Source organism: Engystomops pustulosus, chromosome 7, assembly GCF_040894005.1.
Source record: "Engystomops pustulosus chromosome 7, aEngPut4.maternal, whole genome shotgun sequence".
Classification (NCBI taxonomy): Eukaryota; Metazoa; Chordata; class Amphibia; order Anura; family Leptodactylidae; genus Engystomops; species Engystomops pustulosus.
In genome coordinates, this window is record NC_092417.1 from 107,841,382 (window position 1) to 107,985,560 (window position 144,179).

The window sequence follows — 144,179 nt, forward strand, 5'->3', positions numbered from 1 at the left end:
TTTACGTTAAATTTTCCATTTAACCCTAGGATGCATGACCATAAAAATCTACACTATTACATACCTGGGGCCTTTTAGGCCCGTGTGCATATACCATGGAATAACTCAAATAAAAATACATTTTAAAGTTTATTTGAAAAATGCAAAGTAAGGCTGCATTTCTACTAGCGCTGGTGTCTGCCCGGAGGGGCTCTGTAATGGATCTGACCTCCTGGTGTCCCCAGCTAAGGCTGGTAGAATCCGGGCATTGCGGCAGCCTTAACTGGAGTTACCAAGAGATCATATCCATTACGGATCACCTCCTGGCAGACACCAGCACTAGTGAGGATGCATCCTAAGATGTGAATAATTCAAAACATTTTGTGCAAAAAAAAAACAAAGTAACTGAACGGGCTTAAAACGCCCAATATACTCATTTGATATAACTCTTTATAATAATTTTGTCTAAAAGTTTTTTTTTTATATAAAAGTTGCAGTAAACATGCTGCAGGAATATCCCTTTTCAAAGTTTCCTTTTCGAATTTACTAATGACCGCAAAATCTTTCACATGTAGAGATGAGCGAGCACTAAAATGCTCGGGTACTCGTTATTCGAGACGAACTTTTCCCGATGCTCGAGTGCTCGTCTCGAATAACGAGCCCCATTGAAGTCAATGGGAGACTCGAGCATTTTTCAAGGGGACCAAGGCTCTGCACAGGGAAGCTTGGCCAAACACCTGGGAACCTCAGAAAAGGATGGAAACACCACGGAAATGGACAGGAAACAGCAGGGGCAGCATGCATGGATGCCTCTGAGGCTGCTTAATCGCACCATTATGCCAAAATTATGGGCAACAGCATGGCCATGACAGAGTGACAGAATGAAGCTAGATAGCATCTAAAACATCCAATAATTGACCCTGACACTATAGGGGACGGCATGCAGAGGCAGCGGCAGCAGGCTAGAGAGTGTCATGGCGACATACCCTAAATGGACTCAGGCTTCAAACCAATGGGTGGCAGAGAGGAACCAAAGGAGGTGAGCAAGAAGCGCTCAAATAATATCGGTACATGATAAAAGTTTGCCAGTATATTTTGTGGATTACACAGCAGGGTGGCGACAAAGTTAACATGGAAGCCATGAAAACAACCCAAAATTCTGCCTGACACAGCTCGTTTGATAAGGGGACCATGTATGGAGTTAGTGAACTAGTAGTAGATTAAAGGTGCTGCAGTTAAAACTATGTTAGTTGGATATTGGCATGGAGCTGGCGCTCCGCTGCCAGGCGAGCTTTCGCCAATCCAAGCCCCTGTCTCTAGGCTACTCCCCAAACAGCACTTCTAAGAACCTTTTGTATAAGATTAAGTGTAGTAGCGTTCTTATAAGTTTGGGATATGGCGGGTGAGGGGAATGTAAACAGATGCGCAAGAAGCGCTGAAATAATATCGGTAAATGATAAAAGTTTGCCAGTATATTTTGGAGATTACACAGCAGGGTGGCGACAAAGTTAACAAGTTTGATGTGGAAGCCATGAAAACAACCCAAAATTCTGCCTGACACAGCTCGTTTGATAAGGGGACCATGTATGGAGGCAGTGAACTAGTAGTAGATTAAAGGTGCTGCAGTTAAAACTATGTTAGTTGGATCTTGGCATGGAGCTGGCGCTCCGCTGCCAGGCGAGCTTTCGCCAATCCAAGCCCCTGTCTCTAGGCTACTCCCCAAACAGCACTTCTAAGAACCTTTTGTATAAGATCAAGTGTAGTAGCGTTCTTATAAGTTTGGGATATGGCGGGTGAGGGGAATGTAAACAGATGCGCAAGAAGCGCTGAAATAATATCGGTAAATGATAAAAGTTTGCCAGTATATTTTGTGGATAACACAGCAGGGTGGCGACAAAGTTAACAACTTTGATGTGGAATCCATGAAAACAACCCAAATTTGTGCCTGACACACCTCGTTTGATAAGGGGACGATGTATGGAGGCAGCTATATGGACGACTTTTGGAGGTAGCAATGGAGACAACGTGTGGAGGCTGCTATGGAGACAATTTAATTTGGATAGTGCCTGTATGTGGCAGTCCAAAAAAGTTTTCAAACCAGAGGAGCAGGTAGGTGGCCCTCCAGAAAAATGGAATAGATTGAGTGCCTGTATGTGGCAGTCCAAAAAAGTTTTCAAACCAGAGGAGCAGGTAGGTGGCCCTCCAGAAAAATGAAATAGATTGAGTGCCTGTATGTGGCAGTCCAAAAAAGTTTTCAAACCAGAGGAGCAGGTAGGTGGCCCTCCAGAAAAATGAAATAGATTGAGTGCCTGTATGTGGCAGTCCAAAAAAGTTTTCAAACCAGAGGAGCAGGTAGGTGGCCCTCCAGAAAAATTGAATAGATTGAGTGCCTGTATGTGGCACTCCCAAAAATTGTTTAAAACAGAGGACCGGGTAGGTGGCCCTCCAGAAAAATTAAATGCATAAAGTACTATAGCTAGAGCCAGTGGGCCCTGTCAAAAAATAGCCAGTTTCCTCTGCTTTAGTGTACAAAGAGGAGGAGAAGGAGGAAAATGAGGAGGAGGAGGAGTGCATAAATTATTCAGGTTGAGCTTCCTTCACCTGGTGGAGATTGGAAATTATGAGAAATCCAGGCTTTATTCATCTTAATAAGCGTCAGCCTGTCAGCGCTGTCAGTCGACAGGCGTGTACGCTTATCGGTGATGATGCCACCAGCTGCACTGAAAACCCGCTCGGACAAGACGCTAGCGGCAGGGCAGGCAAGAACCTCCAAGGCGTACAGCGCCAGTTCGTGCCACATGTCCAGCTTTGAAACCCAGTAGTTGTAGGGAGCTGTGTGATCATTTAGGACGATGGTATGGTCAGCTACGTACTCCCTCACCATCTTTCTGTAAAGATCAGCCCTACTCTGCCGAGACTGGGGACAGGTGACAGTGTCTTGCTGGGGTGACATAAAGCTGGCAAAAGCCTTGTAAAGCGTACCCTTGCCAGTGCTGGACAAGCTGCCTGCTCGCCTACTCTCCCTCGCTACTTGTCCCGCAGAACTACGCACTCTGCCGCTAGCGCTGTCAGAAGGGAAATACTGTTTCAGCTTGTGCACCAGGGCCTGCTGGTATTCATGCATTCTCACACTCCTTTCCTCTCCAGGGATGAGAGTGGAAAGATTTTGCTTGTACCGTGGGTCCAGGAGAGTGAATACCCAGTAATCGGTGCTGGAATAAATTCTTTGAACGCGAGGGTCACGGGATAGGCAGCCTAGCATGAAATCTGCCATATGCGCCAGAGTCCCAACGTGCAAGAATTCACTCCCCTCACTGGCCTGACTGTCCATTTCCTCTTCCTCCAACTCCTCCAACTCCTCTTCTTCTGCCCATACACGCTGAACAGTGAAGGTCTGAGCAATGCTCCCCTCTTGTGTCTCGCCAACATTCTCCTCCTCTTCCTCCTCATCCTCCTCCACCTCCTCCGATATGCGCTGAGAAACAGACCTGAGGGTGCTTTGGCTATCAACAAGGGAATCTTCTTCCCCCGTCTCTTGTGACGAGCGCAAAGCTTCCGACTTCATGCTGATCAGAGAGTTTTTCAACAGGCCAAGCAGCGGGATGGTGAGGCTGATGATGGCGGCATCGCCACTGACCATCTGTGTTGACTCCTCAAAGTTACTCAGCACCTGACAGATATCAGACATCCACGTCCACTCCTCATTGTAGACTTGAGGAAGCTGACTGACCTGACTACCAGTTCTGGTGGAAGTTGACATCTGGCAGTCTACAATTGCTCTTCGCTGCTGGTAAACTCTGGATAACATGGTTAATGTTGAATTCCACCTCGTGGGCACGTCGCACAACAGTCGGTGAGCGGGCAGTTGGAGGCGGCGCTGCGCTGCCCTGAGAGTGGCAGCATCTGTGCTGGACTTCCTGAAATGCGCACAGATGCGGCGCACCTTCGTGAGCAAATCTGACAGATTGGGGTATGTCTTGAGGAAACGCTGAACTATCAGATTTAACACATGGGCCAGGCATGGCACATGTGTCAGTCTGCCGAGTTGCAGAGCCGCCACCAGGTTACGGCCGTTGTCACACACAACCATGCCTGGCTTCAGGTTCAGCGGTGCCAGCCACAGATCAGTCTGCGCCGTGATGCCCTGTAATAGTTCTTGGGCGGTGTGCCTTTTATGGCCTAGGCTCAGCAGTTTGAGCACCGCCTGCTGTCGCTTAGCGACGGCACTGCTGCTGTGCCTAGAGCTAGCGACTGATGGCGCCATGCCCACGGATGGTAGTTCGGAGGAGGAGGTGGAGGAGGGGTGGGAGGAGGAGGAGGCTTAGTAGGCCTTTGAGACCTGGACCGAGGTAGGCCCCGCAATCCTCGGCGTCGGCAGTATATGACCAGCCCCAGGGTCAGACTCGATCCCAGCCTCCACCAAGTTAACCCAATGTGCCGTCAGCGAAATATAGTGGCCCTGCCCGGCAGCACTCGTCCACGCGTCCGTGGTCAGGTGGACCTTGTCAGAAACGGCGTTGGTCAGGGCACGGATGATGTTGTCTGACACGTGCTGGTGCAGGGCTGGGACGGCACATCGGGAAAAGTAGTGGCGGCTGGGGACCGAATACCGAGGGGCGGCCGCCGCCATGAGGTTGCGAAAGACCTCGGTCTCTACTAGCCTATAGGGCAGCATCTCCAGGTTAGGCAATCTGGAGATGTGGACATTAAGGGCTTGGGCGTGCGGGTGGGTTGCACTATATTTTCTTTTCCGCTCCAGCGTCTGGGGTATGGAGAGCTGAACGCTGGTGGATGCTGTGGAGGATCGTGGAGGCGACGATGGGGTTTTTGTGCCAGGGTCCTGGGCAGGGGGCTGACTATCAGCTGACACAGGGGAAGGAGCAGTGGTGTGCACGGCCGGAGGTGAACGGGCTTGGTGCCACTGATTCGGGTGTTTAGCATTCATATGCCTGCGCATACTGGTGGTAGTTAAGCTAGTAGTGGTGGCACCCCTGCTGATCCTGGTTTGGCAAAGGTTGCACACCACAGTCCGTCGGTCATCCGGTGTTTCCTTAAAGAACCTCCAGACTTCTGAAAATCTAGCCCTCGCCGCGGGAGCCCTCGCCACGGGAGCTTCACTACGTGACACATTTGGCGCTGATGCGCCTGCTCTGGCCCTGCCTCTCCGTCTGGCCCCACCACTGCCTCTTCCAACCTGTTTTGCTATAGGACTCTCCTCCGTCTCAGAAGCACTGTGTTCACCCGGCCTCTCAACCCAGCTTGGGTCTGTCACCTCATCATCCTCCGATCCCTCAGTCTGCTCCCCCCTCGGACTTCCTGCCCTGACAACAACTTCACCACTGTCTGACAACCGTGTCTCCTCATCGTCGGACATCTCTTTACACACTTCTTCCACTACGTCAAGAAGGTCATCATCACCCACAGACTGCGACTGGTGGAAAACCTGGGCATCGGAAAATTGCTCAGCAGCAACCGGACAAGTGGTTTGTGACTGTGGGAAGGGTCCAGAAAACAGTTCCTCAGAGTATGCCGGTTCAAATGCCAAATTTTCCTGGGAGGGGGCAGACTGGGGCGGAGGAGGCTGAGGTGCAGGAGCTGGAGGAGTGCCGATTTCGGTGACATGGGTGGACTGCGTGGAAGACTGACTGGTGGACAAATTGCTCGAAGCATTGTCGGCAATCCACGACATCACCTGTTCGCACTGTTCTGGCCTCAACAGTGCTCTACCACGAGTCCCAGTAACTTGAGACATGATGAACCTAGGGAGTGTAGCTCTGCGGCGTTCCCCTGCTCCCTCATCAGCAGGTGGTGTCTCACCCCACCCAGTACCACGGCCTCTGACCCCTGCAGTAGATGGACGCCCACGTCCCCGCCCTCGTCCTCGTCCTCTACCCCTAGCCCTCGGTTTAAACATTTTGAAAATGAAAGTTATATAACTTTAATTTTTTTTTTAACTTTTTTTTGTGTTTTTTTGTGTTTTTTAGTTTTTTTTTGTGTTTTTTAGTTTTTAAAACCAAACAATGCTATCCTATTGCTATGGCTATTTTCTAGCCAAGTATGAAAGCACACTGCTATGCCAGATGAGATGACGCTGAGTTATGAAAAAATAAACGTAAAATAAAAAGGAAATGGCAGACTGTGCCTAATTGAAATCCAACCCCTAATAAATTATCCCACTTCGGTCTTTGCGATGGATATGTGCGTCACTAAGCGCTAAACACAGCGGTCTCAAGTCTCACTCCAAATTCCTCACAATTGGCTAGTATATCCACTGCAGCAAGGACAGCCACCAGCAGATCAACCAGAAATAAAATATATATAACGCTATTGTAGGCGTAAGTAAGCCGTTTGGATTCTCCTTTGGCTATTTTCTAGCCAAGTATGAAAGCACACTAATGAGATGACGCTGAGTTATGAAAAAATAAACGTAAAATAAAAAGGAAATGGCAGACTGTGCCTAATTGAAATCCAACCCCTAATAAATTTTCCCACTTCGGTCTTTGCGATGGATATGTGCGTCACTAAGCGCTAAACACAGCGGTCGCAAGTCTCACTCCAAATTCCTCACAATTGGCTAGTATATGCACTGCAGCAAGGACAGCCACCAGCAGATCAACCAGAAATAAAATATATATAACGCTATTGTAGGCGTAAGTAAGCCGTTTGGATTCTCCTTTGGCTATTTTCTAGCCAAGTATGAAAGCACACTGATGAGATGACGCTGAGTTATGAAAAAATAAACGTAAAATAAAAAGAAACTGCCAGACTGTGCCTAATTGAAATCCAACCCCTAATAAATTATCCCACTTCGGTCTTTGCGATGGATATGTGCGTCACTAAGCGCTAAACACAGCGGTCGCAAGTCTCACTCCAAATTCCTCACAATTGGCTAGTATATGCACTGCAGCAAGGACAGCCACCAGCAGATCAACCAGAAATAAAATATATATAACGCTATTGTAGGCGTAAGTAAGCCGTTTGGATTCTCCTTTGGCTATTTTCTAGCCAAGTATGAAAGCACACTGATGAGATGACGCTGAGTTATGAAAAAATAAACGTAAAATAAAAAGGAAATGGCAGACTGTGCCTAATTGAAATCCAACCCCTAATAAATTTTCCCACTTCGGTCTTTGCGATGGATATGTGCGTCACTAAGCGCTAAACACAGCGGTCGCAAGTCTCACTCCAAATTCCTCACAATTGGCTAGTATATGCACTGCAGCAAGGACAGCCACCAGCAGATCAACCAGAAATAAAATATATATAACGCTATTGTAGGCGTAAGTAAGCCGTTTGGATTCTCCTTTGGCTATTTTCTAGCCAAGTATAAAAGCACACTGATGAGATGACGCTGAGTTATGAAAAAATAAACGTAAAATAAAAAGGAAATGGCAGACTGTGCCTAATTGAAATCCAACCCCTAATAAATTTTCCCACTTCGGTCTTTGCGATGGATATGTGCGTCACTAAGCGCTAAACACAGCGGTCGCAAGTCTCACTCCAAATTCCTCACAATTGGCTAGTATATGCACTGCAGCAAGGACAGCCACCAGCAGATCAACCAGAAATAAAATATATATAACGCTATTGTAGGCGTAAGTAAGCCGTTTGGATTCTCCTTTGGCTATTTTCTAGCCAAGTATGAAAGCACACTGATGAGATGACGCTGAGTTATGAAAAAATAAACGTAAAATAAAAAGAAACTGCCAGACTGTGCCTAATTGAAATCCAACCCCTAATAAATTATCCCACTTCGGTCTTTGCGATGGATATGTGCGTCACTAAGCGCTAAACACAGCGGTCGCAAGTCTCACTCCAAATTCCTCACAATTGGCTAGTATATGCACTGCAGCAAGGACAGCCACCAGCAGATCAACCAGAAATAAAATATATATAACCCTATTGTAGGCGTAAGTAAGCCGTTTGGATTCTCCTTTGGCTATTTTCTAGCCAAGTATGAAAGCACACTGATGAGATGACGCTGAGTTATGAAAAAATAAACGTAAAATAAAAAGGAAATGGCAGACTGTGCCTAATTGAAATCCAACCCCTAATAAATTTTCCCACTTCGGTCTTTGCGATGGATATGTGCGTCACTAAGCGCTAAACACAGCGGTCGCAAGTCTCACTCCAAATTCCTCACAATTGGCTAGTATATGCACTGCAGCAAGGACAGCCACCAGCAGATCAACCAGAAATAAAATATATATAACGCTATTGTAGGCGTAAGTAAGCCGTTTGGATTCTCCTTTGGCTATTTTCTAGCCAAGTATGAAAGCACACTGATGAGATGACGCTGAGTTATGAAAAAATAAACGTAAAATAAAAAGGAAATGGCAGACTGTGCCTAATTGAAATCCAACCCCTAATAAATTTTCCCACTTCGGTCTTTGCGATGGATATGTGTGTCACTAAGCGCTAAACACAGCGGTCGCAAGTCTCACTCCAAATTCCTCACAATTGGCTAGTAGATGCACTGCAGCAAGGACAGCCACCAGCAGATCAACCAGAAATAAAATATATATAACGCTATTGTAGGCGTAAGTAAGCCGTTTGGATTCTCCTTTGGCTATTTTCTAGCCAAGTATGAAAGCACACTGATGAGATGACGCTGAGTTATGAAAAAATAAACGTAAAATAAATAGAAACTGGCAGACTGTGCCTAATTGAAATCAAACCCCTAATAAATTTTTCCACTTTGGTGTTTGAGGTGGATATGTGTGTCACTAAGAGCTAAACACAACGGTAGCAAGTCCCCCTGCAAATTCCTCACAATATGGTACTAGCTGCACTACTAGTGCCAGCAAGCCCAGCCACAAGCAAACAAAAAAAAAAAAGTATAACATTATTGTAGCCCTAAGAAGGGCTGTTGGGTTCTTGTTGAATCACTCCTGCCTAACACTATTCTAATAGAACACCCTAACGCTTTCCCTGACCAGCAGCAGCTCTCTCCCTAGCGGCATCCAGACACAGAATGATCCGAGCAGCGCGGGCAGCGGCTAGTCTATCCCAGGGTCACCTGATCTGGCCAGCCAACCACTGCTATCGACGTGTAAGGGTACCACGTCATGCTGGGTGGAGTGCAGAGTCTCCTGGCTTGTGATTGGCTCTGTTTCTGGCCGCCAAAAAGCAAAACGGCGGGAGCTGCCATTTTCTCGAGCGGGCGAAGTATTCGTCCGAGCAACGAGCAGTTTCGAGTACACTAATGCTCGAACGAGCATCAAGCTCGGACGAGTATGTTCGCTCATCTCTATTCACATGTTATCTGTAATTCAACATCTGGAAGATAAAATTGTAGTATTTTACACAGGACTGTCTATCAAAAATGATTGCTTTGATTTCTTGGTCAACCCCTGGATGTAGACTGTGCCATTGTAACCTTAGAAGTCAGTAAACTATAATGAAAAAAATTATTACAATAAGGGTTGCACACTCTTTGTTAGTGTCTGTGCAGCCCCCTCCTCTCACTTTCAGCAGGTCACCACTTTCCTTTAGGTGAAGTGGAAATCTTTTCTTTTTTGGAGCTCAGAGTTTCTTTTTCAAGACACAAGAAAACTGACTCCTTCCTCTTTCCTGTTTAGGAACTATGATGATGTCAGAGACGCATGACATCATGAGGTAGCCTCCAAGATCACATGACCATGTAGTCAGGCACAATCCACACTCTGCGCAGCAACAGCAGAGTCATTAAGACTAAGGCTACATTCATACTGACGTATGGGGGACGTATATACGGCCGATATACGTCCCCTATAGACGGCAATGGGCGCACGGCGCCCTACGGGAGCGGTACAGTGCAGCACACGTGCGGCACCGTACCGCTCCGTACCCGGGAAAAAGATAGGACATGTCCTATCTTTTGTTGCAATACGGCGCCGTGCGCCATGTATCCCTGTATATTTCAAACAGTGTTAATGTCTGTACTATATTTTCTATTTATTTTGCAACTCATTTGAAAAATAATAATATTGAAAACTCAAAATTGTCTGCGTGACACCAAACTTTTGAGCGGTAGTGTACAGTACTACCGCCAACCTTTATATAATTACAACTTGTTTGCCCACTCCTTTATACTATAGCAACTCTACAGCATTTCCCCAACACTCATGTGTCATTACTTCCTTAGACAGTAAATTGACTCTTCACTTGCTGGGCCTATTTACAGAGGTTTCACAGGATTTATATCTGCCCATGTTTCCCTATGTGAAATGTGAATACCTGTTAAAAAAACTTTTATTGGTCAATTTTTGGACAGCCACCAAGGAAATGTGAAGAGCCATATGCCCATTTTGATAATAGAAAATAATAGATATTAGAAAACACTGAGATGTCAGATTATCAGAAGTATAGAATGATGCTGTAATTGTACACGGTATACTACATACATAGAACTACAGAAAGACATGAAGGGGTTACAGAGTAAGGCTACATTCACACGATGTATGCTCACCGTGGTAGTGTGGTGGGCATACATCGTGCCAGGGAGAGGAGGAGGGGATGAGTGACGCTCACCCCCACCCCTCTCCATAGTAATTTACGGTGCACAGCACCGTATTCTGGCGAAAGACAGGACATGTTCTTTCTCCCGGCTACAGAATGGTAAGGTGACGCACATGTGCGGCACCATTCCGCTTCCGTAGGACGTCGTGCAACCATTGCCATGTATGGGGGATGTATATACGTCGCATATACGTTGGCCGTATATACAGTGGCCGTATATACTTCCCCCATACGTTTGTGTGAATGTAGCCTAAGGGCTCATTCACACAAATGTAATGGGGACCGATATATGCAGCTGCACCATTTGTGGGCGCATATCTGTCCCCATTGATGTCTATGGTCTATGTTGTCACCCGGTTATTGTGCGGTGACATCATAGACATAGATCCTATATTTCTCCGTGTTACAGCACCGGCCACTCTTCTCCAGCGAGCAGCTGTATGTTCGCCTTTATAAAGTAACAAAATGCCCTTTAGTGGTACATCAGGAATGTCTTTTTTCTTTTTATGATCCTCCTGGGCAAATGCTTATTAAGGCTCCATGCACACATCCATTTGCTCACTTGGACCATAGTCTGGGCGAAGTACACGGCCGGTTGGAGAACATTGAGGGGTCAACCCTCCTCACCCTCCCCTCTCTATAAGGAGCTTAGCGGCCATCCCGCATATCCGGACAGGAAAAAGGCCTGCCCAATGTTTCGCAGTGCAGCCGCACGGCTCAGTCACGGTATGGTGAGACAGGATGTGGTCATTGCAGCATGGCCATGCATAATTCACTTCTATGGTGGCTGTGATCTAGCAGCCATTTTTGCATGGAGCAATTTTTTTTCTTCCTCATACATAACAGAGTATACACATGCTCACAACAGATAGAGGAGGAAAAGGAGCAGTGGTGGTAAACCTATTGAATGGGTTCCAGAGGTGGCACTTAGAGCCCTTTCTGTAGGCACCCAGGCCTTCACCCCGACAAAGAGTTTGCCAGATAGCACCAGACAGCACCAGGCGTGCCATGTTCAGCCCTATTTTAAAGTGACATCCTCAGCTGCCAGGACTACAGGAGGAGTCGGAAGGTGTGGATAGAGATGGATTGTCATCGGAGCTCCTGGTCTAGGTCCCCTGATTCTTCCTCTTCAGGGAACCCTGGAGGGAAGCTTCATTCCAAATTTCTCCATCATCTTTCTATTGTATTGGTGAACTCAGGACCCCAATACGATTAAAACCTGTGATACAGAAGGGATCAAGAAGTTACTGCTTAAATTGTCATGTTGGCACTTTGCAACATATAAGTGGGTTTTGGTTGTAGCTTGGGCACTCTGTCTCCAAAAGGTTCGCCATCACTTATCTCTTTGAGGAAAAAAAATTGTTGTGTTGCGTCTCTTGGAGTGGTACAATTTTTGAGGAAAAGTGAAGTACTTTTACCCTCTTCTACTGGAACTCAACAGTCCCATCAGGAGCAAGTCATGACATATTGGTTATATGACATATTTTTTATATTTATAAAAACAGTGCATACTGTTTGCCTGTGGAGTGTGCAAGATGCGCCAGGTTCATGAATTGTGGTGCACATGCTTCATTAATCAGCCACCCCCTGCACTGTTTGGAAAGTGGGCACCATTTTTTTTGTGCACTTTGTTCTTGTTGCCAAATTGTGGCACATGTCAGTAATAAATGTGGTGCAAACTCTGACTAAGCAGTAACACGCTCTTGTTGGAAACAGTGCAGACGCGACACAAAACTTGCGCAGACACTTTATGAATGCATGTGCAAGCAGATTGCATGTACTTTCTAGTGCTAAGTCAGACAGAAAACTGGTAAAAACGCTTTAATAAATGTGACCATTATATAAAATTCACTTGTTTTCAAACTGTCTTTTTGTCACCAAGGACTGAATCGGGTTTGAACTACTTGATGAAATCTGCTCCCTTCTGCTTGGGCACTTACTCTTACACAGACCTTGAGAGGATAAGTGCAAATATGGTGTAGCCAGTTATTAAGCGTGTTAAAATTGTGCATGTATCAGCAGGTTAATATGCGCTTTTATGAACTTCCAACTGTATATTATTCTATCCTTTTACCAGTAAGACATTATACCAGGAATCAATAAAAGTGTAGCTGTCATTATCACCATTGCCACCAGGTGGCAGTATAAAGACACCTTAAAAGCCATTTTTGCTGTATAAGGGACACTGGCGAAAATTTTGCGTGTGCTTTGAAATTTTGCTACTATTACCAGCATGGCAGATTCTAACCTAACAGGGCAAATGTCAATAAAGTCACCCCATCCCATAGAAGTCATTTGAAAATATTAGCATTGCCCCCCCAAAATTAGTTAAAACATAAACAGTGTCCCCATCATGTTAAAGAGGTTTTCACATGAACAGAAGCCAGTGCTGAGACCCCACAGTTCATGAAAACGAGGGCTCCAATAGGGTTCCACGTAACTCCGTCGCTCCGTCAGAAATACAGAAACAAGACAATGCTTGTACCTTAAAAAAGCACCACAACCATGGCCCCATAAAGAAATACAGTACCAGAACAAAGGTCCGAACAGAAATATCCCTAGAAATAAACATGAAACATCTGCTTTCAATTTTACTTGTCATTAGCATCAGGGCCGGATTAAGGTTGGTGGGGGCCCCTGGGCGCAAAATCTGGTAGAGGCCCCCACTGATTGTAGCCTGCCTACACGTCCTCCTGCTCACTTTCCACTATCCCAGCTGTAACACAGCTACATACAACCGCCTCACTACCAGTAATACAGCTACATACAGCCGCATCACCGCTAGTAACACAGCTACATACAGCCGCCTCATCCCCAGTAACACAGCTACATACAGCCGCCTCTCCAGTAACACAGCTACATACAGCCGCCTCATCCCCAGTAACACAGCTACATACAGCCGCCTCATCCCCAGTAACACCGCTACATACAGCCGCCTCTCCAGTAACACATCTACATAGAGCCGCCTCGCCCTCAGTAACACAGCTACACACAGCCGCCTCGCCCTCAGTAACACAGCTACATACAGCCGCCTCATCCCCAGTAACACAGCTACATACAGCCGCCTCGCCCCCAGTAACGAAGCTACATACAGCCGCCTCATCACCAGTAACACAGCTACATACAGCCGCCTCATCCCCAGTAACACAGCTACATACAGCCGCCTCATCCCCAGTAACACAGCTACATACAGCCGCCTCTCCAGTAACACAGCTACATACAGCCGCCTCACCCCCAGTAACACAGCTACATACAGCCGCCTCACCCCCAGTAACACCGCTACATACAGCCGCCTCGCCCCCAGTAACACAGCTACATACAGCCGCCTCACCCCCAGTAACACAGCTACACACAGCCGCCTCACCCCCAGTAACACAGCTACATACAGCAGCCTCATCCCCAGTAACACAGCTACATACAGCCGCCTCACCCCCAGTAACACAGCTACATACAGCAGCCTCATCCCTAGTAACACAGCTACATACAGCCGCCTCATCCCCAGTAACACAGCTACATACAGCCGCCTCACCCCCAGTAACACAGCTACATACAGTGCCTCATCCTCAGTAACACAGCTACATACAGCCGCCTCTCCAGTAACACAGCTACATACAGCCGCCTCACCCCCAGTAACACAGAACATACAGCCGCCTCGCCCCCAGTAACACAGCTACATACAGCCGCCTCACCCCCAGTAACACAGCTACATACAGCCGCCTCTCCAGTAACACACCTACATACAGCCGCCTCACCCCCAGTAACACAGCTACATACAGCTGCCTCACCCCCAGTAACACAGCTACATACATCTGCCTCACCCCCAGTAACACAGCTACATACAGCCGCCTCTCCAGTAACACACCTACATACAGCCGCCTCACCCCCAGTAACACAGCTACATACAGCCACCTCATCCCCAGTAACACAGCTACATACAGCCGCCTCGCCCCCAGTAACACAGCTACATACAGCCGCCTCACCCCCAGTAACACCGCTACATACAGCCGCCTCGCCCCCAGTAACACAGCTACATACAGCCGCCTCACCCCCAGTAACACAGCTACACACAGCCGCCTCACCCCCAGTAACACAGCTACATACAGCAGCCTCATCCCCAGTAACACAGCTACATACAGCCGCCTCGCCCCCAGTAACACAGCTACATACAGCAGCCTCATCCCCAGTAACACAGCTACATACAGCCGCCTCATCCCCAGTAACACAGCTACATACAGCCGCCTCACCCCCAGTAACACAGCTACATACAGTGCCTCATCCTCAGTAACACAGCTACATACAGCCGCCTCTCCAGTAACACAGCTACATACAGCCGCCTCACCCCCAGTAACACAGCTACATACAGCCGCCTCGCCCCCAGTAACACAGCTACATACAGCCGCCTCACCCCCAGTAACACAGCTACATACAGCCGCCTCTCCAGCAACACACCTACATACAGCCGCCTCACCCCCAGTAACACAGCTACATACAGCTGCCTCACCCCCGGTAACACAGCTACATACAGCCGCCTCATCCCCAGTAACACAGCTACATACAGCCGCATCGCCCCCAGTAACACAGCTACATACAGCCACCTCGCCCCCAGTAACACAGCTACATACAGCCTCCTCCTCCCCAGTAACACAGCTACATACAGCCGCCTCGCCCCCAGTAACACAGCTACATACAGCCACCTCATCCCCAGTAACACAGCTACATACAGCCGCCTCGCCCCCAGTAACACAGCTACATACAGCAGCCTCATCCCCAGTAACACAACTACATACAGCCGCCTCGCCCCCAGTAACACAGCTACATACAGCCGCCTCACCCCCAGTAACACAGCTACATACAGCCGCCTCATCCCCAGTAACACAGCTACATACAGCCGCCTCACCCCCAGTAACACAGCTACATACAGCCGCATCATCCCCAGTAACACAGCTACATACAGCCGCCTCACCCCCAGTAACACAGCTACATACAGCCGCATCACCGCTAGTAACACAGCTACATACAGCCGCCTCATCCCCAGTAACACAGCTACACACAGCCGCCTCACCCCCCAGTAACACAGCTACATACAGCAGCCTCATCCCCAGTAACACAGCTACATACAGCCGCCTCTCCAGTAACACAGCTACATACAGCCGCTTCATCCCCAATAACACATCTTTATATTTACCTTCACCCCTACCAGATATGCAGTCCCATGTAACATACACCTCAGCCTGCACAGCTACACACACATTCACTGTATAGAGCATATACATACATACCATCTACACAACATATACAAAAACACACATCATATATATACATATATTTAAAGGTGCACATATATATGCTGATATACATTTATGCGGGTATAAATACAGTATATGCATCTATGCATATATCCACAGCATACACATATACACACAGTAGATTTATAAATACACATATACACAGTATATACATATATACACATAAATACACAGTATATACACAGTAGATGCATAAAAACACATATATACACACAGTAGATTCATAGATACACATAAATACACAGTATATACACAGTATATACACAGTAGATGCATATATACACAGTATATACATATATACACATAAATACACAGTATATGCACAGTAGATGCATATATACACATATATACACAGTATATACACAGTATATACACAGTAGATTCATATATACACATATAAATACAGTATATACACAGTAGATGCATATATACACAGTATATACAGAGTATATACATATTTAGGGCTCATTTACAAACTTGCGACCACATATATGTCCCCATTGAGGGCAATGGCGGCCCGGCAGTGGTGCGGTGCCGATCTGCGCCATACAACGCAAAAAGATAATGTGTTAATGTACCCATACACAGTATATGCACATATACACAATATATGCACATATACACAATATATACACTGTATATGCACATATACACAATATATACACTGTAGATGCACATATACACAATATATACACTGTAGATGCACATATACACAATATATACACTGTAGATGCACATATACACAGTATATACACTGTAGATGCACATATACACAGTATATACACTGTAGATGCACATATACACAGTATATACACTGTAGATGCACATATACACAGTATATACACTGTAGATGCACATATACACAGTATATACACTGTAGATGCACATATACACAGTATATACACAGTATATACACTGTAGATGCACATATACACAGTATATACACTGTAGATGCACATATACACAGTATATACACTGTATATACACATATATACACACACAAATACATATTTACACACAAATACATATTTATATACTTACATTTCATGGTGACTGGCCGCGGCATCAGGCGGGTGTGGGGGTCTTGCGGTTGCTTGTGCGATCAAAGGGGGTTGGCGACGGTCGGACTGTTGGTTGTTCGGCGGCGGGGGTGGGGGGGGTGGGGGGGAAATCGCTTGTTTGGCGGGGGAGGAGGGGGGCGGGGGGACCGTCAGCGTGTGTGTGCATTTTCCGGCGGGGGAGTTGTGGGGGCGGTGCTTTTTAGGGCAGGGGCGGCGGGAGTACGAGTGGGATTACTTGTTCAGTGGGGGGCGGTGTTCAGACGGGTGCTTTTTCCGGCAGGATGGGGGAGTTGCGGAGGGCGGGTGCTGATGGCTCGGCCATGCGGGGTGTGGGCGGCCGTGGAGGTGGTCTACTTTGCCGGGGGTGTGTGGCTCGGCCTTGCATGGGAATAGGCGGAGGGCGGGCGCGGAGTGATAGGCTCCAGATGGGCGGGTGGGGAGGCTGTCACCTGTGCCGGGGGGCGAGCAGGTGGCAGTCTCGTGTGCCGGGGGGCGGCCGGGCTTCAGCAAGATGTCGGCTCAAGAGGGGAGCCGCGGGGGGTGCGATCTGGTGGGGGCCCCCTGGGGGTGCGATCTGGTGGGGGCCCCGGGGCTAGAGCCCCGGGAGCCCCGCCTATAATCCGGCCCTGATTAGCATATACTTAGATGTATTGGTATTTGATGTAGTCTTCCTCTTTTATCTTAAGGTGGACCTTTCACCTCTTCCAGCAACTCCTGCTCTTTGCATCCCTTTATAGGCGCAGTTGCAGAGATTGGTTTCTTTTATGCCACATTTAACTGTAGATGCACTGGATTCTGAAAAACAAAATAGACATGCTACACATTGCCCTGTGGGTTATTTACAAAGCATGTGGATGGGATTTTATTAAATCTCATCCACTACACTGCTACAGTAAGTATTACTGCATTGAGGTATCATTGCGAAAATGTGTGCTGAAAATCTATATGTTATAACTGTACATGCTGCCTTAAATATACAGGCCCACATCTATTAAAACCCCTGCACCAGTTCTTGGTCAGACTTTGCACGTTCTTTTCCGTGCAAAATGCTTGCATGTGTAGTTATAAAGTGTCCACAACCCTTGCGACTGCAATATTCTCAATGCGACACAAAATTCGGTAACTGCAAAGGGGTTCTGGCCTACAATCACTGCATTTATCATGCAGTGTCCGACAGAATTGTGTTGCTCGCTCTATGTTAAAGGGGCACCAAAAAAAAGTTTGTGCATTCTGTTGTAGCAACGCAGGGTCACCATATTCATAAAGAAAGTGCATCACAATTCATGAATCTGTACCTAGTGGAGTTTCCTTATTTGATCCTGAGATGTCCACCCCATGCCCTAAGTCTGTTCTTAACCCCTTAACGCCAAAGCCACTTTTCACCTTCCTGACACGGCCCATTTTTTCAAATCTGTCCTGTGTCACTATAAGTGGTTATAACTTTGGAACGCTTTAACATATCCAAGTGATTTTAAAATTGTTTTCTCGTGACACATTGTACTTCATGTTAGTTAAAAAAATTTTGGTGGTAAGTTTTGCATTTATTTGTGAGAAAATCAGAAATTTGGTGAAAATTTGGAAAAATTTGCAATTTTCGAAATTGAAAATGTTCTACTTTTTCCATACATGAGTCATAACACCAGAAAACATAATAACTAACATTCACCTAATGTCTACTTTATGTGGACATGGTTTTTAATGCGTACTCTTATTTTTGTAGGATGTTATGGGGCTTTGAACGTCAGGTGCAATTTTTCACATTTTCATAAAAAAAGCAAAATCCTGCTATTGAGGGACCTGCTCTGGTTTCAAATCACTTTGAGAGGCCTAAATAAAAGTAAAACCCCATAAATTACTCCATTATAGAAACTACACCCCTCAACGTACGTAAAACAACTTTTATGAAGTTTGTTAACCCTTTAATTGGTTTACAGGGGTCAAAACAAAATCGGATTCAATTTTGAAATTAAATTTATTTTTGCTAAATGAATGTGTTTTTCATAAAATGTACAAATTCTCAGTGGATAAAATACCAAAACACTCCACAAAATTTGATACCCAATCCCTCCCGCGTATAACAATACCCCATATGTGGTGGTAACCTGCTGTATGGGCACATGCCAGGGCATTGAGGGGGGAGCTGCACCATTCAGAGAAGATTGTCACTTTATAATGGCTATACAATCTTTATTTTTTTGGCAATTTGGACATATAAGGGCTTATTTTTTGCGACATGAGATGCACTTTACAAATACTTCATTTTAGTGGGTCTGTAGCTTTTTGATGATATTTTATTAACTCTTTAATGTATGGAGGAAAAGAAAATTGTTAATTTGGGGTTTCTTTTTTTTGTATATTTTGGAGGTCCTACACCATACACTAAAAATACTATAATATTTTTATTCTATAGATCACTACGATAACGGTGATACCTCATTTATATAGTTTTTCATTTCTTTTTACAATTTTACTGGAAAAAAAACTAAAATAGAGGAAATCTCATTTGTTTTTGCATCGCCATCTTTTCGGAGACTTTAATATTTTTTGGTTGACAGAGCTAGTTTACGGCTTATTTTTTGCATGTTGAGTTGTCCTTTCAATTGGTACCATATTGGCGCACATAACTTTTTTTGATCACTTTTTGGAACATTTTTGTGTTAAACGATTTTATGAAAATGTACATTTTTGGCGAGTTTTTCGGGTTTTGTTTTTACGGCGTTCACCGTACAGGTCCAATAATGTTTCTGTACAGATTGTTACAGATGCGGCAATACCAAATATGTGCGGGGTTTTGGTGATTTTCAGGTTTTTTTAACTTTATTAGGTGTGTATAGGGAATGTTTGCGTTTAGGGGACTTTAACTTTATTTAATTAATTATTTTTATTAAAAAGTGTGTTTAATTATTGTTTTTAACTTTTTCTCTTTACTTTTACAGGTTAGCTTGAACAAGCGATCCACTGATTGCTTGTTCAAGCTATTCTTCACCTAATACAGTTTAATACAGATGTATTACACTGTATTATGTAACACACTGAGCATGCTGTGCATGCTCAGTGTGTCACAGCCGGGTCCTGCCAGAAGGCTGGACCCGGCACCCGGAAGAAGATTGCGCAGCCCCGGGCACTGGCAGTCCCGTGGCTGCGATTGGAGCACCGGACCCCCCCCCCGGTAAGCGCCGCGGGGGGGCCTGAATCGAGTTAAATGCCCCTAGCATGCCGCGGTCGGTTAGAGGCGGGTGTCGGCTATAATATAAAGCCGACAACCGCAGCTTCTGGCCTGAACGGAGCCGGGGGCCAGAAGTTTGACGTACTATTACTGCATATTGCGGGAACGCACCTCCCGCCATGCAGTAATAGTACGTCAAATGTCGGGGAGGGGTTAATTTATCAATTGAATTCACAAATTCAAGGCATAGAAACAATTAAAGATGTATATCCAGTCCTGTCTCCGCATGGGCTGTGCAGCTTGCAATTCTACCATGTGATCCAGCACTGGAGGGATATCAGCCCTGGTATCTGATCATTTTAATCCTCTGACCTGTCAGAGAGGAGGGGTTATGCATGGTGCTAATCTTCTCTGACTCTAATCAGTGGCCAGGAGTGGCAGAGAAGCTGCTTTGCATGTACACAGTGGTAGCTCCATAGGATCAAACCTAGTATACAAACTCCCAGCCCCTGTTAGCATTGGTCACCACATTGCTAGAACATAGCTGGCAAGAGCTGGAAGCAAAATGAAAATGAGTAGGATATAAACACCAAGAATGAGGAACTTAGGAGCTGCAGGTAGGTAAGTATAGAAATTGCCAGGCACCAGGGTTAGTGGATCCACTGGAACACCGCGTACGATGACACCTCGGAGCGAAGTCTACATGGCACCTTGTTTTCACCAAAGCATGCAGCAAAGTGAGTTGGACATGCTGGGCATGGTACCACCAGGTCACTCCAGAGGTGTATAGCAGAATCGTAGTCAGGGATAGGCAGGAGGTCTGGACAGGCAGCATGGGATCGAAGTCAATAATGGAACTAGGGTCACAACAGGAAATAGTAATATCAGCACAGGGCACAGGAAACAAGCTTTCTCAATGGCAACAAGGCACAAATATCCGGCAGAGGTGACAGGGGAAGACCGTTTATAGGTCAATGGGTGGGCAGCCACAATGATTGGCCCCCTGGCCCGTTAAATTTCGGAGAGCCGCACACACGTCCCTGCCGAGACATGGGTCGCAGGGGCACCTGTGAAAGTACCCTCCCGTTTGGCCTCCATTCTTCTTGGCCTAATGGAACCTCTGAAGAACAGCACGATCAATAATGTTTTCTTATGGCTCCCAAGACCTCTCTGGCCCGAACCCCTTCCAGTTGACAAGAAAGAACCGCTTCCTTCCCAAATTCCTACCCTGGACCTCTTTAACCTCAAAGACATCACTGGAATCTGCCTGAGGAGCTGGATGTGGTACTTGCCGGGAGAATTGGTTCAGAATGACAGGTTTCAGAAGGGAGACATGGAAGGAGTTCGGGATGCGCATGGTGGGAGGAAGGCAAAGCTTATAGGCCACAGGGTTTAAATGCCTCAGCACCTCAAATGGACCCAAATGGAGAGGACCAAGCTTGTAGATGGGAATAGCCGAATGTATCTGGAGGAATGCCACACTTTGTCACCTGGTGCGAAGGTTGGAGGAGGTTTGTGTCTTTTGTCGCCCTCGTTCTTGGTATGAGCATATGCCTGGAGTAAGGAGAGTCAAGTCTGCTCCCAAATTGATTTCAGATTCTGGACCAAATGTTCCACGGTAGGAACGTCTGAAGATGCAGGGAGAGAAAGAGGAGGGCATGGATGCTGTCCATAGACAATGAAGAATGGAGCAGAGCTGGCGGATGCTAAATCCAAGTAGTTTTAGGAAAACTACAACATGGCAACATAGTATACCAGCCAGTGGTACTGACAGGTAGAAACAAAATGGCAGAGATAGCAGCCCCGAGTCTGGTTAACTCTTTCTACTTGACCATTAGACTGCGGATGGTATGGGGAGGAGAAGTCCAATATCACTTCACTCATTTCACTGTGTGGCTGCGCAAAGAACGTCACAACCAGGAAACAAAGTGGACCCCCTTGGTCTGATACAATATGTAGAGGGAGATCATGAGGCCAGAAGATATGGGTGAAGAACAAACTGGCAAGGCGTGGAGCTGACGGCAGACCTGGCAGAGGAACAAAGTGGGACATCTAAGAGAACTGATTGGGTACCACCCAGATGAAGGTATTATCCAAGGAAGATGTAAGATCGCTGATAAAGTCCATAGTCCAAGTGCAGCTGGGTATCGGCAACGGCAGAAGAAGACCAGCTGGCTTAAGATAAGATAGGCTTATTTTGGACACAGGAAGTGCAGGAACCCACAAAATCCTTGACCAGATCTGGCCACCAGTAGAAACGGACAATGAGGCAACAGAGTGTTGCACTCCAGGGTGCCCAGCCTCACAAGAGCAATGTCCCAAAGCCAGTATCATCTTCTGAAGGGTAGGTCATAAGTAGGTCTTGCCAGGAGGAAGCTGGCACAAATCCACTGGAGAAGCTAAAACCAGGCGTTCAGGTGGAACAAAATTTCCTCAGGATCTTCCCCAATGACATCTGAGGCATGAGAGAGAGCATTGGCCTTAACATTCTTCTCTGCAGGACGGAAATGTATCAGGAAGTTGAAGTGGGAGAAGGAGAGAGACCAATGTGCCTGGCTCAGACTGGATGAAGAGCTCCCTCCAGAAGATGATGCCATTCTTCCAAAGCAAGTTTAATGGCCAGAAGTTCCTGATCACCAATAGACCAGTTCTTTTGTGTAGCTGAAAAGGTCTTGGAGAAGAACTCACAGGTGAGAGGTCAGCGTTTGGGACCCTTTGGGGTGAGAAAGGCTCCAGCACCAACAGATGAGACCTCATGCAGGATAGTTTCTCAGTATCAGGCCAGGTGAGAATCAAAGCAGATGCAAAGGTAGTCTTCAGCTTAGTGAAAGGTTCTGCAGCGGCTGGAAGCCAGAGTTTAGGATTGGTGTTCTTCTTGGACAGCACCACAATGGGAGACAGAAGGGAGGAGAAGTGTGGTATAAACTGCCGGTAGTAATTGACGAAGCCCAGAAACCTCTGTATAGCTTGAAGTCCTACCAGGTGAGGCCACTGGAGAACTGCAGTGGGATCTATCTAAAGGCTTTTCTCATAAATGATGTACCCGAGGAACGGAAGGCTCTTCTGATGTAACTGGTAATTCTCGAGATTGGCACAAAGGCTATAGGCCCTTAGACATCTGAGGACTTGTCGTACATGGACCTGATGCGACTCCCGGTCAGTAGAGAACACCAAGATATCATCCAGGTAGACCACAACACAGGTGTAAAGTAAGTCTCTAAATATGTAGTTAACAAACTCTTGAAGCACAGCAGGTACATGACCAAATACTCAAAGTGCCCATCCTGAGTTTTGAAGGGGGTCTTGCATTTGTCACCTTCACGGATGCAAATGAAGTTACATGCCCCCCACAGATCCAACTTGGTGAAAAGATTGGCACCACGTAGAGGATCATATAGTTCAGTGATCAGGGGCAGTGGGTAGCGGGTTTTCACAGTGACTTTATTGAGCCCGCGGTAATTGATGCACGGACAGAGGAAACCATCCTTCTTGGCCACAAAGAATAATCCAGTACCAGCAGTCATAAGATTTGCATATAAAGCCCCTCTGCAGGTTCTCCTTCACATATGCCGACATGGCCGCGGTTTCGGGAACACTGAACCCCATGAAGGAGACGTGTCCAGCATCAAATCTATTGGGCAGTCATAAGGTCGATGTGGTGGCAGAGTCTCAGCAAAAGTCATCAGCAAAGTCTTAGTATGAAGCAGTGGCTTGGCGAACACTGAAGAGAACAAGGAGGACTCAACAGGAAAGAAGACGTGGACCAGGGTAGCACATAAAAAGACATTCTTGTGTAATGCCCCAACTTGCAAGAACAGAGGTGCACTTCCAGACTATAAGACCGGAACAGAGAGTATTTGGCCACTGACAGAGGAGATGACCAGCAGCTTCTCGAGATGGACCACAGGGAGATGCAGGGAGACCTGGCTCTTAAATTTCAGAGAGTTGGTGCACGCTCGCCCTAGGAGGGACGCCCTGGAACCCGGAAAGGTCAGTGAGGCACAGGGACTCACAGAGGCATACGAGACATGGGCCGCAGGGGCACCAATGCCAAAAATCATTATATAATGAGCAAATTATTATTGTGGCACAATTTATTTATCTCTAGGAAATGAGCATACGTAGAGGAGTATCCACCTGGGCAACATGCATGATCTAAAGCACTATCCACCTTTAGCCGATATAGCCAAGTACAGCGTTGATCTCCATCAGTGCCACAGAGATGACTAAAGCAGCCGATGCATGAGCAACCAGCTGCTCTGTTTGTCTTTGAGTACTATGGGGGTACAATGGACCCCTGTTCTTGAGATCTGTAGAGGTCTCAGTGATGGGACCTGTGGATATGTGCTAACTTGTTGTTGAAAACCCCTTTAAATATTAGGTGTCAATGTTTTAAATAAGAATAGGGAGAATTATGTCTAATATTAACTTTAGGAAGAGTTGCTTCTATAATCATTAATTAGGAATGAAGTATTATAGTAATTCTACTATTTTACATAGGAACAGTATTATGGTAGCTATATTCTTATACAGAAAAGGAAGAATTATAGTAGTTATACATATTCTTTCTACCTACTTAGGTACTTCATCTACAGTTCTTTTGCATTATCTACTAGTGCTACTTTAAAGGAAACCTACCACTTGTAGTGGCAGGTTTCTGATGGAAATACCGGGCACCAGCTCATTTTCGTTAAACTTTTAAACTTTATAGCCGGCGCAGGCAGGTACGCGCTCGGCGCTTACCATGCGCGCGGCTACATAGGAAGTGAAGGAGAGCCGCGCGCATGGTAAGCGCCGAGCGCGTACCTGCCTGCGTCGGCTATAAAGTTTAAAAAGTGTTTTAAACCGCGATACCGCGGTTTAAAACACTAACGAAAATAAGCTCCGGCACCAGCTCACCCTGAGCTGGTGCCCGGTATTTCCATCAGAAACCTGCCACTACAAGTGGTAGGTTTCCTTTAAAGGAAACCTAAAATGAGAAATCTTCCATCAGAAGTAGATCTGATTGTATATTCCTACCACCTACCTCTGCCCTAATTTGTAATTTAATAATTCTGAAAAAAAAAACATTCGGCTATTGTGATCAGAAAATAAAAAACGTATAGCTTTTAGGCATTGATGAAAAAAAAGAAAAAAAAAAAGGACATTAATGTGGAAAAAAGATGAGAAGTTTTGCATTAAAATCTAATTTGATTCCTGTAGTGTTTCCAAACCCTGTACCTGGAGAGTTAGAGGAAGAATAGAGATGAGCGAACATGCTCGTCCGAGCTTGATGCTCGGTCGAGCATTAGCGTACTCGAAACTGCTCGTTGCTCGGACGAATACTTCGCCCGCTCGAGAAAATGGCAGCTCCCGCCGTTTTGCTTTTTGGCGGCCAGAAACAGAGCCAATCACAAGCCAGGAGACTCTGCACTCCACCCAGCATGACGTGGTACCCTTACACGTCGATAGCAGTGGTTGGCTGGCCAGATCAGGTGACCCTGGGATAGACTAGCCGCTGCCCGCGCTGCTCGGATCATTCTGTGTCTGGATGCCGCTAGGGAGAGAGCTGCTGCTGGTCAGGGAAAGCGTTAGGGTGTTCTATTAGCTTACTGTTAGGCAGGAGTGATTCTCCAAGAACCCAACAGCCCTTCTTAGGGCTACAATAACGTTCTACTTTTTTTTTTTTTAATTTGCATCTAGTACCATTTTGTGAGGAATTAGCAGGGGGACTTGCTACCGTTGTGTTTAGCTCTTAGTGGCACACATATCCACCTCAAACACCAAAGTGGGAAAATTTAGTAGGGGTTGGATTTCAATTAGGCACAGTCTGCCATTTGTCCTTTTTTATTTTACGTTTATTTTGTTTAATAACTCAGTGTCATCTCATCTGGCATATTAGTGTGCTTTCATACTTGGCTAGAAAATAGCCATAGGAGAATCCAAACGGCTTACTTGCGCCTACAGTAGCGTTATATATTTGATTTCTGGTTGATCTGCTGGTGGCTGTACTTGCTGCAGTGCATCTACTAGCCAATTGTGAGCAATTTGTAGTGAGACTTGCGACCGCTGTGTTTTGCGCTTAGTGACGCACATATCCATTGCAAAGACCGAAGTGGGAAAATTTAGTAGGGGTTGGATTTCAATTAGGCACAGTCTGCCATTTGTCCTTTTTTATTTTACGTTTATTTTGTTTAATAACTCAGTGTCATCTCATCTGGCATATTAGTGTGCTTTCATACTTGGCTAGAAAATAGCCATAGGAGAATCCAAACGGCTTACTTGCGCCTACAGTAGCGTTATATATTTGATTTCTGGTTGATCTGCTGGTGGCTGTACTTGCTGCAGTGCATCTACTAGCCAATTGTGAGCAATTTGTAGTGAGACTTGCGACCGCTGTGTTTTGCGCTTAGTGACGCACATATCCATTGCAAAGACCGAAGTGGGAAAATTTAGTAGGGGTTGGATTTCAATTAGGCACAGTCTGCCATTTGTCCTTTTTTATTTTACGTTTATTTTGTTTAATAACTCAGTGTCATCTCATCTGGCATATTAGTGTGCTTTCATACTTGGCTAGAAAATAGCCATAGGAGAATCCAAACGGCTTACTTGCGCCTACAGTAGCGTTATATATTTGATTTCTGGTTGATCTGCTGGTGGCTGTACTTGCTGCAGTGCATCTACTAGCCAATTGTGAGCAATTTGTAGTGAGACTTGCGACCGCTGTGTTTTGCGCTTAGTGACGCACATATCCATTGCAAAGACCGAAGTGGGAAAATTTAGTAGGGGTTGGATTTCAATTCGGCACAGTCTGCCATTTTTCCTTTTTTATTTTACGTTTATTTTGTTTAATAACTCAGTGTCATCTCATCTGGCATAGTAGTGTGCTTTCATACTTGGCTAGAAAATAGCCATAGGTATAGGATAGCATTGTTTGTTTTTAAAAACTCAAAAACACAAAAAAAAACAAAAAACACAAAAAAAAGTTAAAAAAAAATTAAAGTTATAACTCTCATTTTAAAAATGTTTAACCCGAGGGCTAGCGGTAGAGGACGAGGGCGGGGACGTGGGCGTCCAACTACTGCAGGGGTCAGAGGCCGTGGTCCTGGGCGGGGTGAGACACCACCTGCTTATGAGGGAGCAGGGGAACGCCGCAGAGCTACACTCCCTAGGTTCATGTCTGAAGTTACTGGGACTCGTGGTAGAGCACTGTTGAGGCCAGAACAGTGCGAACAGGTGATGTCGTGGATTGCTGACAATGCTTCGAGCAATTTGTCCACCAGTCAGTCTTCCACGCAGTCCACCCATGTCACCGAAATCGCCACTCCTCCAGCTCCTGCACCTCAGCCTCCTCCCCCCCAGTCTGCCCCCTCCCAGGAAAATTTGGCATTTGAACCGGCATACTCTGAGGAACTGTTTTCTGGACCCTTCCCACAGTCACAAACCACTTGTCCTGTTGCTGCTGAGCAATTTTCCGATGCCCAGGTTTTCCACCAGTCACAGTCTGTGGGTGATGATGACCTTCTTGACGTAGTGGAAGTGTGTAAAGAGGTGTCCGACTATGAGGAGACACGGTTGTCAGACAGTGGGGAAGTTGTTGTCAGGGCAGGAAGTCCGAGGGGGGAGCAGACTGAGGGATCGGAGGATGATGAGGTGACAGACCCAAGCTGGGTTGAGAGGCCGGGTGAACACAGTGCTTCTGAGACGGAGGAGAGTTCTCGACCAGAACAGGTTGGAAGAGGCAGTGGTGGGGCCAGACGGAGAGGCAGGGCCAGAGCTGGTGCATCAGCGCCAAATGTGTCAACTAGTGAAGCTCCCGTGGCGAGGGCTCTTGCGGCGAGGGCTAGATTTTCAGAAGTCTGGAGGTTCTTTAAGGAAACACCGGATGACCGACGGACTGTGGTGTGCAACATTTGCCAAACCAGGCTCAGCAGGGGTTCCACCACTACTAGCTTAACTACCACCAGTATGCGCAGGCATATGAATGCTAAACACCCCACTCAGTGGCAACAAGCCCGTTCACCTCCGGCCGTGCACACCACTGCTCCTTCCCCTGTGTCAGCTGATAGTCAGCCCCCTGCCCAGGACCCTGCCACAAAAACCCCATCGTCGCCTCCACGATCCTCCACAGCATCCACCAGTGTTCAGCTCTCCATACCCCAGACGCTGGAGCGGAAACGCAAATATAGTGCAACCCACCCGCACGCCCAAGCCCTTAATGTGCACATCTCCAGATTGCTTAGCCTGGAGATGCTGCCCTATAGGCTAGTAGAGACCGAGGCCTTTCGCAACCTCATGGCGGCGGCCGCCCCTCATTATTCGGTCCCCAGCCGCCACTACTTTTCCCAATGTGCCGTCCCAGCCCTGCACCAGCATGTGTCAGACAACATCATCCGTGCCCTGACCAACGCCGTTTCTGACAAGGTCCACCTGACCACGGACACGTGGACGAGTGCTGCCGGGCAGGGCCACTATATATCGCTGACGGCACATTGGGTTAACTTGGTGGAGGCTGGGAGCGAGTCTGACCCTGCGGCTGGTCATATACTGCCGACGCCGAGGATTGCGGGGCCTACCTCGGTCCAGGTGTTTCAGGCCTACTATGCCTCCTCCTCCTCCCACCCCTCCTCCACCTCCTCCTCCGAACTACCATCCGTGGGCACGGCGCCATCAGTCGGTAGCTCTAGGCACAGCAGCAGTGCCGTCGCTAAGCGACAGCAGGCGGTGCTCAAACTGCTGAGCCTAGGCGATAAAAGGCACACCGCCCAAGAGCTATTACAGGGCATCACGGCGCAGACTGATCTGTGGCTGGCACCGCTGAACCTGAAGCCAGGCATGGTTGTGTGTGACAACGGCCGTAACCTGGTGGCGGCTCTGCAACTCGGCAGACTGACACATGTGCCATGCCTGGCCCATGTGTTAAATCTCATAGTTCAGCGTTTCCTCAAGACATACCCCAATCTGTCTGATTTGCTCACGAAGGTGCGCCGCATCTGTGCGCATTTCAGGAAGTCCAGCACAGATGCTGCCACTCTCAGGGCAGCGCAGCGCCGCCTCCAACTGCCCGCTCACCGACTGTTGTGCGACGTGCCCACGAGGTGGAATTCAACACTGACCATGTTATCCAGAGTTTACCAGCAGCGCCGAGCGATTGTAGACTGCCAGATGTCAACTTCCACCAGAACTGGTAGTCAGGTCAGTCAGCTTCCTCAAGTCTACAATGAGGAGTGGACGTGGATGTCTGATATCTGTCAGGTGCTGAGTAACTTTGAGGAGTCAACACAGATGGTCAGTGGCGATGCCGCCATCATCAGCCTCACCATCCCGCTGCTTGGCCTGTTGAAAAACTCTCTGATCAGCATGAAGTCGGAAGCTTTGCGCTCGTCACAAGAGACGGGGGAAGAAGATTCCCTTGTTGATAGCCAAAGCACCCTCAGGTCTGTTTCTCAGCGCATATCGGAGGAGGTGGAGGTGGAGGAGGATGAGGATGAGGAGGAGGAGAATGTTGGCGAGACACAAGAGGGGACCATTGTTGAGTCCATCACTGTTCAGCGTGTATGGGCAGAAGAAGAGGAGTTGGAGGAGTTGGAGGAGGAGGAAATGGACAGTCAGGCCAGTGAGGGGAGTGAATTCTTACGCGTTGGTACTCTGGCGCATATGGCAGATTTCATGCTAGGCTGCCTATCCCGTGACCCTCGCGTTCAAAGAATTTATTCCAGCACCGATTACTGGGTGTTCACTCTCCTGGACCCACGGTACAAGCAAAATCTTTCCACTCTCATCCCTGCAGAGGAAAGGAGTGTGAGAATGCATGAATACCAGCAGGCCCTGGTGCACAAGCTGAAACAGTATTTCCCTTCTGACAGCGCTAGCGGCAGAGTGCGTAGTTCTGCGGGACAAGTAGCGAGGGAGAGTAGGCGAGCAGGCAGCTTGTCCAGCACTGGCAAGGGTATGCTTTACAAGGCTTTTGCCAGCTTTATGTCACCCCAGCAAGACACTGTCACCTGTCCCCAGTCTCGGCAGAGTAGGGCTGATCTTTACAGAAAGATGGTGAGGGAGTACGTAGCTGACCATACCATCGTCCTAAATGATCACACAGCTCCCTACAACTACTGGGTTTCAAAGCTGGACATGTGGCACGAACTGGCGCTGTACGCCTTGGAGGTTCTTGCCTGCCCTGCCGCTAGCGTCTTGTCCGAGCGGGTTTTCAGTGCAGCTGGTGGCATCATCACCGATAAGCGTACACGCCTGTCGACTGACAGCGCTGACAGGCTGACGCTTATTAAGATGAATAAAGCCTGGATTTCTCATAATTTCCAATCTCCACCAGGTGAAGGAAGCTCAACCTGAATAATTGATCCACTCCTCCTCCTCCTCATTTTCCTCCTTCTCCTCCTCTTTGTACAGTAAAGCAGAGGAAACTGGCTATTTTTTGACAGGGCCCACTGGCTCTAGCTATAGTACTTTATGCATTTAATTTTTCTGGAGGGCCACCTACCCGGTCCTCTGTTTTAAACAATTTTTGGGAGTGCCACATACAGGCACTCAATCTATTCAATTTTTCTGGAGGGCCACCTACCCGGTCCTCTGTTTTAAACAATTTTTGGGAGTGCCACATACAGGCACTCAATCTATTCAATTTTTCTGGAGGGCCACCTACCTGCTCCTCTGGTTTGAAAATTTTTTTGGACTGCCACATACAGGCACTCAATCTATTCCATTTTACTGGAGGGCCACCTACCTGCTCCTCTGGTTTGAAAAATTTTTGGGACTGCCACATACAGGCACTATCCAAATTAAATTGTCTCCATAGCAGCCTCCACACGTTGTCTCCATTGCTACCTCCAAAAGTCGTCCATATAGCTGCCTCCATACATCGTCCCTTTATCAAACGAGGTGTGTCAGGCAGAAATTTGGGTTGTTTTCATGGATTCCACATCAAACTTGTTAACTTTGTCGCCACCCTGCTGTGTTATCCACAAAATATACTGGCAAACTTTTATCATTTACCAATATTATTTCAGCGCTTCTTGCGCATCTGTTTACATTCCCCTCACCCGGCATATCCTAAACTTATAAGAACGCTACTACACTTGATCTTATACAAAAGTGCTGTTTGGGGAGTAGCCTAGAGACAGGGGCTTGGATTGGCGAAAGCTCGCCTGGCAGCGGAGCGCCAGCTCCATGCGCATCATGCCCTTCTTGCGCATCTGTTTACATTCCCCTCACCCGCCATATCCCAAACTTATAAGAACGCTACTACACTTAACTTGGTGCAGGCTGGGACCGAGTCTGACCCTGGGGCTGGTCATATACTGCCGACGCAGAGAATTGCGGGGCCTACCTCGGTCCAGGTCTCAAAGGCCTACTATACCTCCTCCCAACCCTCCTCCACCTCCTCCTCCTCCGAATTACCATCCGTGGGCATGGCGCCATCAGTCGGTAGCTCTAGGCACAGCAGCAGTGCCGTCGCTAAGCGACAGCAGGCGGTACTCAAACTGCTGAGCCTAGGCGATAAAAGGCACACCGCCCAAGAGCTATTACAGGGCATTCCACATCAAACTTGTTAACTTTGTCGCCACCCTGCTGTGTAATCCACAAAATATACTTGCAAACTTTTATCATTTACCGATATTATTTCAGCGCTTCTTGCGCATCTGTTTACATTCCCCTCACCCGGCATATCCTAAACTTATAAGAACGCTACTACACTTGATCTTATACAAAAGGTTCTTAGAAGTGCTGTTTGGGGAGTAGCCTAGAGACAGGGGCTTGGATTGGCGAAAGCTCGCCTGGCAGCGGAGCGCCAGCTCCATGCCAAGATCCAACTAACATAGTTTTAACTGCAGCACCTTTAATCTACTACTAGTTCACTGCCTCCATACATGGTCCCCTTATCAAACAAGCTGTGTCAGGCAGAATTTTGGGTTGTTTTCATGGCTTCCATGTTAACTTTGTCGCCACCCTGCTGTGTAATCCACAAAATATACTGGCAAACTTTTATCATGTACCGATATTATTTGAGCGCTTCTTGCTCACCTCCTTTGGTTCCTCTCTGCCACCCATTGGTTTGAAGCCTGAGTCCATTTAGGGTATGTCGCCATGACACTCTCTAGCCTGCTGCCGCTGCCTCTGCATGCCGTCCCCTATAGTGTCAGGGTCAATTATTGGATGTTTTAGATGCTATCTAGCTTCATTCTGTCACTCTTTCATGGCCATGCTGTTGCCCATAATTTTGGCATAATGGTGCGTTTAAGCAGCCTCAGAGGCATCCATGCATGCTGCCCCTGCTGTTTCCTGTCCATTTCCGTGGTGTTTCCATCCTTTTCTGAGGTTCCCAGGTGTTTGGCCAAGCTTCCCTGTGCAGAGCCTTGGTCCCCTTGACGAGCACTCGAGCATCGGGAAAAGTTCGTCTCGAATAACGAGTACCCGAGCATTTTAGTGTTCGCTCATCTCTAAGGAAGAACAATTGCCACACTGTACTAATGTCTGCTGAGACCTTTTTTTAACAGGGGATTATTGCTATCCACTGCTTTTCAGAAACATTTACCATGGCAATCAAAATATGCCAAGAATGAACTCAAAATAAACACTTTATTCGTACCACATCCTTACTGTGCCTTTAATGCTTGTCACACATAGGTATATACATTCTGTTTTACCTCTCCTATTACACTGGAAGTAGTAGAACACATAGAATAGAGTTGAGTCCCCAGAAAAAGATTTTTAAAAGCCCCCATTATGGTGCTCCATCTTTTCAAGGGCCCCATAGAAAGTGCATGGTCTACCAACAGTTTGGTCACTGGTCAGGAAGAGAAATGTTATGCAGGTGTATAGCAATGGAAGAGGTTGACATACTTTGAGCAAGTTTTCTGTCTGCCTTGACAAAGAAAAGAACATGAAACTGCTTGCACATGTATTTATAAAGTGTCTGTGCTACTTTTGTGTTGAGGCTGCATTGTGCCCGAGAAGACAGAAAAAATTTGCTCCACAGTCATCACATTTATTCTGGCAAAGCCACAATTCGGCAACATAGACAAAGTGCAGAAAAAAATGAATTAAAGCTTGGAAACTCCTGCACAGGAGGTACTGGCAGCTTCCATGCGTCAGCACTGGATCAGCAAAAAGTTCTCTCCCCCCGTTATTGCTGAACGGTAACTGTGGTACTGTCAGCAGGGTGAGATATTTGGTCCTGCTTTAAGACAATGGGCACACATGGCAGAGATAGTTCTCCTATCCTCCCTGTAGTCACTGGAATGGACCACTATCTTCCTTCTGGGTGCAAGACTGCGATAACATTAGTGTGAGTGGGAGGAAGTGCACTTTAATCTTAGTAGAAATGCGTTGCATTCCTCGGACCAGTTGCTAGGCAGTGAGGCAGCCGTGGTACACACTGAGAATGTACATGCCAAGGGAAGAGGGCTCACCGCTCAAGCGTGAAAATAGTGTAATCAGGGAGAGGGAGCATGTGGGAGGGGCCAGAGGTATAAAAAATGAGGATGATAGGAGGAGGGATCCAGGAGCTGATAAATGTTGTGATTTGAAATGCCTGCCCTTCTGGAACTCTGCTGAGGAATCTGGCAGGGAGCGAGGTAAAGTTTCATATAGTTTATTTCTGTAGTCATATAACGCACAGTTATTTTAAAAACATGCATGGAATATACTGTACTGTTTCTCTGGGAACCTGTCCCCAACTCAAAATGGCCCTCTGGTAACAGGTTCTCTTTAATTTGACCTTTTTCTATCAGTATTAGTTTTGGGGGCATCTTGTTTGCTGATCTGAATACTTTACCCTACATTATTTCCACTATTTTTCAAAGAGGTTTTACAGTGTGGAGTTTTGTAGAGGTACTGTACACTAACAACATGTCATTATATCAGTATGTATTATTATTAGAATATACAGCCACATTTCTTCTATTAACCCCCTCAGGTGTACAGTAATCAGTAACCACACAATGAAAACTACACAAAAGAGTCACAACAAAAAGACCATTAAGAAGATATTAGATCTGAGCCAGCAATGTGAGGAATGTTCTGTAATTATTAAAAACAGCCTCAAGGAATTCGGTGTAATGAATAAACCCTTCTCTGTCCAAGCCAGACATATAAAGTGTAAATTGTACCCACAAGGTAAACTAGTTCCATGGTGACTCATGATGCAGTTTTGGTGGGAGCTGCAAAGGTGGCCAGTTTGATCATTAAAACTTTTTAGACTCTTTTTAATATTTGCTATTTTTAGTGTAGCTTTTTTGCCAATTTGCCAAATTATGACAAGCTATCTATGTAAATATAATTTTTTTTTTTTTTTTAAATCGCTTTATTGGCACAGAAATGAAACGGTGCAACATCACAAAACAAGGAGCATTAGCTGAGGTACATCAGATATAACAACATATATCTTTACCCAATAATTTGTCATGTGTGATAACATCTGTACAAAAACAGCGATCCAGTAAACCCCTACCTAACCCATACATAGAACAGTAACCAACCTGTTCGAGAGGTGTCAAGAGATTAATGGAGTCAAAGAAAAGCTAGAAACAATGGTTAGGCAACAAGGTAACCCACCACCCTATTTCTGGAGAGCAAGGAATCCCTCCTGTTGACAGTGGAGGAGTGCAGGAAGGGTGCCCAACTGTAATATGTAAAATTATAATAATATGACCTCCATCGAGTATTGCATTCACTGAAAAGGGACAAGAGACTCTCTCAGACTGCGAACATTAAAAAGAGTATCTGGGGAAGAGCACCAAGAGCCCCAAGAGCCCCACACTTTTCGGAACTTATCCGGGCAGCCGCGATGTTTGTAAACTATATTCTCGTAAGGTAGAGTCAGATTAACTAGTTTCTTCCACTGAGAGACAGTAGGAGAGCAATCAGCCATCCAGCGTATGGCAATGGCCTTACGGGCCAAAAACAGAGCTTCCTTCAAGAAAATCGCTTCATAATGGCACCAGTCATCCTCCCGGGTAATTCCCAACAGGCATAGGGCCGGCGAGGTAGGGAGCGGTTTATTCAGGATAGCAGACAGCAGAGAAACTACTTCTGTCCAGAATACGGCGTAAATATAATTTTTAGAGGGTGCTACATGTATGAGATCTAGTGACACCTAAGGCAGTAAATAACCTACAAGAAGTAGGCTGTTCATATGCACATATTAGATGTCTGTTGGTTGAATAGCTGTTTCTTCTGCCTCTTCCACACAGATGAATGTTCCCCTCGACTGAATGTAAATGTGTTCTAAATTGGAAGGGATGATTAAGTCATTACCCGACAGCTGTATTGGTGGCTCATCTCCCTTGAGAACAAAAGGGAAGTTTAGATACCAACAGTCCCAGGAAAAGTCAAGATATACCAATGCATATTAGATGGTAGGTCAGACTTGCTGATTGTTTGACACATCATAATTATAGACGTGGGCAACTTACGAACCTCTAATCAAAGTGATAATATCCTGATATGGGATAAACTTAATGGAATTCTGCCATACTTAGTGATCATACTGTGCATTCATTAATAGGGTTGTAGACACTTTACCCTTTTTACAGGGCAATGGTAGTAATTAATAAGTAAGTATTTAATACCAGTGGTCCGACCCCAGGCAATTTTAAGAACCTGGGCACCATTCAGTTCTGTGGAACTTCAAGTGGATGTTTTAACAAGGGACTCGTTAGATGACCTTTAGTCCCATCTTCTCATTATGACTATGATCATATTGATATTGAGCCTATGATGATAATAATAATTTCATTATTTATATAGCGCACGCAGTTTGCCAAATTGGTCCAATCCTTTAATTGTTTCAGATAATTTTGATACAATGTTTCAAGAAAAAGGGATGCAGCTTTTATTACATTTATTAATGAACTTTGCCTTTTTGTCACAAATAATGGCATAAAATACATTATACAATACTGATGACAACAATAATAAATATTGTAAGCATTGACTTTAGTTTTTATTGTGAAATTTACAACCAGATAAAAAAAGTTTTATTATAAAACATAAAATAAATATGTCAACATTTCGCTATAGATTTGACATTTACAAACGTTCAAAGAACCTGCGTTCTTTAGTGCCAAATTAGTTAAAACATACATTCTTATATAAAATAAAATCAATAATTAAAAAAGAAACCTTTTTTTCTTAATTTTTTGATACTTACTCCAGTTTCAAAAACACAGACCTGTCTGCATGTTTTTCTTCTTTTTCTCGTTAATTATTCAACATTTTATTATTAACTATTGTATTGTGATGTGGAATGTCCTTTGTTAAAATATCATTTTAATATGTCATGTAAAATAAATATAATAAAACATTATCAACATTTTACATTATTTTATTATCTATTATTATCTATGGTGGTATTTTACATTTTGCAGGTACATTTTTAATGTCCTGTTTATGTTTCTGCCTTGTGGTAGAAAAAGCTATTTTGCTGCTTTCACAGTTATATCTATTATATTGCCATAAACGCCACTATGTCCTATGCTATTTACAAGGAGGGCAATGCTGGGATTGAAAGGACAGATATACAAGTTATTATTCTGTTTTAAAATCCTGCAAAAATCTTACATCAAATGACCCTGGAGGGAAACCCACTATTTTAGTTTGACTTTTATTAACTTTGATCAGGCCCATGTATAATATGTTTTTTTTTAATTCTCCAAAAACGTAAGAAAATGCAAAAATACAGGAATTTTAAATGCAATATTTTCTGCTTTGCAAAAAAATATGTTTTTGTATTACATTTTATTTGACATAACAGTAAGAATGAATTGCTTTCTAAAATCTCATTTAGACTGCCTTATTTTATCTGCAGAAGGTTAAAAAGTAAGTATAATTCTTTTTATTTTTATAATATATAAATTTAAATTCATATATTTTTTCATAAAATCATAAGCATTCTTCATTTCTAAGATGTTCATTAAAAGTGACCTCCATCTAAAATTAGTGCCGAGTAAAGTAATCATGGAAATTAAATGTTACAGTTACTGCTTCAGCTAAACTAAACTTCATTCATCAACGATAACTTGTGGTATTTAGCGGGATGCCATAAATATACTCTTTATTGCCACTCCTCATAAAATTATAGTAGCATACAACCATGTCTGAGCCTTTCTGGTTTTGGCAATTGAATCGGCTGTTTCATTCCTTTTGTGCCTATTTTTTCTCCTTAAGGAATTTAGACTTTAAAGGGCCACATGCTACTTTAAAAAAAACAGCCATTTAAAGGATTTCCAGATAGAATTTTTAGATGACATCTACTCATTGAAATAATCTAAAGTTAAGGGTGTTTAGTAAAAAAAAAAAGTTTGTCATTTTGAAAAGCACCACCAACAGATTTTATAAAACAAACAAACAAAAAGAGTAATCAATTTACCTGCTGTACGTTATTCCTTTACCATGCAAGCATTTCATTACCTGCAAGTCTGTAGAGCTGCTTGATCCTAGGATCATTTGCCAACTGTTTAGACTGATAATTTAATGGCCATTTGGAGGGCAGACAGCAAAAGGGTAATGGGAACAAGGATTAGATGAGGCAGGTATTCTTCATGAAAGTTTTAAGGCAACTTCTAAGTAATAGATACACTTTCCTGGATAAGAACTGGCTATAACAAACATAACCAGGGTTAATATCAAGACATTTGGAGTTCTCTTTTGTATATCTCCTCTTGATATTGTAGATGAATTTAAATTGTCTAAGAAGGTACCGTAAATTAAAAGCAAAAGTTCAGAATATAACCACCTTACTTCTCCAGCAGCAAGGTGATAAGCACCATTTCTTATATTGGCCACATAGTTAAACAGGATAAACTATAAATATATTGTAATATAAAGTCCATTATTATAGATCTCAGCATCTTTATCACCTTATGAATCTTGTTTAAATGGCTTTACATCCTGTTGTTGTACTACTGATGAGTGAATTAATCTACGAAGGCTCTCAGGTTCATAAGATTTACGAACATAACGTTTCTCTTTAATCATTTGTCAATGAAATGTAGGCCTTCTCTCCAGTATAAGTTCAGAATGTATACACAGGAATTTTTTTAATCAGGAAAAAATCTGATTGGTTCATTTCTGTGACCTTTTTCTAGCTGTAGGATCACGCAATTTCCAAGAAATTATTAACTTTTGAATGCACAGATTTCTGCCGCAGAATAAACTTTCAAATGTGAAGACATGCCAAGGCCAGTAATGGGAGGTCACCCAGTGTCACTGTAGTGTTTTTTTCTTGTGCATGACTTACAACATTGTTTGCCATAGAACTTATGGTTGCAGACTCCATGTTGTGGGACAAGAGAGCACCAGCTAAAGTAGTCTACACATGATGGATCGTCTGGAAAACATGAAAACAGGACATAATGTAGTAATGTAAGTATATCATTTTAACAAATCCAAGTGTGATTCTGTATCTGACAATGTTAACAATGATTATACAGTGAACAGTTATGAAGGGGCATGACTTGTTAACAAAGGAAATTGTAAGTGATTTTTTTAAAGGAATAACAGAGCAATCAAAAACTCAAAGAATAGAGGTTTTAGAATGGTTAACTTACAGAGAATAATGTTGATTACAAAAAACAGAAAAGTCAGGACAATGCTTCCTATGTATTTTCCATGTCATTACCAGTATGGATAAACTATAATCATTGAACACAGGCTGATCACCTCCATTAAATGTGGTCAATCAGCTTCTAAATCAAATAAAGAATCCAATAAAAACAGCATTTTTTTTAGCAAACAGCAATTTATAAGCTTTCCAGATGTGTACTCCCTGTTTCCAAGTGATTTGTTGTTTCGGAAAAAGATATAGTTTTCTTTATTTAAATGAGAAGCTTATTTGCATAACGATGACAGTGTATTTTCCTTCTAAATAATTCAATTTCAGAAAACAGTAAGGTTGTGCCTGGAAATCTTTATTCAGTGCCCTACACATTGCTGTTTTCACTTATGGGATGATTTGAGAGATAGTAGAATCCTTTTCAAAGGGGATAAACAGCTTACCAACTAAGGCAATTTCAAATCTGCTAAGCTAGCCCACTTCAGCTACTATAAACTATGTATTGGGATACAGAAGACTGCGGGTCCATGACAGGAGAAGAAAATCAATTGTATGTATATAAAACACGCATACAAGTGATTACCAGCATGCACAGGCAGAGACATGTTTAAGGATTCTCTACAGGCTGTAAAAATAAGGCATTTTCTGTGGTGCAGATATCTTGTCAATGCCAAAAACTTTAATATTAAATTATTCATTTTGGTATGATTCAATCTAAATTATCATCTAATAAACAGAAATTTTTTTTTTTCCGAACACAGTTTTCAAATTGTTTTTTAAAACCACCATAGCCAATGACTGGTTTTCTATGTTCTCAGTTTGAGCCTTTACATTTATGCCTGTTATAATTAATAATTCATTAGGAATAAAGTATTTAGAAGCCCCTCAGCTTTTGTGTCTTTTCCTACTTAGAAAATCAGTCAATCACATCAGGAGTTTGGCCAGGAAATTGTAATTATCTAAGCCATGGTTCACTAGTCAGGCACATTGCATAATGATGTATACTAATTTGAGCTTAATTATACCATAATAAGATTGTAGACCTATATAAAAAATAAAAGACTCATTAAATTATGTAATCTCTACATTGGTTCCAATTACTGTAAAAGTAACTGTACAATAAGTCTTGGCCTTTATACTTCATATAGTGAAAAACCATTTTGCAGGCAAAACCAGTATATAACTGTTCAAACTAGGTATCAATTACTGCCGGTGCCTTTAACGGGCTTTCCAGCGGCTGTAAATAGATAAAGGTCACACTTGATTTGGCCACAGACAGTAAATGGCATTCAATACTGGAACCTATATGTTGCCAGGCTGGATAAGTAATATCAGATAAGACCTAGCAGAGGTAAAAGAGAAACACATCCAAAAGCACAAAATAGTAAAAGTAAAGCAGTCTCTCTGCTCAAAAACACTATTCAGTCTCAAATTCTGAGATGTTGAATACTTAGTAGCAAATACCTCCTTCTTCTGTCCACGATCTGAAGAAGAAACTCACAAAAGAGATCATTTTAAATAGAATGACCACAGACACAATAAACCTCCTCCTTTGTATCCTGTGTGCACCCACCATTTGATGCCTCCGCAAAAAGAACCTATCCAAAAGAGGACTGGTATTCTACTGTGTAATCTTCTGTGGTTAATGAGGAATAAATAGTATAATACTGTCAGCAATTCAATGAGTTTTAAAAGATTTATTTTACTCACAAACAGAAGGTAAAAGTAGGCTTCCAGAAAATCAACATTAAAATCCACTGCTGGTGTGGAAAGGAGCTCATCTCGAGTTTATTTGCCTTCTACTGCAGTGGAAGTCAAAACTGCTTATTTCCACACCAGCAGTGGCCTTTTTAATGTTGATTTTATTGATACCTACTTATTCCTTTGGTTTATGAGTATTTTCAATCTTTAAAAACTCACTGGGGAAGATGTATCAATCTGCCAATCCTCAGAAGAAACTTTCGAATGTGAAGACAAGCCAAGGCCAGTAATGGGAGGTTATCCAGTGTCACTGTAGTGTTTTTCTTGTTCATGAGTTACAAAATTGTTTGCCATAGAACTTATGGTTGCAGACTCCTTGTTGTGGGACAAGAGAGCACTAGTCTCTCAGGTTTACATGCCAGTACAAACCATGATTAACCCTCCCTATAAGGGGAACAATTGAGCCTAGTTTCTAGTAGACATGAAATAAAGGAGTATTGTGATTTCGGAACCTCTATAGCCACTGTATTTCACTCAATGCAGTACTTACATTTTTAATTTGGGACTAGTGAATATAGATTTGGGATTTAATACCTTGGATTCCTGAAGTAGGACAGAAGTTCATGTTGCAAGCCTGGGAACTAGGTGGCTTCTGATGAGGCAAACATCCCACTGCAGGTCTACCTTGGTGAAGACACTGGACATTTCTTAGCTGCACACCTCCTCCACATGTAACTGTACACTGGTCAGAAAAGACATAAGTTAGCGTTACACTGATTGTATTGATTTATGTGGTTAATATAGTTTACTTATATATAAAATATGATTTTTAGCAGAAGGATAAAGGATTTACCGGCTGCCATGGAGATGCATGCCATCCATGATAGGTAGGATATGGCAACTGTATATGACATGGCTTGTTATTGCATGGCTGCTCCAGGGGTACATTAGCTTTCCTAATACTTCGACATCTTCTCTGAGGAACAGTGACAAGTTTGCCATGACTATCTTGTTCTCCACACTTCAGTTCACGCTTCCTTACACCAGGCCCACATGTTGCTGAACACTGCAGAAGTAAGTTACATGTTCTAAATACAACAGAACTAATTTCAGACTCAATTTTCAGCAACTATATATCAGGGTTAAGATTAGTAACCCTAAAGCAAGAATGAGCTAATTTTTTAGACTTGAATATTTTGCCATCCTAAAACTTTAATTGGTACAAATTGTTCTTCCCCTTTTAATTTACATGCTAGGATTGTAGAAACAGTGACAAGTGTTCTGACACCAACCAAAAAAAAAAGAAAAAAAAACAGCAACCCATGTAATTACCAAAAGCTGTTTTGTTTGATGCACGCAGCCCAGGGTCCTAGTGTGCAGGATCCATAGTCCAAGACAAAAAAAGAGAGAAGGCCACAGCATCCAATATGATGAAAAAAGGTTAAACCTTTATTCACACAGGCATAGAAAAAACTGCAACATTTCGATTCACCATGAATCTTTGTCACCAACCAAAATATGATTTTTCAGTGTATTCCTATAGTTTTTTTTATGTAGGTTACCTCAGTCCATGTAGATATCACCCACTGTAATTTGTCATTTTTCTGGCAGCGTGCTAAAATACAGCTCTCAGTGGACTCTGGCCTTGAGTCGACTGCACACAGGTTTTCTGGAAGTATTTTATATTTCTCCAAGTTGACACTTCTGCAATAAACATCTCGTTTCTTAATTCCCTTTCCACAAGATCGGGAGCACTGGAATTGATGAGGAATGCAAGCTGTCAGACATTAAGATGCATAGCTTATGGACATAGATTACATTAAGATGATATTAGCAGGGCTTATTTACAGGGAAATATAATAGAGGTGAACACCTTAGGCCTTCAGGGTTAGTATAAAAAGCCAGGTCAGAAATTTTCTAAACTTAACATTTCCCCAAATAAATCTATACACTGAGTATCTCAGTCCTCAACCCAGACAGCTTGGCTGATGCACCTCTATTTAAATAGTGACAGCTATAAGACCTGGCTTGTTACAAGACCTCAGAGACAGATGTTTGGGTGGCTCTTGAGAACAATTTTAATTCAACAAAATTTACTATCTAGGAATTTTTTTTGTTTGGTGATTTCATTGAGCCAAGGTGTATCCCCTGTGCTATGAATCATTTTAATGGCAACCTTTCAAGGATGATGATCTTGTGGATCATATTTATTCTTTCTGTAGCCCTGTAACCATTTACTAAATACAATTTAAAATAAGACAAATGGGTTCCTGAGTGGAACTACTTTTGTTTGTGTTAACCAAAAGTTTCACCTGTAAAGGACTTTATTTTTAGTACCATGTTAAGCAATCAAAACACAATGAAAAACTTGGAGTGGTACACTATCTACCACACAAAAATTGCAGAAAAATAGTAACTTATAATATCTCAAGTCCAATGAAAACAGAAGTATAAGCGTGGCCTTTTTTGTTAGGAACCCATAACAATCTACAAAATTACCACATAAGCCACAAAAATTTCTCCATTATACCTGAGACCATGGTCCAGTACTCCATTCTGCTGGACAGTCCTGGGTGTTGCACTTTTGGACCTGGATGGGAGTGCTCACTGGACAGTTGGAATGTCCAACTGGTTCATCACTGTGTTTAGTCTTTTTCTGGAGACACTGAATAGCCCTAGTTTGTTGGCCGCTACCACAGGAAGCACTACACGGACTCCATTGACCAGTTGACCAACTATAAAATATTATAATAGAGTCTTAGGAAAAATAATATCAGAGAGGCACTTATAGGAATAAGTTTTTGATAAACATCACATACATGAAATATTCACTTTGATTACTACTACCATTGCCTTTTCATGAATATATCATTGAATGTTACTTACTAAGCTGGACATGGTTGACTATTGCATAATTTTGGTTCCATTAAAGGCTTGCTCAACAAACCACACATGCTGGTGTTAGCTTGTATTCGAAAATCTTGTAAACATATAAATTTCACATTCATTTCACCTTAAAAAGTAGAAACAATTAATTAATACAAACAATACACAGACATATTATATTCTTGAAACATAAATAAATTCAATAATTTTGGTTGTGTGCATTAAGCCTTAACCCCTTAAGGACGCAGGGTTTTTCGGCTCATTTCTCGCTCTCCAACTTCAAAAATCCATAACTTTTAAATTTTTATGTGTACAGACCTATGTGAGGGCTTATTTTGTGCGGAACAAATTTTACTTTCCCGTAATGTTATTTATTTTAACATGCCTTGTACTGTGAAGCTGAAAAAAAATTCCAAATTTGGAAAAATTGAAAAAAAAATGCACATGCGTCACGTTCTTGTGGGCTCAGTTTTTTCGACTTTGACTGTGCACTCAAAATAACACCTCAGCTTTATTCTTTGGTTCGGTGCGATCGCGGTGATACCAAATTTATATAGGTTTTATTGTGTTTTAATACATTTTCAAAAATTAAACGAATGTGTACAAAAAAGAAAAACATTTTTTTGCCATCTTCTGACACTAATAACTTTTTCATACTTTGGTTCACTAAGATGTGTGAGGTGACATTTTTTGCAAAATGAGGCAACGTTTTCATTGCTACCATTTTGAGGTCTGTGCGATATTTTGATCATTTTTTATTTCATTTTTTATGTTATGTAAAAAGGTGTAAAAGTCGCATATTGGACATTTGGGCGCCATTTCCCGTCTTGGAGGTCACCGCCGCCCGTAACCATTTTTATATTTTGATAGATCGGGCAATTTGGGACGCGTTGATACCTAATATGTTTGTGATTTTTACTGTTTATTATGTTTTATATTTGTTCTAGGGAAAGGGGGGTGATTTGAACTTTTAATATTTTATTAATTTTTTTTATTTTTTTAACTTTTTCTTTCTTTTTTTTTCACTATTTTTTAGACCATATACTGCAATACTTCTGTATTGCAATATATGGCATTTTTGCAGCACATTCATTACAATGAGTCACTGGCTCATTGTAACGAAACTGCAGAAGCCATGTAGCCTTGTGTCAAAAGAAGACCCAAGGCTACCATGGCAACCGATCGTCATCCCCCGATGACGTTCAGGGGCACGGCGATCGCAATAAAGATGGCGGCGCCCCGCCGTTTTTTAAACACCGCCGGTGACTTTGTCAGCGGCAATGGCATGGTTAATAGCCGCGATCGGTGCAAGCACCGACCGCCGTTATTAGCGGTGGGGATTTTCTGCAAAATGCAAAAACCCCCACCTTTGTATGAAGAGGGCTCAGCCCGTGAGCCCTCTTCATACATCCCTTATACCTCTGCGCCGTAGAGCTACGGCGCAGAGCGTTAAGGGGTTAAAGAGAGTCCATTATCACAATTTACTGACCTAAACCAACTACAATGTTATCTAAGGCTATGCCCACGCATGCCACCCATGCCTTTGCTTTTAATTCTTGAGCCACCTCTTCTATGCCAAGAGTTCAGTTTAGAAATATCTAAATAAGGCTGCAGTGCTTTGGGGGGGGAGACATTAGTGTAGCAGTTCAAAGCTCTGTCTCCTCAGCACGAAAAAAGCCTCTCCTTGTTACAATGGCATTGCCCGGAGTCTTTTCTCATCCTACTCATGACAGTTCTGTTACTCCTGAGATGTGGAGGTGGAGCAGTGGAGCACTGACCAGCTCTGCCAAAGTACTGCAGCCTAATTTGCATGTGAAGCCTAATTTGCTTATTTCTTATTTTGGCTTTGGAGGAACTACTCGCAGATAAAAATGGTATGGGTGGCATGTGTGGACACAGTCCTATTTAACATAGAAGTTAGTTAAAGGGGTTATGCCACCATATCAAATTTATGTAACTTACTTCAATACATTTAAAACAGAAATTTCAGCTTTGACATTTATTTAAAAATATCCCTTCTTTTGTCAAAAAATGCTTTTCAAAATCTGAATAGCTCCCCCTACCGGTGTTGTTCCCGTCCTCTCTAACACCTACCCTGGCCGATCATGCGCAGAAAGAATAAAATGCTAAAGACTCTTCTAGGCATGCGCATATCTAAACAGACTCCTCCGCTGGCCCCATCACTCCTTTGCATCGTGGAGGAGCCAGAGCTGGATCATTATATAGGCGGCTATCAATCCCAGGCAACCAGAATGTCTGATATAGCTCTGGATGCTGTACAGAGACAGCGTCCACAGCTTCCTCTGCTGGTCGGACATTAAAAAGCATCATGAGGCTGCTGTGTGTTGCATTCCTGCTGAGCGGCAGCCTGTGAAGTAGAGGGACAGAGCTGCTGCTGCTAGTGCTGAGGTATAGTCCGAGCCAGACAAGGAATAGGTGCTGGGGAGTTGGAGGTGAATAAATGGCACTTCAGGCCAGGGCTGGGGGATGGGGCAGTCATGCAGAGGAAGTGTCAGGAGGTGTGTAGAGGGGAGACAGTGCCGGGATCCAGCATCCTGCTCTAGAAACACATTAGCAGCAGCATGACAACACTATCACTCCTATCACACTATCACAGAACTACTACTTTTATTATATGTGTATGGCAACAGAACAGTACTACTACTACTCCTATCCTGTATAAATGGGCACAGCACAGTACTACTACTACTCCTATCCTGTATAACTGGGCACAGCACAGTACTACTGCTCCTCCTAACCTGTATATATGGGTACAGTACTACTACTCCTATTCTGTATATATGAGGACATTACAGTACTACTACTCCTATCCTGTATATATGGGCACATGACAGTACTACTACTCCTATCCTGTATATATGGGCACATCACAGGAATCAGTCATGGATGAGAACGGTCGCATGCATTACATTTTACTCTGAGACCGTTTTTTAGAAAAGAGGCCTATATGAAAGTTTAATTAGGTAAATATATATATATATAGTGACAATGAATTAGTAATAGAGAATCGGGGAAACATGACACGGTACACACAGCATTTATAGCAGCATCCTGCTTTGCTGGGACTATTTGAACGCAGCAGGTGTAAGGAGACGCTGAAGTCAGTGATGTAGAACTCTGGGAAGGCCAATAAGAGATAGGCAGCTGCATAGCATTATGGGGTTTGTGATAAAACTGCCTTTTAAGCCCCTCCCACATTTACTTCTGTGTGGTACATAATAGAGGCTAAACAAGCCTTGAGAAAACAAATAAAATTTATTTCTCACTCCAGTTAATCATAATGAATAGGTTTTTATGAAATATTTTAACCTCTTTGATATCTTTTTGAAGGAAGTTGAGTCGTGGCATAACCCCTTTAAGTAAATCATGCTGAAAGATTCCCTTTAAATTAACCTGAAACCACACACCACCCATGGACATGGCATTGTACTATTTCTGCCCAAAAAACACACCAACGTTATCTCATTCTTTATGACCTCTGAGCCCAGATGTGATTAATACCATCCTTGAATGTATACCCCTTTCATAGGTCCTCAAAAATATTCTACAACATGCATTGAAATCTATTTTTGCTTACCACCGCCGCATGTTACAGTGCATTCTGTATACACAGGGACCCAAGCGAAACTTTTTCTCTTATCAGTTGTTTCTTCATTTGCTGAAAAGGGTAAAGTATACTCCCAAGCAAACCCCTCATTCTTTCCTTGATAAAGAACCTAAAATGGAAACGACATTCCTGCAGTTTAAATTTGGCCACTGTTTAGTACTTAATGTCATCAAAATGTTGTTAAGAGGGGCTTGTAGTTGAAAACACAGCTTATGTAAATACCATGATGTGCCAAATTTGGCTGTATAACAAAAACTACTACAAAATGCAGGTAAAGTGAGCAAAAAAATCATTGTACTAAACACATGTTGTTCTTTAGACGTTTAAACTCACAAAAGTCCAATTGACCCTTTTGACCTCTAGCTCTGTATACTGTAGAAGCATAAAGCCATCTTACTAGAATGGAACTATAATATTTCCCAGCAACATTTTTGGGAACCTACTACTGTATGATTCCTGTTTTTTTTATCTTCGAAAAATTTTGTAGATTTTTTAGTATGTCTTCCACGATTTAATGACTGCATTTATGGTCCATGTTTTTAGGCTACAAATATATTTACTCTTGATTCACATTGTAAATAAATCTCAACAGAGTTATAAATTGTGCTGTTATTCATCCTTAACTGAACCCATAAATAATTCTTCAGGTAGCCAATTGTGACAGAAAAAAAATGTATAAATTCTCAAATATTTTATGGGAATATTATTTTAAAAGTCTCTTGTGTTCATGAGTCTCTCATGATTCATCTCTTTTTGTATGATTATAAATCATGGAACACCTATTGTGAATTATCTTTTACATTCTTCTTTTTGTGCTGTTTTTGTGTTTTTGCCATATATTTAATTGTAGCCCCGATCAAGGCCTTGGACAGATACTTGTTAAGTTTTGCTCCTTCAGATGTAATATGAACCTCATTGGTGGCTAGCAGGACAACCTAGAGCTTCAAACCTTGCCAAAATGGAATGCTTCACTCTTTTATGATTTAGGAGATAGAATATAACATTTTAATTAACACAAGTGGGAATGTAAAAATGTGAACAATGTTCCACTTGAATAATAAAAAGCGTTACGATAGTAAAAATCATCATCTGTAACCCAGTGTTTATGTCAAGGTCAATAACATTGAATTTAATGGCTAGTAGTTAACAATTTTAACTACTTCAAAATAAGTTTTGTTTTCTTTTGGGTCATTTTAAGATGATGTAAGAATTTTTTTAAAGATGACACACCCTTAGTTTGGTAATTACTAGTGATGAGCGAGTATACTCGTCCGAGCTTGATGCTCGGTCGAGTATTAGCATACTCGGACTGGCTCGTTGCTTGGACGAGTATTTGCCCTGCTCGATAACGAGCATTTAATTTAAAAAAAAAAAAGTGAAGAACAGTAAAAAGATACAATTAAAACATTTAATTTAATTGTTTAATTGAAGAAAACAGTGAAAGAACACAGTGCAGAACAGATTGCAGATCTTAGGGAACATCTGCAATCTGTTCCGGAGACACGCGTGCAGAACGGTGTTCTCCGCAATAGTATTTGAAGAACAATGGGGCAGATTTATCAAGCTGTCTGAAAGTCAGAATATTTCTAGTTGCCCATGGCAACCAATCACAGCTCCCCTTTAAAATATTCATGAGCACTGATAAAATGAAAGCTGAGCTGTGATTGGTTGCCATGGGCAACTAGAAATATTCTGACTTTCAGACACTTGATAAATCTGCCCCAATATGTGTGAAGAACAACTTGCAGATGTTTCCAAACAACATCTCAGTAGCAGAATATTAGTAATGACTGCAGTAATATATAAAGTGCATTATTATGAAATGTATGTTAGTTTTATACATTCCCTCCAAAACTGACAACTTCATTGAAAATATGAATTACTTCCTCTGAAAACATGAAATGTCTGCAAAGAAACAAACCCTTTGAAGTTTAAAGTCACACCTGCATTCAACAGATTCCGATGGCAGCTATAAATAATAGAAGTGTAACACAAGGTAAACGGAATATGGATATGGGAAGACCTTATGTTTTTTGTTTCACTCTCCTAAAATGGATACTGAAAGCCCTTAAATGCATTTGTCAATTAAGTGTTAACTGAATGTATGCATTGATAAGTAGTTAACAGTGGTGCTTAAGAATTCTATAGAACCATCTATAGGCTACAATTCTCAAAAGAACAAAACAGTAGTCAATACTGATGGTACTGCCCTATGGGACTCGGTCACTGACTAACCTTCTAGTGCATGTGACATTGATATGTTTGTTTACTGTAGTGTGCACACTGGGATGGTGGTGGGGATACATTTTTGGATCCTAAGTAAACCACACATAATCTGGTAGAGAGTTATTGGCAAATCCATGACCATATCTTGAAAATATATTACAAAGGTCAATGAAAAAGCATTCTTAAATGTATTTTGTATTGATTTCAAATTAATAGATGGAAACTATAGCTGGGATGAAAGTGTTTTCCAGGTTGTTCCACTATTAATAAAGTTGCTTCTTGCTGGGTTTTCACAAAGTTACATAGCTTGAATAAGTTTTGGTTCCAGTTTAAACTGCCTAGCTTAGTATAGTGCATTTTAAGATAGACCACCTAATGGAAACAAAGCAGTATTCTTACAGAAGGTTCCAAACTAAACTGATACATTGGAGCTGGAGATGGGCGAATTTTTCAAAAAATCAATTCGCCAAGTTCGCCGAATTTTCCAACAAAATTCGATTCGACTTGAATCATGTCGAATCACATTAAAAAACAGGTATTTTCTGGCTGCAGAGAGCCTGTAGGAGATTGTAGAACGTTGTGCCATGCTCAAATATGCATAGTGAGCATGGTTTGCTCTTTAAACAATGCTGTGTTTTAGAATGAAACGCATATGACAGCCGCCGCTTTTAGAATCGATTCACTCTTTCAATTCCATGGGCACTTACAGAGGCCAACTTGACCAAGTAAATTAAGCGGGAACATAAAAGACAAGGTAACGCCTGTGCCAGCTCGAAAGGACTGAGCTGAGGGCCAAGATCCCACTATATCATCAAAGAGTGCATTCTTTTTACACTGACATCAGATAATTCCATAGATTACTACAGAACCTGTACTGTTAAATGCTGATATATGTAGAAACCCCTCAAAAGTTTGGATAAGGTGTCGGCCGTAATTTTGCATTGATGTCACTGATCATTTGGCACTTCTTTTCATCCGTCATTGCCGCTTTCAATTGGTTAATTGCTAAAGCAACAGTCAGGAGTGGATCCAAAACGAGATGACCACTGAATGGGATATTTGCATGTCCTCTGTGTTCTGTATCCGCTCCTGCTTTTGCTATCAATCCTGAAGCTTTTAATTCCTTCTGTAAAAAGATAAAATGAAGGGGAAAACCAAACATAGTGGCAATGTCATAGAGTGGAGGAGGGTGAAAACAGCATTATAGAAATCACAGGGTGTTCCAGGGAGACAGCGGTCAGTTGGCAGTGGCATGAGTAGGCCGCAGAGTGGCACAATGTCAAACTATGGAGGTGGCAGCAACATTGTAAGCCACAGAGTGTCAGAATGACAAAGTGTGGAGATGGCGGCAGCAGCATCTTGAGGTCAGAGAGTGGCAGAATGACAAATTCTGGTGGTGGCAGCAACATGGTAGACTACATTGTAGCACAATGACAGCGTGTGGAGGTGGCGGCAGCATGAGGCCAGAGAGTGGCACAATGACAAATTCTAGAGGTGGCAGCAACATGGTAGGCCACAGTGTGGCACAATGACAGAGTGTGGAGGTGGAGGCAGCAGCAGGTGGTAAGAGAGTGGCACGATCACAGTGTGTGTAGTTGGGCGGCAGCAGTAGCAACAGCATAAGGCCAGAGAGTGGCACAATGACAAATGCTGGTGGTGGCAGCCACCTCGTAGGCCACAGTGTGGCACAATGACAGAGTGTGGAGGCGGGGGCAGCAGCAGGTGGTCAGAGAGTGGCACAATCACAGTGTGTGTAGTTGGGCGGCAGCAGTAGCAGCAGCATAAGGCCAGAGAGTGGCACAATGACAAATTCTGGTGGTGGCAGCAACATCATAGGCCACAGGGTGGCACAATGACAGAGTGTGGAGGTGGTGGCCGCAGCAGCAGCAGGAGATCAGAGAGTGGCACAATGACAAATTCTGGAAGTGGCAACAACATGATAGGGCACAGAGTGGCACAATGACAAAGTGCGGAGGTGGCAGCAGCAGGAGGTCAGAGAGTGGCACTATCACAGTGTGTGTAGGTGTGCAGCAGCAGTAGCAGCAGCATGAGGCCAGAGAGTGGCACAATGACAAATTCTGGTGGTGGCAGCAACATGGTAGGCCACAGTGTGGCACAATGACACTATGTCAAATGCACTCTGTTCCAAATCCCCTATCTGGATTTGACACTAATTTCTTTATATCTACTTTAGCAACAAAAAATAATTGAAATTTGGGGAATACAGGACCCCAACAACTGACACCCTGGACATTGAGCAAAAATCACTCCATCAACTATGTGGATTTGACATGGATTTATATATATCTATTTTAGCAACAAAAGAGAATTGAAATTTGGGGAATACAGAACCCCAAAAAACCTGACTCCATGGACTTTGAGAAAAAAAATCACTCCAGCAACTATGATTTGACACAGATTTCTTGATATCAACTTTAGGGAGTGGGGCAGACACATATGACATCCTGAGAGGGGAAGCAATGGTGTGGAGATATGAAGGAAATTTTCTTTTGATTTGAAATTGATGCTTGACAGATTTTTCATGGGTGTGGGGATGACAGGTTCCCTTATGTCTAGCATTGGTATCAGTGTATAAAAGTGCTTTGTGCACTGTTGGGGGTTTGGTGAGCTTATCAACCAGTCTATACAATCAGCAGAGCTCTCCCTACCAAAGCCTTGTGTTATTTCCGAGGCTTTAAGATTAGTTTATATAGCCGCCTGCTTTGCAGTGCTACCAACTGCTAGGACGCGGAGAGAAGAGAAAAGGACGGTGGGCAAAGCTGCTTGATGCACATTGAGGCAGTGCATTATTATGGTAATAGCAGATCAATCTGTGTTCTGAACAGGGACACTGAAAATGCATTACCACAATTTAGAAGACATTTTTCCAGCAAAACTGTTCAATTCCTGACCTACACAAGACTATTCAGCTTTACAACACGTTTCCAAGTGGTAGATTTATTTTAAAGAGAACCTGTCAGGCAAATTAACCCCCACAATGATATATATTTTTCCTAAAATTCCATTGGAAAACATTGCCCCTATCCCTACATTGTCCCTCTACATGCCTGTAAACTCAAAGAATCAGGTTCTAAAGCTGTATGCAAATGACCTGCGATGGGTCCAATGAGTCATTATCGTATTCATCTGTCCAGTTTATTCATAAGTGGGAGGCATAGCCACTGCCCCTAGTGCTTGACTAACAGCCTGTATAATGATGTGACACTCCTGGTGTTGGCTCCTCTATGTATTTCCTGGTGTTTGAACCCCCTGCTGCCTGTTTGTGTATGAGATACTCCTATACACATGACTGACATCCTGTATAATGATGTGACACTCCTGGTGCTGGCGCCCCCTGCGGCCTGCGTGTGTATGAAGCCATGTGTATAGCATAACATGTCAGGAACTTGTGTAGCTGATGTCTGTGTCTCACACATGTGTATAGGAGGAAACAGCATGTCAGCAGATAAAGCACAGACACTAGCAATGCTTTACTATTCATTACACACAGGCATCAGCAGGGGGAGGAGAGGGGAGGGGGAACAGGGGTGACATCACTTTCTCTCTGCATGTGCCCAGCCTGATTTACATAATAAAGAAAATATGGTTTAAGAATGATTAATGTATGAATAAACTAGATAAATGTGGGGATGGAATCCTTGTGAGCTGCTCTAACAGCTATTGGTGACAGAATTAGTGAGACCTGATGGCAGGTGTCCTTTAAGTATAGAGTTCAGCAGAGTATAAAAAATTCCATCAAAGGATATCTACCATCAGATATACTGATGTAGACTCATATAAGTTATCCAATCATTGGGTCTTCTTTTTTCCTTAGGCATTTTTATTATATTCTTGAATGGCTGTATTTAGGAAAAAAATTATTTAAAAATTTCTAATTAGCCGGAGCTCTGACGGCTGATAATTTATTTACATCCCTTGTAGCTGGGTCCTGGCTGTGTAAAGAACAGTCTGCCAGTGATGTCACACAGCTGTCTGCAAATCTTGAAGACCTTTAGTCTCAGCGTGCATGCGCAAGACTTGCAGTCTGGAGGTGGGTATTCTGGAAAACGACTACCCTTTAGTAAAATAGTATGGCTCAGTCATTTCTATTAACAAATAGGTTAAGTAGGACTTAAACGTTTGATGAACCTGGGGTTCATGCATCATTAAATTACTACTTTCTTCAATTAATAATTTACTTAACATGATTTGAAATGTCCTTTGTTACAAAAATAAAAGCTGAAAGATTCTTACTTCCAAAACTATGGTTTCATTGATCGGTCCAGCTGCATAAAGACTTTCTGGTTGTTGTGCAGATCTTTGATAATTAAAAGTGGTTCCAGCAAATGAGAACTTTCCAGGCCAGTCAATGGTCCATTCTCCTGTCAAATAGTACTTTCTGTTAATATTTCTCACAGCAAGGTAACTGGTAGAGTACTGGAGCTCCCGAAAATGGATACTTCTTGCCCCTTCTGGAACAGTGACAATCGTGTAGTAGTCTACAAGAATGAGAAGGATTTTTCAAGTTTAAAGTAAATCCAAACTAGTTAGATTAACCCCTTAACATTGAAGATCTTTTCAGTTAAATATTCATATATATTTTATACATTTTGTTTATTATATTCTCCAAAAGCTGAAAAAATCCAAAAGTGAAAGAATTGGAAATAAAATTAAATTGCGTTATTTTTTCATACAGATGTTGGGGTTATTTATTATTGGTTTTGCCAGGCTTTTTGGGGGGTAAAAGTCTCATAGAGGTTTTTTGCAACTTTACACTGCTAGAAGGTCTCACAGAACTATTTTCGCCATTTTACTACTATGTAAACATAGAATATGTTATATGGGATATTTATCATACGCCTCGTGCACCACTGTTCTTTCGCAGCACAATACATCAAGAAGCTTCGGCTTCTTGATGTACCCTGCAGTGTCCTGCGCAGGGTTTATTTCTACGCCAGGCCCTGCCTAGCATAGAAATAAACACATCCAGTGAATTTTCACATTTGCCAGCTGCAGCGAGTGCGCTTGCGTGTGCGCGGGCGTGGTGACAGTAACGCCCAGCACCGGCCCACTCACACTCTGATGTGGCGCAGAGGCCCTGATAAATTGAACCTTTGCATGGAGCCTGTCTAATGATAAATTACCCCATTGTTTTATACCATTCGTTATGTAGCGGGCACATTTTTTTATCTGCTAAAGACAGGAGGTTTTGATGTAGTTGTGTGTGATGTAAGGATTCTGGTAAAGCAAAACATTCAGTTTGTGTGGTTAAGCAGTTGTTAATATGCTAAATAGCGCTGCATTTATTTATATTACACCAACAGCACCCTAATCATGCAGCTCCTAAACAAACCCTCCTGCAAAGTATAGTTTGGTATTGACAACTTACATTTACATTAGTATGAGGCACTAGTCAGATTGACATGTAACTTATAATAGGGACATGTAACTGCTCATCTGGTGCCCGCCCACAGTGCTGAATTTTATACTAGGGAACTGCAGCAGTGATAGGAGCTAAGTTCAATTGTTACATAAATGGCTAAAAGTTATCTTTATCATGTTAGGATCACTAGGGAATCAAGGTTTGAAGACTTTCGTTTGTAAGCAAACCCTTTTAACAACAGAATTGTGTCATATTTTGCACCAAAAATCTTTAATGCCCTGCACCAAGTTGATTTTTTAGTTACCTTTCACACTAATAAGACAAAAAAAGGCATTGCTGGAAAATGTGTGTGCACCAAAAATTATGCAAATGCTCCCAAATGCTGGAATAAACTAAGACAGCTAATTAAAGGTATAAAGTAAAACCAAATGGTCTTATACTATGACAGATTTATCATTCAGCATTAAACACTATGATGAATCTGGTGACTGTCTAATCTAGCTATGTATTGGTTTATTTTTATCACTTGTTATATATCTGCCTCATTAGCTTATTTCTTTTGGTCACTATGATTACGGGGATTCCTAATATATATATACAAATAGTTGAAAACGCAGAATTCCAGCATTTCTCTTTTTATTTGGTTACAGTATCTAGCACAACCACTTTGTTCATACGGGGAACTTAAGAGCACTTTCAGATTCATTCTTGTAATTATTGGGCCTCCTAGCAGTCAGACTCCCAGTGATCAGACATTTATACTTCATCTATCATCTACAGATAATATCCAATGCACATTCTCTACACAAAGTGTTTGTTATGTGATCCTGAGGCAGAATCCAAGTATGTGTGGGCTCACCTGCTGTCCACATGCTTATAACATTGCAGTCAAATTTTAGCAACTCATAAACATCCTTGAAGTTTCTGAGGAATAGAGTAGACTCTTGTGCGTTTTGAGTCACTTATGGATTATAATATGAGCAGGTTGGGTAGTAGCCTTGGGCCCAAGGTTTCTAGGGGGCACACGGCCATCCAAACCACACTCCAAGTTTAATAAAGATAATAGAGATAGTGCCCTCCAGCCCTGAAATTTTTATACATGTGACTTATCTTCTGTAAACAAGTGCACCTCCAGGACATTTTAAGGTCATTCACATGTTCTTCAACTGCAGAACTGAAAGCTAACAGAACTGAGAACCAAGCTTGGTTCTCATACCATGTGTGTACAGTTAATGTCAAACCCTGGATCTACCGCTCAAGACAAGTAGAAACAATTCTTACCGTTAGTTTTGTGATGGTTCAGATATTGTCCTTTGTAAAACTTGCATGTTGAATTATCACCTTTACAGACTCCGCAGGCATCTAAAGTTGCTTTTGATCCAAGAACATAATCACACCCTACAAGCTGGCACCGGAATTTACAGAAATGAAATGAGCGTTAGGAGACTGAAAGTGTCGGAATGTATCATATCACAGGATGCAGAGAGATAATTTCTTCATGCTGTCTCTGAGCCAAAGTGAAATTAAAATCCATTCACTTTCCTGCACAGTACGTTTAGTAAGATGATATTTTACTCCACAACAGATAATAGAAATCTGAATGCAACCAATTAATTAGGTACTTAAAAGCCGTTCTGCGGTTAATATGAATTACATGTCATTTATGCTGACATATTACTGTGGTTTTATCTTTCAGTCAGTTTTACTCAGTTCAAATTGCTGTTTCTGTGAACTTGTGCTCTAATGATATTGCATAGGTAAGAGTTTTCTATATATATTCCCCTGGTTACATAGAAGATAGGTTCTGTAGGTTTGTTCTTAAGTTGAATTTGTATGTAAGTTGGAACTGTATATTCTATAATTTTAGCTCCTGACAAATTTTTTTTTGGTCTTTGTGACAATTGGAAATTAAAACTTTTGGTTGTCATAAGGATTACCAGGATAAACAATAAATCTTAACTTTGATAACTGTTACAGGGGATCATTGTAGCCTGGGACTTAAGTACAGTAAATTATCAACATCCAGAGGACCGTTTGTAACTAGGGGTTGTCTGCAAATTGGATGTTCTTAAGTAGGGGACCGTCTGTATAGGTATCGCACATACTTTATTGGAAATTATATCAACAAATGTAAATAGCAGGTCATTCTGAATTTTTTTAGCAAAAGAACATTTTTTAACTGAAGCCTATTCAGTGATATGCTCATTTCCAATAATCTGATTTTAGAAATCCATGGTGAACAGCAAACTAGTATTTGTGATTTGATTAAAAAATACCGTACCTCACAACTGCCATCGATACAGATGTCAAAACCATTGGAAGAGCATGGTGTCCCATCTTTTACTTTGTTGGACAAGGCAAAGAAAAAGTCAAAATCTTCAGCCGTACAGTACAATTTGCAGATATTCTCCTCTGTAACACACAAAAGATCCCCACTAAGACTGTCAATAAATACGTTACAGAAGGAACAGATTCCAAACTGTAGACAGCACTGTTTCAACATGGTTGCGTCTCTTAAGTACCACATAGGGAACTGGTTTGGCCAAGTTAGAGGAGCATCAATGCCTATAAGTCTCCACACACCTACAAGGTGGCCTTAAAAGGGTACTGCCCTAATGCGTGTCAGGGGCATTTAACTGGAATTGGACCCCCCGTGGCGCTTTCCGTGGGGGGGGGGGTGCGTGGCTACGATCACAGCCCCGGGACTGCCAGTGCCCGGGGCTGCGCGATCTCCTTCCGGGGAGCCTGGTCCTGCCTTCTGGCAGGACTCGGCTGTGACACACTGAGCATGTCACAGTGAAATTGTTGAAAAAATTCATTTGCGCCATTTTCTTGTGGGCTTGGATTTTACATCTTTTACTGTACGCCCCACATGACATGTGTACTTTATTCTTTGGGTCGGTACGATCACGGGGGTGCCAAATTTTATTTATAGGTTTTATAATGTTTTCATACATTTACAAAAATTAAAACCTCCTGTACAAAAAAAATCTTCATTTTACCATGTTCTAGCGCTAATAACTTTTTCATACTTTAGTGTACAGAGCTGTGGGTGGTTTCATTGTTAGTCACTTTTGATAACTTTTTCAATGCTACCATTTTCAGGTCTGTATGGCCTTTTAATCACTTTTATAGATTTTTTTAATATTTTCTCAAAATGACAAAAAAGTGGTATTTTTGACTTTGGGCGGTATTTTCTGTTTCAGGGTTGAATAACCGTTATTATATTTTGATAGAGTGGACATTTTGGGACACAGCAATACCTAACATGTTTATGATTTTTACAGTTTATTTATATTTATATCAGTTCTAGGGAAAGGGGGGTGATTTAAATTTAATGTTTTTATTTATTTAACTTTTTTTATTTATTTTTTTACTACTTTTCAAACACCCTAGGGTACTTTCACCCTAGGTTGTCTGATTAAACCTACCATATACTGCCATACTACAGTATGGCACTGTATGGGGATTTTCCACATCATCTATTACAATGTGCAAATCGCGTGGTGTGAAACGAGACTGTCATAGCAACAGATCCTCGCTCCCCAATCATGTCACGGGGAGCGACGATCGTAGCCAACATGGCGGCGCACATAAATCAACACACATGGTATGAATAAACATAATAAGTATAATTAATTAAAAGTGGCATATAAACACTGTATTCACTAAGAGGTTCTCACCTCTTAGTAGATATGGGAGCAATCTGTTTGGACCAGGTTTGACCTTGTGGAAATTTCTGCATCGGTTTTAAATGTGAGAGGAGGAGATTTATGTGCCATAATAAACCTTCCATAATAATCTTCCCCAATAGGTATTCAATGAGATTTTTAAAAAGTGACTCAACTCAACCATAACCTAACCAGTTGACCACTGATATTTTCTTGTCAAATACACAAGGATTTCATACTTTTTTATCTTACCTTCTACTTTTGTATAGGGCTTCCATTTGTAGTACCATCCTCTGAACGGCTTGCTGTTGTATTCAGCACACTGCTGTGCTCGAAAGTCTATAGTACTAGGAGGACAACCCTGAGTGTTACAAATCTGATATATACGGCTTGAGCCTTGGCAGTACTTCCCTCCATGCTGAGGTCTATAACATTAAAAAGAACATTGGATTAACAATTATTTCACAATTTATTTTGTTATAAGACATAAAATTCAACTGGAACAAGATAAATCTAGTGCCTTACACAGGGGTATTGCAGAATCTCTCCTGGTACTTCACTCCAGTGCCACAGTCTCTGGAACACTGGGACCAATCTGACCAGTCGGACCATCCACCATTAACTGGTCTTGGTCCATTATCTCCAAATCTTACACATTGTCCCCTTCGGCACCACTATATATAGAAAAATGTGCACAAAGAGTTGTAGTTATTCATTAACTGCTGTCTCAACTCTTTCCAATTTGTAAGTCACATAATAATAAGATATATGGTGTTAAGTCAAATGGTGCAGTAAAAGGTCTTACCATATTAGGACCACAAACTGTGCCCTCTGCTGCTGGCATGAACTTTGTTTCACATCTGTGACCAGATCTATGGCACCACAGTGACTTACATACATCCTAAAAAAAATAGTACATGTGATACACAGATTTACACTTTATTTCCTCTTCTCCCCGCAGAAAGCAATGTAATTTTAGGAGTGACCTGACCAGTTAAGATGGATAACACAACAAAGGAACTCCAGTCAATTTGTGTTCTTTTGGTTTATTGTTTATTTTGTGATGAATATTCCATGCTCAACTTCCATAATGCCAAAGTAAATGTCTTATTGTTAATGACATAGTGTTTCCTATGCTATCTTCCTATATGATTGGCTTGGTTTAGTTAGTCCAATATAAAGCGTATTGGATATAAGATGTCCATAAATATTAGATAAACATCAGCTAAACCCACTAACATCATTAATCTAGAAGGATTGGGCATGCTAAATATTACCTCTCTAATCCTTTAGTTTGGAGGGGAGATCAGCAACTAATACTCAAAAAGGTGTAGGGGCACCCTTATGGTCAATGGTTATTCCTATATGCCTGAATGGTCAGCCAGTGCCAATGATATATCTTGAGAACTCCACAGGGCGTAACAATAGCACCAAATGGCCATGGAAACTTAACATCTTATTCCAAATTTTCTTAAAGTTGCCTCCAGGTATCTATAAAAATATTGATGGATATTGGTTTACTGGGTAACAACCTATCAACCTCAACAATATTTGAACAGACCCTGTAGAAGAATATAAACAATGTTACATTATAATGATCCAATAAAGAACTACTTCCAGTCCTATGATTGGGAATTAATTAGGAACTAAGATGAAAACAGAAGCAGGAAAAAAACATATCTATATATTTTGAGCCTTTTTTCAGATACCAATGATATTGATACCAATGATATTGGTAGATATTGATAGTTCACATATGAAGTGTGATGCTCCATAAGTTCATGTGCTCTTCTAATTACCCTAGTGATCACTAAAAAAAATATCTGAAAATCCCATCAGCAATGTAGAACTTGGCTGCAGGAAAGACATGATAAGAGCTTACATACCTTTACAAAACTCAGACTACATTGCTTTGCTTTTGGTCCAAATTGCCATTTACACTGAGTGTCAGCATCATAGATCTGTCCAGGCAGCTTCTCGGGATACTGGAAATGTCCTAATTGCTTTGGCTCATCAACAAGACAGGAGGATTGAGCTGTGCTGTGATGGAATATAGTGTAAGTGATTTCCTTATAGACAACTGTTAACTGGTTTACATTCAGTTGAGTCATTCTTTCTCAAAACTCAATTTAGAAAAAGCAGATGGGTTTGAAGTATAAATTTTGTCTATCACTGAGAATTTTACCCAATATAATATGCTTCTAACGTGCAGCTGAATATGCATGTATTTGCTTCTCATTAAAATCATAAAGAATGGAAAGGGACTTGTTTTGGGCTAAAAAGTAACTGGAAGTAAGTTCCTGTGATTACGCCTTAAATGAGCTGATATTTTTCATGTAGCCTCTGGTACCAGTTATAAAGACAACTCTTTGAGGACAGTTTTCCAATATACTTTCTGTATCAATTCCTCACAGTTCACAGTTCACAGTTTTCTAGCTCTCTGCTTACTGTCATTCTATAGAGAGCTGCTATGTTTACTTCCAGTGGACAGAAATCTGACCATGGTCACACAGGTGCACTGCTCGTTACTATAGAGAGTAATCACAGCTGTGTCTAATAACGAGCCATGCACCTGTGTGACCATGGACTAACAGTAGAGTCACAGCAGGCAGAGATCTGGAAACTCATGAAGAATTTATACAGAAAGTATATTGGGAAATTGAATAACTTTTATTATACAATCCATAACATTAATTTGCTGTAATGGGAACAGCCCTTGAAGATTCAGGCCAAACACAATTTTTTGAAAACAGGGAACATGCATCTTATGAATAACTCATAGTTTTCAGTCCCTTTTTGTCAGCCATCAATATATTAGGCTTATTTAAGTGCATGTTGTCATAATATAGTTGGCTAGTTGGAGAAGCCAGGTAAACAGAGTGATACTGGGAAAATCCTAACACTTGGAAGGAGAGGGGTGTTTATTTCTCCAGATAAAATTTGTGAATTGGTCTACCTCCCCGAGGTGCAAAACGAGAGGTTGACTAATCCATGGTATGGAATATTAATGAACAAACCCCCTGATTGATGGAGCAGTTTACACTCCTGCATGCAATGTATGGGAGACGTAGCAGCCAATCCCCATCCACCATAGCAAGGAGAACTGCTAGCAATAGCAATAATGGTATTGCTAGCCTTTAGTAACATGAACTCTTCTATTAATTTATGCAAAGTGTTTTAAAAGGTTAGGTATGCTTTTTTTAAACGAAGAGTTTGTGTTAACAAAAGCAAGGAGAAATGTATTATTAATCTAATAAATCCATCTGGAGTTCAGTTTTAAGGTAATACAAATTTGCATTATGTTACTGCACTGGCCTGGAACATTACAATAAAAGGAAACATATGGCTATAGAGGTCATGGGAATTTTTAAGATTCATGCCAACATGTACAGAGTCCAGTGTTCCAAGATGTTCCAACATGCACAGAAATTCTGCTAAGTTGTTAACAGGAAACAGGAGTAAAATGGAAGGTGTTGGATAATAGCAACACCTGGAAATCTAAACAAAAGGTCATTTTTTTTCTGAATTGTACAATTTTCAGAACATCTGCTTAGCTCTTCTTCAGAAAGTAACATGATGCAGGCTTGGGGCCGACTTTGACAGAAATGACAGATATGAGAACTAAAAAAGTTGCCAACTACAATCCTACTGGAATTCTCAGGACTTTATTATCATGTGTAAAACTCAAAAAGGCAACACATTAATTGAAAAAATACACAGGCTATGTATCTCCGTACTTACTTGAGGAACTCCTTCAGATACTGTCTGCTGCAAGCTGACCAGGAAAAAACACCATTGTTTCCAGACAAAGTGGGGGACATAATGTTACCCTCGGCCTTCCTGCAAGGGTTTCCTTCTCCATCATGAACCATTCCAAAACTAATAAAAGGAAAAACAAACAAAAAAAATCAATAAGCAAAAAAAAAAAAAAAAAGAGGAATAGCATGCAGAATTGCAGTCAAAATAAGTGGACATCCTAAGTGTAAAACCATCCATTTTAATCAAGAGTAGTAATCAGTGGACCCAAACCACAATGTTTGGGTTCGTACCCAACCAGGTCCATGAACCTGGAAAAAGTCAACTATCAGTCAATATATGCTGGTGTGAAACTGTGGACCTCCACATATGTCTGCTACAGTAAATGTCTATTCCAAGTCTGCCAAAAGCTTTTTCATACAACACTTCTAACTGTGCAGTTACTATGAAAGACACTTGGCCCGGTCCTCCCATTTTGTGAGATCTTCTTTTCAAGTACCTTATATACTCGAGTATAAGCCTAGTTTTTCAGCACAAAAAATGTGCTGAAAAACCCAAACTCGGCTTATACTCGAGTCAAAAAAATAAATATATCTAAACTCACTATTCCGGCGACCCCTGGATATCTTCTGTGCGATCTGTCCGCCAGCGGCGGCAGGCTATATACACTGGGGCAGGGTCTGGCAGGCTATATACACTGGGGCAGGGTCAGGCAGGTTATATACCAGTGATGGCAAACCTTTTAGAGACAGAGTGCCCAAACTACAACAAAGACCCGCTTATTTATCGCAAAGTGCCAACACAGAAATTTAATTTGTGATTTATACTCCCTTTTTTGTCACAGCTTTCATTGATACCAGCACCTGAGGACACCAATAAAGCAGGAAATAGTCCCAGGTACAGGTGATACATTAAAATAGCTCTGTGCACAGCAAGTCCTGGGCTGTCTGGGACTGCAGGAAGATACCTAGAGGCATCTCTGGTGATGGCCTGAGTGCCCACAGAAAGGGCTCCGAGTGCCACCTCTGACACCAGTGCCATAGGTTAGCCATCACTGCTATATACACTGGAGCAGGGTCTGGCAGGCTATATACACTGGGGCATGGGCTGGCTGGCTATATACACTGGGGCAGGGGCTGGCTGGCTATATACTGGGGAAGCTGTGACCAATGCATTTCCCACCCTCGGCTTATACTCGAGTCAATATGTTTTCCCAGTATTTTGTGGTAAAATTAGGGGTCTCGGCTTATACTCGGGTCGGCTTATACTCGAGTATATATGGTACATATAACTGTACATACTGTCAGTGGCGTAACTAGAAGCTGATGGGCCCCAGTGAAAAGATTGTGCCAGGTCCCCAAATATAATGTATGGTTTATAGTAATAGTCTTCTCATATGGGAAAATGACACCATAAGGGCCCACTAAATCTCTTGGGCCCTGGTGTGACCGCAACCTCGGCACCCCCCTCAGCTTACCCCCCCTGCATACTGTAGTATTTGGTAACAAAAACATATATCTAAAACTAGGATTTTGTATAAAGATTGCACCAGTGTTTTGATGGACACTACACAAAACCATTATGTTAAAAAGGAATAGGATGTTATTATTGAAGATAATAACAATATTTATAAGCAGAATGTACATGTAAGGCTACATTCACCGTATATACGTCCCCCATACATGTGTGTGAATGTAGCCTAACATATTTGTAATATACTTACTTGTGACCAGATTCATGAGCAATAGTAAATGCAAGACCGAGACCCGTGTCTTCATTGATGGTACAACTGCGATATTTGCTGCACATACCACTAATTGGTGCAAAACCTAATAAAATAAATACAAATATTGAAACACAGACAAGCTTCCACCTTCAACAGTATAACTGTTTTATCCTTATGTACAGCTGAAACCAGAAGTTTACAGACACTATATAAAAATATACAAAATGTTTTTGCTCAATTAGGATGATCAAACTTATTTATATTTGCCAAATGCCAGAATAATGAAAGAGAGAAATTTTAAGGCTTTTTTAAATTACTTTCAGGTAAATAAAAAGTACACTAAGAAATCTACCACCAGTATGAAGAATTGTAAACCAGGCATACTTACATGCTGGAGTGTACCCCCACAAAAAAAAGCCTTTGCAAATTATGTAAATGAGCCTGAGGGGCTACAGGCTTCATATCAGTCAATTCAACTTGGAGCCCCTTAGAGCCCATTATTTGCATAATCATAAAGTCTTTATTTGTATAAACAAGGGCATAAGAAGCTAAAAGAAGAGCAGAATTTGAAACAGGGGGTACACACTAACATGTAAGTGTGTCTGGTTTATAATCTTTCACCCTGGTGGTAGATTTCCTTTCAACAATTTGGGACAGTCCATATGATGATTTCATATCTTTGGAAGCTTCTGGTTTATTGGCAACATCTGAGTAGTAGAGATAGTTGTGACTGTATTTTAAAACACACCTGAACACACTGCCTCTTTGAGTTACATGAAGGTAAAGTTTGATGAAATCAGCCAAAATACAAATAAGAGAATTGTGGACTTGCGCAAGTATGCTTTATCCTTGGTGAAATTTCCAGAAACCTGAAAGTGCCTTGTTCATCTGTACAAACAGTTATTTAAAAGTACAAAAAAGATGGGAATGTTCAGCCATCATAACACTCAGGAAAAAGACTGTTTCTTTATCCTAGAGAGGTCCTATATGTGTAATGGCTTCTCACTGGCAGAGTGGCCTTTCAGCCCATGTTGATAAAGTACTTGTTTAGCTGTAATTAATGACACACTGTTACTGGCTTCAGAAAGCACCTTCACAAGGGCTTTTGCTCTTTAGTTGATAGTAACATTCGGGCCAGAGCACATACTACTCTGGGATACAGAACTCGTCTCCTTCCTGAGCTGTATGATGGCTGAATAATCCCATTTTGTTTGTACTTATAATAATGTTTGTACAGATGAACAAGGCACTTTCAGGTTTCTGGAAATTTCACCAAGTATTAATCAGACTTGTGCAAGGTCACAATTCTCTTATTTATATATTGTCTGCTTTCTCTCATTATTCTGCCATTTCAGAAATATAAATAATTTTGGTAATCCTAATTGACCTAACACATGAAAGTTTTATTCAGATTTCTTGTCACTGCTTTACCTTTGTATCTGATAATAAAGTCATTTGTCCAGTACATACATTTTGTAGTTTAAAATGAATAGTTAGAGTAAGTATGACTACTGGTTGAACAAGGTCTAGCTTATTACACCCATACATCATTGGCCAAATCACATAAACTGCACACTCTGCATTGGACATGAGTCCTAGCATTATTCCTAAATATAAGTAAGTAGTAAGTACTTCATGTCTGCTGGCTGGCATCACTGTATCATTTAATACTGTACCTGTGCTGCAGTTCTACAGGTGGACGGGAAGTTCTTGCATCACCGTCCAGTGCAGGATGTGTAGTCTGTGGGATTGGGCCATATTAACCCCTTTGTGTTTAACATTTATGTGCAGCAGGCCTTTGTTTATAGTTTCTTACCATGAAGACATAGATTTGCATGGGAGCTATAAAATCTAGGTACAATATGGTTGCAAAAGATGGCAAACAATTTAGTGGTAGACACAAATGTTAATCAGTTTTCTTTTACTGATTCAATAAAATAGTCACCTAAAGTGTCACAAGGTTCATTTTTCCAAGAACAGATATCCAGTCCTGTTAACAAGATGGCATGATCGTGTCTTTTCCCATTCTTTCCTATAAGAGCAGATTGCCATTGACAGAAATTATTCAAGGTTTGATCAGCATGGTGCGTTATCTTAAGTCCAGTCTGCAAAGAAGGGAAATAGAGATTGTTATATTACATTGTATTTAGGAAATCAAAATACCAAGAAGTAATAGAGCAACTTATGACCAAATAAAAAAGTAGGCATTAACAGTAATTCAGTGTATGACACAGTTCTATATGCACTCTATTTAATTCCTATGAAACTAAATAAAAAAAAAAACTGAATGGTTGATATGGATAGAGTAAAGACAAATGTTTGTTGACACCCCAAATAGAATGGCCAATAATTGCTATTTTAACATAATCTGGGTTCTCAGCTGACTGTGCTGAGCTGCAACTTATTTAAGGGATTGTCAGGTTGGCTGGGGAGAATGCTGGTCCATCCTCTGATACTTCTGGTGGTGCTAGCAGCATTCTCTGACCTCATGCACGTCTCCTCGCAGACTCCACCTCTCCTCCGCTACCAGCGGTCTCTGGCGCGTGCTCCGGGCAGCGGCTGCTAAGACCTTGTGCTGTTTAGGTGTTGTATTCTGGACTTCTAGGAGTTGTGGTACCTCTGCATGGTGGCTGCGATTGTGCTTGGTTATTTTGCACCATGAGGGGTTAATTCCCAGAAGTTGTCCAGCTCCAATCAGGTTCTGGAGGTGGGGTTCTGGCTGCATAAATTGCAGCTTCACTAGTCACCTGTGACAGTGTTTGAAATCCCTTCATCACTTTTTCCTTGCTATTGGTTTGACGTGCTCTGTGTTCCGTAATGTTGTGATCTCGGCTAGTTTTTAACGTTGACCCTTTTGCTTACTGATTTTGCTCTTGACATACCCTCTCGTTGTGACTCTGGCTAGTTTACAACTCTTTTGTGTTTTATGTTTGTCAGTCTGTTTGGGGTTTTCCTTCGCACAATTATCTAGTGTATTCCGAGTCTTCAAGTAGTCGCCCCACGTTTAGTGTGGGGGGGCTATAGGAAGGGACAGAGGTTGGGGCAAGCTCAGGGTACACTATCCCCTGTCTTCTGTGTTATTCAACCCTAACACGGATAGTCTTGAGAAAGGACTAAGGAAAGTTGCAAGGTGCTCTGGTGCCAACACAGAAAACAAGTGTTTACCTCTCCCCCACTTATTTTCCTATGTTTCATTTCATACCTTATAACCAGGATTATTAATTACTTTTGTTACTCATAATCACAGAGACAATTTGATCAATTTGGCGGAAAAAGGTAATCATGAACAAATAAAACTTACGGGTTCTTCCTCTAAAAGTAGCAGACTCACAACAACAATATTAATGTCACTTCCAATAGTCCCATCCTTGAATAAACTCGACACCTAAACAGATAGTAAAAATAAAATATATATTTTCATAAACCTCTTCCGTTACATCTCTGTCTCATCATTGGTTCATGCATCTGATCCAATCCACATGTACCTCATCCTACTGTGTGTAAAAACTACGACAGGCTCAGAAGTAAAGTATTATTATACTCCGCGATTTTCAAGTCTATTATTGCTATCAAGCATTCAGAGTAATGTAATGTTCACTTGTAAACGAGAACTTATGATTGGCTAACAAAATATTGGATTGCATTCTAGCCAATATCAGACAGTGTAATAGGAGCTTTAATCAGAATTGTTTATTAGGAGGACAATGGTAAACTTATAATATATTATAGATTAACACACTTTCAGTTAAAGCAAAGAACTAGCCTAAGCCGCTTATTCATTTGGAGTATACACCTACAATGAGTAAGGAATACTGACATGTGTTCCCCTATCCCAAAAAGATGTCATCAAACATTATTTATATATATCTAATGTTTGCATTCAATCATTATGTGCATCTGTGTGAGTCAGCACTTAATGGTATATAAACATGTAACATCTGCTATGTGTTCTTTACCTCTCTGGAAGAAGCATTCTGTTAAACATGTGTCAGTGGTTGCTATGCCCCCCACTCCCCTGGTCTGTATTGTATTTTTTATCTTTGAACTTATTTTGCACTTTTATTTCACTTTGTGGTCTTCAAATATTTTGTGTAATTCATTACAACCCACTGATGTGCAATAGTGATAATTTTTTCACTTTTATAGTATGGGGACACATTTTTCCTTATCTACTGTATGTTTTTGTATTTCATATTTACTTTTAGCATGAATTAAAATTGAAGAAAACTATTTTTCCTTATTTGGTGGTATTTTTGGTGGTAAATATCCCTTATTCATTGTAGGTGCATTTCTACCTATACTGGGATGACCTAACCCCTTAAATAATTTATTGGAGTTCTTTTAGAGCAGTGATGGTGAACCTTTTAGAGAGTGCTCAAACTACAACCAAAAGCGACATATTTTTCACAAAGTGCCAAATGCCAATTTAAAGTAACTTATTGCTCCCAGCTCTGTCAAAGATTTGAACGTATTGGCGTCCTGAAGACACCAATACAGTACAAAGATGGAGCAATGCAGATTATTATTGTAGCTTCCCCCTAAGGTCCCTCTAACAGGATGAATCACAGGCCCTGAGAAGGGGCTTCAATGATAATCCAGCTCTGTCCACTCATCCTGTACTTCAAGTCACTTTAAAATAGTGCTGAACATGGCACATTCTGGGCTCCCTGTGACTGCAGGAGGAGGAGTCCTGTATGGTGACCTTTGTGCTGGGTGATGGCCTGGGTGCCCACAGAGAGGGCTCAGAGTGCCACCTCTGGCACCCGTGCCATAGGTTCGCCACCACTGCTTTAGAGTATACCTCAATGTGCAGCAAATTGTGCCAAATTCAGCAAGTCCAGATTGTAGATGACACTATTCCTCATTAAGTAGCATTTTCTATGTGTGACGTTTAGTTATCCCTGAGAAAAAGACCCCTTCCACACTTGCGTTGCAGATCACGTCAGAGTTTGATCAGGGTGCGATCAGGGTTTGGTCAATGAAAAACGCAAATTTTGCATCAGAGTGCAATCAGTTTTCAGTCAGAGTATGTTCAGTGTCTTAGTTTTTTACGCTCATTTACAATGCAATTTCAATGCATTTTCAATTCGTTTTTCACGCGCAGAAAATGTGTGTGAAATGGACTCAAGACTGAGCTCTATCTTTTCTATGGCAATTGATGTGTGAAAAACGCATTGCACTTGCATTGCACTTGCAAGTGTCTCAGAGTGCAATCCGTTTTTGATGCATCTCCATAGACTTGTATGGTGCGTTTTTCATGCGTGTGACTTGCAAAAGTAGAGCATGTCGAGATTTAAACGCGCGTTTAAAAAAATGTGCGTGTGTGCGTGAAAAAAAATGCAAGTCTGAAAAGACCCATTGATTACAATGGGTCAGAGTGCAATGCAAGTTCTGCGCGTCAAAAGCACGCGCAGGAAACGCGCGTGAAAAACGCAAGTGTGAAAGGGGTCTAAGTGTAGTTCTGTCAAATATTTACTCCATCCCCTTTTCCGAGACTTCTACATAATCTAGACCCAAGCATGAGAAGTAAGTAGAGAAAGAATCACTTTCATCTAAAATATATATTTTACAAATTTTCTTATTTTCATTTTTGCTATTTTGCTATTGATTTATGCAAATTTGTTGAAAAGTTGGTCACCATTTAAATTAGATAATGAATCAACATACAAGTATGGATAATGTATTGCTGAGTTTTTAAAACATAGTAATGTGGTAATATAGTTTAAAGACAAATACAGTGCATTACCATGTTCATCACTGTCAATATGTAGGTTGTCACTCCGTCCTTGCCATGTTTCTCCACCATTTTTTTATCTGCAACTACAAGAGTTTCAACCACCAAACTCCCATCGTGCTGGGATTTTTCTGCAGAGCGCTTAGACCGGGATAAATGGACATATTCATATGGCTTTAATTTAGTGATGCTTCTATTAAGAGCTAAAAATAAAGAAGTGGAAGTAAAGCCACAATTCTACAGAATTGTTTAAAGTTCTGAGAAAATGGGATAAATGCAGAGCTGAAAATTTCTTACAACTGAGATAAAGCTTCAGATTGCTACTGTACCCACTCAGTCACTGTGGCACATTACTGCCCCTAGATATATCAGATGAAATACTAAAAGGGAACCTGTCACCACATTTTCATAAATACAACTAGTGGCAGGGTCCCCATAGAGCCCTATTAACTAACTGACACCCTTCATTTGACTAAAAATATATTACCTATATTACCTGGTATCAGAGGTACATGTCCTGCTTGGCTGGTCCCTCCCATTTACTCCTACTTAGCCTCTTCTTAGCATATCATGTGACCAGGATGATATCATCTAAGGTCTTGTTACATTTGCAACGTTTACCCCATGTATGTATATGATCACATGAAATAACAGCATGCCTCCATAGATTTCTACTCCTCCCCATGCCTCCATGGAATTCTACACTTCCCATACATGGGGTACACATTGCAGGTGTAACAGGACCTTAGATGCCATCACACTAGCCACATGACTTTAAATGCCCAATGCTGTAAAAGAGCTCTCTCTCTCTCTATGTTCCATACAGCAGCATATCACAGCAGTGAGACCTGTCAATCATGAACAAGAAGGTAGGGCAATGCTAGTAGTCACTGAATATGCAGAGCCTCATTGGACTTACTTATTGTGATGGACCAACTTCCGGTAATTTGCATATACATTTGCAAACTGATTTCTTAACAATGCAGCCATGGAAAGGAACCATTTTGGGATATGGGCAATGCTTTTTTATCATAGTATTTAATTAAATATTTATCTTTGGTGGGTTACTTTCAATGGCAGGTTCTCTTTAATCATTGTGACCATAAAAAACAAAGGATTCCACAGTCACTATCCCAAAACAGCTGGAATATATGGGGGGAATTTATCACACGTCACATCTCCCGGCTATGGCAGGATCATCAAGAGGAGGCGTAGGCTTCCTGATTTATACGTTGGGTAGCAGCCCCGCCAGGCAAAAGTACACAGGGTCTGATCTTGCATAGTTTTGCGGAAAAACCTGCAAAGGAGGTAGGTTTTAAAAAAGTGCGTAGGCAGGCAGAAGTAATGGCCCGTGCTGGCCAACTCCGCCATCAGCAGCAGCCCTTCATGCCATGTGGCTGCAAAAATAATTGCAATTTCTTGCAGTGCACAAAAATTGTGATTATTTCAGTGCTTCTACACCAGAAACTGACACAGAAGCACGGATAAATGCCCTCCTTGGTTTCTACAGTAAATGAATGAGTGGACAGGTGGTCTTTCCAGAAAAAAGCTCTTTCACCCACAACACGATACAGCATTCAAAAAGGTTTTCAAACCTGCCACAGCAGCCTCTCTATTGCTATTTGAACCTTTCATTGTCATGTGTTAGCTATTACTATGAATAGCAGACTGGCTCCTTAGTTATTAGTATCTCAAGGGCACATAATCATTGATCTGGATAAATCCAAAAGGTGCTGCTACAAATGGCTTTATTGTGGGTAAGAGTGTAGTCCACAACAAAGACATTTTCTGGCATACTGATTTCTACATATTATTATGTTAGAATTATCCAGGTTTGTCTTTCCAAGGGCCTTCATTCCAAGTATTCCAAGGGGACACATCTCCCTGTGATGTGTAGACCCCCTATGTGATGTTTACAGGCTTGCAGCTTTTACCATTACCTGTTATGCTCATCGATTGTATAAGCTGTCACTAACTAGACCTCATAGCTTCTGGTCCGATGGGGCCTAAACCCTGCCTCTCATAAGAAAGGAGTTATTTTTTCCTATTTTTATAAGAATGTCTACTCTCATCAAGCAACCTTAACAATACATGTTTTACAGAGATTTACCTAGAATTGAGAAAGGTAGAAAGACATTTTGTTAGACTTACACTTTCTGCGCCTTCCACAATAATGTTTTTGCGAAATTCCATGTAACTCCTTTGTAGAGCTGTGAAACCGCTTTCCTGAGTGAAGATTTACTTTTCTTTCTGCTGATCGTTTATACAGTACATGGGAATGATGTCCTTCAGGAGAGGTAAAGTTGTGCTTTTCTGCAAGATGCTGCGGTATTGGCGAGATAAAATACTCACTTGAACGTGTCCTTAAGAAACCTGACTGAAAACAATAGATTTTATGAGCTCAGTTCATTAAATGGCTTGGAAAAAAATTGCTTATTGTTGTTATGAAATTGATACAAATATATTGGGCACATATACTATATGCAGTTTGCTTGTGTAGTGTGCAGAGGGTGTCAGATTCAGTATTTCTGGAGCACGTTCTACATGAATCTGGTGTCCTCTGCACAGCACTTTTTTTTTGGTGCACCAGAAACATGGGCCATGCAACATACTTCTGTTGGACTTTGCATTGTAAATCTAGCGCACGGTCCGACTGAGCACTGGAACGCCCCCTTCAGCGCAGAAATTTGTGTCGCATGAAGAATAGTGCAGCGGTGCCAGAAAACAGTTGCGTGTGACACAAATGTGGCACAGACAGTTCTTGCATGTGCAAGCAGTTTGCCCCTAAAAGAACATGCAAAGTCCACCATAAAACTGGGAAGCACCTTAGTAAATGTGTCCCACTGTGCTTTTCCAGTGCTATACAATATACAGGTTTCTGAGTGCTAGCAATTGCTATTATCTATTAATCTATCTGTACACGTGCATGCATTATAGGAAATTTACCATCAAACTCAAGTATGATAATCCAGGGTCACTTATGCTTTAATCCAGGCACTGTGACTGTGGTAATCTTCTTATAACTGTTATCCATGACCTTCTTCCTTTTAAAATCAACATTTAAAATTATGCTAATGAGCCAGAAGGTTTCTGTGGGGGCATTACCAGAGTCCCTCCATGCTGCAGATTCACAGGCTGTTACACTGTGCAGGAGCACTTCCCCCTCCCACTAGGTACTGAAACTACCTCTGCTGCAGTAAGATTGCATCAGGCAGATAGGTGGGGAAGTGCTGAGGCAACAGAAGAAAAGAGTGAGACAGTGTAAAAACATGTCAAGATGCAGCAAAGAAGGGCTCTGGTAAAACTTCTGGAGCAAAATGCTCTCTTTTGTTAACTGAATTATCATTGATATTTGAATGCTCATTGGCGTACTTATATTTGCAATGTAAAATATAAAATCAATAAACAAAGTTTTTTTTTAAAAAAAAGAAGGGCTCTGGTAACCCTCTACCAGAACCACCCTGACTCATTAGCATATTTTAAAACTTGACTTTAGAAGAAGAAGGGCCATGTAACAAATATTAGAAGATTAACACACAGTGCCTAGATCTATGATTAAGTGTCCATGGTGTATTATGCTTGATTTATGATGTTAGATTTCCTTTAAGTCAACCAGTTTACATGTTATTTATTTCCCTTTGAAATCAAATTCCATTTTCTGCATATTTGTCAGTTTATAATATTGAATGATTTGGCATGAAACCAAAATGAAACATTACACTACATGTCGTCTTCTAGAACGCTATAACTATTTGCTTTAGGATATTTCATTAGAAGTGTCCGGTCACTCTTAAATATTCAGTCAGATTGAGAACATTTGGCCAAAATGTTTTACTTTAGAGCTTTTAATCTGCTTAGAAAATATCTTTTCATTGATCGGTTTGCATCACTATTACTTAATTTTCACACATTTGTAATGTAGGCTTACAAGCTGCTACATACCGGTAAGTCATTGGAAATATAACATGTCCATTTCATTTTGACCAATTGTAAAGCATTTTCATAATTATTCACTTAGATCAAACAGACACCATTATAAGTCAAAGACAACCATTGAGTTTCGCTGGGCAAGATTTATAGTTAATCAAGATTTTCGTAACGTGTTTCAAGCCCTTTGGCCGTCAGATTTATTTTTGTAGTTCAGAAATGTTATTAAATTAATTTATTCTGGTGCGTTAGTCGATAAGTGTGAGCCCAGAGCCTCCCGCAACCTCTGTACCTGCTTACTTCATGCGTATCATGATAGATCATGATTAAGATGCTACACATTGAAACACATTGATTGCATCAAGCCATTTTATTTAGATTTGTTAGTTTTTATACAATAAAGAAGACTTGCCCACCATCCATGTGACTTTTTCTGTGCCCGACACAAAATGTACCTCTCACACAGAGAATCAAGTTAAAAACAGTTATTTCCTGGCTGCAGAGAGCCTGCAGGGTGTTGTAGAACATTGTGCCATGTTTAAACATGCATAGGGAGCATATGCTGTGTTTTAGAATGACATGCACATGGCAGCGGCCAGTCTTAGAATCACTTCACTATTCAATTCCATGTGCATTTACAGAGGCCAACTTGACCAAATAAGGGAAGCGGGAATGCAGACTGACAAGGTAACATCTGTGCCAGCTCGAAAGGAATGAGCTGAGGGCCAAGATCCCACTATAACATCTAAGAGAGGAGTCTTTTTACACTGACATCAGATGATTCCATAGATGACTACAGAACCTGTTCTGTTAAACGCGGATACATATAGAACCCCCCCACCCAAAAGAGTAGTGAGGGTGTTGGCAGTGATATTGCATTGACGTCACTGATCATTTTGCCATTCTTTTCATCCGTCAGTGTCCGCTTTCAATCTTTTAATAATCCATCAGTATTGCTAAAGACAAAGAAAAGGAGTGGATCCAAAACAGAGATGACCAGTAAATGGGATATTTGCATGTCCTCTGTGTTCTGTATCCACTCCTGCTTTTGGCTATCTATCCTGAGGCTTTTCATTTCTTCTGACAGATGAAATGAAGTGGAAAACTAAACATAGTGGCAACGTCATAGAGCGATGGAGGGTGAAAACAGCATTATGGAAATCACAGGGTGTTCCAGGGAGACAGCGTTCAGTTGGCAGCAACATGAGTAGGCCGCAGAGTGGCATAATGACAGTGTGGAGGTAGCGGCAACCCGGTAAGCCAAAGAGTGGCACAATGATAGAGTGTTGAGGTAGTGTCAGCAGCAGCAGGAGCCTACAGAGTGGCACAGTGATAGAGTGTGGCGGTAGCAGAAGCAACAGCAGGAGCCCACAGGTGGCAGCAATAGAGTGGCAGCCGTAGAGTGGCACAATGATACAGTGTGGAGGTGGTGTCAGCAGCAGCAGGAGCTCACATGGTGGCACAATAATACAGTATGGAGGTGGCATTCGCAGAAGCAGCAGCAGGAGCCCACAGGTGGCAGCAACATGGAAAGCCACAGAGTGGCACAATTATATAGTGTGGAGGTGGTGGCAGCAGAAGGAGCAGCAGGAGCCCACAGAGTGGCACAATGATATAGTGCAGAGGTGTTGTCAGCAGCAGCAGGAGCCCACATAGTGGCACAATGATAGAGTGTGGTGGTGGCGTCAGCAGAAGTCGCCGGAACCCACAATTCCAGTCCCTGATAAAGATGGAAGGAGGCAGATGGAGCAACTGGCAGCAGATGTGTGGCATCAGGCAGGTGGCAGCATCAGAATAGTGGCTAAGGCAGGTAGTTAGACTCCAGAATCATTTCTCAATGTTTGGGGGAGGCGTCATGGCTGATTTAATCTGATGGCATTGGTGAGTTGAAATCCAGGCCGATCCAAGCCTGATTCATCTTGACAAAGGTCAGCATCTCCGGTTCTCCTTGGGGTAAAAATGGCCCCGCCGCACTGAACACCCTCTCTGATGCCACACTATTGGCCAGGCAGGACAGCTTCTCTACTGCAAACTCTGCAAGTTGCGGCCATGCATCAAGTTTGGCTGCCCAGTAGTCCAGGGGATCCTCTACCTGGGGTGGTAAAGTGCTGTCCAAGTGGGCCAACATCTGCTGGTGCAGGGTCTACTCCATGTCCTGCTGCTGCTGGCGGCTACCCTCCTCACTAGGCGGGTGAAGGAAGTTGCTCATTAAGGACTTCAGACTACTACTGCTACTGATGGAGCTGCTATGGCTTCCACCCCCCCATCTCCCCACAGCAGCCGTGGGGGTAGTACGTGAGCGATCACTGCCGAGAATCCCCCAGTCAGACCTGACAGAGGATGGACAATGGCGCACATAGGCAGCAGCCAACTGTGTGAACAGTATTTCTCTATAGTATGCCAGTTGTTCCTTCCTCTCAGCAGCTGGAAAAAAAGTCACCCAATTTTGACCGGTAGTGAGGGTCCAAGAGGGTCGAGAGCCAAAAATCATCCCCATGACGGATGTTGACTATTCGGCTGTCATTGGTTAGGCAAAGCAGCATGCTGCGGGCCATCTGCACAAGTGACTCTGAGGGACCGCCGGCCTCCTGTATACTGCCACGGTATCTTCTGCCTCTTCTTCTAACTCCTACAGATGCTCCTGCTCCTCCTCTCTTGTCTCCTGAGTAGAAAAACCACTGACTCTGCTTGTGCTCCAATGTCCTCCTCCTCCAGTTCAGACGCCACCGGACTCATGTGGCCATGAGATGTAGTGTCCACTTCTCCAGTGCCCTGACCAGACAGATTTTGCAGCATCTGTTCCAGGACATGAAGCAGTGGGATGACGTTATTCATCCCGCAGTCCTGGCGACTGACAAATAATGTGGCCTCTTCAAAGGGCCTGAGCAAACGGCAGGTGTCACGCCGGTGAGCTGCCAGTGGCTGACATCAAAGTTACACAGGGGAGTACTCCGGTCTGCTTGCATCATCAAAAAGTCAATGGCTTTTCTCTGTTCATACAGGCGATCTAACATATGGATGCTGGAATTCCAACGGGTGGAAACATCAGACAATGTTCAGGGGAGGCTGTTCTGACGCTGCAACTCGAGGAAAGTGTGCTTGGCTTTGTAAGAATGGTAGAAGTACATGCACAGTTTCCTGGCCATTTTTAGAATGTCTTGCAGATGAGTGGAAGACCTGAGGAACCTGTTTACAACCAGATTGAACATGTGCACCATGCAGGGCGCCTGGGCCATCCCTCCTCAGTGTAGCGCGGACACCATGTTCCCCCCATTGTCTGTCACCATGGTTCTGATTTTCAGTTGTCATGGAGAAAGCCACAGATTGATTTCTTGTTGCATGACGTTTAGCAGTTCGTCCCCCCTGTGACTTTGTTCGCCCAGGCAACTGCACTAACTGCACTAGTGACTACTAACGCCGCTGCCTCGCTGACCCCCTGTCCCACTCCTTACGTGGACCTCCGAAGTGGGTTTGTACCCCACAGCCTTTTGGCTCCCGTCCTTGCACTGCTGCCACCCTGCTGACTCACGGCCACAGTAGCGACTTGTTGCCTGCTCCACTGCCTGGCACACAAGCTGACACTCTCTTCGCCCGACGATGATGAATCCCTTGCTACACCCGGTCTGAAGTGCGATCGGCTACATCATCATCAATTTGCGTTTCCCTGTCACTGCTATTCTCCTCAACGCTGTCAGTATGCACAGCCTGCTATTGCACGAATAAGCAGATTTCTGCCCCTCCTCTTCACTGCTAAGCAGTTGCTGACTGTCCTCAAATACTTCGTCCTCACTGAATAGTAGCTCTCTGGATAAGGGAAATGAACAGGACAGAGGCTGGTTGAGGAAAGGTGAGGGCCACTGACCTGCTCCTGGGCCATGCCAACTAATTTTTGTATCTGGCGAACCCACGGACTCCTGGCTGGGGTTGTCAGATGTTATATTTTAGGAATTGGGTGACCAACACACTGCCGCTAGATGACAACTGCAGTTATGGCCTCACATTGTCACCCCTGCTGCGACGTCCCCTTACAGTTCTGCACCTCTGCCTGCTCCACCTGCCACCTTTTTGTCTGACATAGTGGTTAATCAACTATGTGGATTTGACATGTATTTCTTGCTCTCAACTTTAGCAACACAAAAAAATATGGGAATTTGAAGGCTGTGGACCTGACAATCAAGTAGGCTACTACAGAATACTACACCCTATTGTGTTTCTCAGTCAGGGGAACTGTTCTTCAAAACCTTGCTCTATCATAAACCAAGGAGCAAGGAAGCTGAGAAGGAGTCAAAGTTCTGACAGTGGCCTGAGGTCACAAAAAAGTAACAACCAGCCCCCTGCCTAACTGAAAAAAAAATATAAAGAGGAACAAGACAGAGGAGGCGTGTGTACTGTTTGCAGAGTTTATCAAAGAAAATTATGGAACAATACCAAGCAAAAGCATCAAAACACATCATGCAAGCATCCCTGAGGTCCATTCAACACTGTAACATGTTACAATATACTGTAATATGATACAAAACAATATAATATAACAAAGGTCACACATAATTCTAGCCAAGAAAAGATGGTTCAGGGGAGTACAAAGCAAAAAGGTTGGAAAATATATGTATTTAAATGGGTGTGTCTTGTTTTAGATTTTGAGAGTAGGCTTTTAAAGATTCCTATTTGATGAACAGTGTTCTCATTTTCCTGCAAAACTCATGCATAATAGTAGATTTTTACCTGCAAAAAGTTCACTTTATAAATCTAAACACAAAAAAGGAACAAGTCCTAAATATGAATTAAATATATATTTAAATATATTAAAAAAATATATATTTAAATATATAAGACCCTATTAATTCAGGAAACATATCACCTTTTAAATAACAAAATATTATATACATTTAATGTCATCATTTTAAAAACAAAATAGATAAGAAATTAATACATACATTTCATAGATTGTCCTAATATAAAACCAGGGGGAACCCTGAAGGGACACTCACCAGGTAAACAGCATAAGGCATTTCATCTGTTTGCACACCAGCAGAAAATGCTCTCTATTACTTTCTAGATCCTACTCTTATAATTGTTGCAATGTATTATTAAATACTTGTAGAAATAAATCTGTGTTCCTTCGCCCTGACATACGTTTCATATCTGCTTCTTTAGGAGGTATGAACTTTATAAATCTGTCCACCACATCTGAAATGATTTATCTTGAGTAAGGCCACGAAACAGACTCCTATCTTAGTCCAATGCAATATCTGGCAATATACATTAATATGATGAAAGAACTCTCTAGCGACCAGGAAACTATAGCTCCAGGACTTTACAGTATTATATGTTACAGTGACTGCCCTGCAGTTGGACCAGCAGATGGAGAGCCCTTGCGTCATATTTCTGTATAATGCAAGGACTCCCATACTGTGCAATATCTTCAGTCCCTGGGATTTGACCAACATACAATTCTGTTTCTGTGGACTTCACAAATTTGTGTTCAACCGGCCATAGATGTCTGAAGTGAAAAATAGAGTTGATTGGCTCAGTCCTCAAAAGTGTGAAACTTTGGTACAAATTGACAGATCTGCTAAAGTTAAAAAACCCTGCAATAACATATCCTGCTTCCTGAGTCCTGCTTGTAAGCAGATTTGCCATAGAATGACTATTACTTTAATTGTAAAAGAAACGGAACAATAAGGCTGTTTCATTTTTTTTAGCTTTTTGTTTTGTTTAAAAAAAATAAAAAACTAAAGCCCCCATTTTCTGCTGACCTATATGGTTGCTGTAATATTTTTTTTATTAACAGAATGTATTGAGCAGTACAGATAACACTCTAGTCAGATAATTTACTCACTTTCTATTTCTGAGGAATAGTCATGTGATCTGCATTGCAAGGCTTGTGAGTGATCCTGACAACACCTGGACTTTAAATAACTTCAGACAAGTTAAAACAAAATTCGCTATGTCCGTCTTCGAAATTGCCCCATGTCACTAGTCCTTCCTCATCCTGCTGCTTTAACCTTATGCAGATTTGCGTGGCATAACAGGGACATTTTGTTCTCATGTTTGATTAAATGGCCAGTGCCATTCAAACAGGTTGAGGCACGGTGACAACACTGACCCTACACAATGGAAAGTGTGTTTGATATAGGGCCATGAAAGAGCTGTTTTGACAAGTTAACTACACTGTATTTACCATTTATCCGTACAATTACTGCTTGTGCAGAGATGGTGTTTTTACAAGATTGATTTTCTGCACCATTGTGCATGTTTTAAAGAACCAAGTGCTCTTTAAATTGCAGAATGCCAGTATACACATAGTGATGCCATTTACAAAATGCTTAGAAAGTACAAAGGAACATACAGGAAATAACCTGTTATATTCATCACTACCTGACTAGAAGATAAACAATTTCATTCACAGAGCAGAATCCTAACAAGACTGACATTCTCCTGTAAATTTACAAAAGAGGTAAGATTATCGTAAGAGCAAAGTAAAGAGTAATGTCTCACAAAACGATAAACTGAGACTTTATAACAGGCGTCATTTACTAAAAACAGCTATGTGCACTAAAATAATAACAAAAATTAAATATATTTTGCTTGCACCGGTTTTTCCCTGTGTACACCCTCCAGCTATCTGATACTGCTGAATTTAATTGTATTATCAATTTTCCTGTTTTTTTCCAATCACTACGAGGGTTGCATCCAACCCATCATCTCTATGCCAAAATATCATAATATACATGATGTAGTAGTGCATGCTGTGTGTGGAGGTGGTAGTAGTCTATGCCCTGTGTGGAGGTGGTAGTAGTGTACGCCGTGTGTGGAGGTGGTAGTAGTGTACGTCCTGTGTGGAGGTGGTAGTAATGCATGTCATGTGTGGAAGATTTAGTAGTGCATGCTGTGTGTGGAGGAGGATGTAGTGCATGCCGTGTGTGAAGGAGTAGTGCACACGGTGTATGGGGGTGGTAGTAGTGCATGCCGTGTGTAGAGGATGAAGTAGTGCACGCTGTGTGTGGAGGTGGTAGAAGTGCACGCCGTGTGTGGATGATGTAGTACTGTAGTGCACGCTATTCGGGGAGGATGTAGTTGTGCATGCTGTGTGTGGAAGAGGGAGTAGTGCACGCCGTGTCTGGAGGAGTAGTGCACACCATGTGTGGAGGTGGTAGTAGTGCACGCCATGTGTGGAGATGGTAGTAGTGCACGCTGTGTCTGGAGGTGGTAGTAGTGCACGCTGTGTGTGGAGGTGGTAGTAGTGCATGCCGTGTGTGGAGGTGGTAGTAGTGCATGCCATGTGTGGAGGATGTAGTAGTGCATGCTGTGTGTGGAACAGGGAGTAGTGCACGCCGTGTGTGGAGGAGTAGTGCACACCGTGTGTGGAGGTGGTAGTAGTGCACGCCGTGTGTGGAGGTGGTAGTAGTGCATGCCGTGTGTGGAGGATGTAGCACTGCATGCTGTGTGTGGAGGATGTAGTAGTGCATGCCGTGTGAGGAGGTGGTAGTAGTGCATGCCGTGTGTGGAGGTGGTAGTAGTGCACGCCGTGTGTGGAGGTGGTAATAGTGCATGCCGTGTGTGGAGGATGTAGCACTGCATGCTCTGTGTGGAGGATGTAGTAGTGCATGCCGTGTGAGGAGGTGGTAGTAGTGCATGCCGTGTGTGGAGGTAGTAGTAGTGCATGCCATGTGTGGAGGATGTAGTAGTGCATGCTGTGCGTGGAAGAGGATGTAGTGCACGCCGTGTGTGGAGGAGTAGTGCACACCATGTGTGGAGGTGGTAGTAGTGCACGCCATGTGTGGATGATGTAGTACTGTAGTGTACGCCGTTTGTGAAGGATGTAGTTGTGCAGGCCGTGTGCGGAGGATGTAGTAGTGCACATGTATGTGGAGGATGTAGTGGTGCACGCAATTTGAGAACTTGCTACTAAGACCTTCTGAAATTCGTAAAAAATAAGCAAACGTTAAAAAAAATATGGGAATAGAAAGAAAACAAATGGCAAAAGTTTTCTACAAAAAAAATTGTGGTATGACTTTTTGTCTAAAAAATAGAACATTTGAAAGTCAGAAAATAGTCATTTTTTCAGATTTTTGCCAAATCGTTGATTTTTGACTACCCAAAAACCCAACCAATCAGCAAAATTATACTACTAATAAAAACTGCAATGTGTCATGAGAAAACAATCTCAAAATCAGTTAGATAAGATAAAGTGTTAAAAAGTTATACGAGGGGACACTGGTCAGATTTTTAAAAAATGTGCTAAGCCTTAATGTGCAAACTGGCTGCATCCTTAAGGGGTTAATAGTTTGTTGCTGCAGTTTAGTGGCAAATTGCATCACATACTACATCACTTTGATGCTGGGAGTCCGTCTCGCTGCACTTTCGTCAATGTTGGTGCTTTCACAGGCCTTAGACTAGATATTTTTAAAGGCACCAAGGTTTGATAAATTTTGGAGCAGCACTTTGAAAAATTGGGAACAGTATAAGGTTGTAACTTAAAATAATCTTGTATGAACATAAAAAGTAAAATAAAAATTTTTATAGTATACTTCCCCATGAAAATTTCTCCTGATGCCAAGTATACATGGGTTTCTGTCACACCGTTGTTCAGCTTCTGCCAACATGGTATGTATTCTTAATGGCAGATGCTGACTGCTGAGGTCACATGACTGTTAAAAGCATATCATTACAAAACATTCAGACCATTAATAGGCACAGTTGTCTTTTAAGACAGGACTGACCTGGTAAAAATCAATATTATCTCTGATAACTCTTCATTACTAAAGAAAATCTACCGTGATCGCCTTATAGCTCTTTGGATCTCTGTATTTCTACCAAGTCTGGAAACTCTGATCTCTTAAATACACTTTAATGGGGTTATTTATGAAGACTGGCAGCACAATGCACCTGGGGAAGGAAGTCAGTATGTTCAAAGCCTTGTCAATCAGGAGAGAAAAGATTGGAAAAAAATGTCATAAATCTTCAGCACAAAAATATTAGTTAAAGAAACAAGATGATTTATATATTAAATATCAAAAAACTGTGTGACACGTTTTAAAAAACTTAGAACAGCTGTCAAAAAGCCCATGCACAAATTAATTTTCAGGCAATAACAATATATGAACTGCTTTACAGTGCTGTGAAAAAGTATTTGCACCCTTCCAGGTGTCTTCTATTATTGCATATTTGTCACACTGAAGGCTAATCCCAAAACCAAATATAGTGTCATATTACAAAAAAGAAACTGGACGCATCATGTAAGACTGGTCTTGAACTTTGCAAAAAGGTGTGTCTTACTTCATGATGATATTGTTCAAAGACACTATTAAGATATTGGGGCTTATTTACGAAGGGTCCATGGATGCACTTTCGCCGGACTTTTCGACGTTTACGGGTTTTGCATGGCTGTGACAAGTATTTAACAAGGCAAATATAAGAAAGAAATGGCAGGCTACTACGTACTCTTCACATATATATTGCACCTTGTCATGCTCTGGGTCTGCAGTATTCACTAGGTGGTGCTCTCCGACTATAGCATAAAAAGCTTAGCAAACATGTAAATCGTGAAGAAAAGAAGAAGAGTCGGGTCACTCACCAAAAATCGTGAAGGTTTATTGAAGCTGGTTAAGGCAGGTAGAGAGTAGCCGGCTACTCTCTACCTGCCTTAACCAGCTTCAATAAACCTTCACGATTTTTGGTGAGTGACCCGACTCTTCTTCTTTTCTTCAGTATTTAACAAGGGATTGTGGCACATGTGATCGTTTTTTGGCATAGTTCCTGGCTTCCATGAGACACAAATTGGGGATCCGAATTGATTTGGACTGAGCGCAGGATTTTAGTTTCAAATTGTGTCACAAAATCAAGCACTTACATGCACCAGGAAGAAGAAGGTGAACTTCGGCAGACCTGAGCAGGGAAGCGACACATGCAGGATATCAGGTGAACGATCTTAGTGAATCGCGGCACATTGCATTATCGTCGGACAATTCTGTGAACTCTTCCGTAAATGTTCCCCATTATGTTAATATTGAGAAGTCTTCTGTTTCAGTTCTTCACTTTCTTAACCAGATAGAATCTAATACATATATTCGTAAGTTACAATGACAACCCATTCATTTCATTGGGCCTGCTCTGTGACCTCTTTGAAAATGCTGAAGAAAAACTTGTTGCCGATGTTCATTCATATTGCTTACAATCATGGATATTTCAAAATAACATTAAAGAAAAGCATGTTTTTACTGAAAGGGAAGCTATCATAGCCTGATGTCTTTTTCGCAGCAGCAGCTTCATCATTGCATAGAAATAAATGACATAAATGACCCGTAAGGACGTCCTGCTTGCTTAAATGGAACCGATCATCAGGCTTTAACATTTAGACCTAATGGCAGTTTTCTGCAGAGCAGACATTTTCATATTGATGCCCAAACTTCTCTTATAACATAAATCCATTGTATATGACTACAGGTACAGCGTGCTATTCCTATTCTATCACTTGTTGGGGGGCACCATCAAAAGAAGAGTAGAGACTAAAATTTTAAAAATTATTAAGAGGGGTCAAGAGTTGGCCTTCACCTGGGTCATTTTGAAGAGGTCGGACAGGAAAGATGCATCAACAAATTCACTGTGATTACAAACAACAAATTGCACCCACTGTATCAATATATAGCAGATCAGCTTAGCAGAATCAGCGAGCGCTGCCACCAAATTATCTCATTTCATTCTGAAACCTATCGAAATATACAACAAACCTACCAGCTCCAACAGGCTTAGTGGTGTCACCAAAATCCAATAACCCTCCTACCACCCCACATCAACGATTCTTTACTGTGTGTCTGAATTTCCTGTGTGCTTACATGTATATTCCCATATGTAATCCTGGCTCGGGCGATATGTGTACAAAGCAATTTCTCAAAAGGGATCAATAAAGTTGTATTGTATTGTATGGTATTGCATCTGTTCCTGTGTTTGCGTGGTGTGCATGAGCAATGGAGAGGAGTTGCATTTTAACTGCACATTAACTACTTCTCACGGCCTGTTACTTGGCAGTGATGGAGGTACGTAACATAATCACTGCCTAGCAAGTCAGATGGAAAGGGGAAAGAGGGAGTCTTGAGAGACGTTTATTCTGTGACACCATGACTTGGAGAAGAAGCCCACGTGACCCTGGTATCTTTGCTGGCAAGGAGCTAGGTACTTTATTAAATTTTAGGTTGTAGGAACAATGAATTTTTGTTATAAAAGAAGCTTGGTCATCATTGTGAAAATGGTACAGAAACCTTTCTTTAGGTTTAAATGTGAAAGCTTGATGATAAGTTCCCTTAAATTGATGTCCCATAGCCCAGGTCTATCATTACAACTCTAGTCAGCAGCTTGAAAATTATTGAAGATCAGGGAGGCCAGTGTAAACCTTCTCCACCCCCAAGACTTCTAAGAACATTTGTATGCAGTGTTCAAACTTCTTTTTCTGTGTAATGCTAAGACATCATTGAGATCACTTGTTAGTGAGAGCTCATGGGTTTGGATCTTTATAAATAAAAATGTCCAAATGAAATAGTCACATATTAGGTCTCCCTGTGAAGGGGTTGTCGGAGATTATACAGTGGTCTATGTCTCATTTTGCATTTCATCTTCATTCGCTATTGTATTGTATTTGCATTTGCAGCTTTGTCTTTCCCTTTAATTTGCCTATAAATATTATTGAAAAAAATAAAAGTTCTCCCCTGGTTGTGTTTTGAATGAACTTTCTTTTACTTGTTAAATAAAAGTATGCACTCACTTTTGGGACTAGATGGGAAAATTGGGACCATTTACTGCAATGAATAGACTAAAAGCTCTGTTACACTCTGAGGAAAGTCAGCCAAACCCGCCTTTTGGTAGGGTCAGCCAAATGTCTAATGTGTATGAGCTGAGCATGTTCTGAACAGGGTGAGAGAAAAAAAGCCACTGCCAGGCTACTCAACTGTCCTACTTGTTATATTTCACATCACGTCACCCGTTTTCATTAACTTTAATTCAATTTGTAATGCCGTCATATAAAGATTCTTAGAGGAAATCCCCCGGGTCGTGGGCCAGTGAGGGAAGTAAAATTCAAAGGCATTTACCCTGCTCAGGCTGTCTACTTCCTAAAGGTATGGCATGAATGTACTTATGGGAATGGGAATGCCAAGTTAATACAGCAGTCACCAGGTGACACACTGAGGCAGATTTACTTAGAAACTCCGAAACTTCACTGAAACAGCGTTACCGGTGTATAATGCTGGGTGCGACCGATTCATTTAGAACATGCGCCAGAAATCATGAATCTGTTGCTTCCCTACACTGGCCCGACAGGAGCACATTTAACATAGGGCGTGCAACACAATTTGCATGTTAAATGCGGCGCTCGGTCTGAATCAGTTGGACCAACCACGTAGTTTGTGTCACATGGAAGCCAGCACAGCTGCGCCACAAAAGGTTCACATGTGACACATTAGCGGTGCAGATACTTCTTAAATACCTGTGCAAGCTGTTTTTAGCCTACAAGAATGTGCAAAGTCCAACAAAAGTGTGGCGTAAAGCCCTTAGTAAATGTGCCCCACAGTAAATGAGGTCCCTGCCTGCTAGAGCTTATACTCCAAGGGGGGAAATTTATCAGAAGTACCTGAAGTAAAACTGTTCTAGTTGCCCATAGAAACTAGAATCAGAGCTCAGCTTTCATTTTATAATCAGCTGTGTGGAAATTAAAGCTGAGCTCTGATTGGTTGCTATTGGCAACCAGAACAGTTCTGCTCTAGGACACTTCTGATGATTCTAAATGTTGGGGGTCATTTATATTTAGTCAGGACATTTGTGCGTTTCTTTTTATTCAGCGTATTGGGCTTGTTTGATTTATCTTAGAGGGTGACATATCTGGCATTTGACTTTGATGACTTTTGCAACTTTAAAAAAGTCTTAAGCTACCTATACCTTTCTATTGCTTATGTCTGATTGGGACTGGAGTTTTTTTTACTTTAATGCCCAAGATATTTACTTATGGAATTGTGGCAGATGGTATTAGAAGTATTAACATTGTCCTAATAAAGGATAAAAGCAACAATGCAATGGAAAATTTATTGGTCTGATTCTAACATCTCATTAGTCATTCCCCATTTTAAAGAGTTTATTTAATGCACATGTTGTAATCCTGTATAATGAACCACACATTTTGTATTATCCTTTGCATTATATTTAGTTTTCTTTACTTTATATGTAGGCTACTTAAATATTAGCTCTCCCTTTATAGTTTATGTGGTTTATATTTCCATGAACTGAAAAGGAATGGAAAAATAAAACACAAAAATAAAAATATGACAAATGTAATGTGACATAATTGTTTAAGAACATCAATTATAGGACAGCTTACTGTATTATAGCCACAATGTGAAGCTGACATCAGGCATACTGCATGGAGGTTTACTAGTTTATTAGAACCCTAACTATCAGAAAGTGTTTGCATTTAGAAACAAACCACTTATGTCTTTAACTGGGACATCTTTATATATAGAAATTACTTTTGGTTCTATTAGTATAGAGCAGTGGTTCTAAACTGTGGTTCTATCGACCCCTAGGGGTTCAGTGAGTCAGTCTCAGGGGTTCGGCAAAGCCTCCACCATGGAGGTCAAGGCACACACATATTTGATTTATCACTAAAGAAGGGTTCGGTGAATGTGCATATGAAACTGGTGGGTTTGGTACCTCAAACAAGGTTAGGAACCACTGGTATAGAGGTATTCCATGACTTACAGACGACTCTTGGTTACTGCTGGGCCTCTCTGTTGAAGTTCTACACTGACCACTGGTGAAGCTAATTTACTGAACTTTAGATACAATAATCAATTTTAAGAGTTATCAAAGATTTCTGCAATGAAGCCTTATTGTTAATCCTTATTCTAATGACAATCCAAAACTTTGTAAAAATCTGTCACAGAGACAAAAATATTGTCTGTATTTATTACAAAAATACCTGTTTCAACTGACTTGCCTTAACAGGCAGGAAGTGCTCACTGCACAAGTTCTGAGGAAGCAGGGGGAGGGTGTTACAGTGTAACAGTCTGTAAAACCAGATTACAGTTGGGCTCAGGTAGCCCCTCAGGTTCATTAACATAATTGTAAAATTTGAAGGAAAGAGGACATGAATGACAAATATAATTCGATTACCACCAACATGCTGCCTGGATCTTTGAGTAAGTTCCCCTGATTTATCATGTTTGATTTTGATGGTAGATTTCCTTTAAGAATGAAAGTAGAGAACCTATCTATCTTGTAACCTTAGGACTGATTGTATATGCATTACCAAACAGAATAATCTTTACCACTAAAAATTCTATTCCAATATGTGCTTGTGATTTCTAAAACTGTGATTAAGAGCTGGACTTTTAAATGAGTTGTCCCAAAATGGTTAATCCTTTCTTTACAAAAAAAGACCTATACAGATTTTTTTTAAAATTGGCTTATTCGATGTTGGAGGGTTTGGCCATAATCTAATGAGTATCTACCATTGAATTCAATAAAATAATTTTGTTTAGTTAGGTAAACAGCAACAGAACACATCATGTATGTATGTATGTATGTATGTGTATGAGGAAGTTGGGAGATGTAGCTATCAGAGAAATAAAATTTTGGCTGGACTTTTTTTGTTAAAAGGAAATACATTTTAATTTTTAATTCAAATAAATAAGTGACCATTTCTTGAGATCTTCTATGGAGCTCAGGCTTTCTATTCTGATTCATAGGTAGAATTCTTGACTTAAGCCTCCAGTAGTATACAGCCTGCCCCCAGTAGTATACAGCCTGCCCCCAGTAGTATACAGCCTGCCCCCCAGTAGTATACAGCCTGCCCCCCAGTAGTATACAGCTTGTCCCCTTGCAGTATGCAGCCTGCCCCCAGTAGTATACAGCTTGCCCCCCGTAGTATACAGCCTGCCCCCAGTAGTATACAGCCTGCCCCCCAGTAGTATACAGCCTGCCCCCCAGTAGTATACAGCTTGTCCCCTTGCAGTATACAGCTTGCCCCCAGTAGTATACAGCTTGCCCCCAGTAGTATACAGCCTGCCCCCAGTAGTATACAGCCTTCCCCCAGTAGTATACAGCCTGCCCCCAGTAGTATACAGCCTGCCCCAGTAGTACACAGCACAGCCCCCAGTAGTACACAGCACAGCCCCCAGTAGTATACAGCTTGTCCCCAGTAGTATACAGCCTGCCCCCATCAGTATACAGTCTGCCCTCAGTAGTATACAGCAGCCCCTATACAGATAAAGAAATAAACGTAATACTCACCCTCCGTTGTCCCGATGTTCGTCGCGGCTCCCGGCGGCTTCCGATCCCCATCGCGGCTCCCGGCGGCTTCTTCACTCTTCTCTGGCCAGGAGATCGCGCTGTTGCCGCTGATGCCGCGCTGTCGCCGCTGATGCCGCCGGGAGCCGCGAGGAACATCGGGGACACTGGAGGGTGAGTATTAATGTATTTATTTTTATCATTGACTCGTGTATAAGCCGAGGCAAGGTTTTTCAGCACATTTTTTGTGCTGAAAATCTCGGCTTATACACGAGTATATACGGTATACTTCTGTCAATCCTCTTCACTCCTTTTTTTAGTAGTACATCTCTGTAATAAATGGTTCAGCACAGGTAAAACTTAGAGGTAAAATGTAAAGAAGAAACACACCTCAAAACGAAGGCTGGTGGAGGCACTACCTGTATCTGTTAATCACCTACAGTCAATCCAACTATATGGTTCTTGAGATCCACATTTTAGTAAGTAAGCATGTTTTTCGGGTGGTGCTCAGTCCTAGGAATACGTAGTTCATTCACAATCCACCACAAACAAGAAAATGGACGGCACTCACCGGTCTTCAATAAAGTTCTCTTCGTTCTTTATTGTAGTATATGCATTTACTTACAGAAGTGGTGAACAGGGGAGGGGGTGAAGGCTGGTTGCCCAACAGGATGCCTCCATTTTCTTGTTTGTGGTGGATTGTAAAATGTAAAGAAGGCTAAGCCTCTGTATCTTATTAAGAGGATTTAAAGTCCCAATAAATTGATAGTAAGTGATAGCTGAACGTTAAAGACAAAATGGTACGGCTAAGGCTGATACTGGGCAACAACATACTGTATAACCACAAACTTTGTAACAAATTTGTACAAAAGAGATGACAACTATATAGGCCAATGCATGTGGCTTACATTGGAGTCACAACACAGCTGGACTGAAGCGACTACACCTAAGAAAGAACTAGAATCATGAACTAAGGACAGAGCAGATGTCTAAGGCACCGGGCACATTCAGTAATACTGAAGCCTAATCAAGTGCTGTCGCTTAAAGAGGAGAAGACACAGATATGGCATCAGAGCTATACTGGGATAAGTAATAGATCGAAATAAGTCATTTTAATGCATATGTTGTGTCACAGAGACTGGCATAGGATAAGCTCTACCAAATAGAATTCTTTTCAGCCATTGTGATTCTAGTTTCAATATAGATATCCTTAAAGTTAAAAGACTAACAATGTAAGACTGTTAGATGAGTGATGATGATATGGTATATGAATGTCAAAGGAACATGTTACAACAACCGTTTCTTACCTTTACAAAAGCTTAAGTCACTTTAAACCATAACTCGATCTGATTAGTAACACTAAAACACAAGTTTCTATCAGTAAAACCAATCTTTAAGTGGTGCATTAGAGTGGAAGAATTGCCTTTTCCAAGACAATTACCATGAAAATGGGCATTAAGAAGAATGATGTAACCTGTGACATCATTGTCCTGTCAGTTCTGTAAACTTCAATAAGCTGTTTTGTGAGGTCGGCAAACTTTAAGACATGAAGAAACAAGTATTAGAGGCAGTCGGAAGTACCCGTTCAATGAAAGAAGCTATATAGTAAAAACATTTCCACATGAAGCAATCTTTAATTTAATCTCATAAACCCGTCGAAGATACATCCTGTATTCTTCTATTCTATATCATATTATTTCTTTGAAATACATAAGGCCTATATTACACTTTATGCTGTAGATACATCTATAGATAACTGGAAACTTACTGTGTATAGAACAGGTTAACCTCATATTTTCAATCTACCTCTATCTGCTTCAAATTCTATTTTGTAAGATACAGAAAGACTAAGTACCACAGGTTATACTAGTTGCTAGAAAAGTTACTATTTGTAGTGTAAGGCTGGGTTAACATCTCAATTTTGGCACTGGTTTAGCATGTACGTAAGGAAAGCATCGGATGCACACACTAAATGTGTCCATAGACTTAAACTGGCAGAAAGGGTATCTTTTTTGCCTCCATCTGCATAGCATATGTCGCATCCAGCAGAAAACAATGGATGAAAAAAATGCAGCAGACTACATTTCTCCATCATACTTACATGTTCAAGCCTATGGATAACAGATGTAACTGTATTGTATCCATCCTCAGCCTACGCTGAGTATATGCTCTGGGTGTTTCCCCAATGATTTTACTGTCCATACGTTTTCTTGCAACGAGGGGTCAAAACCGCAATGTGAACCTAAAAAAACCTAATCCTAATAGTGGTGATACAAGGTTTTCAGAGTGGACATTTCATTAAAGGGGGCGCCTGGGGTGGACATTTCATTAAAGCTGGGCATCTGGCAGGATATTTCATTAAAGGGGGCATCTGATGTGAACTGTGGGGGATAACTGTGAACTGGTGGGGCTATTTATACACTGAGGGGACATGTGCAGGGGCTATTTATACACTGAGGGGACATGTGCAGGGACTATGTATATACGGAGGGGACATGTGCAGGGGCTATCTATATACTAAGGCGGCACGTGCAGGGCTTCCTATATACTGAGTGGGCATGTGCAGTAGACTAGGGTCCTGGCTAGCTTGTCATGGCTCAAAAATGTTTTCTTAAAAATAAATTGTGTATAATGTTATGTATTAATGTGGGAATGAACGCCAGTGGAGGGGGACCCACAAAAATCTTCCAGTGTGGGGGCCCCAAAATACCTAGTGGCGGCCCTGTCTATGCCAATCCAATTGTAAGAGGTCTGTTTTCTTCTTTATTTGACCACCTTTTTATTTAACTGTTTGCTTTTATGTATGTCTGTATATTCCACCATTATTGTAACCTGCAAGCATTGTGCCTTTTTGCATATTAAATTGTCATTTAATACGTTTTTCATTGTGCACTATATATTCCCATAACTCTGGAGAGGTGAATTACCATTAAGCCGTGTTACCTTGTGAGTGTCTGTGTGCTAGCAGTATCTATAGGTAGTGTGGGACATGGTGAACTATACGGCACCTAGAAGAGTGTGTATCTGGATGTATGTGTGTGGTCCTGGTGTGGGCCTCTCGTAATCTGTCATTGTGAGTGGTTGCAGCGAAGTGTGTGGAATAAGCATCTGACTGCATTGTGGAGTAGAGTGGCTCTGTGCAATAATGTTCCCTAGCCACGTAAGTGGAAGGGGGATACAGATTGTAGTTGTGCACCCCCTGGGCTGTGCTTGTGTGGTGTGTCATTCCATAGGTATATATGTGGTATGGAGGTTCATAGTGTGATTGTACTCCCGTGAACTGTGGATGCGTGGTGTGTAGTGTCAGGGATTCAGATGCATTTGGTTTCCCTGATGAAAATTGGGTTGATGGGTGTGCTGAGCTATTGGGAGTATGTAAGGATGAAACTTTGCATAAGTGGGTGGAGCTTAAAGGATAATTAGTGAGGACTCCCTAGTGTAAGTGCACCCCGTGATTGGACTCCAATGTGGGGTTCATGACAATGGGGGTCATTTACTAAGGGCCCGATTCGCGTTTTCCCGACGTGTTACCTGAATATTTCCCATTTGCGCCGATTTCCCCTGAATTGCCCCGGGATTTTGGCGCATGCGATCGGATTGTATTCCGGGGAACTTCAGCGCAGCAGCGCCACCCGGTGGACGTCGGAGGAACTGCCTTAATAAATCCCGGCCAGACCCGAATCCAGTGCAGAGAATGCGCCTCTGGATCGTGAATGGACCGGGTAAGTAAATCTGCCCCAATGTGTATGGTAAGCTGAAGGCCAAGGTAACACAGACATTTTTGCCATGCAGTATCCAGCTGCAGGAGGTTATAGATCTCATGATGCAACTTTTTATGGCACAGTAATTGTCCTGAAAAAAAATCATGCTATGCCAAAACTGCTGCTCAAAGTAACATGTCACCCAAATAAAATGTCTCAACACTGGTGTTTTGTGCACCTGTCTCAAGAATTAGTGCGACAAGCATTGTAGAAGCCTGAATTATTAAGAAGTTTCAACCTCTTATTTAGAATTTTGTTGCAGCATTTTTTAAGCCAGAAATGAAATCTATGCCAATTCTGGGCTGGAGTATATTTCTATTATGACCAGCACCAGTAAGTTGACTGGTCATGGCATTCCTACCCTAGCCTGTCTGGTTCCTCGCACAGCATGATATATTATAGAACTTTTTGAAGATTATTTATATAAATAAACTATAAAATGGACATTATAGAAAGAATGGGACAAAAGGGGAAAAGTAAGAGTCTTATACTGTGCCAGATTCATCACAGTGTCTGATTCTAGATGATAAATATGGCTTAGTTTAAGACTGTTGCGTCATATTTACCATTTTAGAAAGTTTTGTGATGTAAATTACCACAGAATTCAAACAGATCAATAAATTTGCCCCGATTGGTCCAATATGTGAAATAAACTACATGAAAACCTTTTATCCTTTTAATGTATGGAGAAGTACAACTATTGATTTTCTTCAATTTAAGTGGCCAGTTTCAAAAGGGATTACAAATCAACATCTTTGGTGCACAAATGCAAAAGCAAATGTGGTTTTAATCCCCTCTTAGAAAACAGATTAGGACATAATTACTTGTAATCTAAGTAAAGAGCTAATATATGTCTCCGGGGTATGATCTCCTGGCTGTTAATTAATTGACGCTGTCATTATCAGTGTTTGATGTCATTTGTCACCGTCAGAGCTTATGTCCCAATTTCTTTTTACATTAAAGGTGACATACACCTTCAACAGCTGTTGGCAGAATGAATTGACATCTATTCTTCCTGACTCCCCATACTTTCCAGGGCTCAGTCCCTGGGAACAAAAGAATCAGGGATTAAACTTGTACATGTTATATTTTATTTTCCTTAACATTATCTGTCAGTAGAATCTGCAGAACCCATTCACATTAGATAACCCCAATAGTAAATTGGAATACTATGACTCTTAAAGGGAACCTACCACCACGATTCTACCTATAAAGGTAGATCGGGTGGTAGGTGGATGTAAGGGACGTGAGGAGAGCTCTTTTTAGAGCTAATCCTCATGTCCCCGCTAACTTTTACTAAACTTTATTCCCTTAATTTACCTATGTGGCTACTGGGGCGTGGAGTAGCTGGGCACGAGGCTACACAGTGCGGCTACTCCACACCCCAGTAGCCACGTTACTCCTCCTACCCTGTGTGTGCGGCTCGCAGCATCTGACAAGCAGGAGTTCTGCGCATGCGCAGTAGCTCCGGCCTCAGAACGCCAGCATGTCGGGCGAGGGCGCGCAGCACACAGGGTAGGACACACAGGGTAGGAGGAGTAACGTGGCTACTGTGGTGTGGAGTAGCTGCGCTGTGTAGCCTCGTGCTCGGCTACTCCACGCCCCAGTAGCCGCATAAGTAAATTTACATATTAGGGGAATAAAGTTTATTAAAAGTTAGCGGGGACGTGAGGATTAGCTCTAAAAAGAGCTCTCCTCACGTCCCTTACATCCACCTACCACCCGATCTACCTTTATAGCTAGAATCGTGGTGGTAGGTGCCCTTTAAAGGATTAGCTTCTGTCCATAAGAATCTGCCACGTCATCTGATTTGCCAAATAATCTATTTCCACTCAAATGCATGAATTTATGTGGACACATACTGCTTCCTGAAAGTAAAGCAATGCAGTCCTGTCACATTCATTCCAATGCAAGAACTTTCGAGATGCCCATGCCCAATTTAGAAACTACCGTTACAAAGGTCAAAGTTCTTACAACTTTGTAAATGTGCCATTAAATAAAACAAGTAAACTTTGGCAGCTTTACATGTGATGGTCATGATATAGGAGTTCACCCATTAACTTTATCTCTTAGACACAAAGCATTAAAGGTTTATACGTTGGGCAAGCAGTCACTTGATTGTACATTATCTCTGTGCACTGGAGCATTATACAGGTCTAGATAAACATGACATAAAACCCTTCTTTGCAGTTTTACAACTAGGAACAAGCAAGAGGCAACTGACAGCACATTTTTACACCTGTATTGCAGTCTTTCATGTACATTGAGAATTGTGAGACTCTTTCTATCACTCCTTTCTTGCTTTCTGTGTGTTTGATGTGGGATTGATGCCACTTAAAGGTGAACAATTCCAGAATGGCTTTTTAAGCTTTGTTTCATCTGATTTTGTTATACTTTATGGACATTTAAAGCACTGTGACTGAGTGTTAAGCTGGCCAAATGAGTCTTCACATGAACAAAATGGATAGTTTGTAAAAGATGTTATCTTTAACAACAATTTTTTCTACATGTTAGTGTATCAAATTAATGCTTAATTACCGTATATATTCGTGTATAAACCGAGTTTTTCAGCACAAAAAATGTGCTGAAAAACCTCTCCTCGGTTTATACACGAGTCAATTAAAAAAAAATGAATACTCACCCTCCGGCACCCGGATCCTCGGCGGCAGCTCCCGGTCCTCGGCGGCGGCTCCCGGTCCTTAGCAGCAGCTTCTGCTTCTCTCTGCCTTCTTCACTAGCAGGCAGTCGCGTCCATGCGATCTGCCGCGGGCGCACACTATGATGCGGCAGTGTCGCCGCTGATGACGTCATCAGCGGCGACACCGCCGCAGCATAGTGCGCGCCAGCCGGCAGCTCGCATGGACGCGAATGCTGGCCAGTGAAGAAAGAAAAGGAAAGGGAGCTGCCGCTGAGGATCGGGAGTCGGGGCGAGGACCGGGAGCCGTGCCGAGTATCAAAGGTGCGTATCGTCGGAGGGTCAGTTTATTTATTTTTATTAGCTTGGCATACTGGGGGCGCGCTGTATAGCACTTGGGGCACGCTGTGTAGCACTTGAGGCACGCTGTATACCACTTGGGGCAGGCTGTATACCACTTGGGGCAGGCTGTATACCACTTGGGGCAGGCTGTATACTACTTGGGGCAGGCAGGCTGTATACTACTTGGGGCAGGGCAGGCTGTATACCACTGGGGCAGGCTGTATACTACTTGGGGAAAGCTGTATACCACTTAGGGCAGGCTGTATACTACTGGGGCAGGTTGTATACTACTTGGCGCAGGGCAGGCTGTGTACTACTTGGGGCAGGCTGTATACTACTTGGGGCAGGCTGTATACTACTTGGGGCAGGGCAGACTGTATACTATTTGGGGCAGGGCAGGCTGTATACTACTTGGGACGGGGCAGGCTGTATACTACTTGGGGCAGGCTGTATACTACTTGGGGCAGGCTGTGTACTACTGGGGGCTGGCTGTATACTACACCCTCGGCTTATACTCAAGTCAATAGGTTTTCCCAGTTTTGGTGGTAAAATTAGGGGTCTCGGCTTATACTCGGGTCAGCTTATACTCGAGTATATATGGTAGATGACTTTGTCCAATAAATAATACACAAATATACAATGGACTTGTGTTTACAAAACCTTTTTAATACAATGGATCAGACATTGGTTGAAATGGTGAATAACTGCAATATAATTTCAATAATTGGCTTCAATTTAACAGATATCCAATTTGTATCTCTTTGTTGTTCAATACATGTTTGTTCATTGCTTAGGTGTGCTATGTGTGACTACATAGCACACCTACGTCTATGTCTTTGGACCACAGTTAGTTGTTCCCTTAGTCTAACTTCACATCTCTGTAACTTATTTCCAATATTCATCCCCATTGCAGGAGAAGAATTAAAATAACAGAAGACTAAGCTTGTAAAATGATGGACACCAACAAACGCTAAAAACCTGTATACTAAAATGGGGTCCATTGGGCTTTTATTCAGCTGTCATTAATTTTTCCAAATTAGTCCTGTGTGCAGAACTCTTCAATCTGGTATTCACAATTGAGTTTAATTCTTTCTCTAGGTATCAAAGAGTATCAATGTGTGTAAAACAGGGCTGCTCCCTTTTAATGTGTAATTGCATGAGAAAAAAGATGTTCAAATTTATGAACATTTTCATCTGGTGTGCTTCCTTCTCAAATTCCGTTTTTTTTTCTAGTATTATGGAGTCTAGGATATTGTCCTGCTAGGTGTTATCTATGTGTGAAGTACTTCTTTTCCAAACTTTTAAGACATTACAAAAAAGGGACTGTCCCTTGTTCTTCCCTGTGATGTTGCAGTGCAAATGTTACCCATCCACTTTGCAGTCTGAAAGGAAGCTGAAATTAGCAGAGGGGAAAAAATGTCATTATTTATGGCTTTTGAATTGAGCCATCTAAGAATACAGAAAAAAAACAGCATTTCATGGGGACTAAAGAGACAATGAATTTCCTTGATGCCATATATCGTAAATCTGCACTTTTCCCAAGCTCTTTTATGGATTGAGCTTGTAAAACATAGAAGATCTGTAAACTTGCTCTTAAAGCACTTTCTCATATTAACAGCAGTTGTGACATTGGCTTGTCACTTGTCATTGGACTAAAAAGTGCATCCTACAAGTGTAATGTGTAATCTCCCCCTACCACAATAATAAAAGTCTAAATATTAATATAAAAAATCTGGTTTGCCAAAGCAAACGTGCAGGTTTCTTTGAAGATATGGCTTTATTACTGTATCAATGCCTGTTGAGCATCATACTATTAAGAATCTTATTATTCTGTGGAAACATCTAGCAAAAGTTCTATACTTTCAACTGCCTCAGTAAGTTCTACTTTGGATTTGACTTCTTTAGATCTGCTGGTGACTCAGTGGAAAATCTGCATTTGGGAAGGGGGGCACTGGGAATTGTGGGAGGATTAAATCACAGTGTGTAACAAATCCAGCCAAAGGAGCAGACCACCTGAGATGGTAAAAATTGCTGGCACCGTAGTCTGTAGAGCATTTCACGCACGTCAATGATGGAGGTATTTGAAAAATCATTGCTTTTGCCATACAGATGTTACAAAACAAATCTCTGTATGTAGAGATATTTCAAATGCTTGATGCATGAAAGATGGATGTGCTCTAATCCCAAATGAAACAATCAAGATTAGCTGTAAATAGGCAGGGGGAGAAAACTATGCATTGATCAGACATAAAAAGTCTACATACCACTATATTTTTCAAATTTATTTTTTCTAAGCCTTCTGTATGACTTATCAGTACCTTCTGCCCACCTCTCACCTGCTCTGTACATTCCTTCCATCTACCTCAATAAACAGTGAGTAACTTAAAAAAAGTTTGATAGATCTGATGCACATTCTGCTATGTCAGTCTATTGTAGGTGGTTATCTATACTACTGCAATAGTTATTTTCAAAAGGAATGTGAACATGAAATGCTTACATGGATGATTATACTCTAGGTTCTTTACTGCCTCTGGTCATGGATCAAGTTTCTAAGTGGCCTAGCACAAACCAGCGAGCCATGGTTAACAATGGGGAAAAGTACTTGCCTTAGCAAGCCACTGATCAATGAGCAGATATATACTGGTATGATTCTGTGTGGTTCCTGTGTCATCGTAAGATCATTCAGCCTAGCAACCCCTCCTAAATGAGTTCTTTCACCACACAGCATTCAATACAAGTATAAGAAGACAGCAGTGAACTGAATGACTGAATCATTTGGGTCATCCAAAAATTAGATCAAAGAGACCCTCACAGTCTATTGAAATGAAATTTCTTCCAAGCCCCATTGTGGAGACTGGAGGCTTGAAAGAACAGGGTCGTTGCAGTTTTATTGTTGTGAAGCTACTGCTAATGAAAGCCACAAAGAAAAGATAAGAGCTGCCAACTGTATAAAAGAACCACCACTTCCACTTTAATTGCATTGAACAAAGAAAGCTGGAAAGAGGGGCATCCAAGTGACAAAAGTAATTGGTGTAAAAAGGATATTGAAGCCATTCAATCTTGGAGATATTGTTCGGGCTGACAGTGTGATGGCTAAACTTGGCCTCCGACAGGATAGTCTGCTGCACTGATCATTTCCCAAACGCTAAAGAGACACTTTTAACTATTGACTCCCTAGCTGTGTCATAAGGAATCCAGAGGAAAAATTCTGAGAGAGGAAGAGTAACTTGCTACAAGGTGAAAACACAGGATGCCTTTAATTACACTTGTTCATCAGCATCCAAATAACCAGGAAAGCTTAAACACATCACATCATTAGGTAATGAGCAGATTTGCTCTGCTGCACCCTGTGGAGAAGATTCCAGGAATGACATGAATATATGGGCTGACAGCTCCTTACAGTAAGATACCTGCTAAATGTGCAGATAAAGGGGAGGAAGCAAAAAAAATATACAGAACTTATCACAACATTTGCATTTACTAAGAATGAACTAATACTGAGAAATACTTGTGATTTTAAAGGTATAGCGAATGACATTCTTTCTGAAATCCCTATGAGCACATGCATCTTGTTACTTTTTGATCAGCTGGACATATGTTGGTAAATACATCCAAAATTTGCTTAATATTCCTCATTTAGCTAATAATTAGAGACATACTCTATACATATTAATGGCCATCAATATCAGATCAGTGAGGGTCAACACACGGCTCCCGCACCGATCAGCTTGGCATGGCTCCCTACTCTCTACTTTAGCATAAGCTTAGCAACAGTAATGGTCAGTGGCTTTAATATGTTGTTCAGACAATGTTGTACCAGTAGGGGTGCTGCAGAAAAAATAAACAGTTGAACTAACAATTACAGATGACTCCTAAGGATCCTATGGATAAGAGATTTTTTAATGGAAACATATATGTATATGTATACAGAGCCCAAGTACATGTATGTGCTATATAAGATGCCTATGACACTACAAAGTCTACGACAAGACAGCCTAAGTAGAATGGCTTTAAAATCAAAAGGACTTTAAGTGTTACCTGTCATGATGAAAATTAACCTTGGATTTGTTGATACAAAAGAATCAGTCAAGCCCAATGGATGGGGTCTAGAGCTTGGCCATTCTGTCATTCTACAAGTCATTGTCACTTGTTAATTATATGTAACTGGATAAAGCACGTTATTAGAATGGTGTTTGTTGGTAATAATCAGCAATGATGTTGGGTACTCTTCTTACCTAAGTCTGACAGAAAGTCAATTTCTCTCCTGGCAATGAATCGATAACTGACTTCCTGCACATAAGTACTGAAAGTTGCTGTGTCCACTTACCATGTAAACTACCAAAAATCAGCATAGCAGCACTCTAAATCCAAGATAAATTTATTCCACCAAAAGTTTTACAGCAGTGCTTCCATGCTGATTTGTATGGTAAGGCTAGAAGCCTGCACCCCATAGATTGATATATACCCTAACCAAATAGATACTATCTCTAGGTCAAATAATTATAGCCTGGTGAGTGATTTTGGGGTTGGACTGGCTCAGTAGATTACCAGAGAATCCATCAGTAGACCCAAGGTTTAAAACATTATAATTGGCCCTAAAGATCCAGCAGAAAACAAACCCAACATTCACTTTACACTGTGGTCTATTTTTTACACAGAAAGTTGATTCATAAATATTATTACAGGTTATTGATTATACATCCTATGTGGAAATGTTATAGATGTAGGGTAGGCCCTCAAGATCACCATCTCTAGTAGTTCCATCATAACCCAGTCCAACACTGTTGGGGTTCCTTAAAAAAGTGCACATATATGTCAATATTAGTTGATTATACATGTTGGATAACATGAGGATTAACTTGTGGGCTATGACCAACCGGTGGAATTAAAGATATATATTTTTTTCCATATTTATGTCCAGATATGAACACAGGGGTAGATTTTATCAGAAATGTCTGAGGTAAAACTGTTCCAGTTGCCAATGTAAACCATTTAGAGCTGTGCACTGATTGGTTATGATAAATCTCCCCAAAAGAATTTATGATGGAATAAATGACCCGACCATGTATATTTTATATATTTTTTTTATATATTTGGGTGATACACATTTCTTCTGCTGGGCTTCATCAGACATTGCTCCATATTTTTTATATGACTCCATAAAAATTTTTGAATTTGAGATAACCACTTGAGCCGTGTAAATAGTTGACAGTGATATTTAGTATTGCAGTACTAGAGATGACCTAAGAAAAACTTGCCTTACATTTAGTTTACCACTGCAGATGTAAAAAATGACTTACCATTCCCACACACGTAGATAAGGCCACTGAGGAGTTCTCATAGTTCCTGATAAATCCCTGATAAAAACATGGCTCCACAGTCTGTTCCACATCTGTTAAGGCTCCATCTTTACCTAGAACATTCACAGTGAACTGGCTTGACAGCAAAGGAGAGGGATGGAGCTCCAAGTGTAGTTCCTGTCCAAATGCTGAAAATCTATAGTGCAAGGAAGACTTTGAACTCCGTGTAGACCTCTTCTTCCTAATACTGTGCAAGACATTGTGAGAGATGTAGGCTCCATTGGAGTCCACTTCCACTGGTGTAACAAAGACATAATCTGAAGGTGGAAAAAGTAGGGTATCAGTAATAATCAATGCCCATAACTAAAAAAATCATATTTTGTTGAGTTTGTTGTATTTTGCACTGTCATCTAGAGTCCAAAGCATAGGTGTATACTCAAATTTTGTGCACATGATTGACCTGAACATACTAAATAAAGCATCTTAAACTTATATATACTTGCATAACAGTAACATTTTGAGGGAGGGATATTAATAATGAATGCCACAAAAGCACACAGGCTCTCTTGGGTAAAATACAGGTCCACAGAAGGCTATTTGCACCATATTAATGAACCATACAATACAAATGCATAAAATAGAAATCAATGCCCTAAATAAAAAATGACACACCTTTTGAGCTCAGTGTTTCAAAATTGGTAAAAAAAAAAAAAAACTCATGTATTGTGCCACCTCTAGAAAAAGCAATAATTTTGTGGCATATGTAGCTTTATTAACAAAAAGTTCCCTTCCCCCAGTATTGATGAGTGGTAGCTGTGGTGGGTACACTGGTAGCAGGGTGAGACTTTACTAGCTGCTTTAGGATAATGAAGGGTTTAAAAAGCACACATGCTTGACATGACTCTCTTATCCTCCTGTAGTCGTGAATGGATCTTGGTTCAACCTTCTAATGCTGACAGGGCACTTGTGAGACAACATAATAGTGGTTCTGGCTGTGTGGGGAGCTTTGGCTTCACTAATGGTAAGATGGCCACCATTCACACCATGCTCTAAGCAGAAGAGGATGATGGTGCTGTTAGGTAGCAAAACCAGCACAGTCAAAAAGCCGTGTCAGCATTCAGAGGTGGGGCAACTCTCCTGCTGAGAGTGTAGCATGAATTGCAATATCGTGGCACCATTAGTGCAGGATGCTGCACTGTACTCTAAGAGGGAGAGTTGCTCTGCCATAGATGCTGTCAGCTTGCTGCGTTTCAGCAAAAACATCTCGGTGTGTCACCTCTGACTTATGGAATATGACATCTTATGTTCCCTGAGAACAAAAGAATAGACATTACATTTGCATATCCTTTTAGGATACCACAATATGCAAGGTATTTGACAAGTCTCACTAAAACTGACAGGTTGGATGAGAATGTTCACCTGTGCTCCATTTGATAAGGGGAACTTAATTTACGTCTTGATTGTCTTAGCAGTAAGACCCCCAGCGATAAGAAACGTATCCACTATCCTGTGCATTATTGTGAAACAACCCCTTGATAACTTCACTTGGACTAAGTTTCGTGTTTTGACCTTTTGATCAGCCCAATGCATAAAAAGTGAATCATTAAATTCTATTCTCAATACTGGTAAAAGCATTTTACCAGGTTAGTGAACAGTGTTTAAGGCAACATAACAACTCCCTGTAACATATAAGCTAAAAACAAGGCACCAATATCATAATTTTTTTAAACAATAAAAAAAAATTCTACATTCAGCCCCCAAAATTTCTTAAGTAAGGTATGATTCAAGTACTTCAACTATAAGGCCAAATGTTCTATTAGTATGCAATCGGGGTACTCATACTTTCCTGAACCTGTGTTGTTCATGGACATTAGTAAGAAGATTTAAGGTCAAAAAAGTGAAATGGGAATAGATGGATGCTACCACAGTCCAAGACATTGTAATGGAATTTATGGAAAATGAGGATTTTTAGCAATATTTCATATAAAGAACATTGTTCATTACAAAACAATACTCCAATAACTGTACTGTAACCTTTCTTACATTGGTCTTATATCCACTGGCAGTCATCATTATTAAATAGGTAGGCTTGATTTTATAAAAAAAACACTTTAAGGCGAATATAAAAATCAATTGTATAATTTAAACCAGTGTAAAAATTGATATGTGAGATAATAAACACTACTGAAAATGCTACAGCAAATTCTAAAATACTAAAGCAGTTCAGGCCATTCTGATGCTAGTGTCCCTTAAAATGCACTTTTGACAACTCAATCAAAACAATAGAGGTCAACAAGGGATTCTTCCATTATGTTTTTGTTCTTGCATATAAAGAGGATTAGTCAAACTTAGACTTTAGAAAGAAAGATTACAAAAAGTCTTTTAGAAAAAAACATTTGTCACCACCAGGGGGTTCTGCTGATTACCCTTTTAGTACAATACCAGTCTGCAAATACATGATTTAAAGGGTCTGCTCAGTTCATGCACTGCCTGTCAAATATATTAGCCCCTCTCATAATAATCCTCTGACACGGACACCAACTATGACAAGTCAAGGAATGTTAATTGGAGATCCTTTTATCCAACCTCGAGCTAACCAAATCTACAGATTCCACATAAAATTTACATCAGTCTTAAGGAGTAATTTACAAGAGAAAAAAAATGTATTAACAATTTAGGATTTAGAATCTGAGGCATGAAGAATCATTAAAGATACAAAAATACTTGAATTATATATATTTCCGATATTGTTATGATGACAAAGATCTTCTATTCTTTACAATATATAGCCCACTGTGTCATGCCTAGTAAGTCTTCCGTAAGTTGCCCATACTTATTGGATTTAAAGGGGTTTTCCCACAAACTAAAGTTATCTGCTACATTAGTCTGACGGAGCTGCCTTGGGACCCCTCATTTTCACAATCTGTGGGAGTCTCCGCACCGAGACCCCTACTGATCAAAAAGTTAGGCCCTATCCATGGGATAGGGCCTAACTTTAGTTCGTGGGAAAAGCCCTTTAATGCAACCAAACCTGTCTTTCACTTTATTCACAAGCATAAATTCCATAAAAAAGATTATGGCAGAGTGGCACATTTAATATCATCCTACACAATTTCTCATGGCTACTTAGAATAGATAAGTGACAGTGACTTGTTTCCCGCTTAGCTTTGAAATAAACATGTACACTTGAAGAGGCCAAGTGTGCCTGTATGTAGGGATGTTAAAATGAATAGGTGTCAACTTAACAAGCAGTCAATGTTATTTATGTCATAAATACATCTACAATGTTATCTGATTCCTCTGGAATGGAAACATTATTGAAAGGCTTATTGTTAAATTGATATAGAAATACAGTATGTCTGTAGCAAATATAGAAAAAAAAATAGCCAATACTGAAATCAAGTTGTAACATAGGTTCCCAGAACTTTTCTTCAGGAAGAAACATCTGCAGGGGAAGGGAATTCCTAAGCTCGACTGTAAGGCAGAGCTCATAGTATGCACCAGACCTGTCATTAATTCATTATATCACAGAGAGAGCAGGACTTTACAGCCCCACTGTGAGGCCTAGTCATTAAACTTGACAGTAAATTAATCCTGTCACTACAGGGCAGGCATGGAATACTGTGAAAGGGTTAAAGGATAAAATATGTCCCTCCAAACCAAATCTGTCTTTTCTATTTAACTCTTTCCTAATACGTTTATCACACTACAGACAGTAGATAACAGAGGTGCAATAAAGAGCTTTGTAGTAGAAGCAGCTTCACTGAAGTTATCTACTGATACAAAACAATGGCATTCCAGTGATGTGAAATGTTATATTCCAGAAATGATAACAATATGACACTTGTCTCCAAAAATCTCACAAAATCAGGAATGAGTTGACTGAGCAGGACAAAAAAATGAATTCTAAAAAACTATTTTACAGTGTTTTACTTCTGACTTCTGGAGGTTCTCTGCCTTTATACACAAATTTGATATAATGTTTGTTATTGTTACTAAGCCACAAGAATTGTCAATTTGGTTTTGGTCTCTGTTCATGCCAAACTAAGGGATTTTTTATATAGTAGATAGTGTTGCTATAAGTACAAACATAAAAATTATACAAACCAAACAGCCAACTTGCAAAATGTTTGTAAATTTATGGGTAGATATAGATAGAAATAACATAATAATAATCTTTATTTATTTAGCACCATCAAATTCTGTAGCGTCATTATTTTTTCATGTAACACCTTGATGCCAAATTGTGATTTACCTAAAATGTTATGATAATAGCACTCACTGTTATGTTAAGTCTTAACATCAGAATACTATATTACATTTACATGTCTTTAATAATAAAATAAGCAATAATTAAAAACAAATCAAAAAACAATTCCACTCATTGACTTGATACAAACCATGATTCATTCCTGGAAATCCACTGTCACTAGCTAAGGAGGCAGCAAACGATACACATAGGCAGTAGAGTTGAAGTGTCTGAAAGACAAGAACAGATGATACAAATGACAGATGTGAATGGAAGGATTGTGCCTTGCTTAAATATTTGGATCATAAAAGAAAGTGAACCTGCCTTGTCCAAGCTTCCAATCCACAGGATTGTCAAAAAAGGCAAAGAGGTGCATTTCAGGATGGTGACAGGTAATGTCCACAGGATGAGAACAAAATAATCCATCTTCTGCACAGCATGCAAGCCTGTATCTGCTCCAAGAAGCATGCAGAGCAATAGACAGGATGTTCTCATCATCTTGAAGTAGGTGGCATATTTGCATCCAGGGCATGTAAGGTGCCTCTGCTTGCTAGAGTTCTTCTAAGATATTGGAAGGAAGACTCAGTGATTCCACTGATCATCTTAACCCTAGACTCAGCTTCATGCAGCAGCATTCCCAATAATACAAAGCACTCTAAAAGCAGCATAGAATTACTTCTCCTGCCCCCTCCCTTGTTCACGCCTCCCTGTGTCACTCAAGTACATTCCATGAAATTTTGACTATACTGTAGCCCTAGCTAGTGTTGTATTATAACTGAATAGTTCACTTTTATGTTAGCAATGTTGACAAAAAAATGACAAAATCCACAATAATGAATTTTATTAACAGAGATTATTTAGTAATGTAAGGGGTGAACAATTGAGGATCTATTCACATTTGCCCAATTTTTGGTGGCAAAAATAACATAGTGTAAACCGGTACTTTTCAAGGTATACAAAATAACTTCAATTATGTCTGATTTATTAAGAATCTGTTTTCCCTATAGAATAATTTGGGAGCATTGTTACTTACAATATTTCATTGTACTGTCCCTCTGTTATTCCTCCTCTAAATTTATGAATAAATTAGCATTGGATGTTACTATTCCTATTGTCAAAGGAGTAGTATCTCTACACAGTACAACACAACAAAACTGGGCAGCGTTCCCTGATAATTCTACGTTAGGCCCTACCTGGCATATAACTGCATTATAGCTTTCACCAGAACAGGAGCAGGTACAAGCTAATGTGCAGACCTCCCCCATTCCACCTGGCGTGGAGGTGTTGTAAGGGTGAAAATAATATAAATTATCACAATTCCATGTGCACCGAAAGGCATTGATAAATCTCCCCCTATATCTCCATAATAAAGATCATGCTGATGCCCAAAGTACAGTATAAGTAGATTTTTCGGATACCATTTGGTTAAAATAGAAAATGGTACTAAAACCAGAATATAAGTGAAGCATATACCCTATATCAGTGATGGCGAACCTTCTAGAGACCGAGTGCCCAAACTACAATCAAAATCCACGTATTTACCATGAAGTGCCAACATGGCATTTTAAGCAGTAACTTATTGCTACTCATCTTTCAATCGTATCGAGCCCCCAGAGGCCACCCATACAGTTTAAAGAAGGAGGGCAAATTCAGACTCAGCAGCATCTCTTAAGTTGTCTGGGAGTGCAGGTGGATTTGGTCCTATTTGGTGAACTCTGTCCTGGAGCGATGGTCTGAGTGCCCACAGAAATGGCTCTGAGTGCCACCTCTGGCACCTGTGCCATAGGTTCGCCACCACTGCCCTATATGGTTCACAAAGCGTTCATTGTGTGAATCTCGGCAGGATTCCCTTAATATAGGAACTAAATAGCATTTACTATGTACATTAATAATGTTTTTGTAAATAATGCTTTTTAACATTACATGCTGAAGTGGAGAAAAAGTGTGGAGGTTGATGATTCGTGTTCTCCGAGAAGCAAGGGATTGGCACCAATAACTGACACATCAACTGGTCACTTTGGTTTGGGAAATCTTTCATCTTCGTAAACTCAATCTGCCCACGTCTAGCCTGTGGTGAGGAGATGATCCCTAACCTTCTATGTTCGTCTAAATACTAAGTATGAGTGTCCGCAGAAGGGAAGTGTACACTTTGTGTGAGCATGCCAGGACATAATAATATCTTTATTCCTCTACCCAAGAAAATCAGCTTTCTTTAATGTGTAGTTATGCACCTTATGAAAGCCAAAACTTTGTCCAGAAATATAACTTGTCCTAAGAAGAATGTGTGAATGATAGCTCATGAAAACTGCCTCTACCTCTCTCTATGCATATCAGTAAAAAACTTTTTGAATTTCAACTTGTAAAGGATTTTTCTGCTCAAGAATTTCAACACCCTGATCTTTGTTGTCTGTGCAGAGTGTACGGAGAGTCTGCACACAGCAGAAAAAGAAGCATCAGGGATGAATGAATTGGTGAGCATTCATGGAATATCATGACGGCAGTAAAAGCACATAGGCAATTTATGTTAAAGAATGGGCAACCCCTTGAATTATACACAAATTTATCATGTAAAAGTATCAACATAAATCTCTTTATTGTACACTTCACAGAGGACCTATTACCAGAATTTAACCCCTTATACTAGTAATATCTGCTGGAAATTGGTGAGTGTGACTTCTATTAATAGTTTATGAGTAGAGATGAGCGAGCACTAAAATGCTCGGGTGCTCGTTATTCGAGACAAACTTTTCCAGATGCTCGAGTGCTCGTCTCGAATAACGAGCCCCATTGAAGTCAATGGGAGACCCGAGCATTTTTTTAATAAAACTGAACAGTAAAAGAACAGTGCAAAAAAAAAAAATCCAGATGTTTGCAGATGTTTTACTTGTACGAACACATTGAAATAACACTATTCTTCACTTTGCAGGTGTTCGCGCGTGTCTCCCGCTAAGTTAGGAGATGTGCACGAACATCTGGAATGTGAAGAATATTGTTCTTTCAATGTGTTCTGCACTTAAATGCTCCTGTGTTCACTGTTTTTAATGTTTTAATTCTATTCTTCACATTGTAGGTGTGCGCGCGTGTCTCCCGATAGGTTCGGAGATACGCGCGCACAGCTGCAAAGTGAAGAATAGAATTAAAACATTAAAAACAGTGAATACATGACCATTTAAGTGCAGAACACATTGAAAGAACACTATTCTTCACATTCCAGATGTTCCGAACATCTCCTAAATTAGCGGGAGACACGTGCGAACACCTGGAAAGTGAAGAATAGTGTTATTTCAATATGTTCTTACAAGTAAAACATATGGAAACATGTGTAATATTTTTTTTTTACAATAAAAATACTTTTATTCAATTTATTTTATTAATTTACTGCTCGATCACGAGCCGGCGAGATACTCGTCCGAGTAACGAGCCGGTCCGAGTATGCTAATACTCGACCGAGCAGTATACTTGGACGAGTATACTCGCTCATCTCTATTTATGAGATGTAAGATCTTCAGAAAAGGCCTTAAAACATATAGTGGCTGCAAAATGCATTGGATAAGAAGGTAATCTGTTTTTTTATGATGATATAAAGACCATAAGAAGCGTTTTGTATGTTGTTAGTAGCAGGAGGGCTGTGAAGAAATTAATTTATATTCCAGGATTGTAGCTGGATACAGAGAACTCGGTGCAGTGGTGCATAAGGTTACTTCAATGAATTGCTGCAGGGATCCTCCACCTGCTGTAACAGGCTTCTGTTTGATTACTACAGCAGTTTCAGGGAGGGGAGAAGATTTCTTAGAAATTATTGCACAGCAGTGCTCCAATTCCACCTACAATTTTCTTTATCACAGTCCTTCAGCTACTGTCAACATACAAAATGGTATGGTTACACAGATCATGTATTCTGTCTGTAGCTCTGCATGGTCAATATTGCTGACCATGAAAAACAAAAATTATCCATAAAAACAGAAATGCATAAAACCTACAGTAACTATGCTCTCCTTTTAAAACAGCTATCCCAGATCTTCTTGGGTTCCATCTTTGTAGGACAAACATTTGCCGCATCAGTTACCAGGATTATTCAATGCTAGACATATGAAAACAATTGCTTTTTATTACTATCATCAGAAAACATTGATGTTTGTGATCTTCTTGGGAATACTGGTTTTGTCTAATTCTTTCCATTAACATGGCCATGTATCTACAAGAAAAACTAAAGCCAATATACTAAGTGCACCTAGAAGAAGGATGAATTTGAGTGCAACGAATCATTCTTGCCCTCAGCTAAACTCAACTAAAGAGTTAAATTCTTCACTGTAGAGATTTGTCAACACAGCTTTTAAAGCCTTATCATGACTACATAATAGCAACCTCTAATACATCAGTGACAATCAATACATTTCAGGAAGGATTACCTATTCATCCTTTATCAGCTTTCCGCTATAGTCTGATCTACAGTGATCAAAGTACTAGGTGTCTTCTAACAGTTTGGTCAGGGCAATCTTTCTATGAAGCCACAATTACAACATTCATTGTTTTCTTAGTCTGGATGGCTGTATTTTTCACCATTTATTCTTAGGCTTAATTGTAAATGTCCATGACCAACAATTTGAAAGAATTTCCTAAACTGGTATTAAAAATATTTTATGAACAAATCTCTGTTAAAAACATAGTCCCAGGAACCACTAAGAAGCCATCTCTGCCAGCTCAATCATTTATACATTTATAGAGTTTTCGTTATTTTTAAAGACTTCAAAATAAACATTTCTTCATCTTAACATTTTGCGACACCCATAACTTTTTATAATTCGGTGTATGGATCTCTGGGCAGAGAGAGGGGTAATTCTTTTATGAATTGACTTTTAAATCTCTTTTTTATGAAAAATGTTTGAGAGGTATAAAAGAGAAAACGTCAGATATTTCATTTTTTCTTTCCGTCACAGTATTTATTATGATGTGGAATAAATAATTTGTCTATTTTAATCATAAGGACATTTACAGTATGGCTGCAGAGTTACCTATTTTACTATCTTTTATAATATTCACCAATCCTTGAAATATACACAAATACAGCAATTTTGTCTTATGTCTAAAACTATTTATAGACTTCTCTTCCAATGCATTTAAGCATTGTAGTAAATATGTTAGATCTTTAGGGTCAGATAAGTCCCACATTTATCGGATAGTCATTTTATTGTTTAGAGTTTCAAACAATTGGACCATTTTGTGCCTTTTCTTTTAATTATAACTGGATATAGTACTAATACCGAGAAATGGGAATGTCCGATACTATTTCACATATATCTTTCAAACCCACTTTAGGAGGATGCGTTGTAATAATAATATTTGAAGAGGTGCCAGCCATCTGGAATAACTTCACAAGTACCTGAAACTCATCTACATCACAGCATATTGAGGTGAACACTATCCAGATTCTACCTGAAATCTCTGTAGGTGGCCTAAGGCTACTTGAATATAATCCAGGAGAGGCACCTGGCTCCTTTGGAACTTGGCCAAGATTGCTACACGAAAATATTCTGACTATCACAAAATTGCAGTGTGTGTGTAGTTCATAAGAATGACGAGGAAGGTTGTGAAAAGCAGAAGGTCTTGGTATAAGTCTCTGACTTGCCATGTTTAATTACAGCACACTGCTTTCTTCTAGGTATTACCTCTTGTCAGCACAGAGCTCAAAAGTTACAACACCTTGGAGAAATATCAAAGCAAAGAGAACTAATTTTTTTGCTTCGCATAAACTCTTTTTCATTGGAATGTTATGCATGTAACACATTTATGTATTATGTAACACAAATATACTGATATTGATTCAAGTAGAATCTAACTGTATGTATACAGAATTTAACATTAAACTAAAATGTATGTTTAATATCAATCAACCAAAGACATAATCCACAATAGTCAATTAAAAGTCCTAAATCAGAAAAAAAATGTTTCTGATTATAGTTTTTTATTTGTGTTTCTTCATTTAGATTTTATAAAGACACATCAAAGGAAAAACTTAGATGCCTTAAATGCACTAGGGTACCAGCTGGGCATAATCACAGAAAGACCATATTTCAGGGTAGGCAGCAATCCAGTAGAATCCAAATGACAAGCCAAATGTCAGGGGCAGGCAGCAAACAGGCAGTCAAAGATACAGGCTAGAAGTCAAGGCAGGTAGACAAGTATCACAGTCCGTTTAGGATGAGATCTTCAAATGAGCAGGATATGGACAGGAAACAGAAGAGTTCAGTCAGAAGCAGTATGCACACCTCAGCTAGGATCAGTAGAACCACAATGTGGACATGCACTGCTACCATTATACTAACAATGCTTACAGCCCAGAGGAGGGTGCCTAAGTGGTACTAATAAGCCACTACACTACTAAGGATACTAGAGCAAGGTACTCGGGGATACTAGGCAAGTACAATTTTTTTTCTCCCCGTTACCTACTACTTTTCAAGTAACCACCCGACAAATAGCTCCTCTACTCATTGGAATCGCTAGTGTAAATATAGAAAGCATGAATGTTAAGAGTTTCCCTATGGCTGGGATTCACTTCCCCACTTGGTGATCTTGCAAGCGCTGTTTATAACAATAAATGTATCTCAGGAGCTCAGTGTGGACTGGAGAGACAGCCGCGACTCATGGGATTTATCATATATTCTATATTAAGATCATTCAACAGATATGGACTATTGTTGTAGCTGCCCTCTTTATTCCCAATATTTAACATGTTGTAGGGTCTCCATAACACTATAATCCCATTAACTAATGTGTTTTGTGGAGTTGGTGAAGCACAAATAAAGGTCCAGTCAGGGGATTTAACTTAAATAAAAAATTATTTACTAAGGGATTCTTCCACAAGATATACTCACAGAAAACTCATTTGTTTGTTTTATTACTAGTGTATGGCCTTACGAGTGGGCATGATAAAGTCTTTTCAAAGTTTTCTCAGACTTAGGGTACATTCACACAGCGGTATGCCGGCCATGCGGGCATACCGCCGTGTGCTGGAGAGGAGGAGGAGGTGACCCCTCCTCCCTCCATAGAGAATAGCAGCGCACGGCCGCACACACGCCAAAAGATAAAGCATGCTCTATCTTTTTGCGGTGTGCGGGCCGGATCGGTGCCACACATGTGTGGCACCGTATCTGCGCCACACTGCTATTCCCGTCTATGGGGAAGTACATGCGGCCGCATGTACGTCCCCGCAGACGGCCATGTGAATGTGCCCTTAATGGGGTATTCCAGTCACAGAAAGTGATCTCTTATCCCAGCAGTAGGACCCCATGGATCAAGAGTACTGGTATCCATTGTAATACAAATGAATGGAGCCAGGGGCATAACTAGCATAGGCTGGGCCCCGTAGCAGACCATTGAATGGGGCCCCCTATCCCTTAAAAAAATATTTATACACACACTTTTGCACAATCAATCATTTTAACACTCATACACCTGTCTACGCATTCATATATTTATAGACACATAAGTATATATACATCAAACGCATCCAGTATATACAACATATACACAGATATATAGCATATATACACACACGCATCCAGTATATACAGCATACACACAGATATACAGCATATACACAGGATTGACAGGCCTGTGAGATGTGCGGGCAGAACGGGTCATTATGTGAGGCACTCGTAGGACGGGCCGGACCAGGCAAAAAGTGAGGCACTCGCGGGCTGGACCAGGCATCATTCGGGGTGGGCTGCACGTGAGGCGAGCGCGCGGGCCAGGCAGCATGTGAGGTGGGCGGGGCCAGCCGGGCTTCTCAATCAGGGGAGGTACAGGGACCAGCAGGAATTATACATTGCTAATGATGTGCCTGCGCGGGCCCATCCCACTACCTCTCCGCCCACCTGGCATGAGGCCTGTAGTCAGGGGAGGTAGTGGGGGGACCCGGAGACATGTCATTAGCATAGTATAATTCTCATCAAACCAGTGTCCTGGCTTCCTCCTGGAGGCAGGAAGTATACTTTCCCCCGTCCATCGCGGGCCCCCCTGGCGCCTGGGCCCCGTAGCACTCGCTACGGCTTCTACGGCGGTTGTTACGCCACTGAATGGAGCGACAGGTCTAGCTTGTACGCTGATGCTCCATTCATTGTCTGACAGAAGTAGTTTACTACTACCTATTCATTTGTGTGTTCAATGGACCCCCACCACTAAGACCCCCAACAATCACCACATTATACCCTATTCTGTCGATCTTGCTAAGACTAGAATACCCCCTATGGCCTATACATTAGGCTTTATCTGAAGGGGCTGCAGTACTATTTTGAACCCTACATTGTTGTTTATTTGTTAGTGGTTGTCCAACTAGGGACATAGCTGCAGTACCATGAACATGTACATGGTGTCTGATAATGAAACGGGAAGTGATATTTTCAGTCGCCTAATTGTTTAGGGTGTAGATAGCTGGAACATGCTACTGTTAGCTGTAGGACCAATAACTATCAATATCACACTTTTTGGGAAAATCCTATCAAATATCATCAAAGGTAGGCATCATATATAGTCCCTTCAGGATACATAATAGACATGATCTTGTATTGTTTCTTTACAACCTTCAGTTGAAGACTCATAAAACCCACTGTTCTTGGCACTGAAAAAGTTTCTCATAGAAATGCATTTGTTATTAAGTGAGACCAGATGCAAAGGCTTCTGGGCATTTGTCTTTTTTTTCAAAAAGCTTCCTCTCCAGTTTGTGATTTGTTCAAGTGAATCTGCTTTCAACACCTCCAGTTAACATCAAGACAGCACAAAGTCCTCCAGTTACCAGCTTCTTCCAACTTGAGGTTGTATGTTACAGGATGTTCTTTTGGCACAGGTCATCTAAAAAGATGGATTTAATTATCCGTTATTAATAACAAAATATTTGTTTCTTTACTTAGGATCTTAAAATACAATAACAAATAAATGTAACAGTATGTCTAAAGGCAATAAGTGAGTATGAGATGAATTCATAGGAAGATCATGTTTAAATATGGAACTACTAAAAGCCATGGCTTCAAAAATTTATTTTACAGATTGTTCTAATTTCTTAGCATTTACATTGCTTTCATGCAGAGATAACTTCCATAATGTTTATAAAAGAGGAGTAGTCCAAATTACCCAATGATGTTAAAGTGATAAAATCTGTTAGCGCTAACCTTCTGAGCATTCTGGCAGCAAATGTTTAATTCTGATGCAGCGCCACTAGAGGGGAGATAAAGAATTACATACTCCCCATGGTGTCAGGTCATCCACATGGACTTCCATAAAGCAATAAATCATGGCTATTTCGTGTTAAATTAATAGCTTGCAGTTCTCATATCCTTTTTAGAACTGAGAATATGTCTTGTAGATGAGGTCACATTGCATCACTTTTTGGATTGTGGACTGGTTTAACCTCTAGCCACGGTGAATAAACTCCAGGATCCAAGAGGGACATAGAAAAAAAAGACAAAGAAGAGCTGGCCTAGTGTAATATGTTCAATGACAGATTGGTAAATAAGGTAGAAAGCTCCTCACCTTTTGCATGACAGAATGCACTTGTAACAGATAGTCGTGTGGCAGCCGGTAGCCTTCCGTGATGTCAGCGTTACCTGTTCTGGGATACAGGATCGCTGTGATGGAGACTCCGGTGCTTTAACATAAAACATCCAGAGAGCCAATGGTGATTCTGTCTCTTGGCATTTATTATGAATTATAAATCAACGCATTTCGGCTCAGTACATGAGCCTTCATCAGACATAATGATACATACTGTGTGTAACAATTATATACCAAACAATAGAAACATTTAAAAAAAAAACATGCCTGTGAACAATCGGGTTATGTCTCTTTAATTCCCTATTTTTTACTTTTTCTATTGGTTGTTATATAAATGTGACACACAGTATGTATCATTGTGCCTGACGAAGGCACATGTACTGAGCCGAAAGGCATTGCTGACGCAAGACTCAATATCACCATTAGCTCTCATGTTTTATGTTTGAGCGCTGGACCAAATTTCCATCACTCTTTGGGTCTCTTCCATATTGCATCACTTTTTGAAATATTCCTAAAAAATAAATTAAGTAACAACTGAAACTTTAAAGGAGTATTTCCACAAATACAAAACTACTTAAAAAGAATCAGAATAGCATATTTACTAATTTGATGTCATCAACAAAAATGTAGCCTTTGACAGGTATATTACTAACCTTTCTCTATCAGTCCTGATGTTGTGCATTTTGGTTGCCCCTGGTCCTGACCATAAATTTAGTCCTGACTAGGGTCATGCAGGTCTTCCACTCTTCGTAGATTCCCATTTGAATGTGCGGTAATGGAGCATGTGTAGTGTGATGTACCAGCAGATCAGCACTGGTACCTCACTACCCCTCATCGCTGTGCCCTGTGCCGATCCACACCCTTATGCCCTGCTCTACCTCTTGTGCACTCTGCTCTGCCTTCTCTGCTGTGTCCAGAGCATGAGCATATGCTGAGACTAGTGCTGATGTGTGGGTGATATGCTCTACAGTGTGTATGTTGAGACTGTCGCTAATGTATGGGTGAGATGTTCTCCAGTGTTTATGCTGGGACTAGTATGATGGGTGGGTGGAATGCTCTGCAGTGTGTATGCTGAGACTGTCAGTAATGTATGGGTGAAATGCAGGGCCACATCTGCCATGAGGGAGATGAAAATCTCGCCTCGGGCAGCAGAATGCGGACCTCTTTAGGAGCGGCATTTTGCCGTCGGCGCTCGAATCGCTCTCCAGATAAATTGCACCTGTTTCTTTAAGAAACAGGTGCGATTTACATGCGGAGCAATACAGCACCTTTCCGGCTGCTGGCGTCACTAAGTACAGTGCAGTGACACAGGCAGCGGCTGATGACGTCATGCTGCCTGTGTCACTAAGTGGAGCCGCGGCTGCCAGAAGAGGTGCGTGAATACGGGACCTGTATTACTTATATGAGGCCAGATTCCTTTTTTTTTTTACTGGGGAGGCTGTGTACATTTATAAGGGGCCAGATACCATTTTTCCTGGTGAGGCTGTATATATTTATATGGGGGGCCAGATTCTGTTTATTCTGGGGGGGCTGTATATATTTATATGGGGGGCTGTTTGCTGTTTATTCTGGGGGGCTGTATATATTTATATGGGGGACCATACTCTATTCTGGGGGGCTGTATATATTTATATGGGGGGCCGTATTCTGTTTATTCTGGGGGGGCTGTATATATTTATATGGGGGACCATACTCTATTTATTCTGGGGGGCTGTTTATATTTATATCGGGGGGCCATATTCTGTTTATTCTGGTGGCTGTATATATTTATATGGGGGACCATACTCTATTCTGGGGGGCTGTATATATTTATATGGGGGGCCGTATTCTGTTTATTCTGGGGGGGCTGTATATATTTATATGGGGGACCATACTCTATTTATTCTGGGGGGCTGTTTATATTTATATCGGGGGGCCGTATTCTGTTTATTCTGGTGGCTGTATATATTTATATGGGGGACCATACTCTGTTTATTCTGGGGGGCTGTATATATTTATATGGGGCCCGATTCTGTTTATTCTGGGGGGGGGCTGTATATATTATATGGGGCCAGATTCTTATTTTCCTGGGGGGGGGGGCTGTATATATTTATATGGGGCCGGATACTGTTTATACTGGGGGGGGGGGGGGGGGCTATAAAAATAAATGCTATATATTTACATTAATCAGGGTAGCACTCTATATAAATTCACATGTAACATAATAACAGGGTGGGATATAATAGGTATAAGATACAAAAGATTACTTTGCATCATGTAAAACAAATGTTGGGGGGGGGTCTATATTAATACATTAGGGGTGTTGTATATTGATTGGTGGCTGTGCCTGCTATAATTCCAGTAGAATATATATATAATGAAGGGATGTTTTATATGTGTGGAGAGTGCGGTCAGTTGTGAGGGGTATATATTATTTAGGAGCACAGTGTTGTTATCCAGGAGACTTTATACTGTAAGTGACTGTGGTATTTTTAGGGACGTCGGGTGGAGATGTGCTATACAGAGCTGAAGATATCCAGCCGTGAACTCAGCCGTGATACATCATGGATTGGAGAACCCAGAATAAAGTCCTCCTGATGGAAGAGATTGTCATTTATAAGGTACTAGATGCCACTAATGACTCCCTGAACCTGTAGCCAGTCACACAGTGTCAGTGAGCTGCCTGTGGGGATGTTAATTGTTAGTAAAGTTTTCAGCATTTACTGAACAGGGAGCGGGCAATGGAACAGGAGTACGGGGAGGGGGAGCATTTTAATATTCGCCTCAGGCAGCAAATATGCTAGAATCGGCCCTGGTGAAATGCTCTGCAGTGTGTATGCTGGAACTAGTGTGATGTGTGAGATCTTCTGCAGTGTGTATGCTGGAGTGGTGGTGGTGGTTATGTATGGGTGAGATGTTCTGCAGTGTTTATGCTGGGACTAGTGTGTGGGACCAAGGTGTATGCTGGAGTGTTCTGCAGCAAGTATGCTGGAGTGGTGGCGGGGAGTTGGTGATGTGAAGAAGTTCATCAGCAGGAACAAAAGGTATTACCATATTATTATTCTAACATAGTGACCATGTTGTTTCCGGCAGAAAGACTGGAAGGTAAGGTGTATACAGAAAAAATATATAGATGATGGTACAAGGTTTTTGCTTGGCCTCCCCCATAGTGGCAGGAGCAGGAAGACAGAGGAATCAGGAAGTGACTGCTTAGATAGACCACGCCCACACTGCTGAATCTTACACTGAGCTAATGCTGGGACATGAGCAAAAGCAAAACACTGAGTAGAATTGCTAAGTAAGGGGTTAAAAGTTATCATGTTAGGATCACTACGGGATTAATATTTGAGAACTTTCTTTTGTGGACAAACCCCCTTAAAGGACACCTGTCATCACTAGTCTTGTCACCACTACCTGTTGGAGCAGCTCACAAGAATTACATCCCAGCCTTTATCTAGTCAATTCCTACATTAATCATTCTAAATCTCTTGTCTTTATTATGTAAATGAGGTTGGTCACATGGTCAGAGGCAGGGATGTCTATGCTGTAATGCATAGTAAAGCATTGCTAGTGTCTGTGCTTTACCTGCTGACATGCTCTCCCTCCTAATACACATGTGTGATACACAGACATCAGCTACGCTATAACATGGCTGCCTGGAGCTGTTGCATCTCTCTTATGCACACACAGGCTGCAGGGGGCACCAGCACCAGGAAGCACATGGAGGAGCCATTATACATCACATCATTATACAGGCTGTCATGGGCTGTATAATGTGCTCAAGATTTTCACCTACTTCAGCAAATTTATATGTAGCATGGTTTGAGGAGGAATATGTGTATAGTGCCACGGACCTTACCTGGCTAGGACATTACATCGATGATTATCTCATTGTATGGTCAGGTCCCCAAGAACATATTGCTATATTCATTAATCTTTGAATAACAATCAGTTTCACATATATCTTCTCATAAGAATTTTCTCATTTTCACATATATTTTCTCCAAAACAGATATTTCTTTTCTTGACTTATGGCTCATGACACAACATGGCAGTCATTCAGTATCCATAGACATTTTCCGAAAACCAATATCAGGCAATATTGTCCTTTATGCCACAAGTCATCATCCTCATCATGTCATCTCTAATCTCCCGAAAGGAGAGTTTATTCGAGCCAAACGTACTTGCTCTACACAAACTATTTTTAGTAATACTGCAGAGCAAATCATACAAAAATTGAGTACGAGAGGCTACTACAAATCTCAGATGTGTAGGCTAGTTGCATCCTTAGACCAGAAGTCTAGAACTGATCTACTACATATAAGGACGAGAGACAGCACAGCAGCTACACATAGAAAAGCAAAACGACATCCTGTAACTTTCAGTACTGTTTACAGTACTCATTATGATGAAATTACACGTATAATAAAACGACACATCCCCATCCTGTATCAGGTTGATATCCATGCAAAGATCTTAAAAAATGTAGGGTGTTTTGTTTCACGTAATGCCCCTTCTTTAGGTAAACTAGTCTCTCATAATCAATTTACATCTCACACTACAAGATCCACAGGTATACTTGTAGTTCTAAATGTAGTTATGCCCGCTGCAATATATGCCGTTACATACAACAGTCTACTACTTTCTCCTCATCTTATACAGGCAAAACATACAACATCAAGACACATCTCAATTCTAACATTGATCATATCATATATTTAGCTACTTAAAACATGCAATACACAATATGTAGGCAGTACGATCAGAAAATTAAAAAGGAGACTTTTTTTCTATTGATCTAATAAAGAGAGACATTTTTAAACATATCTATTCTGAACCCGATTGATGGAGTCCGTAAGGAATTTTTTCCTTTTTTTTTTCAAAATATGCAATGGAAGTACTGAATTATATCTTATATCAATGTGATATAGAATTATTTAACATTGAATTAGAGAATGCGTTACTTTGCCATCCTTATGTATAATAATTTGATTCTCTGTGGGAATACCCCTTTGATGCCTTTTTCAAACACCAATGCTATAAAGATATGTCAAATTGCAAATAAAGGCTGGAGAAGTAGTGCTGTGGATTGATACCTAGGTTCTGAAAGAAGTGCCGCTGAGAGATGGGTAGTTCAAAGGCTGAAGTTCTGTATACAAAGCCAGTAATGACTCGTGGTAACTGTAGGCCCAATTTACATTCTGTTTTGGTGCAAGTAACGGTGAGTAGACAGGACATATTGTAGTTAGGGTTCCTATTATCAATTTTATACTGGGGCCCAGATACTGCAAGTGACAACTCTGTCTATCAATTTGTACACTTTGTATATTTTGCAGAGTCAACAGCACAGATTGGTAACAGTGTTATTCATCTCATCTCCGTGGCTTTCCAGACGTAAGGAAATTATTGTAGTAGTGGTTGGAAGTCCTATTGGTTAGATCCTGAAAGATCTAGAGTTCTGGAAGTTTAAAATGATGGTTGTCAACTGAGCCTAAAAGATCCCATTGACTGTAATTTGGCCTATCTGTTTTGTCTGTGGCCCTTTAGTCACCGATTTTTTATGTAACCTGGAAAAGGAATCCCCAATGCCGATATTTACCTAGTTAAGGATTTATAATCTATTCTATCAATAGGATATCACAATGAAAATAAAGCCTTAGACCTCATACACATGGCAAAGCAATAAACTTAGCATTAAAGGAAATCTTCTATCAGAATCAAGCATGATAAACCAGGGGGACAGACTCACATATCCAGGCAAATTGACTGTGGTAATCTTCCTATATTTGTTGTTTATGGCTTCCTTCCTTTAAAAATCAATGTTTTAAATTATGCTAATTCATCTGAAGGGCTATGGGGGCGTCACCAATGCCCCTCTGGGCTGCAGATTCACAGGCTGTTACTTCCCCACACCAACTGTAACTTCCTCTGTAGCAGTGAGATTACATCAGACAAAGGGTAGAAAAGTGTTAAGAGGAGGAGACAGTCTGTAAAGCCAGAGCATGGAGGGGTCAAAGTACCTGGCTCTGTGTCCCTGGTTTAGCAAGTTTGATTTTGATGATAGATTTCCCTTAGCCAAACTTTGTATGGTATGACATTCTCTCCAGGAAGAAATTCTAGGGAAAAATACTTTCAAAATATAATTTTTGATTTGTTATGTCCCTGTCTGAAATTAGTATCCTATAAATATAAAGGTAAGATCCAAAGATTTTGTTGTTGCTTTTGTTGTTTTAGATAAAGTAAGAATGTTATATTGGGGGTAAGTATCTTCCTTTCTTGGCATGCTAATGATATTGTGATGGGATGTTTCTTCTGATCCTGCCCGCTGCCACCACTTCCTGATTAATAGCCTATAAGAAGATGCCTATAAACCAAAAACACATACTTTTGAGAATGATTCACTCCTCAATTTGAAAGGTGTAAGCAAGGTGCTCTGAACAATATTTGATCTATCTGCCAGCAGCAGCCATATTTTATCTCTGAGAGGAGAATTTATTAAAAAGGGCCTTAACTCAATGTTGGCTGCAATTCTAATTCTTATCTCTTTTAAATCAACAACAATATCAAGATAGTTCTCATTGCAAATGTATTCAACATATTACTGTATGCATTTATTTTCCATATTAGGTTTTGTTCACATAAAAAAATGGGGCTATATTCATACATTATCCATTGGCTTCTGAGCAAATAAAATAAACTGTATAAGCTTTGTTTTGTCAACTGATGCTGTGCAGCCTAGCAATACACAACAGCAGTAGTTTATAGCTAAAGGGCCTATAACGTACAAAGCAGTTTGTATGTTAAGAATAAAAGGATCACTGCTGAGGGAAGTGACCTTAGTGGGATCAAGAATGTTTACTGAGCTGTTATGAACTTGTTGCGTACTCTTCTACGTACACCAAAAACATCCCAAATCACTTGAGGGATGGAGAACTACCTTGTTCTCCATACCTAAAGTGATTTGGGATGTTTTTGGTGTACGTAGAAGAGTACGCACCAGCTCAGTAACATTCTTGATCCCACTAAGGGGAACAAAGTCAAGATAAAAAAACAAGATCTGATGGGACTAGGCAGGTATATAAAGCAGATCCTGGACAAATCTCCAGGGACAGACTGGAGCAGCTGTCCATCAGGATAGTAACCCTCAGCTGGACGGAGCTGAACTGCAGAGAGCAGGGTGTGGCTCAATCAATCCAAAAACAGTAGAGGCCTAAAGAGCAGTTCACACACGGGAGACACAAAGCAAATTACCGCCACCTAATCTGCCAACTGTGAAAAGTGGAACGTTTTGGCAAATATGTTAGTCATATAATAGTTACTACACTGGCACACTGCTGAGTATACTATCCTGGCAATAATTACAGAATGATTCAATTCATCAGTTTACGGCAATGCCTGGAGTCATTTACCTTCCCAACTCTTTCTATCAGACCCAGAACGCCATGACAATGTCCCCATGCTTGCCTCTGCAAAGTATTCTACCTGGATGTCAATGTTTCTGCCCATCCTCTAAACAAACTGCTTTCTTTTTTCACAACACAATTTGTTGCCTCAAACCATAAACATTGCTCCATTTGGTGCTCATGCAGTACCAGCCCTTTCTTGTGAAGGGTCCTTCCTGCCATCTACACACTAGCTGGGTTCTGTTTGTGCTTTTACATAAGAATTGTTTCCCATAAATCCCTTCCTCCTCCAATCCCTTCCCTTCCTTGGTTGAACTTGATGGACATGTGTCTATATTCAACCGTATGAACTATGATACCATAATACTATGATACTATGATAGTATTAAAATATTTCTTTTATATTAAGAGCACTTAAAAAAAAAACAATATACGGTATGACATGAAGGAAAACATTACTGTGTACAAATCATCACTGCACAGTTACATGTTTCGGACAGGCACATATATTGGAATAACGTAAACATACCATACTTTTGGTTGCTTTATTAGTATGAGTGGGATGTAACTTCATGGGACCCAACAACTGCATAAGAAGCAAACACTGCAGACAGTGGTAGAGAAATAAGACTTGTCATTACAGCTACAGGAGTTTTCTAGCTTCACTGTTTCACCATTTCCATTAATCGGCATAAACTTTACACCAATTATCACTGCCCTACCACCATTATAGATGACAAATACTCTTGCAGCATCTTGATAGGATCTTTTTGTGGTTACAGCTTTGTACTATCAGGTAATCTGCTTTTATGTTTGGCAGTCAAGATGAGATAATGTGATTCAGTTCATAGGATGTATAATTATTTCAGGCTGAAGACATCTTTTTTAAGATTTATTAGTTGTCTCTCTTTAGAAAATGACTGGCTAGAGTAATCGTGAGGAAAGTAATTTTATTCTTCTACATAGTTCAGAGGTCAGTCTGTATTCTGGAAAGATGAGTGTACAGTCTCAGTAAATGAGAATATATTGTGTTCACATTCATATACTTCATATCATGCTGCATAAATACTGTGTATGATTTTAATACAAAAGAAACATACACACTGGTATTGGACATTTGTAGATATTTATGGATGAATATGCACAACTTACGTATTATCTTAATTGTTCAACTACTTTTTATTTGAAGGCAGATTGCAGTGTTATAGGCCCCACCAGTAGTGGTTTATAATATAGGCAGTTTGGGTGGTAGCCTTGGGCCCTAACCTTCTTGGGGTCCATAGACCCCAAACCACCCACTATAATTTATACTCAGCAGGAAATGCACCCATGCTATCCTCATCTGCTCCTGCTCTCAATACACATGTACAAAAGAGCCATTTCAGGACCTTCGAAGGACCTCCAAAGGTCTTGAAACCACAAATTGAAAGCAAGCAGAAAGGACACATCCTCCATTCCCTAAGAAGATTTATTCTAGTACCAGATGTACAAAGTGAATTCCGGACTCATAGGGGCTATAATATTCATACAGCCAAGGGCCCATGGCAATCAAATCAAGGGATAAGGGAAATGGGGCTAGAGGTTTCAGCTATGTGCTGCTGCAAGATTTCAGCAGACAGAACTAGAGGGAAGCGGAGAGGGAACAGGAAGGCGATTACAAGGGCTCTTGTGATGCCCTCCAAAGCAATTGTGCTTCATTTGCATAATTATAAAACTTTATTTTAAAACAAAAGTATAAGAGTAAAGCTCTAGATAATCATATACAGGCGGTCCCCTACTTAAGGACACCCGACTTACAGACAACCCATAGTTACAGACGGACCCCTCTGCCCACTGTGACCTCTGGTGAAGCTTTCTGGATGCTTTACTATAGCCCCAGACTGCAATGGTCAGCTGTAAGGTGTCTGTAATGAAGCTTTATTGATAATCCTTGGTCCAATTACAGCAAAAATTTTGAAACTCCAATTGTCACTGGGACAAAAGAAAAAAAATTGTCCAGAACTTCAATTATAAAATATACAGTTTCGACTTACATACAAATTCAACTTAAGAACAAACCTCCAGACCCTATCTTGTATGTAACTCGGGGACTGCCTGTAGTTGCAATCACGCTGCTTCAAACTCTATAGTATGGTGTTAAAAAGTAAGGTATAGGAAATCCCTTGCAAAACTAAAATGGGTTTGTTCATTAAAAAGAATATATAGGTAAAGGAGGTTTACTGGAGGCTACTAATAATAAATTATTACACATCACTTCATATTATTCTATTCCCAGTGACTCCTCTTTTCATTGCATTCAAATTATTAGGCATCTCTTAATGTCACAGGAAATGCTATACAGGAAATAATCGTTCATTATTTAGTGGTACCCTCTCGTGCCCAAAAACATTAATTTCATTATACAGATGGAAGGAACAATATCTATAAACACCTATAACAGCTCTCATATTAGGACAAGAGGTGACCATCTTCTGAACAGTCAGTATAAATCCCCTCTCTGCCTCTATTAGTTGTTGACCAATACAGTGGCAAGTTATACGATTTTACACCATGTGTACTAATCTATAGTTGCTTGTATAAACATGCACAAAATACCTTCTCCAGTACTTTCCCAACATAATATATAGATTTCTTCTGAGCATGTAAGTTGTGCTCTTATTATCTTTTATTAGTGCTTTTTAATCAGCTGTGGAACAGTAGGAGCTCATTTCAGTTGTACCATATGCAAACGGGTAAATGTTAGGAGACTTGCCACTCGTTAGTACAGGTTACAGCATGATCCAAGGAAGTGTAAAATGAGCACTATCAGATTAAGCTGTAATTCGTCTGTAAATAAAACTTCAAAAGAGATAAGGAAATCGTGTCTAGTGCACTCAAGAAGAATAATGCAGTCTACATCCAAATGTTTATCTAACATAAAAGACAAGGGGCTTGTCATCTTTCTTCCTTCTCTTACTTGCATCAAAACGCATAAAATTGTACAATAGCTCTCTAATCTCAGAGCACAAAGCCGAAGTGTTTGATGCTGAAACGAAACGTTCACAGAAGCAAATGGTGAATACATAAAATGTAGGGGCTCGCAGTCATCCGTTAAATGCTAGGAGATCCTGATGAAGCAAATCAATTTCAACTTGGACTTTATATTGGATCACATCAAACATTATCAGTATGTATAAAATTGTGCTCTTTTGATGATATACGGTACATTTGATACCATCTTAATTTCAATGGTAGTATTTCCCTCTATATTTCTTGAGTTGTCTATAGTGGGCAGAAGAAGCTCTCCTTTTTCCCCAAAGAAGTAGTGCTGAGGAGACAATCACAAGATACATAACTTTGGCCTTAAGTTTGGCATTTCTCAGTCAACAGCTCCACTTCAACCATCTATGCTGTCTAACATTTGAGGTCATCTCTCATCAAGGTGATGGTATTTGTTCAGAAAAATATGACATGCAGGATGCTATCCACTCATCATGGAACTCCAATACACATTTACAAACTTATTTCTAAGAAGTTGTGGAGATGTATAAGGAAGGATAGATTTTTTTCCCATACATCCTGTTTTCTTTGGCAATAACCAGCACCAGATATAACTGACATAATATTCATGATAAGTTAAAGGGGTTTGCCACTTTGTCTCATGTTTTATTGGATGTGGGATGGGCAAGATAATTGATAATATACCAATAGACAGCTATTTATAGTTCTGAGCTGCTTCCTGTCTTTTACCTCCTCATCCAGCCCTTCCAGTCCAAAATTGGCTGTAGATGGAGGGTCATGTGACCTTATCTGTCCATGAACAATTATCCTTCGAGAACCTTCTTGGAATATTCATGAATATATGAAGAAATATATGCAGAAATTTTAATAGATGTATATTGGAAAACCATCTAATATACTGCCCCCAACACACTTACACACACATTACAAAAACATAACCCTTCTAGGTCAATGATGATGTAGGAGTGTGTAACCTTTGACTACATCATGACTAGAGATGAGCGAACATACTTCGCCCGCTCGAGAAAATGGCAGCTCCCGCCGTTTTGCTTTTTGGCGGCCAGAAACAGAGCCAATCACAAGCCAGGAGACTCTTCACTCCACCCAGCATGACGTGTTATCCTTACACGTCGATAGCAGTGGTTGGCTGGCCAGATCAGGTGACCCTGGGATAGACTAGCCGCTGCCCGCGCTGCTCGGATCATTCTGTGTCTGGATGCCGCTAGGGAGAGAGCTGCTGCTGGTGAGGGAAAGCAATAGGGTGTTCTATTAGAATAGTGTTAGGCAGGAGTGATTCAACAAGAACCCAACAGCCCTTCTTAGGGCTACAATAACGTTATACTTTTTTTTTTTTGTTTGCTTGTGGCTGGGCTTGCTGGCACTAGTAGTGCAGCTAGTACCATATTGTGAGGAATTTGCAGGGGGACTTGCTACCGTTGTGTTTAGCTCTTAGTGACACACATATCCACCTCAAACACCAAAGTGGGAAAATTTATTAGGGGTTGGATTTCAATTAGGCACAGTCTGCCAGTTTCTTTTTATTTTACGTTTATTTTTTCATAACTCAGCGTCATCTCATCAGTGTGCTTTCATACTTGGCTAGAAAATAGCCAAAGGAGAATCCAAACGGCTTACTTACGCCTACAATAGCGTTATATATATTTTATTTCTGGTTGATCTGCTGGTGGCTGTCCTTGCTGCAGTGCATATACTAGCCAATTGTGAGGAATTTGGAGTGAGACTTGCGACCGCTGTGTTTAGCGCTTAGTGACGCACATATCCATCGCAAAGACCGAAGTGGGAAAATTTATTAGGGGTTGGATTTCAATCAGGCACAGTCTGCCATTTCCTTTTTATTTTACGTTTATTTTTTCATAACTCAGCGTCATCTCATCAGTGTGCTTTCATACTTGGCTAGAAAATAGCCAAAGGAGAATCCAAACGGCTTACTTACACCTACAATAGCGTTATATATATTTTATTTCTGGTTGATCTGCTGGTGGCTGTCCTTGCTGCAGTGCATATACTAGCCAATTGTGAGGAATTTGGAGTGAGACTTGCGACCGCTGTGTTTAGCGCTTAGTGACGCACATATCCATCGCAAAGACCGAAGTGGGAAAATTTATTAGGGGTTGGATTTCAATTAGGCACAGTCTGCCATTTCCTTTTTATTTTACGTTTATTTTTTCATAACTCAGCGTCATCTCATCAGTGTGCTTTCATACTTGGTTAGAAAATAGCCAAAGGAGAATCCAAACGGCTTACTTACGCCTACAATAGCGTTATATATATTTTATTTCTGGTTGATCTGCTGGTGGCTGTCCTTGCTGCAGTGCATATACTAGCCAATTGTGAGGAATTTGGAGTGAGACTTGCGACCGCTGTGTTTAGCGCTTAGTGACGCACATATCCATCGCAAAGACCGAAGTGGGAAAATTTATTAGGGGTTGGATTTCAATTAGGCACAGTCTGCCATTTCCTTTTTATTTTACGTTTATTTTTTCATAACTCAGCGTCATCTCATCAGTGTGCTTTCATACTTGGCTAGAAAATAGCCAAAGGAGAATCCAAACGGCTTACTTACGCCTACAATAGCGTTATATATATTTTATTTCTGGTTGATCTGCTGGTGGCTGTCCTTGCTGCAGTGCATATACTAGCCAATTGTGAGGAATTTGGAGTGAGACTTGCGACCGCTGTGTTTAGCGCTTAGTGACGCACATATCCATCGCAAAGACCGAAGTGGGATAATTTATTAGGGGTTGGATTTCAATTAGGCACAGTCTGGCAGTTTCTTTTTATTTTACGTTTATTTTTTCATAACTCAGCGTCATCTCATCAGTGTGCTTTCATACTTGGTTAGAAAATAGCCAAAGGAGAATCCAAACGGCTTACTTACGCCTACAATAGCGTTATATATATTTTATTTCTGGTTGATCTGCTGGTGGCTGTCCTTGCTGCAGTGCATATACTAGCCAATTGTGAGGAATTTGGAGTGAGACTTGCGACCGCTGTGTTTAGCGCTTAGTGACGCACATATCCATCGCAAAGACCGAAGTGGGAAAATTTATTAGGGGTTGGATTTCAATTAGGCACAGTCTGCCATTTCCTTTTTATTTTACGTTTATTTTTTCATAACTCAGCGTCATCTCATCAGTGTGCTTTCATACTTGGCTAGAAAATAGCCAAAGGAGAATCCAAACGGCTTACTTATGCCTACAATAGCTTTATACATATTTTATTTCTGGTTGATCTGCTGGTGGCTGTCCTTGCTGCAGTGCATATACTAGCCAATTGTGAGGAATTTGGAGTGAGACTTGCGACCGCTGTGTTTAGCGCTTAGTGACGCACATATCCATCGCAAAAACCGAAGTGGGATAATTTATTAGGGGTTGGATTTCAATTAGGCACAGTCTGGCAGTTTCTTTTTATTTTACGTTTATTTTTTCATAACTCAGCGTCATCTCATCAGTGTGCTTTCATACTTGGTTAGAAAATAGCCAAAGGAGAATCCAAACGGCTTACTTACGCCTACAATAGCGTTATATATATTTTATTTCTGGTTGATCTGCTGGTGGCTGTCCTTGCTGCAGTGCATATACTAGCCAATTGTGAGGAATTTGGAGTGAGACTTGCGACCGCTGTGTTTAGCGCTTAGTGACGCACATATCCATCGCAAAGACCGAAGTGGGAAAATTTATTAGGGGTTGGATTTCAATTAGGCACAGTCTGGCAGTTTCTTTTTATTTTACGTTTATTTTTTCATAACTCAGCATCATCTCATCAGTGTGCTTTCATACTTGGCTAGAAAATAGCCAAAGGAGAATCCAAACGGCTTACTTACGCCTACAATAGCGTTATATATATTTTATTTCTGGTTGATCTGCTGGTGGCTGTCCTTGCTGCAGTGCATATACTAGCCAATTGTGAGGAATTTGGAGTGAGACTTGCGACCGCTGTGTTTAGCGCTTAGTGACGCACATATCCATCGCAAAGACCGAAGTGGGATAATGTATTAGGGGTTGGATTTCAATTAGGCACAGTCTGCCAGTTTCTTTTTATTTTACGTTTATTTTTTCATACTCAGCGTCATCTCATCAGTGTGCTTTCATACTTGGCTAGAAAATAGCCAAAGGAGAATCCAAACGGCTTACTTACGCCTACAATAGCGTTATATATATTTTATTTCTGGTTGATCTGCTGGTGGCTGTCCTTGCTGCAGTGCATATACTAGCCAATTGTGAGGAATTTGGAGTGAGACTTGCGACCGCTGTGTTTAGCGCTTAGTGACGCACATATCCATCGCAAAGACCGAAGTGGGATAATTTATTAGGGGTTGGATTTCAATTAGGCACAGTCTGGCAGTTTCTTTTTATTTTACGTTTATTTTTTCATAACTCAGCGTCATCTCATCAGTGTGCTTTCATACTTGGTTAGAAAATAGCCAAAGGAGAATCCAAACGGCTTACTTACGCCTACAATAGCGTTATATATATTTTATTTCTGGTTGATCTGCTGGTGGCTGTCCTTGCTGCAGTGCATATACTAGCCAATTGTGAGGAATTTGGAGTGAGACTTGCGACCGCTGTGTTTAGCGCTTAGTGACGCACATATCCATCGCAAAGACCGAAGTGGGAAAATTTATTAGGGGTTGGATTTCAATTAGGCACAGTCTGGCAGTTTCTTTTTATTTTACGTTTATTTTTTCATAACTCAGCATCATCTCATCAGTGTGCTTTCATACTTGGCTAGAAAATAGCCAAAGGAGAATCCAAACGGCTTACTTACGCCTACAATAGCGTTATATATATTTTATTTCTGGTTGATCTGCTGGTGGCTGTCCTTGCTGCAGTGCATATACTAGCCAATTGTGAGGAATTTGGAGTGAGACTTGCGACCGCTGTGTTTAGCGCTTAGTGACGCACATATCCATCGCAAAGACCGAAGTGGGATAATGTATTAGGGGTTGGATTTCAATTAGGCACAGTCTGCCAGTTTCTTTTTATTTTACGTTTATTTTGTTTAATAACTCAGCGTCATCTCATCTGGCATAGTAGTGTGCTTTCATACTTGGCTAGAAAATAGCCAAAGGAGAATCCAAACGGCTTACTTACGCCTACAATAGCGTTATATATATTTTATTTCTGGTTGATCTGCTGGTGGCTGTCCTTGCTGCAGTGCATATACTAGCCAATTGTGAGGAATTTGGAGTGAGACTTGCGACCGCTGTGTTTAGCGCTTAGTGACGCACATATCCATCGCAAAGACCGAAGTGGGAAAATTTATTAGGGGTTGGATTTCAATTAGGCACAGTCTGCCATTTCCTTTTTATTTTACGTTTATTTTTTCATAACTCAGCGTCATCTCATCAGTGTGCTTTCATACTTGGCTAGAAAATAGCCAAAGGAGAATCCAAACGGCTTACTTATGCCTACAATAGCTTTATACATATTTTATTTCTGGTTGATCTGCTGGTGGCTGTCCTTGCTGCAGTGCATATACTAGCCAATTGTGAGGAATTTGGAGTGAGACTTGCGACCGCTGTGTTTAGCGCTTAGTGACGCACATATCCATCGCAAAAACCGAAGTGGGATAATTTATTAGGGGTTGGATTTCAATTAGGCACAGTCTGGCAGTTTCTTTTTATTTTACGTTTATTTTTTCATAACTCAGCGTCATCTCATCAGTGTGCTTTCATACTTGGTTAGAAAATAGCCAAAGGAGAATCCAAACGGCTTACTTACGCCTACAATAGCGTTATATATATTTTATTTCTGGTTGATCTGCTGGTGGCTGTCCTTGCTGCAGTGCATATACTAGCCAATTGTGAGGAATTTGGAGTGAGACTTGCGACCGCTGTGTTTAGCGCTTAGTGACGCACATATCCATCGCAAAGACCGAAGTGGGAAAATTTATTAGGGGTTGGATTTCAATTAGGCACAGTCTGGCAGTTTCTTTTTATTTTACGTTTATTTTTTCATAACTCAGCATCATCTCATCAGTGTGCTTTCATACTTGGCTAGAAAATAGCCAAAGGAGAATCCAAACGGCTTACTTACGCCTACAATAGCGTTATATATATTTTATTTCTGGTTGATCTGCTGGTGGCTGTCCTTGCTGCAGTGCATATACTAGCCAATTGTGAGGAATTTGGAGTGAGACTTGCGACCGCTGTGTTTAGCGCTTAGTGACGCACATATCCATCGCAAAGACCGAAGTGGGATAATGTATTAGGGGTTGGATTTCAATTAGGCACAGTCTGCCAGTTTCTTTTTATTTTACGTTTATTTTTTCATACTCAGCGTCATCTCATCAGTGTGCTTTCATACTTGGCTAGAAAATAGCCAAAGGAGAATCCAAACGGCTTACTTACGCCTACAATAGCGTTATATATATTTTATTTCTGGTTGATCTGCTGGTGGCTGTCCTTGCTGCAGTGCATATACTAGCCAATTGTGAGGAATTTGGAGTGAGACTTGCGACCGCTGTGTTTAGCGCTTAGTGACGCACATATCCATCGCAAAGACCGAAGTGGGATAATTTATTAGGGGTTGGATTTCAATTAGGCACAGTCTGGCAGTTTCTTTTTATTTTACGTTTATTTTTTCATAACTCAGCGTCATCTCATCAGTGTGCTTTCATACTTGGTTAGAAAATAGCCAAAGGAGAATCCAAACGGCTTACTTACGCCTACAATAGCGTTATATATATTTTATTTCTGGTTGATCTGCTGGTGGCTGTCCTTGCTGCAGTGCATATACTAGCCAATTGTGAGGAATTTGGAGTGAGACTTGCGACCGCTGTGTTTAGCGCTTAGTGACGCACATATCCATCGCAAAGACCGAAGTGGGAAAATTTATTAGGGGTTGGATTTCAATTAGGCACAGTCTGGCAGTTTCTTTTTATTTTACGTTTATTTTTTCATAACTCAGCATCATCTCATCAGTGTGCTTTCATACTTGGCTAGAAAATAGCCAAAGGAGAATCCAAACGGCTTACTTACGCCTACAATAGCGTTATATATATTTTATTTCTGGTTGATCTGCTGGTGGCTGTCCTTGCTGCAGTGCATATACTAGCCAATTGTGAGGAATTTGGAGTGAGACTTGCGACCGCTGTGTTTAGCGCTTAGTGACGCACATATCCATCGCAAAGACCGAAGTGGGATAATGTATTAGGGGTTGGATTTCAATTAGGCACAGTCTGCCAGTTTCTTTTTATTTTACGTTTATTTTTTCATACTCAGCGTCATCTCATCAGTGTGCTTTCATACTTGGCTAGAAAATAGCCAAAGGAGAATCCAAACGGCTTACTTACGCCTACAATAGCGTTATATATATTTTATTTCTGGTTGATCTGCTGGTGGCTGTCCTTGCTGCAGTGCATATACTAGCCAATTGTGAGGAATTTGGAGTGAGACTTGCGACCGCTGTGTTTAGCGCTTAGTGACGCACATATCCATTGCAAATACCGAAGTGGGATAATGTATTAGGGGTTGGATTTCAATTAGGCACAGTCTGCCAGTTTCTTTTTATTTTACGTTTATTTTTTCATAACTCAGCGTCATCTCATCAGTGTGCTTTCATACTTGGCTAGAAAATAGCCAAAGGAGAATCCAAACGGCTTACTTACGCCTACAATAGCGTTATATATATTTTATTTCTGGTTGATCTGCTGGTGGCTGTCCTTGCTGCAGTGCATATACTAGCCAATTGTGAGGAATTTGGAGTGAGACTTGCGACCGCTGTGTTTAGCGCTTAGTGACGCACATATCCATCGCAAAGACCGAAGTGGGATAATTTATTAGGGGTTGGATTTCAATTAGGCACAGTCTGGCAGTTTCTTTTTATTTTACGTTTATTTTTTCATAACTCAGCGTCATCTCATCAGTGTGCTTTCATACTTGGTTAGAAAATAGCCAAAGGAGAATCCAAACGGCTTACTTACGCCTACAATAGCGTTATATATATTTTATTTCTGGTTGATCTGCTGGTGGCTGTCCTTGCTGCAGTGCATATACTAGCCAATTGTGAGGAATTTGGAGTGAGACTTGCGACCGCTGTGTTTAGCGCTTAGTGACGCACATATCCATCGCAAAGACCGAAGTGGGATAATTTATTAGGGGTTGGATTTCAATTAGGCACAGTCTGCCATTTCCTTTTTATTTTACGTTTATTTTGTCATAACTCAGCGTCATCTCATCTGGCATAGCAGTGTGCTTTCATACTTGGCTAGAAAATAGCCATAGCAATAGGATAGCATTGTTTGGTTTTAAAAACTAAAAAACACGGAAAAAACTAAAAAACACAAAAAAAAACAAAAAAAAGTAAAAAAAAAAATTAAAGTTATATAACTTTCATTTTCAAAATGTTTAACCCGAGGGCTAGGGGTAGAGGACGAGGACGAGGGCGGGGACGTGGGCGTCCATCTACTGCAGGGGTCAGAGGCCGTGGTCCCGGGTGGGGTGAGACACCACCTGCTGATGAGGGAGCAGGGGAACGCCGCAGTGCTACACTCCCTAGGTTCATCATGTCTCAAGTTACTGGCCAACAATGCTTCGAGCAATTTGTCCACCAGTCAGTCTTCCACGCAGTCCACCCATGTCACCGAAATCGGCACTCCTCCAGCTCCTGCACCTCAGCCTCCTCCCCCCCAGTCTGCCCCCTCCCAGGAAAATTTGGCATTTGAACCGGCATACTCTGAGGAACTGTTTTCTGGACCCTTCCCACAGTCACAAACCACTTGTCCGGTTGCTGCTGAGCAATTTTCCGATGCCCAGGTTTTCCACCAGTCGCAGTCTGTGGGTGATGATGACCTTCTTGACGTAGTGGAAGAAGTGTGTAAAGAGGTGTCCGACGATGAGGAGACACGGTTGTCAGACAGTGGTGAAGTTGTTGTCAGGGCAGGAAGTCCGAGGGGGGAGCAGACTGAGGGATCGGAGGATGATGAGGTGACAGACCCAAGCTGGGTTGAGAGGCCGGGTGAACACAGTGCTTCTGAGACGGAGGAGAGTAGAACAGGTTGGAAGAGGCAGTGGTGGGGCCAGACGGAGAGGCAGGGCCAGAGCAGGTGCATCAGTGCCAAATGTGTCACGTAGTGAAGCTCCCGTGGCGAGGGCTCCCGCGGCGAGGGCTAGATTTTCAGAAGTCTGGAGGTTCTTTAAGGAAACACCGGATGACCGACGGACTGTGGTGTGCAACCTTTGCCAAACCAGGATCAGCAGGGGTTCCACCTCTACTAGCTTAACTACCACCAGTATGCGCAGGCATATGAATGCTAAACACCCGAATCAGTGGCACCAAGCCCGTTCACCTCCGGCCGTGCACGCCACTGCTCCTTCCCCTGTGTCAGCTGATAGTCAGCCCCCTGCCCAGGACCCTGGCACAAAAACCCCATCGTCGCCTCCACGATCCTCCACAGCATCCACCAGCGTTCAGCTCTCCATACCCCAGACGCTGGAGCGGAAAAGAAAATATAGTGCAACCTACCCGCACGCCCAAGCCCTTAATGTCCACATCTCCAGATTGCTTAGCCTGGAGATGCTGCCCTATAGGCTAGTAGAGACCGAGGCCTTTTGCAACCTCATGGCGGCGGCCGCCCCTCGGTATTCGGTCCCCAGCCGCCACTACTTTTCCCGATGTGCCGTCCCAGCCCTGCACCAGCACGTGTCAGACAACATCTTCCGTGCCCTGACCAACGCCGTTTCTGACAAGGTCCACCTGACCACGGACACGTGGACGAGTGCTGCCGGGCAGGGCCACTATATATCGCTGACGGCACATTGGGTTAACTTGGTGGAGGCTGGGACCAAGTCTGACCGACGCCGAGGATTGCGGGGCCTACCTCGGTCCAGGTCTCAAAGGCCTACTATGCCTCCTCCCACCCCTCCTCCACCTCCTCCTCCGAACTACCATCCGTGGGCATGGCGCCATCAGTCGCTAGCTCTAGGCACAGCAGCAGTGCCGTCGCTAAGCGACAGCAGGCGGTGCTCAAACTGCTGAGCCTAGGCGATAAAAGGCACACCGCCCAAGAACTATTACAGGGCATCACGGCGCAGACTGATCTGTGGCTGGCACCGCTGAACCTGAAGCCAGGCATGGTTGTGTGTGACAACGGCCGTAACCTGGTGGCGGCTCTGCAACTCGGCAGACTGACACATGTGCCATGCCTGGCCCATGTGTTAAATCTGATAGTTCAGCGTTTCCTCAAGACATACCCCAATCTGTCAGATTTGCTCACGAAGGTGCGCCGCATCTGTGCGCATTTCAGGAAGTCCAGCACAGATGCTGCCACTCTCAGGGCAGCGCAGCGCCGCCTCCAACTGCCCGCTCACCGACTGTTGTGCGACGTGCCCACGAGGTGGAATTCAACATTAACCATGTTATCCAGAGTTTACCAGCAGCGCAGAGCGATTGTAGACTGCCAGATGTCAACTTCCACCAGAACTGGTAGTCAGGTCAGTCAGCTTCCTCAAGTCTACAATGAGGAGTGGACGTGGATGTCTGATATCTGTCAGGTGCTGAGTAACTTTGAGGAGTCAACACAGATGGTCAGTGGCGATGCCGCCATCATCAGCCTCACCATCCCGCTGCTTGGCCTGTTGAAAAACTCTCTGATCAGCATGAAGTCAGAAGCTTTGCGCTCGTCACAAGAGACGGGGGAAGAAGATTCCCTTGTTGATAGCCAAAGCACCCTCAGGTCTGTTTCTCAGCGCATATAGGAGGAGGTGGAGGAGGATGAGGAGGAAGAGGAGGAGAATGTTGGCGAGACACAAGAGGGGAGCATTGCTCAGACCTTCACTGTTCAGCGTGTATGGGCAGAAGAAGAGGAGTTGGAGGAGTTGGAGGAGGAGGAAATGGACAGTCAGGCCAGTGAGGGCAGTGAATTCTTGCACGTTGGGACTCTGGCGCATATGGCAGATTTCATGCTAGGCTGCCTATCCCGTGACCCTCGCGTTCAAAGAATTTATTCCAGCACCGATTACTGGGTATTCACTCTCCTGGACCCACGGTACAAGCAAAATCTTTCCACTCTCATCCCTGGAGAGGAAAGGAGTGTGAGAATGCATGAATACCAGCAGGCCCTGGTTCACAAGCTGAAACAGTATTTCCCTTCTGACAGCGCTAGCGGCAGAGTGCGTAGTTCTGCGGGACAAGTAGCGAGGGAGAGTAGGCGAGCAGGCAGCTTGTCCAGCACTGGCAAGGGTACGCTTTACAAGGCTTTTGCCAGCTTTATGTCACCCCAGCAAGACACTGTCACCTGTCCCCAGTCTCGGCAGAGTAGGGCTGATCTTTACAGAAAGATGGTGAGGGAGTACGTAGCTGACCATACCATCATCCTAAATGATCACACAGCTCCCTACAACTACTGGGTTTCAAAGCTGGACATGTGACACGAACTGGCGCTGTACGCCTTGGAGGTTCTTGCCTGCCCTGCCGCTAGCGTCTTGTCCGAGCGGGTTTTCAGTGCAGCTGGTGGCATCATCACCGATAAGTGTACACGCCTGTCGACTGACAGCGCTGACAGGCTGACGCTTATTAAGATGAATAAAGCCTGGATTTCTCATAATTTCCAATCTCCACCAGGTGAAGGAAGCTCAACCTGAATAATTGATGCACTCCTCCTCCTCCTCATTTTCCTCCTTCTCCTCCTCTTTGTACACTAAAGCAGAGGAAACTGGCTATTTTTTGACAGGGCCCACTGGCTCTAGCTATAGTACTTTATGCATTTAATTTTTCTGGAGGGCCACCTACCCGGTCCTCTGGTTTGAAAACTTTTTTGGACTGCCACATACAGGCACTCAATCTATTTCATTTTTCTGGAGGGCCACCTACCTGCTCCTCTGGTTTGAAAACTTTTTTGGACTGCCACATACAGGCACTCAATCTATTTCATTTTTCTGGAGGTCCACCTACCTGCTCCTCTGGTTTGAAAACTTTTTTGGACTGCCACATACAGGCACTCAATCTATTCCATTTTTCTGGAGGGCCACCTACCTGCTCCTCTGGTTTGAAAACTTTTTTGGACTGCCACATACAGGCACTATCCAAATTAAATTGTCTCCATAGCAGCCTCCACACGTTGTCTCCATTGCTACCTCCAAAAGTCGTCCATATAGCTGCCTCCATACATCGTCCCCTTATCAAACGAGGTGTGTCAGGCACAAATTTGGGTTGTTTTCATGGATTCCACATCAAAGTTGTTAACTTTGTCGCCACCCTGCTGTGTTATCCACAAAATATACTGGCAAACTTTTACCATTTAGGGATATTATTTCAGCGCTTCTTGCGCATCTGTTTACATTCCCCTCATCCACCATATCCCAAACTTATAAGAACGCTACTACACTTAACTTGGTGCAGGCTGGGACCGAGTCTGACCCTGGGGCTGGTCATATACTGCCGACGCCGAGGATTGCGGGGCCTACCTCGGTCCAGGTCTTAAAGGCCTACTATACCTCCTCCTCCTCCCACCCCTCCTCCACCTCCTCCTCCTCCGAATTACCATCCGTGGCCATGGCGCCATCAGTCGGTAGCTCTAGGCACAGCAGCAGTGCCGTCGCTAAGCGACAGCAGGCGGTGCTCAAACTGCTGAGCCTAGGCGATAAAAGGCACACCGCCCAAGAGCTATTACAGGGCATTCCACATCAAACTTGTTAACTTTGTCGCCACCCTGCTGTGTAATCCCCAAAATATACTGGCAAACTTTTATCATTTACCGATATTATTTCAGCGCTTCTTGCGCATCTGTTTACATTCCCCTCACCCGCCATATCCTAAACTTATAAGAACGCTACTACACTTGATCTTATACAAAAGGTTCTTAGAAGTGCTGTTTGGGGAGTAGCCTAGAGACAGGGGCTTGGATTGGCGAAAGCTCGCCTGGCAGCGGAGCGCCAGCTCCATGCCAAGATCCAACTAACATAGTTTTAACTGCAGCACCTTTAATCTACTACTAGTTCACTGCCTCCATACATGGTCCCCTTATCAAACGAGCTGTGTCAGGCAGAATTTTGGGTTGTTTTCATGGCTTCCACATCAAACTTGTTAACTTTGTCGCCACCCTGCTGTGTAATCCCCAAAATATACTGGCAAACTTTTATCATTTACCCATATTATTTCAGCGCTTCTTGCGCATCTGTTTACATTCCCCTCACCCGCCATATCCCAAACTTATAAGAACGCTACTACACTTGATCTTATACAAAAGGTTCTTAGAAGTGCTGTTTGGGAGTAGCCTAGAGACAGGGGCTTGGATTGGCGAAAGCTCGCCTGGCAGCGGAGCGCCAGCTCCATGCCAAGATCCAACTAACATAGTTTTAACTGCAGCACCTTTAATCTACTACAAGTTCACTGCCTCCATACATGGTCCCCTTATCAAACGAGCTGTGTCAGGCAGAATTTTGGGTTGTTTTCATGGCTTCCACATCAAACTTGTTAACTTTGTCGCCACCCTGCTGTGTAATCCCCAAAATATACTGGCAAACTTTTATCATTTACCGATATTATTTCAGCGCTTCTTGCGCATCTGTTTACATTCCCCTCACCCGGCATATCCTAAACTTATAAGAACGCTACTACACTTGATCTTATACAAAAGGTTCTTAGAAGTGCTGTTTGGGGAGTAGCCTAGAGACAGGGGCTTGGATTGGCGAAAGCTCGCCTGGCAGCGGAGCGCCAGCTCCATGCCAAGATCCAACTAACATAGTTTTAACTGCAGCACCTTTAATCTACTACTAGTTCACTGCCTCCATACATGGTCCCCTTATCAAACGAGCTGTGTCAGGCAGAATTTTGGGTTGTTTTCATGGCTTCCATGTTAACTTTGTCGCCACCCTGCTGTGTAATCCACAAAATATACTGGCAAACTTTTATCATGTACCGATATTATTTGAGCGCTTCTTGCTCACCTCCTTTGGTTCCTCTCTGCCACCCATTGGTTTGAAGCCTGAGTCCATTTAGGGTATGTCGCCATGACACTCTCTAGCCTGCTGCCGCTGCCTCTGCATGCCGTCCCCTATAGTGTCAGGGTCAATTATTGGATGTTTTAGATGCTATCTAGCTTCATTCTGTCACTCTGTTATGGCCATGCTGTTGCCCATAATTTTGGCATAATGGTGCGATTAAGCAGCCTCAGAGGCATCCATGCATGCTGCCCCTGCTGTTTCCTGTCCATTTCCGTGGTGTTTCCATCCTTTTCTGAGGTTCCCAGGTGTTTGACCAAGCTTCCCTGTGCAGAGCCTTGGTCCCCTTGAAAAATGCTTGAGTCTCCCATTGACTTCAATGGGGCTCGTTATTCGAGACGAGCACTCGAGCATCGGGAAAAGTTCGTCTCGAATAACGAGTACCCGAGCATTTTAGTGCTCGCTCATCTCTAATCATGACTTGTTAATATTTAAACCTAAAAGTCTAGTATATGACCAATGAATTATCTATTGGTTACAGTTTCAGATGCGATTCAGATCACTTGTAACCTTTAGAATTTTTAGATTTTTTCAAAAACAGCTTATGGTAAAGTCAAAAGTTGGTTGAGTTTTGCTATCCATGGACTCCTTCCTTTAAATCAACTTTAAAATTATGCTAGAAGGGCTCTGGGGGATGTTACCAGGGCCCCTCTGTGTTGTAGATTTACAGGCTATTAGAGTGCCTAACAGTCCCCCTTCCGCTCCCTTGGCACCCCTCCCTCTGTCTTATATAATCTCAATGCAGGAGAAAGCTTCAGCAAACAGTGGGAGAGAAGAAGTGCTCTATGCACACTGTAACAACCAGTGAATCAGCGACATGAAGGGATTCTGGTACCACTCCCAGAAGCCCTTCAGGCTCAGGAGAATAATTTAAATGACACCTGTCATCAGGTCTGTGTCACTTGTCCTGTCACTACTACCTGTTGGAGCAGCTCATTAGGATTCCATCCCAGCCTTTATCTAGTTATTTCATACATTATTCATTGTAAAATCATCTATTCTTTATTATGTAAATGAGCCTGGTCACATGGTCAGAGGCAGTGATGTCACCCCTGTTACCACTCCATTCTCCTCCCCCTTCTCATGTCTGTGTGTAATGTATAGTAAAGCATAGTTAGTGTCTGTGCTGCATCTGCTGACATGCTCTCCCTCCTAATACACAGAGACAGACATCAGCTACACAAGTACCTGACATGTTCTGCTATAACATGGCTGCAGCCTGGAGCTGTTGTATCTTTCACATACACATACACACATACACACACAGGCTGCAGGAGGCATGGCCACCAACAAGCACATGGAGCAGCCATTACATGGAGCAGCTGTCAGTCAAGCACTGGGGTGTGGCTGTGCCTCCCACTCATGAATAAGCTGGACAGCTTGAATATGCTAATGACTCATTGGACATCTCACAGGTCATTTGCATACAGCTTTAGGACCTCATTGCTTAGGTTTACAGGCATGTAGAGGGACAGTGGAGGGATAGAGGTAATGCTTTCTAATGGCAGTTTATGAAAATATATTTAGTTTAGGGGGGTTATTTTGCATGACGGATTTTCTTTAAAAGGTTAATTTTAGAAGGAAGGAGGCCATGGACAACAAATATAAGAGGATTTAGTACGTGTCCATGGTTTATCATTCTTCATTTGATGATAGATTTGCTTTAAAAAAAAACAGCACAAGCGAAAAGTATGAAAGGTGGCAGCTGGGAACTATAAGTGTGCCAAAAGGAAGGTCACACCAATCGGAAACTGAGGATATATCATCATTATTTACAACTGAAAAAAGCCATTTAATCAAAATTTACTGTTATACAAAAGGTACAAACCATGGACAGAAGTGACGCAGATTTGGAAGAAACAATCCACATTTTCTAACTCTAGACAATACAGTTTTTATATGAATTCTATTCATACACATCCTCAAAAAAGCGCATGTAATATTGTTTTAAATGGGTATTCCAATCTGGGCATTTACATGTAATTAAATTCATTTGCCTTATGTAAACATTTCTTCAATTGGATGTTCATTTAAAAAATGTTTCTGTGTGAAGATAATTTCTCATAAATGTAGTCATGTTGTCCCTCAGAAACCAGATAGCTTCCTCGGATAAGACCACGTCACACTCTGGCAGCGGTGGCCAGACTTGCGCTATATAGTCCTGCCGGACCACCAGGATTCAGCAATCATTACCACAGGACGGCTGTGCGACATGTAGTGACTCCCAGACATTTCATATACAAAAACCTTTTGTGTCTTTGTGCAATCCCTCCAGAGGAGGTGGCCATATCTGAGGAATCTATCTCAATTCTAAGGGACAAAATCACTACATTTATGAGAAATTATCTTCACACAGGAACATTTTTTTTAATAAAATCCAATTGAAGAAATGTTTACATATGGCAGATTAATGAAACTGAAAGTGAGTGCCCAGATGAGAATACCCCTTTAACTGCATTGGTTGGTTGTGATTTTGCTAAATTCATTATATGCATTTGTATATTTTATAAATAAAAACTTACCATATTGAAAGCATAAAAATTTTCCCTGAATTTGGGGTGGGAACTTAGCTATGACTCATCTCCTGTTGACACCAATATCTCCTACATCTCCATAAAAATTTACAATCAGAGTCAAACACGGATAACCCAGAGACTCAATTACTCAAAGATCCATGGCCTCCTTCATTCTAAAATCAACTTTTAAAATTTTTCTCAATTTTAAAATTGAGAATATGGCCCTCCCAACCCTCTGCTCTCTCCCTCTGACTGTGTAATATAGCAGCAACAGGAAGTGAAGGGGAACGGGAGATCTGCCCTGCTCATTGTAAATACCTGTGAAGTTACAGCAATGAGAGCCTCTGGTAGCACCTCTCAGAACGTCTAGGCTAATTACCATGATTAAAATGTACTTTAGAAGGAAGGAGGTCATGGATAACAAATATAAGATTACCACAGTAAACTAAATGAAAAAAGTCATATGTAATAGTACCAATCTAACCATCATCTTTTCCCAGCAATAAACAAGCTCTAATAACCCTCTTTTGATTGAGGAATAAAAAAGTTAAAGCTCTCAGAATATGCAACACATGCGGTTTCCTTCAGTTGCTACAGTAGTAAAACCTGTAAATGTTATATTGTTACGCTGCAGGAAAGATAATGAAAAATACAAATCTCACCACAAAAAATAGCCCTCATATGCCTAAGTCAGATAAAAATAATAAAGTTGTCATGGGGGTCACGGGTGCTCATGGTGCTACCCTCTCCCCACTCCTGATTGCCATCCGGGGTCCGTGTGTGCGTTTCCCCGTCTCCTAGGGCACGTGCCTGCTTCAGGAAATTTAAAGGGCCAGCGCACCGTTAATTGGCGCTGGACATTTTCCAGAAGGCTAAATCTGCCTCTCCCTTAACACCCTGCTGGATCTTTGAGCCTATGCCATTGAGAAAGCTCCCCTGAGATATCCCTGTGTTCCTGGTTGTTCCTGTTCCTACGTTCCCATGTGTTCCTGCTCCTGAGTTACTTCGTTCCTGTTCCCATGTTCCTGCATTCCTGTTCCCGTGCTCCTGTGTGTTCCTGCGTTCCTGTTCCCGTGTTCCTACATTCCTGCTCCCATGCTGCTGTGTGTTTCTGTTCCCGTGCTCCTCTGTTTTCCCGTTCCCTTCTGTCTGGACCTCCCGCTGACCACAGATTGGACTTGACCTTGCATCTCTGCCGCCTGCCCTGACCCTGTGCCTGAACCTTACCAAAAGACTGTCTCCTGCAAAGGTACCTCGACCTTGGCTGCCACCGTGGGCTAGTCACACCTGTGGAACGACCTGGTGGCACCACGCTGCAGCAAGACCATCCTGCTTTGCGGCGAGCTCTGGTGAAGATAAGGTGCCACTCAGATTCCGGTCCCAGGTGTCGGCTAGTACCACCTCCCGCGGGGGTCCAGAGGATCCACAGATCCCACACCCTGACAAAAGTTATGTCTTTTGTAATTGGAGCAGGAAAATATGAAAATGTACTGTGTCCTGAAGGCTCTTTTAGGCAATGTCCTTTAGGTGTTAATTGTAGTTAAACCAAAGGTACTTTAGTCCTGGCTTATTTCCTGTGGAAATAAAGTGAAGGGTATAGATAGAATGTTCAACGTTTTCCCCAATGTGTTTTCGTTATGGAGAGTTTGCCATTAAGTCATGTTCGGAGACTTAAAGGCAATGTATTCTCCACTGGGGAATAGATGGCTAGTGACATGATGAGGGATAATGGCCAAACCAATATATCTATTCCAAAAGGAAGTCCCTACTTTGATCAGCTTTGTTTCACTGTTTTGTATCCTCTCTGCACGGTTTGCAGATTGTATAGCAAAATGTATTTGCATATTAATTCCCCAAATTTACCCTTGGCTGTTTCACCAAGGAACAGCCAAAAAAATCTGCAAAGTTGGCTGAATTTGATCCAATATATATGCCTAGATTTCCCTATGCCCTGTCATTAAATAATGTATAAAAAACAGAAATAAAGACAATTGTCATAAATGCATACATTAGTAGGTGTGAGGCTCTGATTTTGCATTGGAGCTAAAGTGCTTTATGTAACGCCTGTGTATGAATTTCAGCCTTTTCAATATAAAACAGCTTATATTTCCACTGGCAGTGTGTACATTTTCCTAAAGCATCTAGCAGTATATCCCATTCCACCTAGTAAAAATACAGATTTTAAAAGTGTTTCATTGAACCTTCATAATAATCCTTTAAATTCTTTATAAGGAAGAAATAGGATATCAATAAATGTGTATTAATACTGGCAATAACTGTAGCAGATATATTCTTAAAGCAGAGGAATTTACTTTTTTGCTATTATTTTGATTTGAAACTAATTGCTAGCAAGATTGTTCCAACTTTTTTCTATAAAAGATAAAAATGCACATATATGTGGTTTCCTGTATAACAGACCTACATTTTAATCTAATATAGATCGCTGGGAGGTGTAGTGGAAAAGCAATTTAGAATTTGTTAAGAGGAGAAGAATGTATAATAAAATATAAGCCCTGTCCATAGAGGGGAAATATCACCTTGATTGTTCTTGTCATCTCATAGGATTGGGTTTATGTGTTTCAAGCACAAAATGTTTCAATGAATCGGAAGCAAGAAAAACTACAGACATGAAACTTGCCAAGTGACTGACAACCACAACACAGGGTCCTGAACATTTAAGCAGGTGAAATCTACTTCTGTAAAAACTTCCTATGTAGTGTTTTTGTTTTGTTTTTTTTAGCTTCTTGATTCTGAGAACACTTTGTGGTGCATGAACTGTAGGTTAAGCTGAATCTGTTGGTTTAATGCTAATACTTGAAGGAAGGGAAGATAAAAATGAAAGAACTATGGATGTAATATAATCCAGACAAGTCGAAGTTCTCCGCTGGGGACCGGAATGCCAGTCATGTTGTCTGGAACTGCCTTGTCCCGTCTCCTCAGTCTTTCAAGCCTCTGGTGGGTCTCCCTGCTCCATATGTGGACTTTGCTGATGTCTTTTCAGAGAAGCAAGCT

The 144,179-nt window shown here is 41.7% G+C and overlaps 1 protein-coding gene across 1 annotated transcript; it reads right to left on the reverse strand.

Moving 5' to 3' along the window:
• Positions 1-35,870: 35,870 nt before the first annotated feature.
• ADAMTS18 (ADAM metallopeptidase with thrombospondin type 1 motif 18) lies at positions 35,871-105,345 on the reverse strand. Its single transcript, XM_072117494.1, has 23 exons — positions 105,085-105,345; positions 104,912-104,990; positions 100,512-100,828; positions 71,425-71,650; positions 69,286-69,476; positions 66,841-66,924; positions 65,485-65,644; positions 63,537-63,642; positions 61,799-61,936; positions 59,944-60,097; positions 58,863-58,958; positions 58,583-58,731; positions 58,310-58,482; positions 56,668-56,798; positions 55,668-55,791; positions 53,258-53,502; positions 46,748-46,886; positions 43,150-43,276; positions 42,794-42,998; positions 41,826-42,017; positions 41,117-41,329; positions 40,858-41,005; positions 35,871-38,337 (listed from the first exon to the last, which is right to left on the reverse strand). Exons 1-23 carry the CDS (start codon positions 105,256-105,258, stop codon positions 38,204-38,206), a joined length of 3,705 nt encoding a protein of 1,234 aa, XP_071973595.1. The 5' UTR covers positions 105,259-105,345; the 3' UTR covers positions 35,871-38,203.
• Between the last annotated feature and the right edge of the window lie 38,834 nt (positions 105,346-144,179).

Excerpts from the sequence above, each read along its gene's own strand:
- ADAMTS18 (XM_072117494.1), bottom strand. The coding sequence starts at position 105,258 with ATGATGAGAACATCCTGTCTATTGCTCTGCATGCTTCTTGGAGCAGAT. Across the intron at positions 65,645-66,840 it reads TACTTTTAGAGGAAGAACCC|ACTGGACTTAAGATAACGCA; the intron begins GTAAGTTTTATT and ends CCTTCTTTGCAG. Across the intron at positions 58,483-58,582 it reads AGATTCTGCAATACCCCTGT|ACCTCAGCATGGAGGGAAGT; the intron begins GTAAGGCACTAG and ends TTAATGTTATAG.